The following is a 144,179-nucleotide window of genomic DNA, read 5'->3' on the forward strand; positions in this document are numbered from 1 at the left end:
AGCAGGTGGTGAGCAATTGTATTGTGCACCACCTATTTTGTATATTCTATTATTATTGTTGTTGTTATATCTTCCCTTGTTGTCCTTTTAAACTGCCTTTATCTCAACCATGAGTTTTACCTTTTTTTCTTTTTTTATTCTCCTCCCCGTCCCACTGGGGTGGGGGGATGAGTGAGCGAGCGGGTGTGTGGTGCTTAATTGCCAGCTGGGGTTAAACCATGACGTCTGCTTACAAACATTTTGAGATCAGAAGCAAGAATCAAGATACAATAATATTACTGAGTGATACAAACAAATTAGGCATCAAAGAAGAAAGTCGTTGAAATGTACACAATTCCCCAAATTCTTAGAAAACTGGATTTCTTCTAAAAGACAATTAACTGATTTGGCAGTGCCCAATAAAACTGAAAAGCTAAGTTAAAATAAGCTAAGTGAATAAAGGTAATAACTACCAGAAACTATCTGCTTTTTTGTTTGTCAGCTTCTTGACAACCACTTGTAACCAATATCCCTGGTGTCTGATTGGGAAACCTCTTGGCTCTAGGTAGATCATTAGAGGAGAAATTTCACCATCAAAATAACAACTCATTTCCATGCAGCTTTAAATTTTCATGTTGTTTCTTAGATTGTATAAGGAGATGGAATTTTATGCTCTCACATACCAACTGGGAGCTAGGCAAATTTAGCAATAGCCTGGAGAGATGGTTATACATAACATCTTGAGTATTGCAATAGGATGTGACATGCAGCATATTGCAAATGACATAAATCATTAAACATTTTAATGTTAAAGGCCCTTAAGTAATTTATGCAATTTACTGGCTAGTCCACAGGTCAGTGTTTCAAGATTAATGTTATACTTTTATCGGTTGTTGAACAATGTCAGTGGTCAGTTCCTTTCTTTTTCCACCACCTTATCTTGTGGTTGTCATTAGTGATATCACTCAATGCTTTACTGAACTTCCATTTGCCTGTTTTCTCACTGTGTAGATATATTTCTGTTCTCTGTAGCCAAGTACCCACAGAATAATATGAATACTATTCGCTTTAAAATGTGTGTCATCATGAATACTTGCTTAAGGACAAAAAAATTGCTTGGATTCAGCAGCCAGTAAACATGGAGTCATGCCAATCTCAGGTGCTATTGTTAAAGTCGTCTTATTTTTCTACGTAGGTTTGTACGTTCATTCAGTTATACGACTGCATCATTCATAAAGACTACTTGGATCACATCCTGACTTTCTCATTTTTTCTGGTTTTGTAACAGTATACACTCCACTTCCTCATCTTAGAAAAGTAGGAAGGGAAAAGGAAGAGAATTGTATTTTCTATTCATCTTTGGTCAGCATACAAAATGCTACTCTCAGCTGTTTGAAGTTCTGCCTGAAAATTTAGCACTAAATGGTTATTGAAATACACACATAACACAAAGAATTCTATTAACTGAATTAAAATGGAAAGAGAGACATCAAGCACGAAAAATCCCACAAATTATTAAATATTCATTTAACATCATCCTGTCCTGCAAAAGTAGATTAGCTCTTTGTTGGAGGAAATACCAAGCCAAATGCTATTACTGCACCCTCTCATTTTAAAAGAAGTTGCACAATGTCAAAATGTTTTATTCCCATAATTTATCTGACATTTTATTTTTCAATATGCCTCTTTGTATGTGTTAAGAGATTTTTTTTTGTGAAATAAATGGAAAAAAAGAGGACAGCAGGAATAAAAAATGGAATTCAAGGCAAAAATAAATGATCTACAGTCATGTGTCTGTCTGTAAAAATGCCGAATATCCTTGACACTGGGATAATTGGCTGCTTTGTGCGACAAAGGGTATAGAGGAGGCATTAGCTCACTCCGAAACTCTGCTGGCTTTCATTGGAAATATCCAGGCTTATCAGGTCCTTGCAGCAGGAAGCCCACCTGGAGATGAGCTGCAGTTCAATCCACACCTCTGGGTCCCCTGGCCTGGTCACTCTTGTCACATGAAATCTCTGAGGATGTGACTGGCATGATGTGACTTGTCCTGCTTGTTTAGAGAGGTAGGACAGGAACAGCATGTCCTAACTAGGGCTGGGTGCAAGCAGAGTTTGTCTCATATCGTGATTCCCTTGCGTCGCTCACTGACTCAAAGCATGCAATTAGACACCCTAAATGAAGAATCACTTTATATTACATCCATGAGAAATGTTATTGTAGTGTAAATTACTGTCAGTGAACAGAGAACGGATAACAGGGACATTTTTCTGGTGTGCATTCCTCTTTTATTAATAATATCAATAAGCAAAATCACTTGTCGTCTTAGGCAGGCTGGGGAATAGAAGGAACAGTGACTCTTCATTAGCTCATTTACACAAGTATTTTTTGCTAAATAGGCACATATTCTTGTATCCTCACCAAACAAACAAGACAAGATTGCTGGAGCTCAAAAGAAACAAAGACAAGCCCAGGGGATTGCAGATATTTATTTAATCACAGGACCGCTTACCTGATTTTCTTAAGATATTTAGTCGCTTGAATTCTAACCCATTCGTAACAAGGAATAAGAATTCACCAAACTTTGAGATTTAGACATCAAAACAATCCTGTTTTATCCAATTAAGTAAACGGAAAGGAAAATGTTGTAGTCTCTGGCACATTAAAATACAAAAATCCTCTCCTCCCTTGCCCCCCCCCCCCCTCCTTTCACCTTGTCTCCAGAAACACATCACATGAGAAAGAAACTTGTCAATTATCAAAACTTTTATCACTAAGACTGGGATTAGACTGAACATAGAAACATGTTTCAAAATTAATGCAGTAAAGAAATATGGCAGTAATAAAGGCAGCCTTATGTTTCATTTTAATATTTTCTCATTTTGGTTACTGGTTTGCAATATTGGCATCTCATTAAAGCCTAAGCTACAAAGAAAGCTTCAGGATAATAGATCTTACTTTAGGCACCAGCATTTGAAGGGAAAGGAACGATTTAATATTTTAAAGTCAGTGGAACTGTGTGTGGGCAGTAAGGAAGAGGGGCTTATCTATAGATTTACTGTGAAACAATTACGCTCCTGCAAGCTCTAAATCCCTCTCTTCCTCACAATTAAAGGCGTAGATAACTTCTTAATGTACAGCAGCTGACAGTTCAGATGATGGAAAGTTAATATCTATCAGTCTCTGTTTACTTCTCATTCTGTATGGGGAAAATCAGCCACATGCAGAATCCATTTGGGACAAAAAGAGCTTGATTAGCAGTGTAGAGATCATTTCCAGTATCAAACAGTTTCATCCATCAACTCTCTGGATACGACTGGATGTTTCATTTGCAGGGCAGAGGAGGTACCAGAGGAGGAAGCAATCAGTTCAATGAGAAAGGGAAAACTCCATTTAGGCAGAATTTCAAGCTCCTGAATGGCTTCCTGGAAGCCTCTGCACAGCTCCTCGATGGTGCTTTTGTTTGCTCGTTTGTCCTCAGAAAGTTAATTGCCAGAAAATTTGACTTGAACTTGCAAGTTTGCGTTCATTGGGAGAGCAGTGCAAAAGGAAAGGGTGTGGGATATTAACAGGTACAACCTTGATGCCTTCAGTTTTGTTTGAGGGTTTATACAAAACTCTAACTAAACCTGGCAGAAGCTTTAGCAGTTCAGGACCCCCAGAATGTGGCCTGTTGTGTTTCGTTGTGAAGCTCTTACCTACACCTATTAAAGAGAGGTAGGGTGTTTTTACTTCTAAATTCAGTTTATTTCACTAGTAAAATTTATCCAATCCAACAACAAAGGTTGCTTTTAATGCAATTTGCTCTCTTCCAGCAGACAAAGCTATGAAACAGATCGTCCTGGATCTAAAGCACCCTGTGGCTCTCACTGAGCTCTTGGGAGCCGGAGAGGCTTGCCCACACGTTGGAGGATTGCAGGAGCAGGGAGTTGCTCCCTGGGGGAGTCAACCTGCATGACACTTGGATCGTAAGTTTAAGCACTCTTGTAACTCTGTTCTGTGTCCTTGTTTTTCCCATTAATCTCTTATCTTAAAGGACGTAAAAGGAAGATTGACAAAGTAAACTGTGCAAATAGGAATACAAATGAGAAGTTTGGATTGTCTCCCAAGTATCAGTAAAAACATCCCAATATTCATATTGCTTTTCAGATTTCTGTATCCTCCCACCTCCCTTCTCTGTTAATTTCACAGGAGATTCCCAGCTGATCCTTGTCATGAAGATTTTGCAAGGAATTTGTTTAAGGCGAGTTTAACGCGTATGGCTAGCAATATCTTGCTCATGCAAACTACAGAGTAACTGAGAAGACCTAAGACTTGTCCTCCATCTGCCAACTCTGGTGGGTCCAGCCCCAGAGAGAAATGAAGTCAAAACCACTCTATGACACTTGTACTTCAGGATTACATTTCAGTCTCAGTGAGACTGGCAGCAGACTAGGGCAAACAAGTAAAGATGGCAGGTATTGATCAATAGCGAAACTACTTACTTCCTTTTTTATTTATTGACCCATGATTGAAGTGATTGAAGATCACCCTCCTAGAAAATGGTATGAAAAAAGCAGGTTCAGCTGTATTTCACCTCACTTGTTATTTAGGGGTGTGTCATTGCAGAAACATTTTTATTTTTTGAAAGAAAGGACCCTTGATTTGATCTTAAAAATTTATAACAATATATTTTTTTTATCAGTTCAATCATACCTGAGAAGCACATTTTTGTACTTAAACATACTGTGTAGAGACTGGCATCAAGAATACTAATAAAAGGAATTGCAATAATTCTTGGTTCTTATTTCCAGTTCCTATACAGAAAGCTTCTACTGTTCATTCTATCTAGTTTCTGAGTCTTGGTGTTAGTTTCAGTTGTTATTGTTATTAAATTATTATTAGTGACTAATTAAAACAAGACACTTCATTATCATGCTTTGGGGTATTTTCATGTTAGACATCAGAAGAAGATGACCTGTTTGAAAAGATTTAAAAACATACTTTAAAATGAGATGCTACCAAATATTTTTAACACCTTTCAGAATCAAAGGTGTATTCACCTCCATAACTTTTGTAGCAACATAGCTTTTGTAATATTCACAACTGGGGTATTGAAGAATTGGCTACTAGGCAAAATACTGCTTTATTTTTTTTTATGGCTTTGAAATTTTTAGGGGCTCTTTCAATGTGCTCTCACCAAAAAGCAGCATCTAATCACCACGCAAGACACTTTAGCTTCTAAGAAGTGATCCTAGAAATTAAAAGTCGACACTACCTGTTAGCCTTTTTCGTATGGGAAAAAATAATGAAGAAGAGAGAAAAACTTCCAATGCACAGGTTTTCCCTGTGAGTTTTGTGGAGGCTCAAAATTATTTTAAAATCATTTAATTTCATTATTTTAGATTGAAAATACAAATTCACATTTTTATATATTTTTTTTTAGCTTGAACCGTCTTAGTCACCTAACAATCCATTCTTCACGATTTTCTGATATTAATAACCCAATGTTTCCTTTCTAGGATCTGCTTTGAAAACTCCCTAAGTCCTTCTAAAAGTGATTTGAGTTGCATTTATGATTTTATAGTGAAGGACCTGTCAGATTTTCAATTATGAAGTTTTATTTTCAAGTACATTTATATAATCTTTGAATTTCTTCAGGGAGATCTGAATGTTCTTTTTAGGATTTCCTATATTTGACAAGATTTTGCAAGGTTTCTCTGAGCTACTCAGATATTTCACTGGGGCCTTCTTAGTCCTGAGGTGTAATCTTACTGCATGTAAGTCATGAAACTGTAATTTAAGCATAGAAAATCAGTATGGGATGACATTTGACACAGTACTCAGTAGGGTTTTTTTCAGTTACAAGTGCTGTAGTATCTCTGTTTGCAAGTTCTCTTAGAAAAATGTAAATACTGTCCTGCAAATGTGCAGAGAATTTAGGATTGTGGAACAGTGGCTTGGACACATGCTAAGGCCTAATCTTATTTAATTAATAATCAATTTATCTAAGCACCCAGTTTTTGAAAACAAGTTAACAACTCTGTTGCATCAGTGTCTTCGGAAAATATAAATAGTGATGTTGTATGTGGCCACAACCTGATTTACAGCTGTCATTTCACCAAAGAGGGAGAAAAAACCACTATGTAATTTCCGCCCATTAAAATAGGTCCTCCAGGAAAAGAGAGAAGTAAGGCCCTATAAAATTTTGACTACAGCTAACGAGCTTTGAGGGCAATATAAATGGAAAGCAGCCACTTTTGAGAGAGAAAGGCAAATTAGCAGAAACCAACTTCCTTTTGATGCCTCCACATTCTTTGTTGCTTCAAGTTCTCTGTCAGCTTTTCTAAACTCCTTCCTTATGCTTTATTCAAGACAGACTCTTCACCTTACTATCTAAATTTAAAGAGTGTTGCTATCTTCTTCTGTTGACCTATTTCAGCTGCTAATGGACTGTCTAATGGCTAGCAGGGGCAGATTAGCTGAAGTCATCTTGAATACGATCCCTAACACTGGAAACAAGCTCTGGCTAAAAACTGTTACCTAGCAGAATAAACACTATCTGCATAATTTGCATTTTTGCTTTGAAAACAACAAATAAGAAAATGGATGATTTTGGAAACAAATAAATGTGCAGCTAAAACAGTATAAACAGAGTTGGCAAGACTTTTGTCCAAGTTACTTGCTAATTAATATCTTTGTTAATCATATGGGTCAAATAGGATAACTGACTTTAATAGACAGGATGCTAGTAAAGAAGCTGGAGATGAAAGTTTAATTCCTCATTCTCTGGTTGATTCCCTGTGACTGTTCAATAAAGTTTACTGAATGACACTTCATTACCATGAAGATGCTGAGGAAAAGAAAAGGATGCTACGCTATGGCAGTAATGAAAGACTCAACAGTGTCTACAAGCTGAAACAACACACAACAGAGATGTTGCTCACAGCGTGTGTTGTTCACACACAGATGCCAGCGAGCAACCTCTAAATAATACTCTAACAGCCTTTCTCACTGCTGCTGTTGGAGAGACAAAACTGGGCTAGATGAACTCTTGCTCTCCACTCACTGCAGCATTTCTTATGTTTTCAACTGATGTGTGCTTCCATCCCTGGTGTTACTTGCTACTGGACTTACCACATATGGAGACCCCGGTCAAATTGTATTGACTGACAGTATAAGGAATGATCTGTGGGACATTGGGATCATCTCTTTGGCTTGGTATTGACTTTTAACTGAACTAAACTCCTAGAGCACTCAGATGGTCTATCTATCTCTTTTCCACAAATGAAATAAAAATAGTGAGGACAAGCTGGCCTTCATGAATATTGGCAGAACAACTTTTAGCCCTGAAAACAAGTGTAGAAGTAATTATTTCTGAGGAAAAGAGGGATTCTTAGCATATAAGGAAACACCAGTGGCAACACAGGTTTCTTTGAACAGGTTTCTTTGAACAGAATTTTGACAGTACAAAACTCTCAGCAGTCTGGAGCATTTAAAGTATTGTTCCTTGAAGACATTTAATAGCAAGGAATAGTGTTCTGAGGGCTACTTAAATAAACAGAGGAATTTCTATTATGACATTCAGACGTTTAAGAACATGATCTGTTGTGTTAATATTGTCCATGTTTGTTCACTATGCAAACATGAATTATTATGAAAGTGTGGTAAAAATCCAGTCTGGCTGCTTCTGAGTTATGGAATATGAGGAAACAGACTTCTGCATAATTTGAAAAATGTTTAGGTTGCCCTTTTACACGCCAATTCATATAACTGTTAACTTGACATATACCTACCTTTGGCATGTTTGAAGAAATCTGTTTTTGAAATAATCAATTTATGCACCTTAAAACTGCCTACCTCAATCACAACTGTGCTACATTGCATTTTATTAAAGGCCACATTTTCCCTTGAGAGAAATATGTGCATATGTGCATGACTCTCAATGAAGTCATGCACACATCTGTGTGTAGAATGTGGCGACAAAACATAAATAAAATAGTAGAGTTGAAGAAGGAATGAAAATTATAAAAGCTATTGGAAAATAACTCCCCTCTAAATGCAAAGTGTATGGGAATACAAGATTATCTCCATAAATACATTTCTTGGTCCAATTTCACCTTAGGTTCTCACAGATCAGTGCAGAGCAAAACTTCTGATTAAACTTCAGTTTAACTTTCTTATAGACCTTAAGGAAATAATATATAGCACATGTATCAAATACCGTATGTACTCTACAGAACTCAGGTTTCTTTATTCTCAGGTATGAATTATCCAAGTAACCTACATAAGAATTTCACCCTGCTGACTTGCTGCTTTTTCTTTCATTGTTCCTCAAATCCTCGAGACCTTGAGTTATACAATCAATAAAACTTATAGTAAAGAGCAACCAAATGTTACAGTTTAAATGAAAAACTGTGCATTGATTTTACATATCTGAAAAAATCAAATAGTGGATTATTTGAACAGAAGTCTAAAATCTAGTTAGAACTAAACTAAATAAAATCTAGTTAGTTAGAACTGAATTTAGTTCATTTTATGAACTACACTTACACAGTAGTTTTCATGGATTTGAATGAAGTGTCCTGCCTTCTAATGGGGGTTTTAGTGGTCTCCTAAGTCATGACAATTTGGTCTAATTCCAAAATTACACACATCATAAAATTTAAGTTCATCTTCATTGCAGAAAATTCCTCCTAGTCATTTGTTTTCTTAATAATTGCTTTATAAGCATAGTTGGCAATCTTCTTAATTTTATTTTGTATTTTCTTCGAATATTTTTTCCTCATTGAGCAGAAACATGATTAAAGACAGCATACACATTTTGCCAGATGGGTGATTGCCTCTTAAATCCTCCTATGGAATGGATATTTTTGGAGACTTAAGCGATGTGCAATTTTCCCCCCTTAAAATATGCACACTCCAGCCTTAGTGGTTCTAAACTGCAGCCTGAGGCCCATGTATGGACCTTCAGATTTCTGGACAGCTGCATCAGGACATAACTTGTATGGATTTTATTTGAATTTGAAATTGCATCACTTGGGTCATGCCATGGAAGTTTTAAATGGCATCTTCATTTGATGCTTACATTTGTATACCACCACCATTTTATTTCGGGCATGGGAACCATGGTAATGTGACCTGCTCATGCTGGAAGCAGATGCTCTTCTTCTCTGCAGCAACAACTCAGCTATAGGAAGAAAGCATTTATGTCAGGTCCACTGTCCTTCCCTGATGGGCTCCAGGAGCCCCAGGAAGCACAGGATAAGAGTTTCAAAGCAGATATAGTATTGATTGCAGCTCCCTTGATCTGTTAAAATTATGTTCAACCCTTCAGCCTTAAAGCTCAGAAATCACTGAACTAGGACATGTGATGGGATTTTTCTGAGGGAAGGAAAGTTGCGTGTGGAGGGGCCAAAGTGTTTTATCTTTGGAAGCCGGTTGCTATAGTTGAAACACATTAGTCAGATAACAGAAATTACCTTCTGTGCCTCTTTACCACAACCTGTTTCGCTTTGCAACAACTTGTATCTATCTATGTCTGTCTGTCTATCTATCTACCCATCTGCCTAAATTTGTACACATGTATTTATGTTTGTATACCTCTAAATACGATCTTTTCTATTTATATTACATATTGCATTAGAAATTAGTTTTACCTTCTAAAATATTTAAGTTTTTTGGAGGACTGTTTCTTCTTTCTCCAATCTCCTTTCCATATTTGCTAGATACAAGGAATTCTGGGCTCCAAGAATCTACATTTTTAATAATTTAACCTGAAGCCTACATTTCACACCAGGAAAAAGGAATGAATTAATGTTTTAAGCTTGTTAAACTCAGTGGGACACATTTAAAATTAGAGCAAACTGAAAAAACTCCTTTTAAGTGAATGAAATGGTGACAATTTACATAGCTGAGCAAACGACCCTCCCTCTCCCCACCTACGAGAGCAGTACAGTACATTCCTTTTGAGGGGAGAAGTTACCCCTCAGTTTTGAAGATTAAACCAGACTGCTTAGTCTATAAGAATAGGTCTGTTAATCACTAGTTACATGGGTGCCTGTGTGCAATGAGTGTGTGTAAACAATATAAGCTTCCACAAAATGCGAAAATGTCTACACTGTCCTTCGCGGACCGAAGGAGGAGGTGCCACACTGGTGTCAGTCAGCGTGGATCTTCTAAGGCACAGGGCTTCCGTATGCTTGACACCAGCTGCGTGGTACAGCCATACTGATACTGCACAGTGCATGACCTGGATCTCCTCTAGGTCCCATGAAGTGCCACAATATAGCACAGATATGCTGTTAGGGCCAGAAAACAACTTTGTGTTGCTACACAGTGCAAAGACTGTGGATACAATTCCTGGGAAGAATGAGGCTGACAAAGGCAAATGCTGAGCAAGGAGCTTCATGAGGGAGTGAAAATTCTTATCCATGTGTAAGACCTCCAGACCATATGCAATTTCCTCCAGTGTAGATCACAGCATGTATGTCCACATATAGGTCACAGCCTCCAAAACTTCTCCTGATTTTAGGTCTGTAATAGTCAAATGTTCACAAAACACAGACAGTAGCTACTTGAACCAGTTTCTGCCCAGCAAGTTCAGTGACCAGAGGCCTCACCTGCAACATGGCACACATACTCCACTCACTTCTGAGTCAGTGTTCAAGCCGACCTCTCTCACTTCGCAGCCCTATTCACCAGGCTATAGGCTATCTTCAGGTAGTCAGGGAGAAGGAAGGGGCAAAGCACTCTGCTTTGCTTTTGATTTGGTTTGAAGGGACTTCTGGGGGTTGTCTAGTTAGTCCTATGTCCCACTTCAAGTAGGATTATCAGCAAGAACACCACTGCTATTACAACTCTTCTATCAAAGGAATGAATCCTTGGCCTAGACAGCATATTACGTGGTATCATATATGACATAAAGGTAATTTGGTTTCTTACCTGAAAGTAGGGAAAGTTCCAGTTCTTGCTGCAGAAAAATACATATTACCTGGAGTGGGGATGGAAACTGGAGCCCTCACCTTCCTGCCAAGTAATTGCTCTTTCACTGTATTAAAGGTCCTGTAGGTTAAAGAGTATTTAATTCTACCCAAAGTGGAGCATTTTTAGCCAAAGGAATTGACACAAACCTCTTCCAGAACACCACAGTGATTGCTGGGTATTTACTCTGTATCCTTCAAGTTCTGAACAATAAGCTACGGGTTATACAGGTGAGGTTCTAGTAGCACTAGCACAACCAGTGCTAAACAGTGTCCTAAGTGGGCTAGCATCTGGCTTTTTTTGTGTGTGAAGTGTGATTAAATGAGTATGTTCCAAGAGGTGAAACTCATTTCATCAAAACCTATGCCAGACCCATTTGTGTCAATGGCAAGAAACGGGTATTGTAACCCACCATTCAGCTGACACCCAATGTTTGCACAGAGTAATGCTGATCGAAATGTCTCAGAATTAAATCAGAATAATGTGGGTATTTTAATGCACTCAATTTTCTATATTATGAGGCAGTTAGGGAGGACTGCTCAGATGCTCTTTGATTCTATCCCCGTGTGTAGAAGTGTAATCTGAATTTTGTATACGCTGGGATATCTATTTGATAGCAATCACCTCTTCCTCTCTCTGTTTTTTTATAAACTTCACAAAGAAAACCTTGTGGAATTACAATAAAAAGTACTAAATTAAATGAAAACTCTTTTTATATGTCCTTACTGTAATTTTTCTTTCTTCCCAGATGTCTGTTGTCCTATACAAGGAACATGGAAAAAAGATCTCACGGAAGTGTTTTGTTAATCTTAGATCAATGATGAAATGCAAATGCAGAAAATTGTCTGCTATATTGTCACATTCATTTTTAAACATCTCTACACTACAGTATGGCCATCATCCTGATTACTTGCTAACATGCTTTTACCCTTTTTATTACTTGGTGGTGTGGGAACCTTTTAGTACTGATTTCCAGATGGTGAAATTCTTTGAGGGAAAGGCTTTCTCTTTCTTTAGTATATAGTGTATACAAAAGAATGGAATCTGTTGTCATTATCTTGTGTGTACATCTAATTGCACAGTGTTATATTAAGTGGTAATACTTAAATAAAGCACTATTCATAACAGCACACCGTCACAACTGATGGTAAGTTGCTTCTTAATGGTAGCAAGTTTTGTTTGTTTCCCTGTCGTCCCCATAGTACGTCTAACTTTTTACATTGCTTTTGTAGAACGAGGTTTTCATTGCATCAGATGCTGAAGTGTTATCTTTTTTTTCCTGATGGTAATCTCTGAAATGTAACAAAGAAGTTATTGCCCTGAATGTCCTAAATCAGATGATTTGTTTAGAATTGCAGATTATGATCAAGGGGACTACTTGAACCGTATTTCTGTCGTCAGAGTTACGTACAAAATAGAGCCATCACAAACACACTGTAATCTATTTTGAAAAGAGCATGATGCTGAGTAATGAAGAATCATGATGCCAAAATGTTTATTTTTAATTAAATATAGCCCTGTAACACAGAAGAATGAAAGCTCGAATGAGAAGACACTGATGTTCCTGCTCATGATTTTCAGACACTCTTCTCAAGCTGCTCTATCTCTTGCTGTACATCAGCTAAACAAAATTGCAAACCACAACAGTTGAGGCAGCATTACTTCAGACGCGTTTTCAGACACTTCCAGCTCTCAGGTAAATTGAGATGCATTAAAATATAAAGATGTCTGATGAATTCCAACAGACTGTAGTTCTCCAAGTGAAAAGTTATTCTTTCGTGTTTGCTCTAACTGTTGTTGATACTGGAGGCATCCAGGAAGAGCAGGGCCTGCATGTTCAACATTAGTGTAATCCATTTCCTTTAAACAATTGATTGAAGCCTGTGTTTTTGGAGTTTGTTCTGAGTTGACCACTGACTCGTCTGTAATTATTCAGCATGTGGATTGGTTAAATACTGAGAATTCATGACCTCTAATGTGATTAAACACCTGCACTGCTTTTATGTTTAATTATTAATAAAAGCAGCTAATTATTTTGTATGACCTTTTGCCATGAATATATCCTTTGACTGTTCTTGAGATCAAAAGGCATCTTCAGAAACAGAGATCAAAAGAATTTATCTGCAACTAGTAGAATCAGCTTCCTTCATGATCTATAAACTGCTCATTTCAAATCAAAGCTTGATTTTACTGTTGGTTCACTTGAGATTACATGCAGTGCTAATCATCCCAGGTTTGGATATCAAAATGGTAATTGTATCTTATTTTTTATTTATTGGATATAACATTGTGTTGTACATGTGCTTGAATGCACATGCATACAAACATATTGTTCCCTTATGAAAAAGTAATGTTAGATTATGTAACCATTGGTAATATTCAGTGCATAAAGTTAATACAAGTTCTATATGTTATTTTGAAAAGTGTTCTTCAGTAGAACAGGATCACATATCTCAGGGAGTCTGCGGTTAATTGTGCCCAGATTTTGCTGCTTTTAGATGAATAAAAAAGTCCTCAGAGATGCTCTGTTAAGGGGGGGAAACAGCTTTTTTCCACCTTGAAAATATTGGGATGCTTCCTTTTATTTTAAAGGCAAACCTAAAAACTGTAAAAAGGTGTACTTTGGTTAGTATTCTGAAAGTTGCATACAATAACTTTATAAGTTTAAGACACATTTCCTTTAACTACTACTAGCTCCAAATCCAAAGGAAAAGGGCTGTGTATCTAAAACTAAATTCATGCAGCTCTTAGATACATACTAATAACCAAGTGAAAAACATCCCTCCAGGCAGCTGTTTAATGATAGAAGGTCTCAGGATTCTTAGGTGCCTCTCAGTAAGCCTACAGTTGCAGGTAGGACTGGTACTCTCACAAAAGCAGTCAGAGGCACTTTCTTTTTCAGAACAGCATTAGTGTTACCTCTGCCCAATTCTGCTTCTTCGATTCAGCTCTCTGTATATAAACCCCAGGTTTGCAGGTAAAAACACTGCTGTCTCTGAATCTTTTCTTTTAGACACAGTTGAAAAGGTTATGGGAAAATGTGCGTGTTCTGATCTACATGACTGTCCACTTCGCAAAGCGTCTGCATCACTTACACGCACAAAAGATGCACAGAAAATCATAAACAAAGTGTAGCTGCTGATATGTCACCATAATAAAAAGCTGGAGAATGTTTTGTTACTTTTCCCCTGGGGTTTACTGGGAAATAAGTAGTGCTGTCAGAATGAAAATAGTCTCTAAATTATTCAGTCTAATTTATTTCAGTCATTTGAAGTCTAAAATGAATGTTCCAATGTGTTAACATTTTTCTGTAGTTGGGATGGTAAATTTATTTTTCGAATTAAAAAAAAATTAAGTATGTTAGCTCAGAAGTCTACCACTATGTATCTTGATAAAAAATAGTTAATTTGTTGAATAAACTAATTTAACGTGTTAAAAATAAAACTGTTTAGATTATCAAGGAACAAAAAATGGGGATGAGCATTTTAAAAGTATGTATTGTTTGTCACATCTGAGTACTTCTGTGTTTAGAAAGATCAATCCCCCTCTACTTAAGAACTTGACACACTGTGATAAGCCTAACTGCGCCTAATGCATCTGACTTCATTACTAGTTTCTGATCTCTCCTCCTGTCCTCCCTCCTCACCCTCCTCAGCTGAAGAGGCTCCATTTCTGGCCAAGAAGGTCTTAACACGGCCTTTTCAGCACAGTTTGTATAAAGAATATAATTTTACATACAAAAACAATTTCTTAAGTTAACCGGTGAGCTTTGATCACAGTGTTTCAGCTAAAAGGCAGCTTCTATTTTCAATGTACCATTAAAGAAATACTGCTTTGAAGTTTTATGATCTAATTTGCTCTTAGGATATCCAAACATAAGAAATGTTTAAGGAGACCTAAAATAATCAACAAAATAGCTCAAGAGACCTTCAGGCAATTTATAGCGGTAAAAATGACACAGACTCGAGACCATGCGTACAACAGTGTATAAACATGGCGGGTCCCTTTGAGTGACTGAGGTGATGGTGAGCTCTGAAAGTGTCACCTCGACCCTCAGCAGGCTGAGCGTGAAAACCACGCAGGCCGCCCGCCCAGGGGCCACACCCGGACCCCTCCGCAGGGCCCAGCTCGCCCAAGGCATGCCCACAGCTGTGCTCCCCTCTCTTTCGGCCTTGTTATTTCAGCCACCTCCTGCACGGCTCCCCTGCTTCCCTGTCCTTCCCCTTCCAGACCAAGGCCAGCTTTGCAGCAAGGTGGCCATTGTCCCTCCCTCTTGCCTCACGACTCGCAACCCTGCCCAGCGAGTGGGAGGAAAGGCCCACAGCATAAGCCAGCAGGCTCTGGTAACACCCGCAGGAGACACCCGTGACTGGCCGAGATAACCACGGGTGGGACGAGGACGGCCTATACGGAAGGTCTCCCACCACAGTCCCTCGGGGCTGGGCCTGCGCGAGGCGCCGGCAGGGCCCGGCACGGGCGGTGAGCTCGCGTCCCGCCCCTCCGAGCGCGGCCCGCCAGGGGGCAGCGCGGAGCCGGGCCGGGCGCCTGTGAGGGCGGCTGCCGGCCGGCGGGCGCTGCCCCTCGCCATGGAGCCGGGGAGCGGCCCCCGCGGCGGGGCTGCCGGCGCAGGTGGGTTGGGGCCCGAGGCCGTCAGGGCTTCCCGAGGGCTTCGGCCTCCCCGCGGCCAGAGGCTGGGTGAGGGCTCCGGGCGTGAGGGAGCGGCCTGAGGAGGTGCCTCCCACCCGCCGGAGAGGGTTCTCCTTCCAGGCAGCGTGCGGGAGGGCTGTTGTGGTCGTCTTGGGCAGTGCGGGAGTGGTTTCCTGATGAAAGGTTCCGTTTATGTGGAAGGAAATGGCAGCCTTCACGTGAAGGTTGCACCGCTTTTTTATTATTAATGAAGAAGATAAGCTATGAATATCGTGTCTATATTTCTTCAGATTCTTAGTTTTCTTTCCTGATACATAACAAATCTGAAGTTTTTTTCCTGCTCATTTCACCCCAGTTACAAGTAAGAATTCTGTATTGTTGCTAAGTTGTACTGGATAGGTGCTAGACTTCAATTAATGTTGTTAGCGCTTTGCTCATTAAAATGAGGTTGCATTAAGTAGGCAGATACAACAGAAAATAGTTATCAGAGAGTTATCAAAGAGTTATCAGTATTTTCACCTGAAACTGATTATTTCTAATGTCAGTGAATTGCAATCATTGTTTCTGTCCTTAGGAATTTAGAAATCATAGTGCTCAGTCTCCTGCATTTTTCTCAATGACCGGTGGAGGAAAGGGATGATTAATTTTGTCTTATTTCCTGGTTGCTTTCTTAATTTGAATAAACGAGTAATTGAGCTGAATAAAGTGTAAAAAACACTTGTCTATGGACTTGGCTGTGAATCTTTGGCAAGTCACTTCCATGGTTCACTGTCTTTTACAATTTCCAGTGCTTCATAAACTAATATTCAGGCACTACCTGTTTAAATGTGGTTACAGTTATGTTAGTGTCTATAGACAGTTAAAAAAACCCATCAAATGATTCTGTTCAGAAAGCAAAATACTAAATAAGTGTATAGTTATGGGAGTATCAGGATACTTGTGGTATCTTAAATTGGGAGTTTACACATTTTCAAATGGAAGGAAATAATTTCCTCACATGATCTCACTGAAGTGTGATGCACAGTAACTTTACGAGGGGACAAATTGATTGTTTTATTCTTATTAATTCTGGACGTACTTGATGTTTCCATATCTGTTACTTTGCACAACCATGCTATTTTCTTTGTGCCTGGACAATGTTTAAATGTTCACAAAGTTATTCTCACAAAATTGTTCTGTGATTTTTGCACTTTCTTCTAGAACGCTTTTTTTTTTTCCCCCAGAGATACTCAAGACATCTAGGATTACAGACTTCTTTTAAATGGTGCTAATTTTAGCCTTGCAAAATTTAGCTTGTTAGTTAGGTAGTTAAATGGTTTTTTGAAGGTCTCGGCTTTAGCTGTCTGTGGTGCACCAACTCATCTCACTGAAGTTAGCTGTCCATGATACACATATGTGCATCTGATCTAGTCATCTTAACTCTCTTTGTAGTCTGGGGAGGGAAAGAAGTGTTGCTGGGTCATGACTTAGTTTCATCACAAGGTAGATGTACAAATCACTTGACTTATTTTTAACATTAGAAATCTCTGTTTCTGCCCATTGATCATAAAGTCCAGACAGCTAGCTTGGCTGTAGCCTTCTAAACTGTAGACTTCTGTAGTTAAGAGGAGATAAATCCTACCTCTGAAACGTTACTGAAGTCCCGAGGGATTATGTTTGCTTATGTTCTGAAGTGCTATGAAATGGTTATAGTAGAGGAATGTTAAGAAGCTCTAAAATATTTTTTTGGTTTGTTCATGTTATTTGGTTTTAGAGAATTTAAACGACTTCATTTTAGAAGGTAGAAGTTTAAAAATTTAAAAGTTAAATTGTTTGAAGAAATAAATCTTTACATTTTAATCAAGTTTCCTTGTGCTTTTGACATAACGTATTTTAAATATTTATTATTTTCAGTATCATTTTAGCATCTTACATCCATTTTAAAAAATATGCTGGAGGTAATGTTTGGGCTTGTGGTAGTAAAACCAAGTTTTTCCCTCAGTAAGTATGTCCACATTACATATCTACATACTATTATGAGTATAGGTTGTTTAAAAATGACACTGTGGGGTAGCCTTTGTTTAATATATATTTTCACAATAAAAGCTGCTTAACTGGTACACAAGGCATACTTTAGTTTATCTTGATTATGCAGCTGTCCCATTATCATTATTTATTATATACATGAAGGACAGTATTATGTTAGGCATACCAATTAAATCAAGTTTATTTTTTTATTGCTTAATGTTACCGCCTTATGTGTCTGCAACTCAGCCTAGTTCCACTAGAGCACTTGCAGGATTTTGTGCGTCATTATATAATGAGACAACATCTTGGCTGCTATTGTGTAATGCAGAATGAGGTTACAAAGATGTAGGTAATTTTTTCACCCTTATCTGCAGTGTGTATTGACAGACTAGTTGAAGTAAAAATCATGGCAACACAACAGTTTTTCCTATTATTTTGTGCCTTTAATGACAGACCACACACTTAAATTTAGACGGAAAACCATTTTTCGGATACTTGTTACATACTATTATCTAGGACTGTCTGAAGATTTTTAGCTGTGTAGTAGTGGTGAATGGCAATTTGTTTCTGTCCTGACAAATCCTTTTATGTGTCCTGTCATTGTCTTCCAAATGTGAAGAAAACTGAGCCCTTGAATGACCTGGAAGTTGAGTTACAGTCTATTTTGTGTCTTACTCTTAATTTTTTAAATTTCAATCTTAGATGACAATGATCTGAATAACAAATAAATGTCCTGGTGTAAGCAATAAGGTTTTGTCTATGGCATTTGCAGAAGTTTCTTCTATTATTAGCCATGATTTTCATGGGCAAAGTTAGAGATCATGCCTAAGGTGTGCAATTCTGTGACATAAATGAGTATTACTCAAATGTTGAATTATTTCAAATACGTTTAGGTTTTGGCTTTATTGTGAGGTGCCTTATAATTTTAAATTACAGTGTAACTTAACCCCTGTTCCCCCCATTGCTCCGTGACTTCCCTGTTTCCAAGGTCAGCCAGAAAACTGTATGTAGTGCTCAGAAAGGCAAATTATCTAAAATTATTCATCTCCTTTACCCATAAACACACCTGAAAGGCTTTGTAAAAGCTCTACAGCTGAGGATTCACCTGTGCTGAGTAGCTCATCCCTTGATGGCTGGGTGCAGGATATGCTGCCATTCCTCTGGGTAGAGAAACCCAGAGCTGCTGAGAGATACCCATGGACATGGGCCCAGGAGCTGGGAGAGGCTCATCCCAAGATCACTGGGTTTTCTCCTCAGGGAGCAGTCCATTTTGATCTGACTGCAGGCTTAACTGTACCCCTTTCTAGGTTAATCCTGTTTGGGAGGCCAGTTCCTTTAGTTCATGTGTACTAATGCAAAGAATAATGAAGAGCTCGTCCCTGCACTTCTGTTAAAGGCAAAATTATTGTTCTCCCTGTCAACTATTGTTGACAGGAGTGCAAGTCTGGCACGAGGTAGAAAAACCCAAGTAGCATCCAGGAGTGGGTTTTTTTTCCTCTTGAGGTGCATAAACAGCCCTTCTGTGGAGTTGCAGGTTTTTTGGAAATAGGAGATTTATAGCTTGTTAAAATTACTTTAATGAATGATTTAAGTTTAGCTGCAAGTTTCATAGCTTTAATGGATGTTTTTAGTAACTATGAATGATGTGAAATATTTAGGGTTTTTAACCAATAATGTGAAACCTTTGACCTTTGGAGTGGAGTTAAATATATGAAGTTTCCAACTGAGAAGAACATTAACTAAAAAGGTGATACTCTGAAACTGGTGGGGTTTTTTTTCTAATTAGTGGGAATTATTTCCTCTTCACATGTTGCAGACAGTGTCTAAAACAAGGTGAGACTTACCAGAAAGGTATCTCGCTGTAGTTAGTGGTGTAATACAAGCTGCTGCATCAAATGCAGTTGCAAGGCAGTGGGACTGGCAGGTTGATGGAGTAGGGTAGTGCTTATGAATCGGATTTACCTTGGTTCTTTCTGTTATCCTGTTTAAGGTCCTCAAAGGATCTTACACCACCTCTTAGTTCCCCTTGGTTATCTAACAGATAGCTGTACAGGACAGTTCATGACTTCTTTTGTAATTATTTCAGCAGCTGAATAATTGCTGATATAAGCAAAAATATTATTGATAAAACTCTGTAGCTGCCAATATGCTTTTAGTGGAATGCATTTGCATTTGGTGGTCTTCAGTTGCAGCACTTCCTGAGCGCAACAGATTGCTGTGCAATTTTTGCTAATGCACAGTTGGCCAGCATCCCTGTATTTCTAACAGTGTTGTCTGATGTGTTATGTTCTGGAAGATTTTACAGTGGTTTCTGAGAGAGTAGTTGTCCCTTTAGGGAACGGTGGAAAATTTTGAATCAACTCGTACGACTCCTGCTTTTCATTCCACAAACTTCTCTTTTCATGATCATAAAAGAAGAAAAGAGAAGCAAGATGGTAATACTGACAGTAATAGAAAGGACGTGAAAGAGCTGTATGTTCTCTATAAAATCTTTATGAAATCCACTGTTTCTGGAAATACATGCATGTATATCACCATTTGTCATTAATCACCCCGTTTTTAAACAAGAGATTTTGAGATTCCAGCAGGATTACTTCTCCAAAAACTGCTTGATTGTGTCTTGTTCTTAAGAAGAACTAACTTTGTGATCTGTGCTGCTTTTTTTTTTTTAACAGCATCTTTCCAAGAATTATTCCAGAAAAGGAGTGATTCTTTTTCTCCAGAGTAAGAATACCTCATTAAACTCATTTGGTGTAAGGCACTCCTACTGTAGAATTTAATTTGTATAAGATGTTAAAGAGGAAAAGGCCTCCCTCAAAGTCGAAATTTCACTCTTAACTGTATGTCCTAAGTTTTGAGGTGGAATGCTATTTATAATTTTGATGATTATGATGTAAAGCAAAATTAGGTAAGATACCATGGTTTATGTGATTTATTAGGGAAACATCTCCTTTAGAAAATCGCATTTTGGCATGTTGAGGGTGAAAGAACCTTTAGCTTGTCCATGTTTTATTATTAGCATGTGCACTAAGGTTTGTGCTCTGGTTGAAATGTAGTATTCCCCTTTAAAACAAAGTAGAAAAGTTACTCTCTTTAGTTTGGTTATAAGTGGTGAAAAAATACTACTAAAGTAGCATCACTTATAAATTTCCTTGAGCTGTAGAAACTCAGTCTCAATTACTCCCATTCCAGTTCCTTGTCTACTTACTAGGATATTTTTATTGGAGATGTTTTGACTCTAAATCATTGTATTTAGAGTTGTGGGCTGAGATGTGTAAAGTGCATGGGGTAAAGTATCAGTGGTCAAAGAGCTAACTGTCTTTTCTTTGTAGTGGTATGTCATGTGAGTAGAAATAAACAGAGCATGATAGAAAAGAAGGTATTGATTGTGATTCTCTAATGATCAGATGCACCTGAACATCATGAAAAGCTGAAATTAAATACCATCCCCTGACCAATACTGAAATGTTGGTGCTTCTGCAACTTCCCTGAATGTAATTTAAAGGAAAATGCTAGTAGTGACAAAGCATGTTTTGAAGCACAAAGTGAATCTTTATTTGTCCTTTTTTAAAGAGAAGGTGAATCAGAAAGCTATTGCAAAGTAGTCTCTGGAGATATCAAAATAATAAACCAGCAGTGAAAACCATTTGTAAGACATCGTTCTGCCTGCCTTACTTTGTGTCTCTGCTCTGCAAAGAGACTTGGTAAGAACTGAGCTTGACAGACACCGTTTGAGTGATATCTGGGTAAAACTTCTATTAAGAAGATAACACACCTGAGGGACAGGATGCCATTCACAGGGACCTGGACAAGCTCAAGAAATGGGCCTGTGTGAACTTCAGGAGGTTCAACAAGGCCAAGTGCAGGGTCCTGCACCTGGGTCGGGGCAACCCCCACTATCAATACAGGCTGGAGGATGAAAGGATTGAGAGCAGCCCTGCTGAAAAGGACTTGGGGGTACTGGTGGATGAAAACCTGGACATGTGTGCTTGCAGCCCAGAAGGCCAACTGTAACCTGGGCTGCATCCAAAGCAGCATGGCCAGCAGGTCGAGGGAGGGGATTCTGCCCCTCTACTCTGTTCTGGTGAGACCCCGCCTGGAGTCCTGCGTTCAGCTCTGAAGCCCTCAGCACAGGAAAGACATGGACCTGTTGGAGCAGGTCCAGAGGAGGGCCACAAAAAGGAATTTGATAATTTGATCAGAGGGGTGGAACACCTTTCCTGTGAGGACAGGCTGAGAGAGTTGGGGTTGTTCAGCCTGGAGAAGAGAAGGCTCTGGGGAGACCTTATTGCAGCCTTCCAGTACTTCAAGAGGGCTTGTAAGAAAAGATGGGGACAAACTGTTTATCAGGACCTGTAGCAATAGGACAAGGTGTAATGCTTTCAGACTGAAAGAGGGTAGATTCAGAGTAGATATAAGGAAGACATTTTGCACACTGAGGGTGGTGAAACACTGGTACAAGTTGCCCAGAGAGGTGGTAGGTGCCCCATCCCTGGAAACATTGAAGGTCAGGTTGGACGGGGCTCTGAGCAACCTGATCTAGTTGAAGATATCCCTGCTGATTGCACAGGGGCGGTGGACTAGATGACCTTTGAGGGTCCCTTCCAACCCAAACCATTCTATGATTCTATGATAATCTGGGAAGCACCTTTCCAGTTCAAAGCCAAAGATTTTGGATTTGACTATTTGGATTTACTGTTACTATTTACTCTTCTTTCAGTGTGGCTTCATATATTTCACTTCAGTTCAATTACTTGCATGGTTCTGTATATGTAAAACATTTCCTTTGATGTATAAGGCAAACAAGAATCTTATATCAGTTTGTTGTCCCACAGAAGTAATGATCCTTTGAGGCTGAGAGAATTAACTTCTGCTTTTTCACTGGAGTTCTTAGAAATGGATGGAAAAGTTGTGTGAAATAGTTTTTTACAAGAAAGAAATTTTGCAAAAAGTACTATTTAATGCATAATTGCTATAACCAGTGGTTATAGATAGTATAGTTCAGTTTCTAAGGGCTTATTCTTTCATTAGCAGAGTGCACTGGTGTACACTCACGTAAGTGTACTCTGGTGGCTTAGACTAGGTGTTTTTGCCCTGACACAGGGCAGGAATGTAGTGTTTCTAGGAGAACAGTAGCTTAAAACATAGCTGTATGTAGATAGATCCCAATGAAATTTTACAGTCTTATCCCCTTATCCCAAAACGCTCTGTACGTTTCTAAGTGTAACTGACTGGTGTGTCTGAATGGACAGCGTGCAAGGAATGTACAGGAATTGTTTGTGCATTTCAGAATTATTTGAAAGGTGAAAGCAATATTTAAAAGGCAGCTCTTTCTGTAAGTGCCCCAATGGATAAATAAGTATGTGATGATTTATGACTTACTGTCCAGTGTTCAGGAGAACCAAAGGAAGATATCAGCTTAGTGATACCAGGTGATCTGGTGAAAGGATGGCATAAAATACCTTATTCAAACCTGTGCTGTGACTTTTCACAGATACTCAGCACAACTTGTTATGGTGCTTAGTCTGCAGTTTTCTTGGATAACAAGGAAAATAGTATTATGAACAATTTCTAGATGTCTAGGACAGGACGAAAGCATGGGAAGTAATTTTTTTGTTTGTTTTTGTTTTGTTATTATTATTATGGAAATAATACTTTTTCAAGTAAGAAAACCACAGTGATCTACTGAAAGAAAATAGTGTGGAATTGGGAAAAAAAACTTTACTAATTAGGTAGGCTGGATATTTAGTTATTTTTAATTTATTTTTTTACTTTTCCATTCCTAGGTCCTGTGCTTTTGCCCAAGACATAATCATCTATATAAATCTTTTCTTTTTCTGTCTCCTATAATGCCTTTTGCCCCCATCCTCACTGTTTGTAACAGCTAATAAAACTGTCTCCTTCACTTATCTTACTAGCCGCTTGCATCACTTTAAAGCTGTCTGCATAGACCTCTCTGCAGGCTTGAGGCTTAATGTAGACTTAGAACCGCAAGTGCAGCAATACTATGTGTCCAAAAGCAGAAGTTGTACGTGTACTTTTTGGTACACTTTCAAGAAATTGTATGTATTGTGTTTAAACAAAGTAAAGTGTAAATAACCCCATATGCATTCTTCAGTCATGGGCTTAGGATTCTTTTCTTTTCAGGGGGGAGAGGTGTCAGGGGTTTTTTTTGAGGTTAGTAGTTTTACTGTTTTCAGCTTTGTTTGAGTGAAGATAACATTTGCATTTAAAATTTTGCTAGAATAAGGCTATTTGAAGTGTTTGTTGTTACCACAATTGATACCACAATTATTCTCAAAAACTGCCTGAATTTTATTATAGCTAGAGTGCAGCTCATGTATGTTTTATTCTCAAATTGTGCACAGATGCTTATATTTTTACTCTTTTTCTTGATGATTTAGGAATGCACTGGAAACAAAATAATTGGTCTCACTGTTGAACAGTTTTCAAAGCCAAGAAAATACTGTGCATAATTTGCCTATTAGAGTCATAGTGAAGTTACTTTTTTGTTTTCTGTTTTTCTAATGTAATAGAAATCAATGGTGGAAGAGAAAAACAAGTTTGGTTTCTGAAAATATCAAAACTAGCATTGGCTTTTGCAATTATCCACTCAAAACCATCAGGGAAGAGTTGCAAAGAATACACTGAACACCTTGGTAAAATCATATCTGAACAAGATTTTGGATGGAAATCGAAAGTTGAAGCGCTGGAAGCTGAAGTTCTTCGATTACGTCAGGAACTTCTTTTGAACAAGATCTGTCCGAGATTCTGCTTGGAAAATGGTAAGTTTCTGAAATAATTTCTGACTATGTTGCAGTAGCAAGGAAACAGACAGCTTTTGTGTTGCCTGCACCATTTCTTGTACCTAGATATGAGAGTCTTCAGTGTACAGCTTTCTATTATTCCCAGAGCCCTGACGTAGTAGAACACTTAATTCATTTGTGATGGGACTGAGCTTGAGAATCTGCTGCTTACACAGAACTTACATTTTTAACCTTCAGAATCAACATGTATCATACAGAATAATTTACAGACAAAATTGTCAATGCAAAGTGTAACTCTGTAACCTTGGAGATTCTGGTTTGTAAGAATATTGATGAACCCTATTTACATTTCTAAGTAAAGACATATTGCATATTTTTTTACCACTTAAATTCTGATTTTAAGCATCTTTAAAGCCTAATGTGTTGAAAGCATGAATCCCTAATGTGTATAATGAGAAGGTTGGGCAGACAAAGGACTGTATGCCTGCTATGTCTGTTAATGTATTTAGCCTGTGGATGCTGTCAGTGTTTATGATGACATGATAAAATATTGTGAATCTGATATTGTAGGATTCAGGAAAGCTGTTAGTTAAAGAATATGAAGAAAAAAAAGATGAGTTCAAACAGTACTGTTTTTCTGACTTGTGCATGTGGAATGAGTCATTCTCACTCTGAGAGATCAGTGGCACAGGATGAGCTTGGAAATCAGGCAGTGGAGGATGTCTCCGGGCTCTGGGGAGATATTCCTTCTGGGAGATGGAGGTCAAAATGCTCAGGGCTGAAGGATAGAAACAGTTCACTGTTGAGGGGATCTCCAAAATCAAAACGTCTAGCTAGTTGCCTTATGACTTGAGATTTTTACAAGGTTCCCTGATAGAAAACTCAATGAGGCTTTACTGGAATGCTTTTGTAGTGAAATGTTAGCTTCTTTATTGCCTTGTGAAAAGATTTCTCGATGCTGACTTTGACTGATAGTAGGGTTGTATTAGACTTTAGCTAGAAGCGCTAACGATTTTTTTTTTTCCCTGTAATAGACCTTTCTCTCTAGAGAAGTGGTTTAAGGACTATTCACACTTAGTTATTTTTTGTGTGTCTGTTCTCTGCAAACTATTCCAAACATCAAGTGTATTTAAGAGTAAAAGTAACTTTCAAGCTGCTGTTTGCAACAGGTGTCTTAATGTTGTAAAGAACTGATTGCATATGATGCATATCATCTGGAGAGATTTATTAACATCTAATGTCTGGAGAGGATATTATGACTATGGATTAAGCAGAACATATCAATCACTAGAAATGAAATCAATTCATCTGCAACTTCTGTGTTCCAAGTCTAACTTTTTAAAGATTCTTTACCCCAAGCTGTTGAACTGAGCAATACTGATATCTCACTTGCCAAAATGAGCTCTTTTAGTTGAGATGGGCAGACAAAAGCAACTGTCCCTGGTGAATAACACCTCTTCCAAAGGACGTTAATTTTCATTGCCATAGTCACAGTGAAGTTTGTTCACAGACCTAAAATGTGATAAACCTTGCCTAATTTTAGATGTTTACAGCTGCACTAAATTTTCTGTGCTTTCTTCATTATCTGTACAGGGAAATAGCATGCTTACTCTACAGTTCATGGTTCACTTGAGCCATTGCAATATTCACTAACATGGATATGGTGAATTGACCACAAAAGACGTCCCTCTCCATTCGGCTAGCAATAGGCTGACTGGCTTAGAAAAAGTCCCATGACTCCCAAATCTTACTTCAGTAAGCTGTTATTCATAGATAGCTCTTCATTTTTTATGGTCTCAGCAACCTGTTCAAACATACCTTGGGTCGGTGACCAAGTCTCATTTTTCAGTCAAACCAAGCTTTAATTTCAGTCTATGTTTAGCTAATGGAATCCTAAATAGTGGAGATGAGTGTGTGGTATCTATAATCCTTCTATATTCCTTCCGCTTCACGCTACTAATTTGAAGGATTAGTGTGCAGCTGCTTTTCCCTTCAGATGTTTGTTTATATTTATGTTGATAAACTGCTGATAAACCTTTTGGGCAGAAGACCTTTCAACATTTGAAGTATTGATGGGAGTTCACATCAGCTTCACCTGCATCACATGCTGTCCCAGAGAAGTAGGGCATAGTCTTCACCCTCAGTTTCTCTTAACCACTTGCATGTAAAAGAGCAAGAATATGTGGAAAATCTGAACTGTATCATAATTTCTATTTCTTTGTACAGGTTTTCCTTAACTTTGAAAGGACGCTTTTGAGCTCTTGGAGTCTAACTTTGAGATGGCCATTTTTTGTTTTATTTCTTTCTTTTTACTGTTTCCTTCCCCCCCCCCCCCCCCCCCCCAAACCTTGGCATGACATATGAACTCTTCTGATAATGGATCAATGGATTTGAGTCATATGTTATTTTGGAAAGAAGATGTTTTTCATCAGACAGATAAAATTGCTGAGTGAGCATTCGTGGTTACAGTCACATTGGAGACAAATGCTCAGTTTCTTGTGTTTGAGTAAAGAAAGATTGTTACTGATACCTGATGAGGTATCTGTTGGTGAGATCTGTGCACTCTTCTGGTGATCCAGTAGATGATGTGTATTAAGAGCAGAACACCTGTGGTTGGCATTTAAAGGAAGGTGGTTGTAGAAGCAAAGTCTACCAGAAATAGAGGCCACTCTACTACTGACATCATCTGCTCTGGGAAAAAAAAAAAAAGTCCTCTCTTGTGTGTTGTGCCTGTTTTGAGATTTTTCAAGCCCATGGAGATTAGAAGCTAAAGAGTGGCTACTATTGAGATAGACTCAAGCTCCTTGTGCCCTCTTAAGTTGAGAGGAAAAGTGCTATAAGTGGTGCTCCATCCTGTTCACCTGAAGGCTACTATAGATCCATCAAGCCATTGTGGTTTGTTGTTGATGGTATATTGCCCAAGTTTACTACCTAATATCACACCAGAAAGGTTCTCTTTAGGACCAAGGATAACTGGGCTTGTTCTTAGGGCCAAGTAATCTACAACTACCATGGATCTTTTCTTCCTCCACTTGTTTATCCAGACTTTTTTTTGGAGTTGGTGTTCTGCTTAATAATGCAACCTCTTGAAAAGCTTAGGGTTTGATTTTTTGGGGTTTTTTTTTTTTTGCTTTCTTGTGTTCTGCTTAACAACTCCGTATAGAAGCAAGAATACCAGGGTTTCACAAAAGCCACCACTGGAAAATCTCATGCAGTAAGAATCAGATCCTGCATTTGTGTCTGCTGCTGCCTGTTGGCAGCTGAAGAGTTCAAGTCCTTCAGTAAGGTTCACTTTGCAGCTGTATCTTCACAGCTCTGCATTCTGAGTGTGAGAGCTTTCCTCTCGCTGTGATGGTGAGAGACTTCACTGTGAGGTTCAAATTAGACTTCACTGTAAGGCTCAAATTAACAATTTATTTGAACTTCACTTACAAGTCTAATAACAATATATTTGAACTTCACTCACAGGTCCAATACGCCACTAGTGCAGGTTTTTATGAATACAATGGAAGAATGCACTATTGCAATTCTAAACCACAGGCGTGCTACATATTAATACTTTGAACAGAGTGCACTAATCACAATCTTAAAGCATGCCAAATACCATACGTATGTTTCTTAATTACTTACCCTCTCTCAAGTAAGGCCTCTCAATCCCTGGGAAGTTACCTTGTAAAGCGTCCTGCGCAAGGGGGGAGAGAATCTCCTATAGGCCAGCTGTATTGTTGGAAAGACGGCACCCCTTTCTGCCCAAACCTTACGGGTTTTATCTCCTGATTTGATGGGTGGGGGCAGGACTGTCTGAATGGATAATTTTGTTTAGTCTGGTGCTGTGACGGCCCATTAGTCTACATTGACACAAAATTAACTGTTGTGGTTTATCCCCAGCTGGTAACTAAGCACCAGGCAGCCGCTCACTCACTCCCCCTCCCACAGTGGGATGGGGGAGAGAATTAGGAAAAAAAACCTCGTGGGTTGAGATAAACACAGTTTAATAGGACAGAAAGAGAGAATGAAACAACAATGATGATACCAACACAGGAATGTACAAGAACAAGTGATGCCCAGTACAGCAATTGCTCACCACCCAGTGATCAACAGCCCGTCCCCGAGCAGCGATTTCCACCCCTCCGGCCAACTCCAGTTTATGTACTGGGCATGACGTCGTATGGTAGGGAATATCTCTTTGGCCAGCCTGGGTCAGCTGTCCCGGCTGTGCCCCCTCCCAGCTCCCCGTGCACCCCCAGCCTCCTTGCTAGCAGGGCAGCACAAGAAGCTGGACTGTCCTTGACTGCTCAGCAACAACCCAAAACATCAGCACATTATCAACAGCTTCTCATCCCGAATCCAAAACACAGTCTCACATTAGCTTCTGTGAAGAAAAACAGCTCTATCCTGGCTGAAACCAGGACATTGCCAAATAGTGGTGGAATGGTGCTCAGGGCATTTGTTAAGGGGTTACTGAAGGTGCCACTCAGGCCTCGGTTCTTACCATGGTGCCTCTGAAACCGGTCTAGCCAGGTGATCCCTTACAGTTGGACATCCCTTACACCCACCTACTGTTTGTATTAAAAATAGTAGGTTTCAGAGGCTTCAGGAATGATTAGTGGCTGCCCATGAAGTTTCATTTCCCTGACGTGAGAAATTTGTGAGCTCTTTGAAGCTGTGATGCCTGTTTTCTTTCTCCACATAAAGTTGCGCACAGTATGGATGCACAAGCACATGAAGGAGAAAGAAGAAGTATCCATTTTTAAAGATATGTTGTCTGAATTATTTATGTCCCACTTGACTAGTTCTTTGTCCTCAGGGATCCTAAAATAAAGTTTGTGTTTCCTTGCTAAGGGGGAGGAGCATGCTTTGCTACAGGTAAACTGTTTGGGAGTATGAGTTGTTACAGTTTAATGTATTGTTTATAAAATTGCTGTGGTATATATTCACTGACTGTGATGGGTCTGGAAGTTCCTTATTTGATATAATGTGCAGCTGTCTTTCTGAACACATGAACACTGGTATTCCTTTTACATGGTGCTGATTTTGGCTGTACGTCAGCCATCCAAGGAGGAGGAGAAGCAAATCTTTTTGTAATTGTCTGTTCATTATTTTTCATCTTGCCAGTATTGTTCTGACAACTATGCCCATGGGTAGAAAAAAATCAAATTTCGTATTAAGCAAAGTTTCTTGCCTCTCTTTGATTCAGATTGAAATTTCACAGAGGAGGAGAGAAACTCATTGGTGTTATTCCAAGAGTAAGAATATAAAATACTTGAGCATTCTGTTGTCACTTTGCTTTGGAGCTACATGAAAAGACAAAGGGTCTAACAAAGCATTAATGAATTGATAGATTCATGGATTGAAGCACCTGTCGTCTAAGACAAATTCCTTAGCTGTTATCAGCTCATCAAATCTACAATCATATTGTTTCTTGGCAGCCTCTGTTAAAGAGATTTGAAAAGCCTGCAGCTGTTACTCCAACCTAAGAAGGTAAAAATACAGTACTCTAGCCTTTTTTGCCAAGTATGTATTTTAGGAATGACAATTTAGAGGATAGATGTTTATTGCCTTAGTTACTTTAGGCCAATACTCCTAAAGGGTTCCAAATCAGTTATCCAGGGTTTTTTTTTTAGCTAAGCTTGTATTGAGTATGTATTCTGTCTTCCTTAGCTCCACGTTCAATCTTGGTTCATGTTATTCCCTTCTTATGCAGTGGATAGGAATTTACTGAACTGCTTGATCCTCTAATTAAAAAAAAAAAAATTCAGATTCCCCCCCTGCTTTTTTAGACTTAGTTTATTCTTCCTTTTATAGATCATTTAAAGTAGAACTTCATCTGCTATGCCCTGAAGTCCCCTCTTGTGTTCTTAGCCTCCACAGTAGCATATGGCTGCCAGCCCATCCTACCAGAGAGTGTCTGTATGTTCAGGGAAATGCTGAACTCTGAGTCAGAATGTGATTAACATGGATATCTGATTTTTAACAGTCCTAAGGCTGTGTTTGACTTTTCAGGATACTGTCCCTTAAACTCTGTTTTCTGTGTCAAGGCATTTGAAGCAACTTGTACCTCTTTAGGGAAAAGGAGCCAGAGACAAAAAAAAAAATTTACATCTCCTTCTTCACTCCTTAACTTAGTGTGTTTCTTGAGGCATTTAGTTGTACATGTGGAAAAAGGGAGCAATTTCCTTTGTAGATCAGTGTGAATGTAGACTCTTCAGTCTCCTTTCTTCTTGCTGGATGCTCAGACTTGTTGCAAAAGCAGAAGCATATAGAATTGAAACCAACCAGTGTATCAGATGGAGTAAAACTGATTATAAAATGATACACAACTCCAGTTTACCAGCAGCCTTGTTTTAGGCCACAGAATTCAGCAACCTCTTCCTTTTCCACTTCCCTGTAAGTCATGGTTTGTGTGTTTCTTGCTCAGTAGGGAGAGGCAGAAGCTCAGGTGCTCAGCTTAAAGCCCCAGCATTTCCTCAGTAGGCAAAGGAGGGATCAGATAAGTCCTACTTTGATGAGAGCAGAAAAAGTGGTAGCCAGTCAAAATCTCTTCTGAATAATTTGATTTGAAACCTCCGAAAGGGAAAAACTCTCCACCATGACTTAAATAACTTGTGATGTTTCCTCTGACTGCTTACATTAAAAGAAGCAGTAGGAGAACATAATTGAAAATAGGTTTTTTTTAAAAGCTCATTTTCAGAGAGAAACCAATCAGATTAATTCAGCAAAATCAGACAAAAACGTATGCAAATTCCTCAGTGATTTTGTTGTCTGCAGCCTTGTAAAGGAAGCTTTCTCATTAGTGCAGGGAGCAGAAGTCCAAATCAGACTGAATAATAATGATAAAAACATACTAGTCTATTAGGAGAAATTACTTCCCTCCTCAGAAAGAAGATGAAGTGGTGTGAGATGTTTACAGCTGGCCTGAATAGCACTTATCAAGGATTTTAATTCCTATGGCATGGTAGTAAGTAGAGGAATATAGATTAGAATTTCCAAGTTACCATAGTGTGTTTATGTAAAAGCTCTTTCTTCAGGTCAATATGTTTGAATGAGCTGCTGTTATAGATTGCTATGTCCTGTCACCACATTTTCCCCCTTGGTATTTGGCAGGAAGCAAAGAATGCAAAACAACAACAGTTGCAGAGAACTGTCAGCCGCTGAGGGGTATCTTTGGCTTCTTTCTTTTTCTAGCTTCCTTTTTCCAAGGTGAGAGGATTCCCCATTGGGCAGCAGTCAACACTTAGTTTGATGTCACCACAGAAAACAGATCTGATTATTTTTGTCTGGTGCTTAGGGATGTGATGTTTCTGCATGGAGATTCTACCTCCCTTCCTCTGCCCTCACCTTCCCCCCCCCAACCTGAAAAGGTGGCCTTCTCTCCATACAGATCCGTAAGGGCAGCCCAGTCTAACTAAGTTTTGTCTCAGCATTTTCTGTAAGGTATGATGGTGTCATACAGACAGTACTTCAAAAATGAGCTGTCATTTTGACATCTTAAGTGTACTAGTGTACTCCCATGCTTCTACCTATGGTACTAATGCAAGTAGGCAGCATTGCAAGTAATGTCTCACAACCTAAAAAGTATCTTATTTTTTAGGAGGGGAGCAGGAAATTGAGAACAGATATGCGAGATGACAAAAATGGAGTTAAAATGTGTTTATCACAGATTTATGGGAATGTGGCTTTTGGAATATGATGATGAGATAAATCTGTTCCCCATAATTGTAGTGACACAATGGGGAACTTTATGAAAGCTGAGGGCTTTTCAGGATAATTAAATAAGTTAATTTGCAATCTGGAAAAAGCACCAGCTGGAGTGTAATGATTCATTGAAATCTCAGAGTACTGCTCCTTCCATGGATAGCAGGTCTGTTTTGGTTGTGGAAACTTTCTCCCTTTGAAAACAGATGCTGTCTGTCTTATCAGATGGCATTGCTACAGCTGTTCTAAGAACATATGTGGGGCTAAGGGACCCAAGAAGCATCCTTTTCTTTCTAGGTTTCTGTACAAGGAACCCATTCAGAGTCCAAACCAACCCAATTGTCCCAGAAAGAGAAAGAGTTTGTTATTATTTTATAAATTCCCTGTATAGATCAAGTTCCTATAAACATGCATAGTGATTTTTGTGAATAAGGTTCATAAAAGCAAGTGGGATTTATCATATAGTGTAGATTCATTTCCTTTCTTCTGGGTAACAGAATGATAGTTTTGGGGAAAACTAAATGTGTAAGTTTGTTAAATGTATGATGTATAAGCATGTTAAAAACTAGTTAAGAAGCATGGACGTGGCAATTAGGATCCTCTTGCCCATAAGTCTACTGTGGGGAGCTAAGGAGCAGTCAAATTTTTCTCTGGAAATACAGAATCACAGAATGGTTGAGGTAGGAAGGGACCACAGGAGGTCATCTTGTCCAACGCCTTTGTCAGGCACGGCTACCTAGAGCCAGTTGTGCAGGACCATGTCCAGACAGCTTCTGATTATCTCTAAGAATGGGGTTCCACAACCTCTTTGGGCAACCTTAACCTAATTCAAACTTGGATTTGAGTTCCTCAAGCAGATGTTTGTTTGTGGGCTTCTGGGTATATAAGCACAAAAGCCAAATATTTTTACCATGCTGTATTCAAGAAAAGAGGCATTTTTAGGAATGCACACTGTAGCTGCTTTCCTAGGGACGCCACCTCATTTCAGCCTTCAGCTCATTACAGTTGCTCCCAGATCACTGTTGTCTGCATTGACTGATACTTCTTGTCTCTTAGCGAAGCTCAGTTTGTTTGATGATGCAAAGCATTTTTAATAAGACAGTATTTCCAGTTCAGTACTAACAGTTCGAACAGGTAGTCTTCACAGCTAACGTTAATTCACTTAATATCTTGAAATATCCCCTATCTAGCTTAAAACTCAGATTTCAGTCATCTCATTGAGTTGATCATTATTATAAAGCATATGTTAGATCTTTTGTTGTAGAAGGTACTTCATGAGCATTAACTGACCCAGATTTGTATGTTTGTTACCTGATTATTGATCCTTCCATATCTTTGCTGCAAGGATTCTTTATTTGACTTGAACTACGGAAGATTTGTGCTGTCTTCTGCAGAAATCCCCTAAAAATGAATGTTTATACCCTCAAAATCCTTCTCAGTTCTTAAAGCATGTAAACATTTAGAATTCAGAATATAAGCAAAATCCCTAACAAATTGAAGTATATGCTTCTAAGTCTTCCAACAAACATTTAAATCCTGGCATTTAACAATTAATTTGAGAATTTTAGATACTTGGTCCTGTATTAATTTCTGTGAAATTATTCCTAAATGGGACAAAGTATGTCAGCATGAAATACCTTAGCTTTAAACAGAACAGCTTTCTTTTCCAAGCTGGTTATAAAAAAAGCATGGAAATGCAGAAGCAAAGTGTTGGATATACGGCTTCTAAAATGTCATCATTTGGAGAATCCAGGAAGCTTTTTATTATTGTTTCATTAATTTTTCAAAATGTTCAAATATGTGAGACAGTATTTCTGTGCTTTGATATATACAGAAGTTTGGCTTGGTTCCAGATCAGGGCAACAATGGTGTGCTAAACAGAAGTTCATGAGGGAGGAGAGAGATGTTTTTTCTCAAGCAGCCAGCTTGGTTAGTAATGAAAACAGCAGAATAGAGACAGGCTTACAAATGAAGAAAAGGTAAAGAAAACAGTTAATATGTGTGAGGAGATATTTTTTTTCTTTTTAAAGAAGAGAATAAACTTGATTCATGGAAAGTGCACTTGTAACAAACGAATCAATGAAGATTAAACTAAGAATAACAAAGAGTCCTGAAAAATGCAGAAGTGGAGAAGTGAACACAATAGGATGAAAATATGAATAGTTTCACAGAACTTTTCATCTCCTTTTAGAAGTGGTGTGGTTTAGCCCCAGCCAGCAATTAAGCACCACACAGCCGCTCTCTCACTCCCCCGCCGTGGTGGGATGGGGGAGAGAATCGGAAAAAACTTGTGGGTTGAGATAAAAACAGTTTAATAGGACAGCAAGAGAGGAGGAAACAACAATGATGATAATAATAATACTGACAAAGGAATGTACAAGAACAGGTGGTGCCCAATGCAGCAGTTGAGCTGCATTTGCTATAGAGAGGACAAATTTGTCAGAATATTTTGACTTTCCTTTTGAAGACAGTTATTAAGCCACTAAGGTATCAGACTCCACTCCCTAAAATGGCTAATTCAAAACTAGTCATCAAAAAGTATTTTTAAATAGAAAGTGTGTTTGCATTGTCTTCAGTTTTGTTATTAAGAAGAACTAAGGATGGGAAACATTTCTTATCTTGCATATGTCTTAGCCTTAAGCTACTTCTACACATCACAGTAAGTCAAAGTAACTATCTGAAATTCTAAGCATCATACACTTAGGAAGTAATCCAGACTTCTCATTTTGGAAAAAAAACAAAACAAAAAAACCCCCAAAAAACACAAACCCCACGCTATTCTCATGTTTTCGTGTTAACACATAATAATTCTTGTGTTACTGAAAATATATGTGATCATTTGTTAGTGACAGTATTGGACAATACTCATAAGATAACATTGTATTAGGTGTTCATTAAAAATACTTGTCCCTTCCTGCACTGAAAAACATGCTCAGTGTGCTTATCAAATCTAAGGCCAAATTCTGACATGTTTTATGCAATGTAAATATTTAATAGGCTCACTGGTGCCATTTATGCATAAGGAATTGCATCTACATGAATTCTGAAGTACATGTTTAGGAGTGCATTATGCATAAGGAGTTGCATCTACATGAATTCTGAAGTACATGTTTAGGAGTGCATTATATTTTTAAGGTTCTAATACAGTGAAATTTCAGCTTAAAATTAAAACCAGTTGGACTACTATAGACTGGAAAATGCTCGTAAAGTCAATACTATCACGTCACATTGCAGGACATGCACCACCCTTAATAAACTTGCAATGTTGTAAGATTTAAATAGATTCTAATTAATTACTAGGGAAAATAGCTTGTTTTGGTTTATTTTTTTAAAAGTCTTTAATAACGTCTTTAATACTTTAATGTTAAACACATTAATAAGTGACGAGTGATGGATGTTTCCATCAAAAAGGTTTATACAATAGGGTCATCAAGAGAAATTATCCCAAAAGATTGTAGAGGAAAATGATACCAAGAGCTATTGCTTCAAGGTTATGAATAGTCATTCAATTCTACTAGTAACATAATAAATTATCTCTTCCACCTGTGAGTATTCCATCTGAAAAATGTACCTCTAACCAAAGTAAGGAATGAAAGAAGCTCCAGAAATGCTGGGCCTAAAGTTCCTTGGCTTCCACACCAGAGATGCTGAAACTAACAGTGGAGGAATACAACAGGTGGCGACAGTGGTCCAGAATGTGACAGTTAGAGGTAATGATATGTTCTGCATACTGTCAATATATTTTTTGTGTCTGTATTTAATTCAGATGCCTGACAACCTGCTTCATAATGAAATCCCACTTTGTAGCAAGAAATGAAATTTGACTCTTATCCAGTAGGATCTAAACTTTCTGTTAACAATATATATTGGGCCTCTCACTACAAGACAGACATTGAGTTGCTGGAGCATGTCCAGAGAAGGCCAATGAAGCTGGTGAAGGGTCTAGAGCACAACTCTTATGAGGAGTGGCTGAGGGAACTGGGGTGGTTTGGTCTGGAGGAGGCTGAGGAGAGACGTTATTGCTCTCTACAACTACCTGAAAGGGGGTTGTGGCAAGGCAGGTGTTGGTCTCTTCTCCCAAGTAACCAGCGATAGGACGAGAGGAAATGGCCTCAAGTTGTGCCAGGGGAGGTTTAGACTAGACATTAGGAAAAATTTCTTTACTGAGAGGGTAGTCAAACATTGAACAGGCTGCCCAAGGAGATGGTGGAGTCACCGTCACTAGAAGTATTCAAAAAACATGTATATGTGGCACTGCGGGACATGGTTTAGTGGTCATGGTGGTGTTGGGTTGATGGTTGGACTTGACGATCTTAAAGGTCTTTTCTAACCTTAACGATTCTGTGATTCTGTGAATTGCTCACAACCTGGTGATCGATAGCCTGTCCCTGAGCAGTGATTCCCCCCTGCCCCAGTCAACTCCAGTTTCTATACTGAGCATGATGTTATATGGTATGGAATATCCCTTTGGCCAGCCTGGGTCAGCTGTCCTGCTGTGCCCCCTCCCAGCTTCTTTTGCACTTCCTTGCTGGCAGAGCGTGGGAATCTGAGAAGTCCTTGACTTAGTATAAACACTACAACTACTTCACAACAACTAAAAACTTCAGTGTGTTATCAACATTACTCTCATACCAACTCCAAAGCACAGCACAGCACTATACCAGCTATTGGGAAAAAAACCCAACTCCATCCCAGCTGAAACCAGGACAAGAAGGTATTGACTGAGCACCTACTTGGAAAGCAGAATGGAGTATCATCAGAGAGGTTTCTAAGATTATTTCATTTTTAGTTGTCCTTTTTTTTTTTTTTTAGACGTGGAACTGAGCCTGTCAATTGTAACTGAGTTTTAAGAGAGCTTATTAGCTATGTCTGGTGTCATTGGTTTTGATTTTTCAAATTGTAATCCTTGTGAGCACACACAAAGTGAGAGAATATAAACAATGCCTAATGCTTGAAATTGAAATAATTTTTTCAATGAAAATTTCAAGAATTTAAATAATCTCTTCACGTTGTTTCTTTTATCTGCCACCTTCAAGCCCATTTTCTGTTCTGCAATCCCTGTTGGTGGTGTAACTTGCAGGTATATTAAGTTTTTCAAAAGACTTGAAGGCCATTTTATGATTCCACAGAAATTTCATCACTTGAGGACCCTTCTTCAGTTCTTAAATTTTGAAGTACATATGGCATGTGGCCTTCCTCATTCAAACACTCTTTGGTGTGTGGCAGCCAGTTGCGCAGGTGTCTGAGAAAGCATCTTCCACCACCGCTGCTCCCGCTACATGGATATTACAAATGCTGCCTCTTTTACTCTGTGTTGGGTAGGACTAGAAGCTGCGTCGTTCCCTTGTCTCTTCACAGCTCTGAGAATCCTTATGACCATACTGCTTGCAACAGGCACTTGGGAGACAAAAGGTGTTTTCCTGTCCTGATGAAGCAACTGGCTCTTTCTCCTCCTTTTCTTGTCCCTGAATTGAGTCTTGGTGTCTGTATTAAGGTTACTCTTCAGAAGTGACAGAATTCGTTTGGGAGATGGGGTGGACTTTGCTGTTTGACAGAGCTCTGCTTCCTCAGGACTAGCTGAAGACTCCCCATTCTCTAATCATAAGAATGATTGGCATCCCACTCCCCTGATAAAAGCCTCTGTGTTCTGTGGTCCCACAGCAGTATGTGGATTTGAGAGTTCTTTGCACTTCATGGAAGGGCCTACAAACCTTGCTTACATACTGTATGCAGCATGCGAGTCACCCCCTTGTCCCTTGAATGACTGCTGGTTTTCAGGCCAGGCGCTTTCTGCGTGGTGGATATGTGTAGAGGGATGCCAGGTCTTCAGCCTTTGCACCACAAGGCTGTTCTTGTGATCACATCTTGCTTTGTTTGCAGAGCACAGTATGCTTCAGCTCAGGATCTTCATGTAGTAAGGAGCTAATGTCCTAAACAGGAATTAGGAGTTTAAATATTTCCTGAATCTGATGTGATGTATTTAAGGAGGCTATAAAATTGCTCATGACCAGGTATTTCATTACCTATCTAAAGGCATTGTACAATTCTGTGGTTAGTTTATAATGTGCACTAACTTATTGTATTTCTTGTTCCAGTGTATTAAATATGATTGTTAGTGTGAGGCAGGCTTAATGCTATTCCTATTCCTTTTTTTTTTTTTGTACTTGATAACCACATGGTATGAACATCAAGACTGCTTTCTTATTTAAATAGTAGGTAAGTACAAAGTGATTAGTTTACCTTCTTTCAAGAATGAAAGAAATTATAAGCTGTTTCTAGACATTTTGAGGGAAATAATGAGTATTTCCTGGTGGGTGATTTTTTTAATTTTTTTTTTTTAAAGTTAACTTCCACCTCCTCCCCAAATAACTAGAACATATCAATGACTCCACATTTTTAAAGCATTTTCTATTATTTGTTGAACTGGAAATACGCTGCTTTTGGGGACGTACTATAACAGGGTTTTCTGGAAGCTCATCATGGGACAGGATTGTGATACCTCAACCTAAGCATAAATGCAACACTGTCTCCTACTGGTAGGAGTGTTTCCTTGTATATGGCAGAGCTCTGCTATGCTACTAACAGTTTTATTTGGGTATGGTCTTAAGTTTGGTTCCTAAGGATATTGCGGTATTATTCCTTTCTTCTCTTTCCTTCTCCTTTTTTTCACCTCTGATATTTTTTTCCCTTCAACAAGAGAGTCATCAAAATACGTATTTCTTTTTTTGCACATAGTTCTTGTTTTGCTTCTTTTGACTCCTGGTGCTACATCCTCATGAGCAATTTTCATATTTACCTATGGGATTAATGATTAAAAACAGGAACAAAATATCCACATAAGGAAATTCACAGTAGATGGATTCCCTAGAAGGACTTACTTTCCTTCAGCAGAACCAAAAACAACTTTCAGGTTTTTTTCTTCTAGAATGTTTTTTGCTCAAAGCCCTAGGGAGAGAAGACATGAAAGATTGATGCCTGGTTTTGTTAGTCAGACCATGGGAGGTGTGCTTTACTTCTTTGCTTGCTTTCCAAGTTTGAGTATGCAGGGCATTTGGGAACAGTGTTAATATATAAAATGCTAGGCTGGCCTTACAAGCCTTACTTTTCCTACCTCCTGGAAATATCAGTTGATTGCCCTGCAGTTAGCCCTTTCATTGTGAGTCAGCTGGTACCAATCCTCTTCAATTTTGAGTATGTCTGAATGTTAACAGTATGAAACTCAACAATAAATAAATAAACCGTGTTTCCAGTTTATTGGAATAATAATACCAACCATTGGATGATCTGGTATGTTTCCAGAGACTCAAGCAATGGTCATAATTGTACTTGAAATTGTATATTTAATGAAGTCTGTATAAACATTTTTGAGTAGTGTTTCATTAGTGTACAGGAGATTGTAGATTGCTGCCTAGTGATGTTTCCTGTGTTTGAAATGATTTTTTTTACCTTGCCATGAAATATAACATTTATTTCTCATCAGGCCAAACCATCTATAAAATGTTTTTATTCATTTAAGAATACAAACACAGAAGAGTATGGTATTGCTTTGGATTCTTGTGGAAAGTATGAACAATATATATATGTTTTTTTAACAGTGAGAAGAGAAGCAGTTTGGCTGTGGCCCAGTAAGCAGGGCACAGCCGGGAGTTGGTCAGATGAGGTTGTAGCCTTGCCTCGTGGCACTGAGATGTTGACGTGTGTTGGTCTTCCACTTCACTGCTCTAATGTCTCTGGCTTGTTTTGACTGTAATCTTTTGGCATAGGTAGCATGTAGCAGACAGGGAGTCTTGTCATGTAGTACTGAGTTTAGGCCCAGAGGCACTGATTTAAATGTATCTAATGTGTGAAATAGGATGAAAGAGATTCTACAATGGTGTACGAAAATAATTTAATGCTGTGAGTGCAATGCATACCTTCTGTAATGTCGTCTGTGTGTCTTTGAAGTATAAGAGATAAGTGGTGACTAGAGAATTTTTTTATTCTGAATGTTTTTCTTTGTTAAATAATAAGCAGCTCAAGTGTCATGTTCCTTTCGACTTTGTTAGACTTCCTTACCTGACCAAGAACACAAGTAAAGGAGATCTTATTTGATGCATTTATAGTAACACACCTTCACTGTCTTTTAAAAGCAGTCTGAGTTCTTGAGAATAAAAATAGTGAAAATGTTTGGAGGGCCAGAAACTTACATGCATTTCCTTCCCTGGAAATTAATGAGAGTATAGATGACCACTTAAATTGTTCGTATGATGTCTGTATAAATGGAATGTGTGAAAACTTAAAACCATTGTGAATTTTAAACTCAGAACGGCTGGTCATATTACTATGAGAATAAAAACTCTTGTTCACAAATAGACACTACCTTCTGAAAATTTTGACTTTAATTTTAAAATGTCACCTTCTTTCACAGCTAAATTATAGTCTGAGGAAGTTCTTGGGGAGTGAGCATACATATGTGTTATGTGATTTTTGTGTGGAAGCAAAAGGAGAAAGGAAATATGACACTTTCTCTATAAACATGTATTTAAGTATTACAGAAACATAACTTTCACATTGGTGTTTCAGGAAAACCAGATGCCTCTGCCAAAACTCTTCTGGATCAGGAATGTATAAACCCTATGAGTTACTCAAGCCAGCTAGAAGACTCTGGATGTGATGTGTCTAATGACTATGCATTCGATTCTTTAGGCATAGCTTCTGATTTTCAGCAATACGAGCATAATGTTGACACTTCTAAACGTTGGTTGGAAAGAGTTCCCCCATTGAATCTTTGCTGTACTGGCAAGGAAGAATCTCTGACTGCTCCAGTGCAGTTTTTGCAACGTCTGCTTGAAATAAGAAAACTGTCAGAAGGAGGAATTCTTCAAGCAGACTTCACAGAGCTTGAGAATGATTCTTTCACTGTATGCAATTCAGTGTTTCAGTTGCTTGACGGACTGACTGTTTTTTACAACAGTCCTAAATTTCCAGTTTCAAATTTTCTTTCTGAAGCAATTTGTGTTTTGACCAGTTTAATAACTGATAATAAATTATCTAATCATGTTTTGAAGAAGTGTTTCAAGAAGCTGGAAGAATTTAAGAAAAATCTAATTCAGATTATTTTAAGAAACGGCAGTGTCAATAGAGTAAGTATAAAACATCTTCCATTTTTCCTACACCATTTGTATACCATACTGTAATATTCTTCTGCTTTTATGTGCTTTTAAAAGTATTAGTTTGTCGTACTAGATTTTGAAGAGTACTTCTCAGAGATTTTTGAATTGTTCTTTTTTGTGATACAGACAATAAATACTCTAAAGCATTTGAAAAAGTTCTTGCTCATGCATGCAAGTTCTTCTAGTCTATTCCTGAGTATAGGACTTTTAATCTGCCTTTTTAACAGTTTTTAAAACAACTTTATAGAAAATACGAGACAAAACCACTTTGTTTGTCTTGCTATATGAAGATATAGTATAGATATTCACAAAGTGACTATACAATTTTTTATTCTTTCTTGTGCACCTAGCTTAATAGCTTGGTTTGCTTCAGAAGATCTCCATCAGTCTAGACATTTGCAAATTTGTTTGAAAAATAAATGAGCAAATGAGTGAAGAATTCAGAAGTGGCATGTACCCAGCACAAACAGCAAATAGAACTGAGCTGCATTTTGTCTGTATTCATAATTTTTCATTGTTCCATGCTTCGTCTTGTTAGTTACCTCATTCAGCTGAAATATCCCTAGTCTGTCTTCACAAGACTTCCCATAAGTAATGAATTCCATTGTCTGTCTTAGGATTTTTGGTTTTTATTCTGTCTTTTAGAGTTACTTGGAATAGGCATGATGGTGGGATTGTTTGAACTTAGACGTACCGATTTAGTGTCCGTATGTGTGTAACTACACTATCATTATAATAAATGAACATCATATCCCTCTAATCTGTGGAGCCTAAAGAATGCTGACCAGGTACTAGGTCCCTATTTTAGGATGAGCTCTAGAGTTGGGTTTAGCAAAATCAGAGCCTAGACATCTGCTATACCTGTGGGCAGATGTACCTATTTGTCTTAATTTAAAATGAGTCCCACTCATTGTGTATTGTGTATTTTATCGCAGAATGTAAATATCAAACAAATATCATTATCAAACTAGGGGAGAAGGGGCATATGCCTGTATTTTGGTTAGATGTAGGAAAACAAAAGCATTCAGAAGGAAAACTTCATATACTGAAGATTTTCTAGGACTAGAGCCTTGTGTCTCTAATACCAGCGTGCCTTATATTTCAGTGTCACCATGGTGTGATACTTAGTTTTTAATTAGAGGTGTCCCTAGCCAGTGTTTTGAAAGGATGTGAGCATACATACCATTCGTGTGGTATTAGGAATAGAGCAATGCAGGTGTGACTCCTTTTATTTTTTGTGTGATTACAGGATACAGAACAAAGAAAACTTGAGCAGGCTCTCAGTAGGACTTCTTCATATTTGATGATGTCCAGTGATTCCACCTGTTCCCCCCCTCTATCTGAATGGGAAGTTAATAAATAATTAAAGTTAATTGTAGGAGCGCAACCAAGAGGTTATCCAGAGAGGGATTACTTGGTGATTGGAGGAACCTGGGGAGAGTACAGGAAAAAAAGCAAAGTTTAAGTGAGAGGTGTTACACCCTAAATGAGAGAAAATACCCTCATAGGTTAGGGACATTTCAAGTCTGCAAAGTGCTTTAAGAAATTCAGGAAGGAGGTAGTATGTCTACATAATTTGCAAGTGGCACCTTTTCTCTGAATAACTTCTCTGAAACAGATGGATTTTTATGAGATGTTTTATATCTTGCTTCCACCAAAATATTGACTTAACAGTCATTCCTATCGGCAGCCTTTACTTCAATCAAACAGACTCAAAGAGTTTAAAAATTGTATAAACCAATTCTTAAGGAATAATAGTGATAGTTTCCATATTTCTAGAAAAAAAGGGGAAATCTGTGTAGTAATTGAGATATTTATAAAGGTTTATTGAAAAATTCTTTTTAGAGGTTTGTTTTTCTTTAAATTGAATTGAATATGGAAATAAATATGTAGAATTCAGAATTAGTAGAGGAAATGGTATAACTAATTCTTCATGTGCTGTGTACCAGAATATCTCCCAGGGACACTTTATGCTTCAGTTTTAATCATCAATGTTTACTCAAGTGGTGATTGAAATATCAAGATTATAGGTTTAAAATAAAATTACCATTAATTACGAGCTGTCATCTAGAAAGAGTGGCAAACTGTATGAATTTTTGTTCCAGGAGGGTGCTTAAATGCCTGCAGTATAAAAACATAAGGAATTTTGTTGTATATAGCCTTACTCTGACAAAGCATTCGTACAGACAGCCACCAATGCAGCTACAGTATTTGACACAACTTTCCCTTTGCCACCCTCACCAATAAAACTGTCAGGAGCTGTTACTGAGGACAAAGGGCTGTGGGAAACACCAAAAAGTGAACAAAGAGAGAAATGACTGTGGATTACACTTAATGCCTCATCTTCAAAAGCAATTCCAGCATTTTGCAGAGCAAATAAAATAATTTTAAAAACCTTTGAGAATTGGAAAAGACATAATTATCTCTACATTAGATGTAAAGGAAGAAAACCAGCAGCAGAATTACTTGTTTTAACTGCTGAGTCAGATTGTTTGAGATGTTCCTAATTATAAAGCACTGGAAGCTGTAGGAACCAGCAAGGACATGTACTCACTGTTTTTTGGCCTGGATTCACTTGCCTAAAGCTGTGCACTTTGGATAGATTTTTTTTTTTTTTTACCTGAAACTCCAAATTGACATGAGTATAAAAAAAAAAAAAAATCATTTAAGATAGGGAGGTAAAATAACAGGAAATATTACTTAAAACCATTTAAATCAAAGAACCACAAATAAAAGTAGCCTCTTGAATTTTCCTTTTTAATTTTTCTCCTCTGTCTCCACGTTCGGAGGGCAGCTCAGAAGTCTGCATACAGCTGTCAGACACACAATCTTTTGGAAGAGATAGGAAGTATCTAGGAGTCTTAAGTCATGGCTGCTAAGGGTGAAGCATGAATGCTCTGCTGTTAAATCATCTGCTCAAAAGCCTGCCTCTACACGTTCTACTGGCATAGTCTTTTGTCCCTGTACGGCTGCTGCAGAAATGCTTGTGAGGATCCTGTGTCTAATTCTGGTAAAGACGAGCTCTTGCTCTTGTTGCTCTCGTGTTGCAAAATCTACGGTAGTCGCTGCTGATCTGTGGAGCAAGTGCTTTGCTTGTCACCTATTTTTGAATCCCCAACACTGAGACTCTTGGAGGTTTGTATGGGTGTGTTGGTGCGTTGCCTTTCGATGTGCAAATTGTTCATTCACTGTCAGCAGAACCACTGTCCTATTTATGCAGGTACTTTGCAAGTCCTGCTTTGAAGCAGAAATGCTGTCATATTGCAAGAAAACTCTGCCAGACTAAATTCAGCTTCCAGAACCCACTGGCTCTACTTTTCAAATGGACTGTTCTCTACAACCTGACAAAATGTGGGAAAACATTTCCCATGGAAAACTTCCATAGGAGACGTGATATATAGTTACAGCTCCCATGGAGTAGAAGCTTTGTCTCTTCTCCTTCAGAAAGGAAGCACTGGAACATTTTTTTCCTTAATCTACCCTGTCAAATCCCAAAATCTATTTGGAATTTAACAACAGCTCTTTCCTTCCACCTCCACAGGGACATAGTGAATGTGGATCTTCTGTGCAAGCATCACTTGCTCACTGGCACTGAGATGTGCCAGTTTTGTTTGAGGTTTGTCTCTGTTGTCCAGGATGTGTTGGAACAAGGGATCATTTCTCCTATTTTAGACAAACGCAACAGTTGGAGGCACTGGGGATTCCCAACTCCCTGTGCTGTTCAGAATAGCATGTGAGTTTCATGTTTCTGGTGAAAGTTTTGCACAGCTCATTGCAGTAGGGCACTTCAGAGTGGACACTAAATTCCTTTTACATGGGCAGCATCCTGGAGCCTGTCTGGAAACACACTGTGGTGAACTTGAGCTGCCTGTCATTTCATAGTACACGGAATGAGCTTTAGATATCAAATCCCTATAACTGAAATTACTTCATACATGTCTAGTTTACATCCCTCGTATATACAGCTGTGCAAAACTTCAAAACAATTATTTTTAAGGAATTCAGAGTCTCATTTTTTACTTTGAAGAGAGAAGAAAAATACTTTTATATATAGCTTCTTTCAGTGCAGTTCAGATATATTCAAAGCTGTCGTGGCCAAATACAGTCACGGGGCACTGCATTACATAGGATTTATGTGATGTGATCCCTAGTGGTGTCACACAAGTGTATCAGCTTTGTTGACAGAAGTTCAGTTCACCGGTTGTACTTCCAGGTGTGCATGGCTAGGTTATATGCCAGAAGATCCTGACCTTGACCTTGGATTCTGTACAGAGACCTGTGTCTGTTTCTTGGACCTCTTATTTTAAGGGTTAACCAAAACACTGAAATAGAATACAACAGTACATTGCCTTCAGGATCAGAGTAACGTCGAGCTGTGTAGGGCTCTCACTAGATACTGCTTTCTGGTGCCTTGTTCATGTTCAACCAATACCTCATCCATGTGCCCCACCTCACTCATCTCTTTCAAACACGACCCAGAAAGAAAAGAGATGTGTTGCAGTGAAATGTGGTTGTTTGCTTCTTCTCATGCTATGTTTAAAACATCAATACTGACTTCAAAGGTGCTGTCAAGAGTCATGAATTTCTTGCTCTGTTCAAACAAAGCAAAAAAAAAAAAAAAGTTATGTGCCATTTCCTTCCTTTCTTTTTAACCCTTATCCCCTTTGGAAATTGGCTACTCTAGGCTTGTTGCTTTGAAGTTGTTTTGTGTTGACAGTATCTGAATGGATACTGAGACATGAACATAGTCTCTACGAACTTTTCTTGTCCTGTTTGGGACTTTACTGTCTGTTTTAATTTTTCTTTCTCTTATGTTCCATCAAAAAGTCTATGTAAAGTTTTGCAAATGCTCAAATATTACTGTTGATGTATTTAGCAGAAAAACAAATGCAAGAATTCTAAGTAGTAGTTTAATGCCTTTACCAGATGTTTGTGTGGGAAAGGATTCACAATTCTTCATGAAAATAACAAGTTGAAATGTAATACAGCAAAAAGCAGAGAGAAATGTTTGAATCTTATTGGCAATTATAATAATGAAATGTATGGAAGCGTGCTTGTGCAATTCAAAAAGTACCCATTAATCAGAACCATGGTTTTGAATATTTTCTTATCTAGGATACAATTTGTATGATTCATTAATGACTGAAATTGCCTGGAAGAGAGTAGTCATAAACAAGTATGTATAGTTGTGGGTGACAATAAATTCCCCTGGCCGTGTATAGTTTGCAGTTTCTTTTGTCAGCAACTGCTAGGACAGTACTTAACTCATCAGTTTACAACAGTCTTGCCAGCTCAGTGGCAAATAAGATATAAAAATAGTTATTCACGTCACCGGTGGCTCCCAAGTATAAAACTAATGGGCTTCAGTTTTCCTAAATTAATTAAGTCCCAAGGGGGATGTCATGGCTCTTGAGACATGGTACATTTTCATTGGCCAAAGAATTTTGCTTATCTTGTGGAAGAGCAGTTCGTTCGCATCAATATTAAAATGTGTTGCGAGGATTTTATGGTCTAGTAAGAGTCAGTGTTTGAATATCTTGATTGTTCAATTAAATTTTCTCAGCAATTTGTTGTCCTATGTAGAGAGCTATTTAAGTCAAATGGTAATCAAAATCCATTGTCTTGTAAATCACTACTGTCTAAAGCAATCACCAAATTGACTGACTCTCATTTACTTCAGTAAAGTGGATCATAGGAGTAACTAGACAGGAATGAATGAAAGAAAAATGTTGTCTCTCTCTTAGATGTTTGTCCTCCTTCCCTGCTCAGCCATCCTCAGTTGATACTAAAACTCAGATACTAAAGCTTCAGTTACTGGAGAGTTACAGGATGAAGTTAACTGGATTTTTTTTCTACCATTAGGGCAAAAATGTTTTATTGATTGTTTCCAACCTGCTTATATTGCTGTTTTGTCAGGACCAACTCTTTTCCTAATAACAAATACTGTCATCACCTGTTTTTATCCAAGTAATTAACTAGTGTTCAGGGTATTACAGATTAAATGTATTTAATGAGGACTTAAAATATTACAGAGAAAAAAGTGATGGAATAAGCCATTGTCTAGGCTCATCTCTTGATTTACAAATTAAATATATTAGGGCCCTTAACAGAAGAATACAGGAAGTTCGTGTTTTTGTTGACTATAATAGGACATTATATGTATATCTAAAGCTGTTTGTTTCCTCTGCCCCCAGTGTCCCTCCAGTGAATGCTTTCTGTCAGAGCTCTCTTAACTTTCCGTAGCATCACATTAGCAATGTCATTTTGCTTCTTTGGCATCTCTGCGATATTTGCAGCTGAGACTGCGTGGAACAATATCAAAGCTCATCCCTCAGTCCTTATCATGCCTGTGTAAAAGCATTTGAATTCTCTCTAGACCTTGTTTTCTGTTATTCTTTCTGTGTTATTGAACGAAAGGACCTAAAATGGTTAATTTTTTGGTGTCTCAGAGGTACCATAGTAGGTGGTTATTCAAAGAGGTGATAGGACCACCTTAACTCCATTGCTTCATTACTTACCCCAGCTCTTTAGTTCCATTCTTGTCACTTCGAGATGGAGATCTAGAGCTGTTCCTTCTGTAAGGATTGTTGTCCTCTTCACAGAACAATTCTGTTTGTTGCTTTTAACAGAGATAGTGCTGTGTTGGTTTTTTTTTCTTTTGCCTCGAGGGAAAAATTACCTCTTACATCCTTTAGTTTTTGAAGGTGGCTGTATATCCCAAAAACAAAGTTTGCTTGGGGTTTTTGATAGTAGTCCTCAAGCATTGCTTGAAATGTGTGTACATACTTCAATAATGAGAATCTGAGGGTTTCTCTGGGTTTTTTGCATGTTTACTAATGAAGCATTTCTCATAGCTTAAATTTGTCATGCTTCTCTAGGAATTATTTTTGTGTGCCCAAATGGGGTGTGTGTTTGTGTTATGGTGATAGGATAGAAATGAAAAGTAAGCTCTGCAGAGCCTGTTCTCTACAGCCAGTTACAAAGGCAGTTAAGTATTCCTTGCTTAACTTTCCATTGCTCAACTCTTGCAGTGAAATCCACAGCCCTAAACAAGGTACCTCTGTTCTTCTAGGTAATGCATGCCAGATACTTGGCATCTTTAAATGGTTTTCAAAGTAGCTCACACATTGTGGGCAGAGGGATGAAGAGTGAAGAATTGGGAAATAAACATCTGAAATCCATTTTCATTTGCAGGGACTGTCTGTAAATCTTAGACACTTAAATGAGACATTGATTTACATCCCTGAATTTCTTTAAGGATGACCAGCTCACTCTTTAGTTTAAAAAACTAGAAGCTAAAGAATACCTGCTTTATGTAATTTATCCAGTGACTTTTTCTAAGCAGTCATCAGATTAAAAATTTGAACCCATAACACTTCTGCTCTCGGTGAGCTCACAATTGTTGCCTAGTGTCTTCTGCATCCATTAACATGGCTTGGTGACGCAGCATCAGCAGGCAGCATGGGCAGTTCTTCACTTCTCTAGGCTTTTGACCAGGACTATTTAAGAAGTGGGAATGAAGAGAAACATTAATCTGAATGTCAGATAGGAAAAACTTTGTTTCTAGAGCTGCTTCTTCATATAGGTATTAAAAAAATGGGCAGCAGTAAATCAGAGTTGTCTCAGAGTGGCAGGTGTTGTGGATGCTGTTTGTTTAACTGTGATTGATACTGTCTTCCTGATGACAATGTTTACTGGATCTGGTCTCTTGGATGATTTAGATATTTAGATGCCTACTTCATGAATCTCAAGAAGATGCATACATTCAAAGCATTTGTTATGGAACTCATGCTAGAAAAATATTAATGAAGCTGAAAAAGACGTTCTCTAATGCTTTAATGTTTCGTAATTGGATAAAGAAAGCAGCTAGAGAAGTAGCAGCAAGTTGTGCTATATACTGAATGTTTATACTTCACAGGAAGGGGAGGGGAAAGGTTTGTGTATGTCAGTCAATCAGAGGACATACTACTTAAGGGTGGTCCAGTCTCTGCAGGTGCTGGGTCTGGTCAGAGTCTGTCCTCCTTCTTCAGGAGTAACAGCTATCCCTTGGACAGGGAAGGGATCCTAGGAACACCTAGGAAATAGTCTGGGAAATTGGCTTCTGCCAGAGGGCTTGGTGGTGTGAAGAAGCAGTAAGGGACGGGGGGAATAGGGAGGTGGCTGCAAGCATGTCTCTCCTTCACAGCAGTTTCTGTGGTCTGTCATCTCCTTGCTCATGTGGCAGCAGCCAAGTTGGCTTAGTTTAGCCTGTGGACAGCAGCAGGCAAATGCACTAATTACTGCCTGTTTTGCTAGGGAGCAGGCGTGTTAGATAAAAGCATATTTGGAGCCAGGGGGATCCCGCTGATCAGTGAATCCAAAAGTGACTTTTAGGCAGCTTATAAACATAAACATATTTTTCAATCCGTGAGCAGAAAAAATTGCACCTTCACACTCCCAGTCTGACATGCAGGCTTCATGGTCAGTGAAGATGACTGGGAAGTAGTAAACTTCCTTGGAGATCTTCCTTCCCCACTCCACAAATTCAACAAAGCTTTATTTAAGCCAGTAGGTTGCACATTTCTTTCAGTGACTACCATGATACCTACTGCTGGCATTTATGGCTTTTCCAGCATCACTCACCAAAGTGTTCTGGTTTTCAGAATGCTTGGTAGGCTGAGTGCAGGTTATTTATTTCTCCATCTCCATCCTCTGCATGGCAGGCAGGTGTTGTATTACAGTAATTCTTTTCCAGATATCAAAATACCTGGGTTTAATTTTCATTATTTTTTTCTTTTTCTGGTAAAAAAAAAAGTTCATCCATTTTGCATTTTAATTTGTTTTTTGTAAACATTTTTGGTGCATGCAGTCAAACATGTTGCAAATAGACCCGCCTCTATTGCATGTCACGCTGTCAGAATGCTTTTCAAAGCAAGTTCTGCAAAACAGTACCGAAATACCGTAATATAAAAAGCAGCTTGCAGCAGTGAAGCTAACTGATGGTCCTAGCAGAGAACATCAGGTTTAGAAGAGTGAAGAGAAGCATGAACAAGATTATGAAAGGGTAAGGGCAGAGCAAAGGCTGAGATGAAGCTTACAGAATAAAGAATTGGAATAATATGTATCAAATCCCAAGACAAAGATAGGACAAATAGTGCAGCATGAGCAGGAGGAGGGATAAATGACAACCATCAAATTAACAAAGGAAGCAACATGACAGTAAGATAAGAAAAGGGATACTAATACTCTCTGTATAAAAGTGAAACTTTGCAATTGATGTTGATGAGTTATGCGTGGAAGTCAGATTGGACTAAATTGGCAAAGGTGATGTCAACTCAAGGCAAAAAGACTGTTTTGTTTTTAACACCTGATGGTTTGAGAATACTTGTATAATTACTTGCCTTACTCCTCTGTTGCCAAATATGCCAGTCGCTTTGGGACTGTTACTTGGCATGAAAGTTGTAAGCTAGTGAAACAGAAACTGAGGTGCAGTTTTCATAGTTGCAGGGTATAGTGAATCGTGCAACTCATGAAGGAATTAAACTCACAAATTTTGGATAACTGTTACTAAAGAAAAGTCTAATACATTCTGAAAGATGAATTCTAAACAAATAAATCATAAGTAAAGATTTTTTTTTCCTGGTTTCCTGGGGAAACAAGGCTCATAGGAGTGTGCTCTTTGTTTTGCTTTTCAGTCTTTTCCTCTATCAGTAACTTTTGAAAGTGATAGCCAGTTTGAAATTACCTGAAAGGAGAAGTGGAAGGTCAAAAATACCTTCCACTTAAAATTGGTGACTGGGTGAGCAAATTAGTATGCTTGAGGCAAGCAGAACGTTGACATAATATATTCATTTTGGCAGCAGCCAGGTAGACATTCCACACATCCTTCCCTATGTGTAAAGCTTCCACACATCCTGAGGAACATGGAAAGAGAACAGAAACTGTGGTTTGGGAGGAGATGATGCACCTCCCAAACTGTGAACTAGGCTCCGTTATTTTCTTGTTTCTGATCATATTTTTTACAATCTAATTTTCTGACTGCTTTTAACTGTGAATCCCTGAAGAGCATAGGTTTTATTTCAATCTATACCATTAAGCAAGCCCAAGGGATTAAAAGATTTCTGTTCCTTTTTTGATGTTTGATAGATTTGAGAGCTGAAGATACGCTTTTATTTTTAATGAAACTGCGTACTAGTTGAACTATTATCAGTTTGAACGTTTCCAGAGTTTAATTAGCAATACATGAACATTGTTGTGAAACACGCAGTCTACTGCTGTTGCTATTTACAGATTTATGGCTTATATGCTATAAATTTGTTCTGTATGCATTTAATGTATACATTCTGTGAGCATCATTTTAACCTTAATTCTTTGTTGTCTCCTTATTTCCTTAAAATATACTGAGAGATCCACCAAAATACAATATTAAATCCATATTCTTTAACAAATCAGTTAGCAGGTGAGATTTTCAGTGGCTTCAACACCCATATCTCAAGTACCTTAAGTACCGTCATTAGAAAATGCCGATTTACTTCCCTTAGAAGAGGCTCGGGCTTTAAATTTGAAGACCCCCTGTTACCTAGTCCTGCAAAATTCCAACTAGAAAGTGGTAACTCTTGCAAACAAGAAAGGATACAGAAATTTTGTGATAGTTCCTATTTTAGTTAAATCTCGGCTGCTAGCATTAATAACTACAAAAAAAATTTTCATTTGTTTCACTATGTGTCTAAAATTTTTGTAAGCAAATAGAAGAGAGCTTAAAGAACAAATATAATCATGTTTGTGTGTAAATATATACATTTAGTGTGTTCTTTGGGAGAGGCAGCATTGAAAAACTACTTTGTTGCGCCTAATGCAGGCTGAACTACTATGTAATTTTTATCTCTGAACTGTTGAATCAATGAGTTTTGCCTGTGTGAGAATTACAGAATATTGACTAATGACTAAAGAAATTTCTTTAGTTTGTAAAGATGTTAAACATGTTACATACAACTGTTTTTTTCATCTTAATGTAAGATTTGTTCACAATTCTTATATAGTAGAACTCAATGTAGGGTAGAAGTATTCATGAAAAGGATTAGGCAAAATTAATTTTATTTGTACAGAAACATTTTAAATTGTTGTCCAAATCTGCTCAACGTAGAGTTAATTAAGCTTTATTTGATGTAATCTGTTCAAAGGGTATCTGCAGAATCATTATGTTCTAATTTCCACTATCTTGCTACCAGAAAAAAAAAAGGGCAAAATGGGTGATTCATGAATGGAGAAGTCAAGTTACAAAGGGCAGAGCAGTGTCTGTTTTGCCTTTTTTTTCTTTGCTCCTGGTGATGGCTGCAGGTTTAGTTTATAGAACACCTGAGACTTCCAGAACGTAATGACTAAATCATACTAGTCAAGAAAATTAGGAAATCAGGTACTAAAAACCCATCATCAAGGTAGATTTCCATAAGCATAAGCGTCTTACTATGTAAATTTAAATTTGAATTACAGTGAGTTCTTATTTTACTTCTGCTGGGGTTAAGAATGTCATATAAGGCATGTCCGGTGTTTTTTAATTTTTTTTTTTCACCCTTCTGTACTCAAGCTATTACATTGCAACCACTGGTTGGAAAAAGATTGTGGAAGGCTGCCTGATATCTTGAGAGCTGCCCAGTATAGTGGATCCCAGGAACAACCAATCCGTTTTTCTTTTCCTCAGTGAAGAGGCACAAAAGGCTGGGGAAGAGATGGGGCAGGAGTAGCTGATAAAGCAAAGAGGAACTCTCCTATGTGAAACATGCAAAAGATTTTGTATTCAGTTTTGTTTCATGTTGACGTGAAACAAATTTCTCAAACATGTTACCTGGGGTGGAAGAGAAGTGTGAGGTGAAGGGGAAGGAGGAGGCATCATAACCCTAGAATAGCAGCAAGCTGCTGACGGAGTGTTTGCATGAATATTGATTCACTTAGATTAAAGTATCTGCACCAAGCAGAGTTCAGTGTTCTGACTTCAGACAGTATAAATTTGAACAGGAATCTCTTACATCCATGCGAGTGCTGTAACTTGGCAAACAGGATTTCAAGGGTCTCCTGTCTGCGTCACATTTTGAAAAAAAAAACACTACTCTCTATTTTCTAGCTCACTTGCTTGCCAAAGGCAAATTAGCAAGTGTACTCAATGTTACACTCTGAAAATATAGAACTATAAAATATGTATCCATCCTTAATCTATAAAAATAAGTAAAAATTAGTGGGGACTAATGGAAAGGATGCTATTTTTAAGCATTGTTTCAATGTCAAGCAACGATTTGAAGCAGTCGTACCCTTTCGGAACGTGGGTGCTGTCAAGGCAGAACTATTCAGGTGTTGCAAACGTTGTTTCTGTCATACAGTATTAGTAGATACTATGGAAGATCTTTCAAAACTTTAAATGTCTAGATTATTTTTAGGAAGAGGAGTCATTGTTTTGTTTGGAAGGGTATACATTTCCAGTATGTGGAAGTCTGATTTTAATTCATATATCCTCAAAGCACAGGCAGGTGCATGCATTACACTATTCTTTCATATAATTTTAATTGTTCAGAAACCTATTTTTATCTCACCTTCATTCACATTTTATATTTGTAGGATCTTTGGTGTATACATTTATGAATTATTTTAATCTTACAGATTTTTCAAAGCTGTATGTGTACAATTTATGAATTGTCTTTAATATGAGGAGTTTACTTTGTTTTATCTCTGACTGCAGATTTGAATCTGAACATAAAGAGTTGTCTTATCTTTTATACTTTTTGTATTTGTTTTGGGTTTACACACTGAAGTGAGATGAACAACAGCAAAGTTTTATTAAAGTTTTATGTTATAACTGTGAATAGGAGATTGTGTCATACTGGCCAGATGATAGCCAAGCTGATCAAACTCCTCAGCTGTAAGAGGCTGGTAAATCAGCATTGCATCAACTGGCAGGGCAGTTTGACTAACTGACCAGGCAAACAAGCAGTAACTGTAAATGGGTGGCTACCTAATTAATGTTTTTTACAGCAGAAGTTTTCAGTCCACCTCACTGTCTGCTTACCTAGCCCAAAATTTTGTCAGTAACAATTTTATGGGAGACAGTGTTGAAAACCGCAGTAAAGTCAAGGTGCATGATACTCATTGCGTTCCCCTCATCTACTCAGCCAGTCATCTCATTGTAGAAGGCTATCAGGTTGGTTAAGTATGGTTTCCCCTTAGTATATCCATACTGACTACTACCAGATCGCCTTCTTGCCTTTTGTGTGTTTCAAAAAGGTTTTCAGGAGCATTCATCCTATCCAAACTTGTAAATGGTGGGCAAGTATTTTTATTCATATTTTTATATATATGTGTGTGAGTGTATGTACACACACCTGCGCTGGCTAGAGGAATAAACTAGATTCTTAATAGGATGCGGTGGTCTGCTTTTGAGTGGTTAAAACATGGTAGTTATTCTTAGACATACAAATTTGCATCAGAGTATCCTTTTGTCAGTCAAAAATAGTCATCTACCAAGACTGAATATTAATGCTGTAGGGGTATACATTTATATAAAAATATAAATTATAGTCATATTTAATGTATATTACTTTTTTATTTGAAAGAACTGCAGTACATTTATATATAGAAATGATAATTTCTCCTATTATGAAATAGTGTTGTGTTTACTTTGTAAAGCAGTATGTTTCATTACATAATAGCTATACATTTCCATTTCAGGGAACAAAGAAAACAGGGTGGGTTTTTTTCAATAGAAAAGACTGTGGCAAAGAAAAAATTACTAATATAGTTCTCATGTAAGTTCACATCGGTCCTCCTGTGGTTCAAGAGAAGAGCCTTGGTTACAGCTTGTTAAACAATACGAAAGTCAATTGTTTGAATTTGAAAATACAGTGTATCTTCTATCAGTTAGCATTTAATCGTTTATCCCTGATAACTCCAGTATAGCTTTTAGCTTGCTCATGCATTTGAATTTCAAAGAATTCATTTGTTCATTTGTCTACCTGTGACGCACAGAATTGCTGTATGTGCATGGGAGTCACGGGCATGATGACAGCTGCCTCCTGGGGCACTCACACTTCGGCAGGAGTTTATTCAGATTATGGTTTCCTGTACTAATCTTTTGAGAAAGCAAAGTTTCTAGGTAATGGATGTGGGTTTTTCATATATCTCATATGTATGTAATTAATAGAGTTTTAACCCTTTAGCATTTTGAATTTGACTTTTTTCTTTAAAATTTTAATATGTAAATCCCATTTCTATTTAAGGTAATTATTTGGGGTGAAAAAGATGGAGACATATTTGGAAACATTAAATATACTATTTCTCCTCTTTAGTTTCAGGCACTGCATGCTGTATCAAACACTCTGGCTTTGCTAGGAAGGAGCAACATACTAAGAAATTCTTTAATATCGCTTCTACTGTCAGAAGTACGACAGTTTGCTGAGCACCTGTTGCAAGCCCACCAGGTATTGTCATCTTTTCTTTTTGAGAAGGGCCGAAGAGTGGTATTGGGCAGTATTTTGTCTGTATCTGTTTGTTTCATAAAATGTAATGAAGGGATCATTCTATAGAATATACAAGTTTAAGAATGCAGAAAATGCTAGCATCTAACTTTACCAGCAGGTTCAAAAAAAGACATATAAAGTAAAAGAAGAATTCCTTACAGACAAAAGCAAGATTATCAAACTGTATAATAAATAGATTGTATAGGTTTTAAGATCATGCTATATAATTTGGAAAATACTTGAATTAATTAGTTAAAACAGTCATTGCAACATGAAAATTGTGGGCTATGCAGGCAATATAACTAAGGTATCCATCTGGACCCAGAAAGAATTATGTCTATCTCTAGCTCATGTAAACTGGAAAGAAAGTTGCATTATTTTATTTCAGAATTAGAGTTCATGTTTCATATTATAATATTAATAATAATATTAATTTGCATGAAGAAAAATTTATGCAACACTTAAAATGGTATTTAGTTTGTTGCAATAAGTGGGAGATGAAGAGCAGAGTATTTTTGGTAAAATTTATTTCTTAGGTTAAATTTTTTCCAGTAAACTATAGAGTTTAAAAAAGAGAGAGAAAGAGAGAGAAAGTGGATGTTCCTTTAACATTTGGAGGAGGGATGCATGAAATAAATTGAGTTTTAATAGAATTTTTTCATGTATTTTTGTGTGATGGTATGTATTTAATGCAAACTGTTCAGTCTTACTTGGGATTATGACTTGATTGTGCACTATCCTAGAAGGGTCAATAAAAAGAAAGCTTGCAGCTTTTTATTTGGCAGAAAATGAAGTTATTGATATATATAGAAAATATTCATCATACGTATATCTAGTTGTGGTCCAGTTTAACAAATGTTTTAAGTGTTGCTCGAGCAGTCTTAACTTTATTCTTTTTCTCTCTAGGATATGTTATGGGAGTAAGTTCTGACTGATGGAGGGGGAACATGTAATTTCCAACCCAAATTTATAGTATGTTTGAATTATATTCTGAAAAGGCTGCAGAAAGAACAATTTTGAAAGTATTAGACAATGAGCTGTGTCTTATTTTAAGTCACTAGTAGCATACCAGAGTTATCAATAGCAGACAAAAGCAAACAGACTTTAAACAAATGTAAGAATAGGGAAGTGTGTAACTTAAAAAATTGTTTTGTTTTTTAAGTTTAAAAAAGTTGTTCATTTTTAACGTTACTAAATCTCACCTGTTTAACAGAATTAGTCAGCCCTTCTTTCAGCAGTTTTTGCCAGTGGCAACACAGAACTCTCTAGTGCTCCACACTGATGAAAAGCTTACATTGAGCATTGCTCTTTGCTGAGTTAGTTACTATGGTACTACTTAACCTTGCCATACTGTAATTACTTTAAGTATTGCTTTCCTATTTGGTACATAAAATTTATTTCTAAAAATTTCTAATATAAGTTTGACTCCTCTTTGCCTTAACTTTATGTTGGAAAGAATCGTATATTTGATTTTAAGATAATAATAAGAGATATTATAAAACTGTCTAACTGGAAGTTGAGAAAATGGAATTAAATGAGTATCCTGTAATTTTTAACTGTAGAAGAATCTCTTTAACTATGCAAGTGATTTTGATTTTTCTAACGGCAAATTATCATATTACTGGCAGTGTAATTTGTAGATTTATGGGCAGCTAGTAGAAGGTTTGATTCATATATATAGAATATAGAGAATTTGGTCATTTAATCCCTAAACAATTCCTGTACCGCAGCTGGTATAATAAACTGCTCAAATGCAGGTCTCATTAGGGTGGCTTGATACCCCTGGTTGATGTGTACAATGGTTTTCATTTTTTTTACCTCTGGGAAAGCTATCACTCTCTTTCTTTTTTGCTTTTTGTTTTTGGTGTTTTTTTGCTTTTTCTTCACTGTCAAGAAACTGAAACCTTCAGTTTTACTTCCTAGAGTATCTGAAGAAAGTTGTGTCTAGCACTAAAGGGAAGGTACCTGTAGAGTGGGAGACGGTTTCTGGGGTGACAGGGACTTGTGATCCTTTATTAAAAAAAAAAAAAAAGTGTTTTGGATCTTGTAAATTTATTCTGTTTCTTCATACTTAGTATATGTGGACTGAAATTTGGGACAGTAAAATGCTTTTTTTTTTTTTTTTTTTTACTTGACTTTTTCAGCTTCAGGACCAAGTCCTTTTTCAGGTCAAGTCTCTGCTACCTGCAGCCCTCCATCTGTCTCATTTTAATTACCTTGCATTTGTGCTTGCTGCAAATCTTAGCCATTATTAGCCCAGTACTGATTTTTCATATTTTCTACTATGAAGAGTCTTGAAATGCCTCCCTACTTTACAGGGAAATGTGTGTTTATTATTGTGCAATGGGAAACATAGCAAGATTTTCTGACAAAAGATGTAATAAGGTTCCCTTTCACTTTTTTTTTTTTAAACATCCCTTTCTGTTTACCCAGAAAAATAATTTAATTCTCTCATATTCAAGAATTTAGAGCCATGTTTACATAAGGAGAGTTTCCTGCTCTGCTTCTGCTCCCTCCCACTAAATTGTCGGTCTGCCTTCTGCTACAGAAATGTCATAGACCCTCTTTTTTCTTTTTTTTTTTTTCTTTTATTCCCTTTACAGCATCATAGGGAAGTAGTGAAAGCATATTGCCTTCTGATACAGTAATTTATTTATTGATATTTTCCTCATCCAGCATTATAAGCATTTCATGGAGGATTAATGCATCTTGATCAACCAACCACAAACCATGGTCTGAAATAGGACTTTCATATAATGTTACCAAAGCTTACTCTGTAAATACTGCTTAACAAAAACTTTTCTACTTATCACAATAGGACACTAAAGGCCAGTATTTCTGACAGCCAGATTTACAGACCTGCTTCTAAATGTTTCTGACTTTGGGTAGCATTGTTTTGGTAGGCATGATTCTAAAAAGGATTAAAATATTTTTTTCTTGTTTTATAATCAAAACTAAAAATACAATTATCGGTTTTAAATACACCAAATGACAGCTTTAAAAAATTGTAATAAATAATTAAGTATTTGGCAGAAGGTTAATACTTCATATAATCAAATTTCATCAATAGAAATCAAATTTCATGTATAAAGAAATTTCAGAAGGATCCTAATCCTGAACACAGGATTAATAACAGTTCCTTAAGCCAAACTGCTGTTAGTTGCAAAGGCTTTTTACGTCTTCCGCTTAAGACAATCAAATTAGGGACTTAGAGCTTTATATATTAGAGGTGTGCAAATATCTGCTTTCTTTTTTATTTCATTTGGGTTGTGTTTTTTTTAAGTGGTTGTTGGCAGACAGGACAAATAAAGAAATCATGTAGGCATATATTCAGGTTAGCATGCAAGTAACTTTTAAATATCTGGTGAAACACAGAATTTGAAAAAATACCTTTTTATCCAAGCAAATTTCTTTGCTTGATTTTTTTTGTACAATTATATTTTTTTCAAAGTTGAAGATGTTTTCTAACATTGACTTGGATTGAAAACGAAATTCCTTTTAATCTTTCTAAATGAATCATCTAGATATTTCAAAAATTTTTTTTAGCTTCCTCACTAAGACTTGAGCAGAGCTAAAATTAGTTTATAAAATGTGTACATTCCAGAATATACAACTTTCTGTTCAATCCTTTCTTTAATAGGAAGTGTGCTTTGCTCAGGTTATGTACGTTTGTGGATACATCCTTTGATAAATATTGAAAATTTTTTACTTTGAAATTCTGACTGATTTTAGTGAGCTGTTCTCTTGAAACAAGCTTATCTGTCTATGACCCACAGTTTCAGAGAGCTATCTATGACTCTAGCTTTACAAATTAAAAAATAGGTTGACTATAGTACAGAGAGTATATCGAATAAACTACACCAGAAAAGTACAGAAATTACTCTTCATATTTTTATATTTTTACCTAATTGTCAAAATCCATTAATCTTGGAATATGAATAATAAAATTTAGTTTAGTATTTTGGACCAATATTCCCACATGCTAATATAGAAAATAAAAATAAGGAGCATGTAAAACAGTATAGTTATTCTGATTTTTCACCCAGTTAAGATTAATTTTATGATAGTAACCTCTCAAGCAAGTTAGTAGTTTGCTTTAATTCATTTAAATACTTCATCATGTGCTTAAAGTGAACCTCATACTTCAGCACTTTACTGACTCCAGGATGCTAACTTCTTGGCAAAAGCATACTAATATCAATTCAGTTGGACCCCTTAATTTTTATTGATGTTGCATATGTACTTTTCATTTTTATCTGTAATAGGAACTTTTCATGCTTCATAAATATGGTTTGTAAGAATACAATAACTGAATCTTATCTGCCTATGAAATAGAAATCTGATCCCCAACTGGATTCCGACTCCAGAACAGATACAATGTTAAGATACTAACATTTCAGAATGATACTGTAGAAGATGGATTATTTTGCAAATGTTGAGCTCCTCAGCATGATCGCATATATTCCTTTATGATAACTGCTTCAAAGACAGAAAGACCAGAAATGGAAAGCACATGTTGGTTCAGTGTCCATTTCTAACCCCCCAGGTATTAATTCCAAGAACTCTGAAAAGGAAAATTAAAAACCAGAAAATAGATTTGAAAATAGAAAAAGGAATATATACTGTGAAGTTCTGGAAAGCCCTGTTATTCAATAATTGCTGTTACATAGCTTGTCTAGCATTACACTTTTCTATCACGTTACTTTCTGTGCTGTATTTTTCCATTTTTAAAACTTTAAAATATTTCTGTCACAAAACCTGCACAGTGAATAGTTCTGGGTTTTTTTAAATCAAAACACGAAGTTATGTGTAATTCTTCATGTTATATGTAAACATTAAGTCCAAATCCAAATGTGGGTGCTAACTTTTCTCCTGAAATGAATGGACTTTGACACAAGTTACAGGGTGGGACTCATCCTGTTTAGCTGATATATAGCTAGTAGACACTGCTGTCTACTTCTCATAGAAGTCAACCAAGCAGCTAAGGTTAACTAAAAAATTTGCCAGCATGAATAGAGTCTTGCAAGGCTTTGTTGAATGGTACACAAATTCTTGAGAATCAGGCTCATTGCGACAGAATAGCTTTGAGTCAAATGAGCCAAAGGAGTTAAATGTATCTTAAGATATCTATGATGTTTCCATCTGATTTGCTTACTTTAGTTTTTCCTTTATAGCCAAGGCATTTCTTGTCCAACCTATTTGGATGTACGTAATTATGATAATTGGCCCTAGAGTTGTCTGTTTCTCTCTGCTGGCTATGAGGAAGGAAACTTAAGCTGAACAGCTGACATGAAGCTATTCATGCTGTAGACATGTGAAGTTAAGTGAGGAAAATACCGTCATATCTCTCTGAAGATTTCTTTTGGATGTGCTGGGCCAGAGCTATTAGTCCAGGAAAGGCCTGATCCTATGGAACCGTTGTAGTCATGCAAAGTGTCTTTCTGTCTGAACACTGACAAACTTATGTAAGTAACCTTACTAGATGTTTGTAACAAGTATTTTAGTTAGGATAGTTAATAAGTTAATGTAGTTCCCGAGTATTCAAATTCTTTAAGTGTACATCGTTGGAAGAGATTGATGATGAACTGGGATGCAGGGTACACATATTGGAGCTTGTAATGTACATTCAACTATAGTGTGTCTGAGGCATATGCCTCTAAATACGAAGCTCTGTTAAACTAACAGTCTATGCAGGCAACATATTTAGGAAGAAAAAAGACAAGAAGGATCACGGATGCAGTATGATTTTGAGCATTTTCTGAGATTTTTGTTGTTATTCAGCACTGCATAGCAGTCATGTCACTGAAATGTCAACCTACATGGCAGCAGCTCTATGTGGAAGCAAATGAAGGGCTGAAATATTCCTGTGGCTGGAGAGACTTTTTTTGGTAGCAGGCCTGCAGATTAGAGACATTGTGAATGTCAGGATGGACTAGCTCAGTTGGTGATCAATCCATTGGGGAAAATGGAGTTTGCGTGGAGCTTTTTTCAGATAGATAACAGAAAGGTTTAAAGTGCTAAGAACTGAGCTATGGATGATAGGGCTTGTCTTCATAAGCCTTTCTCCATGTCATCATTCTGTATCCAGTGAATGTTCTGGGCAGGTATGGCACCCACCACATGCTTTATTCCAAATGTGAGTGTGTCTGATGTGATGTAGAGAAATCTCCAGATAAGGTCCTCTTTCCAAGAAGTCTACTTTTTTTACGCAATATGTCTAATCTCTTCATCCATAAATTTATATATGTTGTAATAGAGCTTTTATATGGGTTAGGAAAAAAGCTATATTATTTTTCCCAAATAAGGTAGAAAATGGCTAAAATCATTAATTAGGAAAAAATAGCTGAGAATATTATGCAACTAGAAAAGCTAAATACATTTTGCAGTCCACTGTTTTTCAAGGTACTAAAATGTCTCTCCAGCACATTTGGCTTTTTGTAGTTTCTACTGTTGACTTTTACTAACACATCAGATATTACTAATTCTTCACCCAGGTAAAAGAAAAGAGATTGATGCCATGTAGACCTCATGAAAATAATTAAACTTGCATCTGGACCATCCTCTTTAAGATGACATTTCTTTCCCTATTATGCTGGTAAGCACAGATTGTAACATACTTCAAATTGTGAATGGTTAAAGGTGCTGCAGAATAGCGCTCTGGGTAAGTGTAGGGTTATTTTTTATTCCATGTGACTGCTGATGCTACTGGTAACAAAGGAAATAATAGCTGCATAGAATAATCAGTGGATCTGAATTTTGTCTAATAGATATATAATATACCTAGTTTGGAGGTACGGACTTCTGAAAACATAAATCTCTCCCCTGAAACACAGGAGTGAAAGAATCACTTGGAAGAGTGCCATACACCTTTGAAGTATATGCATGCTTTTGCAGCATCCCCTACTGCAGATTAGATTTTAAGATGCCTATGTGTCAGACAGAACGGGAAAATGACAAATGGTTCATGCGGTTTCTCTCTTCCCTCTCATACAATCATAAAATGATAGCACTAAGGAGAAAGGAGTTTAGAAGTATTCTTACAGAGCTAAAAGGTAGCAGGGCTTTGACTGCACTTAGGTGCTTGACAAAATTGAGGATGACATGTAATCAGAAAACCTCAGGTGTGTTTGGGAAGAGAAGCAGCAAATATTGATTACGTGATGAGAACTCTGTATTACTGTTGACTAGAGAATTATTGCTCTTAATATTGATGAATCATTGAATCCATGGAAACATAATATTGGAAAAGGAAAAATGCTTAATTACAGAAATCAGAATATATCATACCTCAGCAAGTAAATAAGTGATCTTCCTGGAAATTTTCTTGTTTCAAATAGTGTACAAAATCCAGGCTTTAAAAAAGCTCACAAAAATTATTATAAATTAAAATGACCTATTTGAATTCTAGATTAAGTAAGAGAGGAAAAAGTGCAGTGAAAGCTTATCTGGGTTCATGCTGCTTTTACTTCCTTATTCTCAGTGTTAATTCTGTCCTTTTCCTATTGCTTTCTTTACAGCTCAGTTAATCCTTTTGCATGCTTGAAAGCAGAATGTGAATAAGGAAGAAGCATCTGATTTTCATGGCATAGGTGGTATACCTGCTAGTCTGGAAGACCGTTTGATTATTATTTAATCTGTGTCTCCAAATAGGTAGTTTTAATGCTCCTGTTAACCTCCTTTCTTCTTGGAGCTTTCTTGCTTACTGACAGCGATTTGCAAAACGGAATGATGTTACAGAAAATTAAGCACTGCTTCCTTAATTCTTTTGGATATTGGATCTATGTGAATTAGCATATATACCATATGTGCTCTAAAAGTTCAATTTACAGGAAAAGTAACATTTTGTTACAGATTTACCTTCTGATTTTTCATTTGGAGAATTCTTTACAGTCTTCATTACAATGTGCTTTTAACACACAGCTTCACTAAATGCTTTTTGGGATACAGTATAAATGCACAGTTCTTTTGTCAAAGGCTTTGCAGTTTATTTGCTGCTGTAGTGTTTCATATCTCCATAAAATGGAAAAGGGAAGAGTTGTAGCCCTAGAATTTCTAACTAGAAATTACTGATATAATGGATTTTTGTTTGGAAGAGTAATTACAGTTGGTAATTAAAAAGAGCCTAGTTAAATATAGTAAAATGTAAATGGGAACTGTGGAATGATAGTTGACACTAGTGAAATCATCACTTCATCTTTCTTTCAAAACCTTCTTTTCATTTAACAGGACACATTAATATCTTTTGATTTCCTAGTTTGGCACACGCTTGCCTCTGTTTAAATGTGTGGGACAGTCCTGTACATAATGACTTAGAACATCAGCTTGCCCCATTGGGACCTCGTTTATTGGTTTGGGTTTTTTTGCCAAAAATACTTTCGAAGCTGTGTTTATCTACCTGTAGAGCTTATGCATAACCATCACTACTTGAATTCACAATACCAGGAAGATTAACTGATGTTTGTTCAGTGCTTTCTGAAATGTTAAAGTGCTTTTAAAAACTCATTATGTAGCTCACTGTGAGACGTTATAACCACTAAACACATGCACAGTGGCATATCTTCTGCAGTATGCTGTGGCATGCTATCGAGCATAGAAAAATTGCTTCTGTTCTTGCACGTTCTTTTTTGATAAGCAATGGTTTTGCTTTACATTCCCGTTTGTGCTTGGATTGAATTTTGGATTTTCAAGGGACCATGTGGCTTAGCTTAGGTTGTTAGTTGGGAAGGATGGCTGTAGTGCATTTAGGGTTAGATTTAGGGTTAGAACGGGATTTAGATTTAGGATGGCAAAGTAAGATCCTCAGCACAGAGGGAAATGCTTGAAAGGCTGTACTGAGGAGTGTTTGTCATGACCAACCAGACTACACTTGTTCTGCTAGCTTGCTGTTAATCCGGTGTAGAGTTGGTGTTAGAACAAATTCCCTGCTTAAGTCCTCAGCTAAAAGAAACTATGGTAGGCTACAGCTGTGGTAGTGGTGTGGATTTGAGTGCATATGCTTATGAGCTGCATTGAATGCCACCACATCCAGAAGGAGCTGCTGTCCCAAGTTTGGCTCCAAAACAAGCGGAGTTCATCTTGCTAGGATTTAACTGATGTACAAGTCATTAATAGAGCAGGTTTATGTCTGGGATAAAAGGATTGGTTACCTGGAGTTTGTTTTGTAGCTTTTTGCGTGGCTGAGACGTGCAGGGGGTTAAATCTGGTTCTGTAGCTTATCTTAAACTTAGTCTAGATTTTGTGTGATGGTGCTCTACCTGGCTGGTTAAGACTTGATCTGGCAGGGCAGCAAACTACTGTTAATGCTGTGCCCAGAGGGGGAAGTAGGCTTCAGGATTGGTCTCCGCAGCAACTCCTATTCATTGTTAGACTGACAGAATTTCTGGTATAGATTTAATTTAGGGAGATAGGATGTGATGAGCTAAAGGTGAACATGTTTACAGAAGGTATCATAGAGCTAGATTTAGGGTTGTCATGCTGAGGGCTTAGGAGTCTGGGGTTCCAGTTTTAGGTAGGCACTGGTAATGTAGCCTTCTCAAGTCACAACTAATTTGGTGGAGGTAATGTATTAGTGGGCTTGGGTAAGTGTAAGAATGAGAAGTGAGTTTATTAATGCCTATGGGACTCAGAGGGACTTTGGAGATGGAAGAGCATGCTGGGCTAGGTTTGTGGTAAGGAAGAAAAGTATCAGCTGAGTGTGTTTAGATCTGAGTGTTAGTGATCTGAGTTGCTGGATTAGTGTTATGGTAGAGAGCAAGGCTTGGATGTCCAGGATTTGTGCAGCAGAGAATGCTTTGCTAAAGTTGGAGGTATTCCAGAAAGAGAAGCTGAAGTAAGCTTGGGCAGATTATGATTTATATGGCTTGATTAAATTTAGGATTAGGACATTGTTGGTTGCAGTCTTGGACTTGAATGAAATACAGGCAACCAGATACCTTTGCTGGGCTGAACCACAATTGTAAATGCACACGTGCACACACACAGAGTCACAGAATAATTTATGGCAGCACAATCTGTATTGCATATCTTCTAGAATTATTTCTTTCCCGCTGAAGTATACATTTGAAACGCATGTAGCACTAACATTACAGAATTAAAACTAGTTTTAGGAAATAATGTTCTTGAATCCGCTCCAGTTTAACTTCGTATTATATAGGAATGGATTATTTTTACTTTATTCCAATAACAATTCACATGAGGAGAAATAAATTGAGTCAAATGCATAGAGCAAGAAAATGGGGAAAAAAACAGAAGAAAAAATGTGTGTGTGTTTCTCCTTTTTAGAAACGATGGCATCCCAGGTTGCATGATTACAGCGGAGCCTTTGAAGATTTAGCTTGCATGTTTTGCATTTCCTGGCATCTGTCGATCCCTGAATTGAGTTGGCAAAGCACAATTAAACCTCTAGGTGTATTGTCATGAAACAAGAACTTTTTGGCTCTGTTTCATCCTTATAATTAATTCTTTCATTAAAAGTTACTCCTAGTCTCTCCGAGTTTTCAGAGTATTAAACTTCTAGCTGAAGTTGCTGTTTTAAAGAACTCTGTTTTGTGTAGCCTTATCATTTAATCAAAACTCTTTTACTAAGCCTAGCTACTACATTTAATACAGAATACTGTAGGGAATTGTGTATGATAAATATGAGAGAGAGTGGGGTAGTAGAGAAAGATAAAAATCTGAGTAGTAGTTCTGCCTATAGGAATAAATTATAAACAGAGCTTAGTTTAGGTTAACTTATTCAGTTACATTCTGAGTTCTTCCTAGGCAATTTGATTACGTGAACTATAATTCAGTTCTGTTGACTAACTTAAACAGAGTAAATTCATCAAATGGTCATAGAATTACAGAATGGATACGGTTGGCAACAACCGCTGGAGGTGATATAGTACAACGCCTCTGCTCAAAGCAGGCTGAACTAGAGCAGGTTGCTCAGGGCTGCCCCTAACCAAGTTTTTGATTTTTCCAAGGATGGAAACTACACAGCCTCTCTGGGAAGCCTGTTCCTGTGTTGATCACCTTTATCACAGAAAAAAATATTTATGTTTAAATGGAATTTTCTGTATTTCAATTTTTGGCCATTGACTTCTGTCCTGTCACTGGATACCACTGAGAAGAGTCTGTCTCTATCTTCCTTACCCCCCACTGCACCACCCCACTTCCCACCCCCCACCACACATTGATGAGATCCCCACTGAGCCTTCTTTTCTCCAGGCGGAACAGTTCCAGCTCTCTCAGCCTCTCCTTGTCCCTTCATCATTTTTGTGACTCTTCACTGGTCCCGCTCCAGTATATCCAAGTCTTCTTTGTGCTGAGGAGCCCAGAACTGGACGCAGCATTCCAGGTATGTCTCACCAGTGCTGAGCAGATGGGGAGAGAACTTCCCTCAATTTGCTGGCAGCACTTCCCCTTATTGCAGCCCAGGATGCGGTTGGTCACCTTTGCCACAAGGACTCAGCGTTGGCTCATGCTCAGCTTGTCTGCCAAAGCCCCCAGGTTCTTTGCCAATCTGCTTTGCAGCTGTCAACCACCAGCCTGTACTGTGCATGGGGTTATTCCTCCTCAGGGATAACATTTTGCACTTCTCTTTGTGGCAACTCAAGATTCCACTTGGCTGGTTTCTCCAGCCTTATCGAGCTCCCTTTGAATGGTAGCAGAACCCATCACTCCTCCTGCTTTTGTACCATCTCCAAACTTGCGAAGTTTGGAAATGGTACAGAAGTCCCGTTATCCAGGTTGTTCATGAAGATGTTAAACAGTACTGGTGCCAATGTCAACCCCTGGGGTGCACCACTAATGCGTGGCCTCTAGTTGGATTTTATGCCTCTGATCACAACCCACTGAGAACAGCAGTTCAGGCAGATCTCAGTCCACCTCACTGTCCACTTACCAAGCTTGTAAATATATGCTGACTACTCTCAATCACCGTTTTGTCCATCATATGCCTGGAGATGGTTTTAAGGATTATTTGCTCCATCACCTCCCCAGGAATCAAGGTGAGGCTGACTGGCCTGTATTTCCCTGCACGCTCCTTCTTGAAGACAGAAGTGACATTTGCTTTCTTCCAGTCTTCAGGAACTTGCCGATAGCAGTGACTGTCCAAAGATAATTGAGTGGCCCTGCTGTGACATTGGCTGGTTCCCCCAGCAATCACCGGTGCTTGCTGCCAGATCCCATGGACTTATATATGTCCAGTTTCTTTAAATGTTTTCTAACCTGATTCTTCTCCATTGCAGGTGAGTGTTTCTTGCTCTAGACTTTCCCACTGGTCTCAGGGATATGGGATTCCTCAAGGCTAGTTTTACCAGTAAAGATCAAGGCAAAAAGAGCACTGTGTCCTTTGTCACCAGTTTCCTTGCCACATTTTTCCTTGTCTTCATTTTGCTGCTGACGTACCTGTAGAAATCTTTCTTGATGCAGTTCACCTTCCAGATTCAACCTGAGATGGGCTTTGGCTTTCCTAACCATCTCTCTGCACACGCAGACAGTGTCTTTGTAGTCCTCCCAATTCAACCGACCCTGTTGTGTGCTTCCTTTTTATTTTTGTCAGGAGGTCACTGTTCATCCATGCAGGGCTCCTGCCACCTTTGTTTTCCTGTGCATCAGGTAAACCATTCTTGAGCTTGAAGATGATCCTTGAAAATCAACTAACTCTCCCAGATTCCTCTTCTCTGCAGGGTCATAGCATGTTTGAGTTTCCCAAATAGATTCCCAAAGAGGCAGGAGTCTGCTCTCCTGATGCCCAGGGTGGCAATCCAGCTTTTTGATTTTGATAAATTTTCAAGCAATAGGAGAGATTATAGTTGCAAATTAGTTGAGTTCCTAAGAGAAGTGTTAAGTCATATAGAGGCAAATCGCTTTTTTACCTACCAAGGAGTAATCCTGTTCTGGAAAGCTTGTAGGAGCTTCAATAACGCTCCCAGATTTATGAACTAGTGAAGTTAATGATTATCACTATTATATGAAGGTAATAATTCATAATGAAGGTGAGTATTGAGACATGCTCTGAAATGCCTCCTTTTTCTCAAACACCCTCTTGAAAACCTTTGTGTATACCTAAGAAGGTGAAACAGGCTGGGATCTGTTCTGGAGGCTAGCACATTACCCACTAAGTTAACCCTTAGTCTTCCAGGGCTAAAAGATATTTCAGAGGGACCTTAAATAACAGCTAGAACAAAGTATATTCAAGTATGTCCCATATCTCTGCTGTTGTTATTTGTTTGTTAGTTTTTAATTTTTTAATGAAAGAAACAGAGAAGCTAATGTGTTGCTTTCCTAAAAACTATTTGTTATAATTTAGAACTTGTCTGATTTTACGAAGGGTCTTGAATAACTTGAGCAAGCAAGAAAGCAAAATTATTTCTCTAGAAACCCTAGTACTTGCGTATTTTAGAAGCTGTTTTGTTTTTCATCAGGATGTATAGATTAGTTGGGAAGCTTGCAGCTTAAACTGTAAAGTTGACAATCCTTCTTTGTGTTCACTCATGTCAGAGAGCATACATTCTTTCTGCTTCTGGGAGAGGTACAGTATTGGTGTAGTATTGTGATGCACAGGGAATGGGGAAACCACCAAGTGTTGCTGTGAATTCATACTACATCTGGAGCAGTGCTTGCCACTAGCAAGAGTGTCATCAACATGGTGGTTCCTTCACTGTGATTAACCTCACTTCTGTGTCTATCCAGATTATCTTGAATTCTCATTGCCTAGTCATTTCTGCCTGGTACCATTGTATCTAGATCATTGAAGTTATCACACCTTCCTTCCAGTCACCTAAACCCTATCACAATTATCTTCCTTTTACTTCTGTCAGCCCTGGTTGCATACCAAACCTTGTCTGTTTTTCACAGACTCTTAGCTCCAGAGTAGCCAGGAAAAGGTAGCACCAAAAGTCTGAGGCTAAAGAGGGCAGAAGCTTTTAAGCTTGAAAACTGTCATTACAAAATAAAATTCTAGATATTCACTAAGTTTTTTCTCAAAAGTAAATGGCATATGATTCCATTTGGTATTTCCAAAACGGGTAGCAAAATTAGAGTAGTGAGTTGCATTTCTGTCAGATAAACGCTGTATGGTTGAAAGGTGTTACTGTACCATCTGCTGAAAACAGAATAGATTTTCAGGTACGATATACTTCTCTCTCTCAGTAACAAGTCAGAAGAAACAGCTCTCACACAACAAAATTAACTCACACTGTAAATCAGGTAAATGATAAGTGTTTTCTATCATAAGAACTTGTTTTCATCTTGTAAATTTTGGCAAATGTTAACCATTCAGGCTGAAACTTTTCTATAGATGTCTGCCTTAGACCATTTTTGTAGGTGATTTTTGGTTTGTTTTTGTTTCTGTGAGTGCATGTGTACAAGTTTAAAGAGGAAGGCATAAGTGTCCACAGCTTTCACAGAAGCCAGCAGGAGCTTTGCTTTCAATTCATGCAATTCTGTGTAATGGCAGGCATTGTAAAATCAAGTCCTAGTCAGCCAAGATTGTTATTCGTGGCTACTTTGAGTATTTAAAAGATTCTGTCATAGAAGGATGAAACATTACCTCTCTCTGTAAAAGCAATTGTGAAGTTAAAGTAATATTTGCTATAATTCCATGCATACCACACTTATTGTCATTAAAAATACAAAGTATTAATTATGTATTCAGAGCAGGGACTGAATTCCATACATTTTATGCCCATGCATATAACAAGGACAGAAAGAAGACTGAATAGTATTTCTCCTAATTGAACATCATCCATCCTCTATAGTAACAGAAGCACCCTTGCAAAAAAGAAAAAAGAAACCCACAACCAAACAGTAAGTGATCACATAATTAAAACTGTAGGCATAAGAGAGTCAAATTAGGCTTGCAATGTCATTGTATTGATTTAAAATTGCCATTCCTAATAAAAAGCAGGTGGCTAATAGTACATTAAGAAACTATATAAAGTAAATGGTAGAATTAATTTGCAATATTAAAGAACATAGTCTGAATCATAGACCTTAATTTCCTCAATATTTCATGATTCTGCTAATGAATCCTTTGACCAGCCTTTGGACTATGTCCCACTAGTTCATTCTACACAGTGGTTGCTCAAGAATCACTCATCTCTACTTAGCTTAGAGGAAGATATGCTTTGATTAGTGTCTTGAGTTTAATGAATTAGCTGTTTATACCTATATTTTCTGTCTGCAACATGGGAGCTGATTCCAGCTTGTGTTTTTTTAAAATACATTTTTCCATGGTCACAGATTCTTAAAATTAATTATCATATGAAAGACAGCTCCTTCTAAACTATACTTGTCTGTTTCTGTGAGTGTAGATACCACTTCAGAAAAAGTAGAGGAGGTTAACTTTCAGGAGAGTATAAAGCTGCTGAGACTTTCCTTATGTGTGATTTAAGACTAATGAAAAAGAAGAGCGTTTCTGCTTCCATAGTGGTTTTAGAAGAGGCACGTGGAGATAAAACTGCTTACAGAAATCTCTTTTTTTAATATAATACTATTGTGGTGTTTGCTCTACGGCATTACTAGTCACCTTTAAAATGTAACTTTTGAAATTATGGAAGGCTTACTAATATTTTGCTGAAAATCCACCTATTTTTCATAGGTTGTGTTGATAAATAGGCCAAACAGTAAAAGGTGCTTTATGATGAAAAATGTGGAATGTTGCCCAACATTTATTACAATTGTGCTAGTATACAACTAGGCAAGTTGTGATATAAAGGATCAGTTGATCAAATTGTCAGGAATATATTAAGTTTACTAAAAATAATGATTTTTGGTAATTTGCATTTTGGTTTTGTTTTTAAAGTTCTTGATCTATTTAAAAATAAATCATAAATTAGGTATTTTTCATGTTTGATAGGGAATTTGCATGGGATTCTTTGTTTGTATGTTTAATGTGTTTTGAGATACTGTTGACAAAATGTGATTTTCCATAAAATAATCTAGAACACTGTGGGGGAAGAGCAGTTGTAATAGTCTTTCAGAATGTGAAAGTTGCTATACAAGGAGCAGTCCTTTTGACTTTTGCAGTGGACAAGAAGAAACATACTTGGTGATTAAGGGTAGATATCAAACTTCTTTTACTGAAGGTCTCAGAGTACATTCATGATGAGCATCTTTTGGAGGTAACCTAAGTATACTTGAACCTGTCTCAGGGTGAAGGTTGGGACTAGAAAACTTGAGGACCCTTTCAGCCATAAATCTGAACCCTGCCCTTCTATTTATATATTTTATATATATATATATTAACATTGATAATTATGGTCAAAATTTGAATGAGTTGCAGGGGCGGGGGGAAGGAGGTAAAACGCCACTGCAGATTTCCTCTGCTCCTGAGTTTTGGAAGAAGTTGAAGTACTATTTTAATTAAATGTGTGGTCCTAGTTTGGGGGAGATTGGTATAATGAGGATTTAATAATTAATTCTAGTAGGTCAGGCAAGAGGTTTTACAGAAAATTTACAAAATTTGACTCATTTTAGAAAATTACTAACACATCCCACAATCAGGATTTCAAAGTGAGGGAGGTTAAAACTCTTCTTCAGGCAGTAATAAAAATTCAGGATGTAGATTAGATGTGTCCTGGCAGGGATTTTAAACAGGTGATTTTTGCGCATAAGTGACTGGTTTGCGTCAGAGGAAGCCTCTTGGGGTTTTCATATTTGGAGTCCTGTGAATTCTGTATTTCTCAGGCAGATTTTTTTTGATGTCCCCATTTATATTCAGTATTCACTGTAACACCTGTGTATAATATATTTTATCTATAACGATGGAGAAAACAGTAGTTTTAAGAGCGGTCTTGGGAACTGGGAGAGAAATGTAGCTGAAGACTGGACTGCACCATTGATTGAGACCTTATAGAGTTGTGCCTAGTTACAGTGGTGCTATAAGTACGTATAAGGATCTGAATTATGAGTAGCTTACAGCTGTGTTCTCTTGAATAGCATTTCAAATAATATGTACTGTTCTGGGTTGTTTTATGCTAATGACAAAATTAATAATATTCAAGAGCCTTTTTGCTCATTTTTAAATATTTCTATTTATCATAAGAGCTGTTCTTCAAAATGTATTTTATCATACATTTCAATTTCAGAACATACATCTTAACTTCCTTGAAAACAATTTTAAATGCATTTGAAAGTTAAATTATATTATTGATTCATGGATTCTGAGGTCAGAGGGAGTAATTTAGTCCAAACTCCTTTCTGTATAGGTGATAGATTTTTCCAGAAGCTGAATTTAAGAATGTGTTATTAATGCATCTAATCTGAGAACTATTATTGATTCTGTTCATTGTTTACAATTATTATTCTCCTCATTCTTTAATAGTAGCTTATGAGGTTTGGCTTTGTCTATTTGAATTTTATTGCCTAGAATTACATAATAGTTAAAGAAAAATAAAAAGTTTTTAAAAAGCCCTAATCAAGATTGATAGAATATTCTGAAATAATATTACAGCTGCATAAAGTTATATAATGAGATATATAAAGTTATGTAGTAAGCTAGGTAAGTTATGAATGAAGCATAAGCAATTGTCCAAACAATTAGCTTTGTTGAATAAACTTGAATCAATAATGCTAACTGAATATTGATTTATTTTACTATATATTATATATTTGTCAAAATATTTATTTGAGGAAGAAATCCAGCTAGTGGAAACAAAATTTTTGCTAGAACTCATTTGAAAGAAGTATTACAAATGCTTAGAATACTCCAACATTTTCAGTATCAGTTTAGATAGTTGAGAATGATCCAATCCTGGCTATGTTGTGGTCTAATAGCATTTTGTATGCTGCTATTCTTGTTAATTGAAAAGCTAAAGACCAGATCCAGACCCTGTTGAAATCACTAGAGGACTCCATTTTTCAGTCAAATTGCATTAAAAGTTTGAATTTATAATATGATAGCGTTATACAGGTGCTGAGTTTGGGTACTTTTAAAATAATGGAATAATTATTTAAAACAAGAATTGAGAATTTGTTGATGTAAGTATAATTGAGTTTCTTTTTATATAGGGATTTATAATTTTTTCTTCTACTTCACATAACCCACACTTTGTGTAATAATTTTCATTATGAAAGGTATGATTTCATCTTTTTTTGTTGTTTATGAAACAAAAACTCTTAAATATTGCTACCTGCATTTATCAGTGATGTCTGCCTTGCTTGTCTCTCCTACCTGATGCTCTGAAACAGAATTCTCTATACCTGTCTCCTTATTCACAGTGTACCACATTTAGCAAATGTGAAGTCCTCTATTTGCATGTTCAAACTTCTTATGAGCCACTTCTGTTATGATTCCTGTAACAAAGCAGCAGTTACAGTAATACATATTCAGTAACAAATGCAAATGTCTGGTTTAAAGAGAAGAGCAAACCTTAATAGTTTAAGTTGTCTGTACTATTTTGCGATCATTTTCATGTCATCGATATTTTCTTATTTCTCTTGTTTGAACAGTTTTAAATTGCAGCATAAGATACTGAAAGAAGAAAATGAGTGGTGGTTTTGAGGGGTTATCGAGATATGAAAAATGAGGTATTTGAGATGGCTTCAGCAATTCAGTCTTATTTCTTCTTAATAGTGTTGGAATGGGGAAGAAATTTTATGTTTTTAATGCAAACCCCCAAAAGATATAGTGAAAATAAGCTGTACTAAACATGGCAAAGATGAAAAATACGCAGCATAGTTGCCATGGCAAAGCTTTTCTTCTTTCTGGTGGCAGGCGAAGCAACTGGGAGGTCTCTTGCTCTTCCATATGACCTTGGTACCCCATGATTCTTGTGTCCTGTGGGACAACACCCCAGACAGCCTGCCGCCAAACCTGCAGCAGTTCTCCCTTTACAGCCAAAGGACTATCTGCTGACTCAGCACCTTGGTACATCTTTTGTCATCCTGAGGTGCTTCCTGGTTGATTCTCCTACCTGAAAAGTGAGGGCAGAGTAACCAAAGCAGGGCATTTTAAATATCCTTGCCGGCAGCCTCAAAGATACTTCACTGTCACTGTTGCAGTATGAGAAATTCTATCAGAATAGCAGATAGCATACAACGTTGCTTTTAACTCTACATGCACCACCACCACCCCACCAGAAGATCTCAATTTTTCATTTGTTGCATTGTCTTTAAGGATTCCTCACACCCACTCCTTTCTTCTAAATAAGCAGTGCAGTATTAGGAAAGAAGACTACTTTTTTTTTCTCCTCAATCAGTATCAGTATACAGGTCTGAATTCACTGTGAGCAACTGAGGGTGGTTTATATGTGCAGAAGTGATGGCTCCCAATGAATTTCTTCATATGCAGGAACTGCTATAACATAAACATGGCAACTTTTGTTGTAACCTGTGCACAAGGCACTGATACTGTTCTTTTACTGCATTTGACTCAGCCGGAGAGAGATTTCTGGAATTTCGCTCACAAAGATGAGATGCCTGTGGTCATTTGATCAGTAATATCTCATTTGTAAAATACCAGCCTATGCTAAGTTCCCAATTCCGAAGAAGACTTAAAAAAAAAAAATCTAAAGAAAAGGATCTAAAAGACCAACTTATTTCTAAAGAACATGTTTCCTTCAGTAGGACATTTAAGAAGAGTCAGTATTTGCAGTCAAATGCATCATGTGAAATAGCAGGATTTTCAGGAATTTTTAGCTATCAATGTCATTATAAAACTAGGTTGACAGTGCAGTCTGTGGATTATTTTTTTTTTATAATTATGTTGATATTGAGGTATATTGATTTAATTGCCCTTGTGGTATATTAAGGGTCTGCAGGAGCAGCAATGAACAACTCTCTTATCAGATTATAACTGTTTCTGTCATTGGCAAATGAAAAACTCTTTTTTTTTCCAGAAGCCTAAATAGTTAAATGTAAAAGCATTGCATCTGAAAAACTCAGATATAGGCATGCAGTTGCAGTTGGCATATTTCTAACAAGACCTTCAGGGCTTCATTGCTGTAGGGAAATACTAGCAATTAATGTGAAATCTAGTAAGTGCACGTCTGTCTGCTAAGTTAATAAATAAAACATAGATGGGTTTTATTAGCTGCCAATTGTATCCAGGAACACAAGCAGTGAACTGTGACACTTAAAATAAATTGGCATCTTACAAATACTATTTGAGAAATAATTATAGTCCCTGAAATGATTAGCCATAATAATAAATTTTACTTTTCCACTTCTTCATGCTATTTTAAAATTAATTAGCTATATAAAAACTAAACTATGTTTTTGTGATTTAATCAAATATCTGCTAGTGCCAGGATCTTTCTGGGGTGGAAGAATGGTCTGCTTTCTTTGATACTCCTTATTTGTACTCGAAACAGCAAAATATTATGTTTGTATTTTTTGCACAGGAAACTTTGTATTTCTGTAATATTCAGCGTGAACGCAGGGGACAGAACTATACTCCAGTTAATTCATAACTCTACTAGCGTAAAGGAAATTTCTTAGCAGACAGGCCCCACTGCCTTTTTGGCAAATGCAATGTCCTGTTGAAATAGATCTTCCAAGCAGTGGTCTAGGGCTTAATATACACATTGTTTGATGTTTTAATGTGGGTCTTGACATATATTCGTTGTGAGAAATACTACAAAGGGGTTTTGGAAAGAACTTGAGAAAGACTCTTAATAAAATGTTAGGTGGTTGCAGATGATGTTTCATATCCCCACTTTTTCAGTTCAATCCACTATATCATACGGAATAGAAATGTCCTTTTCTTCTTCCGCTTCAGAATTGGAGGAGAAACCACTCCTGACTATTTCTGGTTTTTTTGTGTAACTACTTACAATTTTCCTGCTTACATTTAGTAGGGTAACTTTGTTTATTATCTGTGGTTTTACTTTTATTCCTAGCATGATTTGAAGTTCTTACTTTTGAGGTGTTGGGTTTTTTTTAAGTCTACTACTTATTGATATTCTGTGATCCCTTTAGCTTCTCTTATCAGTTACTTGCATTATAAATTTTTACCTTACTTTCAGGGCCATTAATTGCCTCCTCTTCTATTCACTATGTATAGAGTATTTAATGTTTTATCAGTGTTTTCACATTTTCCTTTAATGGGTGCATTTTTCCATTAGCATACTTTATAATGTTGATACTTGGAAAATTCAGCTGACATACTGGCAGCTTACAAGGAAAACCAGTGACTTCCATAGTTTATCATCTTTAAGATAAAGCTATATATCTTTCTGAAAGATGATTAAATTAATTTTCTGGGGGTGAAAAAAGTTATTTCCCCCCCCCCTTGAACTTTCAGATCAATCAGTGTGGTCTTTATGATTCCTTTTGTATTTAAAATTGGAGGCTATGTAAAAACATCATGCTGCATTATTTAATGCTTTCAGACACATGATCACTAAGAACTTGGAATTATTTTTAAAAAGAGGCAGAATTACTACTCTGCTTCTGTCTCCATTTCTTTCCTGTAAGAACTTTAAGTCAAAATATTTGTTCTGAAAAATATGAGCTTGTTTATTTAGTCTATTTTTACATGCTCTTCCCTTCCCTTCAAGGGCAGTTGTGCTGTAGAAATGCCACTGACTGGATGTGAATTTGGAATTAGGAATGGTAAAGTATCTGTGTCATAAGATGCGAGAACAGCAGCAGCAAAAAGAAAAACCTTTGAGAATTGATTTCTAAGCAAGCAAAGCAGCAGCAATGGAGGACTTTTTGGTTTTGTTTGTATGGACTCTGTAGAATTTCAGCTTTCTGCAGTCTGTTGCACACGTACAAAATAATAATGCCTGTCACAAACTTAAGGAAATGCTACACATAATATACAAACAAGGACTGTCTAGTTATAAATTCTAAAATTGATTTCTTATCTTACTGTTGCTTGTGGTTCTTAATTTGTGCCTACTTGTAGCTAACATTTGAGACTGAGCAATGGATGTGAATTTCTACTTAGGGTGTACTTGTCAGAGTGGGCTAGCAAGTCACCGTCACTGTCTATTTGGCTTTCTGCTGTAAGCCAGGCTTTGCTGCCTTTCTGATAGCTTTTTGCAGCTCTGTCAACTTTGCATTTTTAATAATTGTTCCCCGTCATTTCACTGAATTATTTGCTCTAAGGCTGTTGATTTTCCTAGTTTCAGAAATTCTCAGTTTTGTTTGCATTTAAAGCTAAACTGCTATTTTTATTAAATATTTATATTTTTATCCTGTATGTTTCTTGATTTTAAAAACAACAGAAATTCTTTGTACTGTAAGACTAAGTGCTGTATCACAGAGGGACATAACTGAAGAAAATACCACAGTGCTTTCACTTGTATGTGCCTAGTTCCCAGTGTGAAATCTTTTAGTAAGCTCCTGGTACAGTGCTGGGAAAGAGGTAAATGTCTCAGAATAGGCTTTACAGCAGTAGGTACAATGAGTGGGAGACAGCTATTCTAAGAATTAGGAAAAATTAAAGAAATTGGTGTTTCTTAAATGTTGTTTTTCTGTGCAAATCACCCGTAAGGTTGCAGTTTATAAAACCAAAGTGGTTTCCTTAATTGAAGCACCTGAATCTTTTATTTAAAGTTGGAAATGGGAAGGACATTTGCATATTTCCTTTTAAATGAAGTCAATATATACCAGTGCTTCTGATGTCCAATATTCTTACAAACAATTACTTTCTTAGGAAATGATAGGTATGTATAGCCTAATCAGTGATTTAGATTAACAGATTGCACTGTTCTTCACAGCTTCCTAAATTCTCTACTGTACTACTTGAAATACCACTTATATAATATTCACATTTGATTAACAAACACAGCAAAACCAGTCTGGGACTAAACAGGGAATGTAATTCATAGAAAACACTTGTTTCTTGTGTTACTTTCCACAACACTTGGACAAATTACAAGGGTTAGCAGCACAGGGCAACTCATGTCCAACACATTACATTTTTCCGGTCTAACTCATGGTTTCACATCAAAACTACCCTTATGTATTAACCTTATGCTAATCTTCTTATAGGTTATTCATATTTATATTTCATTTACTCCTCTTTCCTTTTATTTGCTTACACTGTTAACATTCAGAGTTCCTTCTGAAAATAGACTATCGAATTTGCATTAGTCTTTCAAGCATCTGTGTCAGTATGTTCTCATGGTGTTAGTATTTGTGCTGCATCTTCCTAAAGCAATTCAGAACCTGTTTGTCTGTTTCTGTAGTGAATGCTGCAGCTACTGGCATAATCACTGTACTTGAATTAGTTAACTTTTTCAAAAACAAAGACAAAAGAAATACTTTCAGACTTGCACAAAGTCACAATAAACCTAAAAAAAGTACCTATGTTCCTGCAAAATTATTCCCACCACTTAGTGACTGTCTTTTCAAACGCTTGTAATATAAATGCAAGGGGAACATTCCAAAAGAACAAGTAATTGACTGCTATTCAAAACTGCTTACAAACATGAATATTCTAAAAACCAGTAGAATGGCAATTACAGTCTGTGTAGAATATTGATGTGCTGCTTTGCATGAAGTAGACCTTTGTTATGAATTCACTTTATAGGTGAGCCAGTGTAGATTGTTTTCAATATGAAATATGACATGCAGTAGTATTAATAAAATCTTGCTGCACATATTGCCATCTCATAATATGCAGTTAAGCACAGTTTTAAATCCTAAGATTAATCATACTGTACGCAAGAGCAGCAAATTAAAAACCACTTTGAGTATTTTGTCATTATTCTTTCATGAGTTAGTGTAGCAAGGTGGTACTAGCTATTGTAGATCTAAATTTTGAAGATTGCAGTTAGTGTAATTTTTACTCATAACTGTAATGAATTATTATTTTGTTTAACCATTAAAAGTGAGTTCTTTAAATTTAATTTCATGTCGTTTACCAAGTACAGAAAACAGGTTTTTAGCTATTATTTCCATGCAGAGCAACTGTTCTGAAATATTACTAGGATTATGAGATAAACTGGTAAATATATAGATGATGAGTTGTAGCAGACTTGGTCATGTGATAATGTCTTTTCAGAAAATCTGTAACAGAATAGAAGGGGTTTTGATAAAACCCCAACAGATTTAGAGATTTGTGAAGTCAACTTTTCTGAGAGAAAGATAGATTGTGATTTAAAGAGGAAACAAATGAGGATTACAACAAAAGTATATAAACCAGGGTATGATGTAAAGATAAACTGAGTATTTTTCTGCCCATTATCATTATGGAAGAACTCGATGGCATTGAAATTGGATTATTGATATCACTTCAGATGTGTTTCTCTCTAAGGCAGTAATTTTCAGCCAATACTTTATGCTTCTCTGAGGATCTGCATCTAATGGATCCTAAAGGATGAGTAAGAAGAGTAGATTCAGGAAGTACTGTGCTTCTAACCTTTATCATGTTCTCAGAAAATGTCATTAGAACATGCTGCAATTTATACAAGAAGTCCTAAATGTGCTAAAGAATTCAAAAATTGAAATTGCTCCTTGAAAACCCACTTAGTGTTTCTAAATGTTTCCAAACTTCTTTCAATTTTTTCAGAAGGAAGATGGGGCACCTGGTGGCAAGGATGTGAAGACCAAATATGAGTGCAATAACTCTCCCACCTTCAAATAGTAGTTGCTTTTAGGAACAACACATGCGGATTACTTCCATAAAAATATTTTAAGTGCTACCCATCTGATCTGTTAAGCTTTATTTCTGGTACAAATGTGGTGAGAAAGAGCATTGGTTCAAGAAGAATGTTCTGTTGACTATCTGACTCTCCCTATTATTACAGTCCTGCTAATAGTCAAATATATTGCTCCTTTTTGCTGTTTTGCACTTTTGCTTGACAATAAGGCTATGTCTTAAGTCAGGCAGAGTGTTTGAGTTAACTCTGGTATAATCTCACACATTCAAGAGATGAGGGAAAAATATGTATATAAACTGATTTCCTGCTTGTTGCTAAATCCCTGTGTCACTTGGGAACAAAAGGGTTTGGAGCAACACATTGGGCATATTTTATTCTGGAAAGACATTATAGCCATCAAGAAAGCTTCATTGCAAGGTAAAGCAACATACAGAGTGGTAATGGCCCAAGGCTGACCTTGTACAGCTCTGAACACTAGACTGAGATCCCACTGAGGGAATAGTAGGTGGAAGCAGTCTAATTAACTCTTTAGTATTAAGGAAGTTTAAGTCTTTCAGTTCTTATTGGCCAGAGGATTAAGAATTGAAATGAACCATAGTTCTACAAGGTGATAATCCCATCTCCTGCATCTCCACTAGGGAGTATAAAATGTAGAGTATTAAGGAAGAGAGACAGACCTGTGAGAAAACCAAATGAGGAATTTTTAAGAGTTCACAGACTGGAAGGCTGAAAAAACTTTTCTAAATCAATGGCTGTGTGCCAATATAGTATAGGAGAACCTGAATTCAATTTAAATGATTCAAGTTCAGTAGCAGAAACAGTCACAGCATGAGTTCCTCATTGGCTAATTTGCTGTCATCAGGAAAACTTGAAGGAATGTATTGCATGGCTACCTTAAACATTAAAATGGAGCAGTAGTCTCTCTCTTACTTGTTCACAGCCTGCAAATAGCTGTATTATCCCAGAAGCTTTCCCTCTACTATAGCATACATATTCTCTGCAAGAGTGCTGATAGCAGTGGAACGTACAAAAGCTCAGATTCAGGATAGTGGCTTTCTTCTAATAAAGTAAGTTTGAACATTAAAAGAGGAGGTTTTTCTTTATGTTGCAGCTGATGTCTTTCACTGGTTAGTAATGTTATCATTACTATGCCAGGTAGGCTAGACCTTCTAATAACTAGAAATTTGCTAGGAGTCAGTTACAGCATAACAAAGATGATCTGTGCACCTTAATTTTAATAAGATTTGATTTTGTTTCTTCTCTCTTCTTTTAATGAGTCAAGCCATAATGATTTCCGGTCATATTTTTGTTAATGTATCTCCTGCAGTCATCTGAAATCATTTTGAAGAGCTAGGTGGCCCGTGTATTTAGTATGATCTTTTAATCTCTTTCACAGTGGTTTTAATCCTGCCTAATAAATCAAGCAATTATGATAAATTGCATTATATCTACAGCATTATATCTATTTGAAGTAGTAAGAGAAGAGAAAAGAGGAATACTACTATGTTACTAAAGGCACTTAAACAAGCATTGCTACATTCTTGTAGCAATACAATACATGTATTGCCTACTGGTAATTACTAAATAGAATTAGCTGATTGTAAATCACTTTGTGCATAAAATGATGTAGTGGGTATTTTGAATTATTACTTCTGGTCCACAGTTAGGAAGGTGCTTTATTTCTTGTTCTTTTCACTTAATTTTAAAAAAAATCTGTCTCATACTGAAGCCTAACTATCCTTTTGAAAGGCTAGTCATCCTCTGAAATGTTGGAAGTTTTCTAGTTTTTTCAGGGCAAATTTTTAATAAACATCATGCTATATCTAACATTGCATACTGATTGCACAGGAAATCTGACATTAGCATTGTGTTTTGCCTACTGTGTGCTCATTCAGTAATTGGCAAGTACTGTGGCACTTGCAAGAAAGAACACAATCATCTCATGAGATTCTGCTCTGAATGTTAGTTACCTTAATTTTTCTAGTATGGTGCTGCTTGTTGTTTTACACAGAAGGTCATGTGTTGTCTTAATGGTGTGAGGATTAGGCACTGTTTTCCATAACCTTCTTGATACTGTATTAAGCTCTGAAATTGTATAGGTAAGTACCATATTCTGATTGCGTTTTTAAGCTCTACTTTCTACAGAAGCAGCAAGCAGTGTTTTAAATAGTGCTAATTATTCTGCTAGTCCAGTCCCCTTCAAAACATCCAGTTTTGAAGCAAATGTAGAGAGAATTGTATCTTTTTCTTCAGTTTGCAGATTTGATTATTTTCTACTCTTTCATTTTTTTTTTTTTCCCCCAAGAGTATGTTCTTGTGGGAGGTTCAAATCAAATAAAAAATAATTTATTTTGTTCAGATTCAGAATTCATAGACATTAAGAGCAAAAGAGTTTGCTGTGTTTGATGAAATACGGCCTCCAGTGTATTTCAGATCCGTGTGGTTCCACTCATGGCCCAGAACATGGTCATGCCAGTAAGACACTTTATCTTACCTTCTGTTTTCCTGAGATGAGGGAGGGGAAAAAAAAAGAGAAGAGCCAACAGGGTGGAGATGGGGGTACAGGAGGGGAGGGAATGGCAGGATGTGTTGTAACTGCTAAGGAAGACTGATGAGAGTTTTTCAGATGTAATTCACCTAATATTGTGGCTGGTTCAGGCCATTAGAGGACATAACAACCTTAGCTGAAAGGTGTGCTTGAACTCTTTTTCTACAAAATTCAGTTCCACCAAGTGCAAGTATATTCGTGACTTCCAGTGGTGTCACAGACTGACACACCATTCTGTTGCTGCAGTTGTTTATGTTATTCTATGGCTGGTTTTTTTGATACCATGACATTTCTTTTATGCAGCTATGTATGGGGTCTGGCTGTCGTGCCACGTTCGCATAAAGACAATCTTGTTTCTGGAAACTTCAGCTTACCAACTGTTATCAGGGTCCTATAGGGGCCTCTACAGGTACATTTACGTTACATGTTATGTTACATGTTGCATTCTGTAACATGTCCACCAGATAACCTCGGTCATTTTCCTAAAACATTGTCTCTCGGGTTTCTCGATGCAGATGCTGTTTCGTTGGGCTTTGTACAGATCTTCTTTGATCTTTGAACATATTTTGAGCTCCAGCTGGGCTATTGCTTCTAATTATTTCTTGAATTGATACTTCTACTTCAAACGTAATTGTTTTAAACTTCTATGATATCTTTGTAGTTTGGGTGCAATAGTTTCCATTTGGGGGACTCTGTAATAGAGTGCACTTCTGATTATTTTCAGCTTTATTGTTCTTAGGTCTTTGGCTTAGCACAGCCATTTGATAAAATCATCTGTACTTTTGCTAAGGTAACTTGGCTCTTAGATATCCAATTCAACTGCAAAATATTATCCTTCAAACAGATTCTATGAAGGTTAAATGAGACTGTACCTCTCCACTACTTCCCAATTTTAGGTAGTCTTCATAGAATCATATGATTTGGTTGGAAGGGACCTTTAAAGGTCATCTAGTCCAACCTTAGTCGTACTGAGTTGTGTTGAAGCTTTGCAAAAGAAATTATACCAAAGAGTGAAAATCCACATGCTTCTCTTGCCAGATGTAAGTTGTCCTAAGTTTTCTTCAGCTTTCTTCCAGGTAATTTCAAATCCTGGCATTCCCAGATTCATCATTTCTTGATGGCATCCTGCTAGCACAAGAAATGAGGTCTACTGTAAATGACTGTGTGCTTGCTGAAAATGGTAGTGCTATACATCCCAATTTTGGCTTAACTTTGCGCTCTCCAGAATCTCTTCCTTTTGGTAATGCTAGTTGTACCACTGCCAACTGACACATTCAAGATTTTCAGAACAATCCAGATAGCAGGGGTGGCCATGCACAAACTGTGACTTGCATAGCAGAGAACTTTCCCCAAACTACCTTGAATGGGAATCAAGCGATGTCAGATTTAGGTATAGGAAACCCTTGGACTTGGGTTTGCCTGCTATGACCTAGTATATTTCACATAATAGAATAATAGAATAATAATAATAATAACAACAATAATAATAATGCTCAGACCACAGGTCTTTCTTCAATAATTCTTTCATAATTTGTTTCAGATGATATCACAACTGTTAGAATTACAAGCATTTCCCTGTACATAATCTTTCATCTACATTTTTTACATTCTTTTCTACTTCAAAAATTGAAAGAAAAACTAATTGGCTTCTGATGATCAATATACAGTTTAATCCCTAATATACAGTTTAGTTTGCCTTTTTGTGTTCTGTTAGGATGCTGCAATTTTCACACAAGCTGAAGAAGATTTTCGGTTTCAAAAGGCTCTTACTAAATGTAACTGTCCTTAAATTTACTCCTATCGTGTTGTATTTTAGAGGGCCAATCTTGAACTGTGTATCACTGCTTTCTAGCACTGGTTTCACTGTGACACTCACAAGTTCTAAACTGCTGCTCTGAAGCTCTTAAAACGCCATCTTTTTACACTACTGTGCTGCGGAGGCATTTAGAAAAAAAAAACACGAACAAATTAAAAATGTGAAAATGCCTAGAAAACTAATGGTTTGGGGTTTTCCAGAAGAGTATAATGGAAATTTAATGGAAAAGTAAAATTGGAAAGAGAAACCATATTTGCTCAGTCATACTCATTTAGTTCCTGTAAAGCCTAAAAAGATTGCAGGAAGCAATCTCTTCCATTTTTTGTTTTGTCATGTTTTAGTCAAAGGAGTAATTGCTTCTAAACTTAAGTTTTGCAGCATGTAAACTTTAAGATACACTGTGGTGTACTCATGATTTCCTGATATTTTATATTTTGTATGATTTTCAATTAAATATTTTTCTTCTGTAATTTCTCAAATATTTATGCTGAATAAGCACCATCATTTTCATATTGTTAAATTCCATTAAACCATTCAAGATTTATTCTACATACATATTCCACATACTTTTAAATATATTAAATAAGAAAGTAGCACTGCTTGTCTATCCTGTCTAATTTCCATGAAATTATGATATGCTACCATGCCTCTTGAGTCTTCCAGATAAACTTTGGAAGACACTGATGGTATTCTCTGAAAGTTGGGAGGAGTTTATGGGCTTTGTGGTGACATTGAAACACCATATTTTCTTGTCTTGTTTCGTCAGATCTAAGGGCAAGACTTATCCATTTTAGGCAACTAGTTTGTGAAAAAAGTGTGTTTATATGAAGTATAAATATTTTCCTAAAGTTTTTTTTCTGTACGATAAAATGTAAGATTTTTTCCAAAACAAGAGGAAGGATAAGTAGATAAATAAAACATTTCTTCCTAAACCAAAGACAACGGTTGGCTTAGTTGAACATTGCCGTCAACAGTCATACCATATTCAGCCTCTAACTATGGAAGAGGAAAAATAACTGCATAATTAGAAGGAAACCTGTCTTCTTGAGCGTTATCCTTTTATATTTAGAAAAAGTATACAGAGTCTTTGATTCATTGGATGAAAGTGATTCAGAAAGCAGATGTCACTTTTTTCCTTACAAATCTTTGGCTTGCATTCCAACCAGCTTTGTCCTTTTCCTCACGTAGGGTAGTGCCTAGAATCACTCCTCTTACTCTTTGTTAGGTTTTTTTTTTTGTCTTGTTTTTCATGGCTTTTCTATTTTCTTTTGCCACAGATAACTACAAGCTTTGAGTACATATTGCATTTTCAAAACTCCCTAGGTTTGCTTCTGTTCAGGCTTTTTTTCTGTGTGATTCTGAACCTGGATTCTGTCTCTGGCTTTGGAGGAAAGACTGAACTCGCTGAAACTGAAGAAGTTTGTGGTGCATATAGAGCCATGGGCTGCAGGCTTCCCGAGCTGAAAACAAGGTTTACTTTGCCTGGAAAAGGGAAGGGGATATTCTTCTCTGAAGTAACTTAATGTTGGTAGTGGGTAGGGCAGCAAAGTAGACTGGGAGTTAGAAGAACACAAGAATGGCCATGCTGTCAGAGCAGAGGTGAAATATTTTCCTTCTGACAGTGGTTATAGTAGGTGTTACCTTAGTGTCATTCTTTACCTATAAAAATATTATATGTGTAATGTTTACTTTCAAGACTTGCTTAGATTACTAGCATTGCTGTATACTTTATGACATTTCCTGTACGATGAGAATATAATGTCTTATGTCAACAAACAACGTGTATTATTTTAGTGATATGGTTATCGCATATGTTACTCTTACAGTTGCTTGTAGTAACTGAAAGAAACGTACATCAAACAATGAAATGTTATGAATGTGTAGCCTCTCACCTTTTTGCTGAAAACAGAAGCTTAATATGTATAAGGCTGACCCAGGGAATTGAGTGGAAATCTTAAAGGACAGGCAGGACTGCCTGTGATCAGAACATAGTTCTGTCTGGGAAGGCCCATTCAAACATCAGTTGCAATCAAAGCACTGTAGGGTTTCTGGTCAGGAGGAGCTTCCTTAGCCCTTTTAAGAATACTTGAAAAGAAGAAAGAATAGGAGAGCTCTTTTCTGTCCTAGTCCTTGGTTTTTTTTTATGGGCAGTAGCTACTAAACAGGGAAACTGATGGACTGACAGCTTATATTTTTCCTGCTTTTTTAGGTTGTTTTTCTGATATGCTCGAATAACTTTGATATGATACTTTACCTTCTTGTTATAAAACATGTTTATGTGCTAAGGCCTCTGTCTTTGTCATTGTCTCCATTTCCACAGTAATTAGCAGCTTATTCATAACCACATCTAAATTATTATCCATCTTCCATCCTTTGACTCCCTGAAAGCTAAACAGAACATGGATAGAGAAGTCCCAAACAGGACTTTGAAGATGGGGTGGAATATGAAGCAGAACATAGTATGTGGTACAGTCTGTTGTCAGATTTTTATGACTGATGGGAGTTGAAAGTCAATGTAAATTGCATTAAGGCTCCTTTTTGGAGGGAAGGACACATCTGAGTGAGCTAATAACAGGGTTTTTTTTGCTTTATAGTTGAATTGAGAAGCCTCTTTCCTCGCCTTTCCCACAGTTCTGTTTTCCTATGGGTTTACAGGAATGGAGGCAATTCCTCCCCCTCAGCCGGCGTCGGGGAACCACAACAAAACCCTTTCTCTAATACTGATGTGTTCCTAATTGAGAAATTTCATTAAATTATTTTTGTTGGTTTCTTTCTTCTTTTTCCCTGATAATGACGTTGCATGTGACTGTCTGGTCTGGAACTTTACTGTTTTTAACTTAGAAAAATGGTAAATAGCCCTTTTGATTTGGAAGGACCTTTACTATGATAGATACTTTCACAATCATTATTTCATATTCTTTTCTGGGAAAAAAAAAAAAACAAAACCCAGCATATTTCATGCTTCAGCTTGTGAAGAATTTAATTTTTTAATTCTAGAATAGATTTAAAAAGTGTCATATATGACAGAAGTTACAGCTGAGGTTTATGCCGTGTAGATTGGAGTAAAATAGGTTTATAAATTCCCATTATCCCATAAAGGTTCATACATTCATTTTTTGGTTGTTCTCTTTAAATGAGATTTCTTAGTGGCTCATATTTTATCTTTCTTTAACACAATAATGGGGATTAGAATTTACTTTTTAAAGCTTTCTGTGTCTTTGTTATGTTACTTGCAAGGAATTGTTATGATTCTGACTCCAAAATGGAAGCTTGAATGCTCTACTGCTGGTATATTTAATTTCCTACAATATGTTGTGGAAATCATATTACAAGATAAGAATAATATTGCTTAAAATGGCTTGGGAATTTCTTGTAATTCAGCGTGTCATATTAAGGGCTAGTAACAGATGACCTTGCTAAATGGTATGTGGAAGAGGCACGATGCATAGATGTCTCAGGGATAAGCATCTACTCTTTGGGTGATGGAATTTGAAGTGCTTGTTCTCTTTGCTATCAAAAGTATTTTATAGGGTATGCCAAATTGTTGTGTCTGGGCAGACATCATTTTAGCAAAATTCTTACTGTTGCTTCTGAAACCTCTCCAGCGTGAGGCTGGCTGGGACATCTAAGGCGTTGTTGACAAAACGTTGCTGAGGACTGTAGTCACTGCACACGCTGTAGCTGCAGATTCATTTGTTCTGAGAGTTTAGCTGATGGCCCCTCCTCTGGAATTTAGCTTTCACAAATGTTAGTAATTCCTTGAACCTTTCTGCAGGCATGTTTGGTCTTGATCTGTAAGCAGAATGGTTGAATCTTAGGGAGCTACTTGAGAATAAACTGATAGTCTACATGGATAAAGATGACATAACTAGAACTTCTGATCCCATTGAATAAAATATCAAAATACTTTGAAAGTTTGGTGGAGGGGATTGGTATAAACTTAAATAGGGAATTATAGGTGGTGTGAATTTTGCTTTAGATACTGAAAGAAGGTGTAAATCAGTTTGAACTTTCTTGGAAGATGAATATTGGTGTGGTTAATGAGAATTATTACTGGGAGAGATGTTAGGAAAATACAAATTTCAAAATCACAAAACAAAAAGCAGTTAAAGACAAATGATAATCAGCTAAAAACTGCATTCTCAGTCATGGCAATTTGTAAGGTAGTTTAACCAAATAGTATTAAAATCAGAACAAAAAGATTTCTAGTAAAGTCTTTCATGCATGCCTGTCTTAAATATTTTAGGGGTACTTATCAGCATGTTATTTAAACACTAAGCAGCAATTGGACGTGACCTCTTTTATCCTGCTGTGTGCTTTCTTATATGATGGATGTGGTTGGTTTTGTAAATTTTAATGATCCATGTAGAAGTTATTTACATGCTTGTGGAACATCCAGTTAAAAGACTTTCTGTGTTTTTTGAAGTAAAATGCCTGTTACGCAAATGTACATGCTGCACTCTGAAAAATGTTTGTCTTGTGTTTAGGACTTGAACACAGCAATGAGTAGCCTGCATAGGGGTTTCTCAAAGGAAAAACAAAGGGTCAAGAACAGAATTACCTGTAAGAATTGATCTTCTTTTTTCATAAAATGAGAATGTATTGCCACCTGAGGAAACAATTCAGTCATTCTTGAAATATATTTCCATTAACCTCTGACTCAGACTGGGCAGATAGGGTGAAACAGTGTTGATTTTACTGAAAACTTAAGTTTGTCAGCATTACCTTAGCAAACACAAAATTTACTAAATGCTGATCACTTGTTGGTAGAGTTTCCAGCCAGTCACGTCTGTCTTATTTTTCATTATGATGGTTTAGAAACCTCTTTCTTAAAAAGTGATGCTCTCAAATATCTCTCCATTTAGGAACTTGCTTTTATAATGATATACTTGTTAAGACAACTGTAGTGGTAAAATACTGAAAACAGTTTCAGAGAACCATCCCTCCTATATGCAGGCATAGTGAGCATAGAAGTATTTTTTTCATTTCTGTGGACATCAGTGGTTGTATTTAATTTGTCACTGCCTTGTTGTTTAGTCCCAGATCCACCTTCCTCTTAGTTCCAGATGGAGCAACCCCTCCTAATTCCAAAAAGACAAGGCAGCAAATAAACTAAATTTAAAAAAAAAGAGTTGGGGTAATTCACCATAAAGCAGCATACGCAGGACTGTGTCTGTCTAGAAACGTGTAAATCAAGCTTAGACATTTTCTAACAGGCATGCTCCACTTCAAACAGTTTGAAGTAGTTTGGGCAAGTCACATGTTCTGTGTTATATGGAATATCAGCTTCCAGTTGTTCTGTGTCTTCCTAGCCCATGAATTTTCATTTTCTTGCCAATAATTCAGTCTGCACAGGTACCTGCCTGTACCAACAGCCTCGTGCAAGGAAGCAAGGGGTACTGGGACTATTTGCTGAGATGATGCGTTAATTGGTGATAGACTATTTCAAGGTACCTATATGCTCTTTGCCTGTTTCTGCCTGCACTAAAGATTTTCTAGGAGCTTTGGCTCCATTTACTTTCCTGAGTAGGGGATGGGCCATGGGGGATTTTTGCTGGAAATGTCTAGGTGGCAGATTGGTTCTGTTCTGTCCTCCGTCCTCCTTAAGTGATCACAGCCAAGCAGCTGGCAGTTCCTACTGCCTGTGCTTCTTTTGAAAGGCAATATTAGCGAGGCCTTCAAAGTTCCTGTTGTTTATTTCAGTCTTCCCTTTATGCTTCTCTGAAAAATATGCATGTAAAGGAAGAAAAATACCAACTTTTGACACTTGATATTTCAGTAAAATTTGAAATAGTATTTCTTGGGACATAGAAAAGAGACCTTGCTTGCATAAAGGTTATATCCCTGCTGAATAGTAAAGGTTTGCCAAGAAATGGAAGTGGCAGAAGTTGCAAGAAAAAATTTACAAAAAGCTGTTAAAATATGATGGATTGAGGAGATTTGGTTGGAACATTTTTCTACTAAAATAGCCATCTTCCAGAAGTGTCAATTGTATCACTTTCTAAACAGCAGAGGTGTGTAAATACTCATCTTACCAGTTTGAATAAAAATTTTATCAGTATGTCAGTATTTTATATAGCATCATGTTGTGCATAATTATTTTTTGCAATATACATTTAAACTTGGTATCTTCATAGAACTAAAAAAGCCTAAACAGGTGTTAACTTAATTATAGTGATGATAAAGGAGGAAAGCGTTTTGTCATTAATCAAAGATAATGGTGCTTCTAGATTGATTTTAATTATTTTAATTTTGTCATAAATTTCAGCATTTCAACATTCCATTCTAAACCAAAAAGAAGTTTTCCCAAGTTAGAGCTGTTTCTGGCATATTCCAGAAAGCATACAAGCGTTGCTGATGTTTTGTCCATAGCCTACATAAGTTTCTGGGTTGCATGGAAGCAAATACTAGTTGCCATGAACATACTCTTTCTTTTCATCTGATTTGTATTTGCACTGGTAAAGTATTGTCTCCATTTGGTAGGTCCTTTGAGACATAAAAGGAGTAAAAGTTATTTGCCTATACTCAGAAGGTAGCATCAGCCTTCTGTGTGTGGAGATTCCAGCCTCAACAGACTGCATCACTAGAAACTTTTTTAAACTAAAAGAGGGTAGATTTAGACTAGATATAAGGAAGAAATTTTTCACAATGAGGGTGGTGAGACAGTGGAACAGGTTGCCCAGATTGCTGGTAGATGCCCCATCCCTGGCATCGTTCAAGATCAGGTTGGACGGGGCTCTGAGCAATCTGGTCTAGTTGAAGATGTCCCTGCTCATTGCAGGGGGGTTGGACTAGATGGCCTTTAAAGGTCCCTTCCAACCCAAACTATTCTATGATTCTATGAAATACGAGTTGCAGCTGGTAAATTGCTTAAGAATTGTGGAGAATTTTTTCAAAGCTAATATTTATTATCCTGTTCTTGTTTTATATTACTGTTATTGAGGGCATTTGAGTAAATGAGATAAATGTACATGAACCACAAAGACATGAAAACAAAAATATTCTAAGTGCAACTTTTGCACTTAGAATATCACTTGGGATTTTTTTCTGGATCTGGTTGAATAACCTTCAGAAATGACATCCAGCATTCTGTGAAGGATACTACAATTAATTCTGTGCTTTCAGATCCCTACTTTTTGTCCAAAATTTTGCTGAAGATCCCAACTCCAAATGTCTCCAATAAGAGAGCAGTGGCTTGGAATTTGGTCCAGGGCTATCTGAATCTGTTGCTTTGCAAAGAGGAAGTATAATAAAGGCCCAGGGACCTGGAACACAGATGGCTTTTCAGTATTGTGTCATTGCTGCTGACATTTTTGAGCAGTTTTCTTTAACATGTTATTACTGGTTTTTAGAAGAGCATTGTAAGGAGGACAGGTTAGTGAACTTCTTCCCTGCTTTCAGATTATGTAGTAAATATGTGTGCTATTCCAGGTGGTCACCCTGTAATGAAGGAGAAGCTTGGAGAATTCTCAATCTTATATATATAAGAATCTCAATCTTATATAATAATTTTTTAAAAAATTAGTCAGCTTTGAAAAGTTTGTTTGGATTGAGAAATCATAATAAAATAATTTCAGGAATTAAATTCAAAGCTGAAGTGCATGCAAAATGCATCTTACTGCTAAGAAACACATTTCCAAATACTTTGTGAGGAAAAACCAGCAAGGACTGACAAAAAAATAGTGTCCAAAACCCGTATTGTACACCCATCTGATCTGTAAAAAGAGTGATTATCTTAACATTCTTTCTGAAAAACAGAATTAGTGTTAAAGTTATTTGAAGTTGGTATTAATATATTCTGGAATTATAGTGTATATATGAGGTTTGCTTTACAGACATACATTCTGAATTTTCTGGGTGGGCTAGCTCTGTGTGTGTATACATGTACATATGCCGCTACCCACTTACGCACATTGGTGAGCAAGATGGCTAGGTCCGTTCTCTGACTGCACCATTAGGTAACGCTAAAGGCATTACTCTACAAATTCTCTGGTATAAATATGCTTTGGGAGTAATTGCATCAACTAGTGCTACAAAAGGCATCTAACAAAAGAAATGGAGACAACTTTGTTCAGATTATTAAATGGGTTGGAAAGGTTAATAAGCCTTGAGCAAGAAAATGTTCTAGACTGATTCTCCCTCCCCCCTGTTTTATAAAACAGTATTTCAAGGTGCATTTGTCCCCTGAAAAGCAATTACCTCAAAAAAATACTTCCTGCTTGCCATCAGACTTACCCTTTCTGTTCAAAGTCAGTTCTCTGTGGCTAAAATCATTTTTCTTTAGTGCAGTAGTATTTGCAGAGGAAAGAGAATTAGTTAGCTTGTGGTTTCTATTATCCATAATCAATTAGATAGTTTACTAAGTTGCAATTAGTTGCACTTTTCAAGACCCACTGAAAGTAACACAATTGCTTAAATGCTTGGAAGAGCCTGAGGTTACAGGGGTAAGTGAAGTGACCTAATTTGCCTTCCTAAAACATTTTCTATTGATTTCTCCTGCAAAAAGAAGATCTGAGTGAATTTACAAGGCCAACACTTAAGAAGAAAACAAAGGTTTTTGCTTGTAATGTTGTATTTCTAATACCCAAATTACAGGAACTCAAAGTATACAACTTCAATTTAGAGAATCGTAGAATCTTTGTGTTGGAAGGGACCTTTAAAGGTCATCTAGTCCAACCCCCCTGCAGTAAGCAGGGACATCTTCAACTAGATCAGGTTGCTCAGAGCCCTGTCCGACCTGTCCTGGAATGTTTCCAAGGATGGGGCATCTACCACCTCTCTGGGCAACCTGTGCCAGGGTTTCACCACCCTCATTGTGAAAAATTTCTTCCTTATTGTGGCGGACCAATATGCGGTTTCTGTCTTAAGCATTTCGTGGTTCCGAGGAACCCACACCTCTCTTGGTACAACAGTTCAAACATGTCTTGGTATGGAGTGGACCCCAGGGAAGAACGAGATCCTGCAGAGCAGAGATACGGTGCAGGCGCAATGACAGGTTCCTGCAGAGCAGAAATATGGTGAGAGGAGACACCAAGGCCTGCAGATGTGCCATTGCCTGTTGCCTCAGCCTGTTGCACATACATGAAGTTTCTTGGAATCAGCCTGTTGCATACGCATGAAGTTTCTTGGGATCAGATGGAGATTGTGGGACTCTGACTGTATAAAAATGACACCACCAGAAGCGAAAAGGGGGACCCCCACTACCAAGGAACGTTAAGAGGACCACCGGGATGCTGCTGGATCCATGGGTGGTGATATCTTCTTTGCTGCCGCCCTCCCCCGCTTTGTCTCTCTCTCTCTCCCCCCCCGCCCCTCCTCTCTTTGTCGAAGTGTAAAAGACGTGTTGCACAGGACTTTTTTGTTTAGTTGACCGAGAGAGAATCTTACGGACTGAATTGCAAGAAAATGGACAGGTGTTTGGCGACAGGGGGGAAACAGGCTAATGTTCTTCTGCTGAATCGGACTGTGAGGACACCGCAGCTCCATGGTGGTAGCTATTGCAACTAATTCTTTCTTTTTTTCCTTTCTTTTCTCTTTCTCTTGCATTTGCAAACCTGTTGTTGTGCAAATAAAGTTACCTGATGCTTGACTCCGTTTTGAATCTTAATTCTGTTCCTCAGAATACGAACAAAACCTCACTCTGGTCTATGACCGGCATGCAACACTTATATCTAGTCTAAATCTACCCTCTTTTAGTATAAAACTGTTGCCCCTTGTCCTGTCACTTCAGGCCCTGCTGAAAAGTCTGTTGCCATCTTTCTTATAAGCACCCTTTTAAGTACTTGAAGGCTGTAAGAAGGTCTCCCTGGAGCCTTCTCTTCTCCAGGCTGAACAACCCCAACTCTCTCAGCCTGTCCTCATAGGAGAGGCTGATCATTTTTGTGGCCTTCCTCTGGACCCGCTCCAACAGGTCCATGTCTCTCCTGTGCTCAGGGGTCCAGAGCTGGATGCAGGACCCCATGTGGGGTCTCATCAGAGCAGAGTAGAGGGGCAGAATCACCTCCCTCAACCTCTTGGCCACTGTTCTTTGGATGCAGCCCAGGTTACAGTTAGCCTTCTGGGATGCTAAGCGCACATTGCCGGCTCATGTCCAGCTTTTCATCCACCACCATCCCTAAGTCCTTCTCAGCAGGGCTGCTCTCAATCCCTTCATCCCCCAGCCTGTCTTGATACCGCAGGTTGCCCTGACCCAGGTGCAGGAGCCTGCGCTTGGCCTTGTTGAACCTCATGAGGTTCACACAGGCCCATTCCTTGAGCTTGTCCAGGTCCCTCTGGATGGCATCCTGTCCCTCAGACATGTCAGCCACACCACTCAGCTTGTCGGCTGCAAACTTGCTGGGGGTGCACTCGATCCCACTGTCTGTGTCATTGATGAAGATATTAATGAGTACTGGTCACAGTATGGACCCCAAGGGACACTGCTCGTCACTGATCTCCATCTGGACATTGAGCCATTGACCACTACCCTCTGTGTGCAACCATCCAATCAATTCCTCATCCACCCAACAGTCTGCCCATCAAATCCATATCTGTCCGATTTATAGAGAAAGCTGTTGTGGGGGACCATGTCAAAGGCTTTACACAAGTCCAGATAGACAACATGCGTAGCTCTTCCCTTGCCCACTGACGTGGTCACTCCATCATAGAAGGCCACCAGGTTGGTCAGGCAGGACTTGCCCTTGCTGAAGCCATGCTGGCTGTCTCGAATCACCTGCCTGTCCTCCATGTGCCTTAGCATAGCTTCTGGGAGGACCTGTTCCATAATCTTCCCAGGCACAGAGGTGAGGCTAACGGGTTGGTAGTTCCCAGGGTCCTCCTTGCTACCTGTTTCTACGTAGTAATTTTTCTGTGCACAATCATACTTTATCACTGTAAAGAAATTCAGGACATGGTGTATCTGAGGATCTAGTTTAGAATGGGATGATTTACATCTTCAAAGACTCAGTTGTCAAAGCTCAGACATCTAATACCACACTGGATGCCGTAAGGCGGTACTCCTGGCTTACAGCTGCTGACTCTTCTGTAAAGCTTTACTCATGCACATGCCTTGTATACCCTTGGACATCCAAAATAGCAATAGATACCTACATTCAAGCAACTGGGTCCCACTCCTGGCTTCCTCTGTTGACTATAACAGGAACCAAGAATAAATATCTCAGCTTGTTGATGTCTGTGTTTGGTTAGATGAATCCTACACTGAAAGTCTTAAGAGCAGAATCATCTATTCCCTAAAAAATCGGGAAATCATTAATACCCGTTATTGTATCAACTTAGAAATAAGCAAAATAAATATCACCAGTCTTAGTATTGTCCCTGAGGTGGGAGGTTACCTGAAAGATACTACCCTAGGGACCTCCAATACAGATTTTAGGTTTAAGAAGTACTAGCTCAGAAAAACAAAGTGAGCAATCCCTGAGCCACCATCTACTGCAGAGTTAGATGGCAGCAGCCTTGCCCGAGGAAGGTAAAGTGCTGTCTTTTTGTTAGATGCTAGTGGAATCAAAAATAACTTACATTGTTTGAGAAAACAACTATTATGTAATAAATTTCATACTTTGGAAAGTCTAGCAGTGTGTGGTTTAGGGTGGGTAGAATGATTTGATAATGATTCATAGACCCATGTTGAAGCCTAGACCCATCTGGCCTTGTACCGCAGGCCTAAACAGTTGTTTAGGCTCACTACAGCTATTGGTCCATTTACTGAAATATACAATTAATTTTCTAGCAGCTATGGTTTTACCTTTCAGTTCTGATCATGTGCCTACTGTAATGGCAGCCTTTTTCAGAACAAGGTCATCTCATATTATTGGTAGATTTTGCTGTTAAGGAGGAGAAAGAATTTCATTCCAGAGAGACAACTCCCCAAGCTTTAAGTTTTTATCTTACCAGTTACTCCCTATGTACGGCAGAGATTCTAAAAGCTTCAGTTTGAAATTGCAGTTTCCAAATACAGGACAGGTACATTTATATTAGATAAAGCTGTTAAAGGTCTAAGGCTTTTAATGAATTTGTAGTTTGGTCAGTGAGCTTATTTGACAAACTGTCTCTTATACTTTGTAACAGACTCAGATACTTAGTACTGGCTTGTGTATTTTCCATTGATATTGAGAATTTGGACTTTTTATTTGCTTTCTAGAGGTGTCATTTGGATAGGTGATTTAGTATAGAGTGAAAAAAATTATTCTTGTTATTTTATTTCTCAGAACACAAAAAACTACCAATTCTAATTATATGCCAAAAACAAAGCAAGCTGCTATTGTTGTTTATCTTGTATGTCATAGCCTGACTATAATTAGGTAGAGGAAAACCCTGTTTGACTCATGAATACAAGGTTATGTTGACTTTTCATTTAGTAGTATGATGGAGAGTTAGTTGTTTGGATGTTATCGCAAAAAGGAAAACATTTCTTAGAAGTAATCATACTGAGCATATAGCCATTCTGATTAAATAAATACTACTGCAGATGTTGACATTATTCCTTCAACTGTCATCTGAGATGGTGGGCTGCAGAAACATTTTCACAGTGTACTTATGTATTGATTTTTCTTTATTCCCAGATCCAGGCCATGTATGACATTACACAGTATGAGAATATTTTTCCTTTGTGCATGATTCTGGAACAACTTCTTCAAAATGAGACAGAAGAAAGTAACATTTCAAGCTCAGACTATGATGGAGAAGAAAAAATCAGATTTCTGAAGGACCTTGATCAAATTATTCTTCATCTCTCAGATGAATTCCCTTTGTTTTCTTTATATTTATGGAGAGTGAGTGTTCTTTTGAACTCAGCTCAAATACAAATTGATTAAAACAAGCAGTCTACTTGTTAACAGTGCATTTGTTGTGGGATTACATTGGAAAATTTTTCAGCCAGGCAGGAAAAGTGTCGTTATTGGAAAACATTTACTTTAAACTACTATGCTATACAGCAGTTTCAGAGATAATGCAGTTTATTTCCAATTTTAAATATAGAAAAAATGTAATAATCCAGGTGCCATTTTGAATAAATGCTGTTTCTTATAATGGAAAACAATATGTTGGTATTTGTGTACACAGTGAAAAAAAACAGGCAACAAAGTTGTTTCAGGTGATGCTTCAAATAAGCACTATGAATTTTAAAGTCAAGACATAACATGTGTAGAGCTTCAAACTTATGAAACTAATGCCTGTCTTTTAACAGTTGTGTAGCTTCTGTGTGCTTTGAAGAGAATGGCTGGTTGGCAGAAATAAAAATGTTTATTTTTAAACTTGGTAACTTAGCACTACAAATTCACTACTGCTTGGCTTTACTTGTGTGTGCACAAGTGTAGGCACAGGAGGCCTAATTTACTCTGAGTTGACTAATGATCTCTAAATATTTAATCTGAATAAATTTAACTCCTCTAATGATTACTTTAAACCTTTCTGTTCAAAACTAATGAATATTGATAAAATCCCCTTTGTATATTTGTATCCAATTTTTAAATTTTCATTTCTGTGTGGCATAATTATACTCATAGTAATAATTAAAGTAACATATTTTAACAGAAATCATCTTAAACGTAAAAGGTGTTTAAAATATGAGTTCAACAATACCTTAAATGATCCAGTAGTTGATAAATTTAGCAGGTAACTATTACAATGAACGACATTTTTTCCTAAGAAATGAACAACATTTAGTTTTGTTATGTCTTCTAGTAGTGCATATTCACTGTAAATATAAAACATTTTTAGAATTAGTCCTTATCCTTCCCCTTGCACTTGTTTCATCAGATCAATTTTTATGTCAGAAATATTATCTGAAAAAACACTTCTTTTAATACTGTAAATAATTTATCTAGTTAATTTGAATGCATTTATTTCAGATACTAAACCTTTGTTTTCTATATATGTAAAATATATTAATATTTACAAAACAAATTACTTTGACATTGGATTGACTCCCCAAAGAGTGATTCTTATACTTGTTTAGACACTGGCCACTGTTCTGTTTCTTAAACTTTGTATTTGGTATGTCGTATGGTAACATTTGTTTACTGCTTTCTTGTAGCAAACTTTCTTTTAATGGAAATGTTTGATTTGCAAAACAAGTGTTCCTGAATACTCGCATTAGAAAATCAGATAAGTTTAGCTAAATTAAAGAAAATAAAATTAAATAAGTATCTAAGTTTAGTAGCCACTCAGGAACTACTGTGCCCTTATTGTTACTGCTTTACTTTGATTGATTGATTGTTTGTTTGTTTGCTTCATTAAGGGAGAGGATCAGATCTTCCACCTCCTTCCACAGCACTGAAAACATGATTACAAAAAGAGCAAGGAAAGGAATAAACAAAAAGAATTGGTATCTAACTGATGTAACAATTTTCATTTTCATTTTTTAATAAAGCTTCATTCAAAAGTGTCTTGTAAAGAAATGACACAAAACACAGGAGGATACTGGAATCTGTATAATAGCAAAACATGTATTGTTTCAAGACTGCTGTTCCGAAGAACAGTTTCAGCACTAGATTGCACACCACTGCATATTTGCTGATCTATTGGCAAAAAATATTTTTGTTATTAGTAAAGCAACTCAGACACAAAGGGACACATACTTTCTTCTTTGCAGATTGTGGCGTTTTCTCACCATCAAGCTCTCTAGGCCACTGGAAGAGCAATGGATATTTTGGGAAATACATGCTTCCTTGATAAGTTTTGAAGTAACTGCTGCCTTGAGATATGATTTTTGAAATCTCTTTCACAACATAATGGAGAGAGGGGATTTTGTGTCCAGAGATGCAATAACTACATGGCATTTACTATCTGACAAGGATTTGAAACAGTTTGTTATGCAGCTTTGAAAGTGTTCGGGCAGAGTGAGAGTTCCCCTTGTAATGCCACTGAAGCAATTTAGACACACAGTAGCCTCTGCGAAAGTGCTATTAACTGGTCACCCAAGCTCTCCTTATCTGTTTCAGTGCAAAATTAAATAGTGCAGTTGAACCACATTAATGAGCAAATCTCAGCTTTGGTGGGAGCAATAACCTCTGCAACCAGAGTAGTTATTAGACAGATTGTTTTCTTCGTGTTTCTTGAAGAGATTTTTCACCAAAGTGGGACTCGCATCAAGATGAAGATGCACAAAGGTAGACATGTGCGTTTAGATGTCTCCATGTGGCTGGGACGTCTAAGCTATGAAACATTTAAAAAGTTCCCTAATGTTTTGGGGTCTCCAGCTGCTACCCCAAAGGATTGCAGATCTTCTGTAAGTCCCATGTCACATTTTCTGTCTTTATGTAGATGCCTCTGATAGCCTGGCCCGTCTTTAGTGGCACTGTCACTAAATGCAGCTGCTAAGGCAACTGAATCAAGCAGTGATGATAGCATGAGCTTAGTCGGGTAGCTTACCGACATGAACGTGCATTTAGGTGTCTTAATGTGAGAACTAAATCCCACCTGTGTGATATCTAATCTTTTTAGGAGTAGGAAATCCTAGGTTTAAGTCCATGTTCTATCAGTTTCTGCTCCTGCCCAATGACTGTTAGATCTAACTTGAGTAAACATCTCTGCCTTTAGTTTTGAAATAAAATGGGATGACTGAGCCAGTCCCTGGAGTTAGCTGTTAAAGATGAGGGTTTGCAATCTACTTGGAAGAAACCTTCCTGCAGCTTGGATTTTAACTAAGTCTGAAAGTACTTACTAAATAGGTATGTCGACATCAAACTTTTACATATCTGGCCTCCAGAGAGGAATCCCAAATCCAGAGAAAGTACCTATGGTCTTTGCTGAGTGGAGACTATTAAATGTCTCAAAAGAACAATCTCAAAGTCCCATGTGCTGAGCATCACATGTCGTAGACCTAGAGAATAGGAAACACTAAAAATAGAACTTGGTCTGACCTGTCATCGCTCTCTGGAGGGTTTCACCTGAGTTACCCTTACAGTTTTAGGATTAACAAGGTTCAAGGATATTTCTTTTGTCTTGCTGATTTCCTTTTTGTAAATATATGTACTTTAGAATTTGGCAAAATGCTAATGTTCCGCAAATGCAAATTGTTCAGGCTTTATATATAGATATATTCATACACACACACACACACAGACACATATGGTTTAATTAGCAGTGCTTATTAATTAGTAGCCTAATAGCAGTTTATGATTTTGTAATTTGTTACTCTGCCACATTCTTAGCTTCCCCGGTGACTGTGTTTTGTACCTGTGTCTCCATCTGTTTGAAAAAGAATTTTATGGCAGACTGTCTCTTCATGCGAGTAGAAAAATTATGAGACAAGGAAAATAAATTTTTATTGTAGTGCTACTCCATTGACTGTTCAATTCACTAAAGAATTTTACATGCCTACGAATGACAGCAATGGGTGGGACTTTGAAGTGAACTGCCTCAGGATTTTTTTTTTAACTTAATTTGGAATCTTTTTATAATCTGTTTGTGATTTACTGATTTTTTTTTGAGGTAGTTATTGCTTGTGTATGTTGGTAATAGTGGAGATGAAATTGTACCTTATTTTAGTCCTGTAATAATCTTCATTTTTTTCTTCCAGTTATCTGTGCATTACTAGCTGATACAGAGTAACACTATAGTTTACTGTGGCACAACATTCATCTGACCTTCACACAATCGTAGGAGAATTCGGTTTGGAGGGGACCTCAAGGTCTCCAGTCCAACCTCCTGCTCAAAAAAAGTTTAGCTGTGGAGTCAAACCAAGTTTTCTGTTGCTGGTTCAGTATTCAGTCATGTATTCTTCAAGGACAGAGACTTGCACAGCTTCTCTTGATAACCTGCTCTTCTGCTTGACTGTCTTCATGGTGAAAATTTTTTTCGTTATATAGAGTCTGAAGCTCTGTTGTTTCATTTTATGCTTGGTGTCTTTAGTCTTCCCACCACCCAGAGCTTGGATCTGTCCCCTTGATACCTTCCCCGTAGGCCCTAGAGGCTGCTGTTAGGTCCCTCCAAAACCATCTCTTTCCCAGGCTGAACAAGCCCAGCTCCCTTACCTAACGCACCTCACAGCGCACCTGCTCCAACCTCAACCATCGTGGTGACCCTTCACTGAACATGCTTCAGTTTATCAACATCTTTTTACTGGGAGCCCAAAATAACAAGTGCTGAGTAGAGGGGTGTAATCCCGTCCTTTGGTCTGTGCTCCTGCTGACGCAGCCCAGGATGCTGTTGGCCCTTATTGCTGCCAGGGCCACTGCAGAGTCATGGTCAGCTCGCTGCCCACCAGGGCCCCCAAGGGCTTTGGCTGCAGAGCTGCTCCCCAGCCAGGCACTCCCTGCCTGTATCACTGTGAAGGGCTCTTCCTTCCCAGGTGGGACACTTTGCGCTTGTCCTTCCTGAATTTCATGGTCTCTGTCAGCCCATTCTTCCAGCCAGCGTTGGTCCCTCTAATGACAGCTCTGCCCTCAAGTGCATCAACTGGGACTCCCAGTTTGGTGTCATCTGCAAATTTGATAAAGGTGCACTCCATGACCTCCTCCAGGTCACTGATAAAGATGTTAAACAGGACACATCCCAGGATAGCTCCCTGTGATACTCCACTTGTGACAGGCATCCAGGTAGAGTACAACCCATTAATCACTACGCTGTGAGCTTGAACATCACATGAGATTTTTACCCATGTGGTTTTTAACATCTCCATCTTTTAACCTCTCCACCTTTTAACATCCTATCCTTGCTTTGCGAGGACACTGACCAAATCTGTCAGCACCCATGAATGTAGACCACCTGATCCCATGGGCATATATGGACTGAAATCTCATAAAGAAAAACGTTAATTTGATCTTCAGCTACTCCTAGTAGTTTGTCTCCTTGAACACTTTCACTAATCAGAAAGGCCTAAGAGACCTTCTTGTTGAAGACTGAGGCAAAGGAGTCATCAGGTTCGTCAGCCTTGTCTGTGTCTGCTGTCACTAAAAGTTTCAACCTTTGTAAATCCTTAATTTGATTGAAAGCCATCTGTGAAATACCATGATGTAAATCACTTCGAAAGTCATCAGTAATGTAATTAAGTTTATCTTTGCATTTCCAAGAGATCTAGCTTTGTAATTTCAGGATTAACATCAGATTTGTATAAAATTATTTAATCTGAAATTCAGTTCATCTTAGCTTCTTTTAAAAAGATACAGGTTTGGGGGTGATTAATATATGTTCATATTTTATTGATCTAGACAAGGGAATTCAGTCTTTAGGTCTCTTGCTTGTACAGGAACAGAGGACTCAGAATGATTGTTTCATCAAACCAAAAAAAAGCTTACAGCTTCTGCTTCTTTTATTAGTCCTACAACCCGTGAGCCTGTCTGGCCTGCAGGGACAACTAAGTGGACCAAAACAACATTTACTCTCAGAGGGGGAAAGCCCTAATCATAACTTGTTTTACACTGCAGAAGTGCAGGGCATTCTCCAAAACTCCTGACTGCAAGGGAACGCTGCAGTGCTCCTTGTCTGCGAGGTAAGAGAGCAGTGACTTCTGAGTAAAGGTATTAAAAGCACAATATTTACATAGAGAACCTCTTGTAGCTCTTGCACAGTAGTAATTAGCCACCTTCGGCATCCTGCGACAAGGGGAGAAGCGGCTCAACCTAAAAAATAGACCGGGGCGAAGAGTGAGGAGGGAGGTACAGATGAGCTTTGGGGACCTTTGACACTGCTGGGGGTGCCAGGTGGGAGGAGGAGTATGGGAATATCGGCTGACTGGGCAACAAAATGAGAGACAATGTGCAGAGAGATCAGTACTGTAAAGAAAACATCATTTAATCTTTTCACAGAGGAGAGGGAAAAGACAAGGGCAAAATCAGATTGTTTTTGAGCTAAGGCATTGTCACTTCACTCCTTCACAGACACAAATCTGACTTCAATTTCAGCCTTTTCAATTCTTGCCCCTTAAAAAAACTCTGTTCTGTACCTTGGTGTCCCTGCGCAGATTTCGGTGATCAGCTTGAGAGAGAAGCAGTTAGGAACTACAGTCAGGTAATAATCAAAGGGCTACATTAACATTAGTATCTTACTCTACTTCAGTTTAACAGTGAAAAAAGGGCAAGTTTTTAAATACTTTTAATTATTCCTAATGCTAAGCACAAAACCAGAAACAGCAAAGGATAAAGCTTTAGAGGTTTTCCTTCAGTGTTTAATTGCATTCTCTCCAAGTAGCTGTCCATATATATACTTTTCCCTTTAGAGCACAGAGAAGTTTTGCCCAGCTACATACTTGTAGATTTCCTGGTTTCTGTTTTTTCTCCTGTCATGTCCTACAAAAGGTCTTTATCTGTTCTGCAGTTCTTAATTGCCTTGATTTGAGTTTCTGCGACTTTATCCAGATGGTGTGCCTCACTTAGACCTTCTTTAAATCACCCCCCCGTTATATAAATTGTTTCACGCTCCTTAATTGTGTTTCCTTTTAGTTTTCCCTTTTTTCTTATAAGTAAATTTACTTAGTCTGCACCTGCTTCTTGAATTGCACAAGCAAAGTTAGTTTTCATCCTTGCTTTAATTAAGCCATTCCTTCAGCATGGTTTGTTCTAAACTTGCTGATTTCAAATTCATCCTAAATTCCTTGGCATTATGCCCACAAATTAAAATATTTATACTAAAGAGAGGCTCATCCTTTAGAAGAGCACTGTTTGCATATCACCTGCTTACCAGGCTCGAGTTCACGTTTGAGACAACTCTTTCAAATTATACTTGAGGAACCAGTCTCTGCCAGCCAGGAAAATCCTCCAGTGAATAGAAACAGTTCCAAGACAAGTTCTTTGTTTGGAGTTGTTCAAAAGGGCAGTCTCCTTTCTTTTCTTATTCCTGTAGTTGCCAGAGATTCACATGACCCGATAAAGGCTAATCCTGGCACCTTACGGAGTACAGCTCTTCAGCATGTGAGGCTTAAAAAAGCAGCACATGTGCATTCATCAGCATTTTCTCTGTCACAACAGCATGAGAAACGGTACATTGCAGATTTTAGCACTGATGTTGGTTACTCCTCCAAGAAGTTTTGGTGATTTCTTGCCTCCTCCTGTCTGCTGCTGCTTCTGGTGTTCCTTCTGTTAAAACATAGCTTTTGCAGTTATCATTGTTGTATTTAGTGTTGTTCTTTGAAGACCTTCTTTCCAGCCTGTGAAGATTGAAATTCAACTCTGTCCTCCAGAGTAACCGTCCTCCCCTGACCCCGGCATGATGACACCTATGAATTTCATAAGTATACTGTCTGATACATTCAGCCAAGTTTGTACAGCCGGAGGAATATTATGAAATAAAAACTCTGAAGAAAACAACAGAAATTGAAACTCCTGTAAATGACTATTATGTACTGAAAGAAGATAAAACATTGAAAACAAAGCAAGGGAAATACAGAGACTAATCTGTTTTCATTTAACATAAATGAGGTCCATTGATTTGGTGAAGCATTTACTTCATGTTTCTGATGAACGCAATTAAAACCTGTGTCAGCCTAATTTTCTATTATCTTTTCAACATACAGAACTAACAAGAAGGGGTTACATCCACAAAAGGCTTTGAACACACTTATATATTACTCCTTTTGTTACCCGAGGAAGATACTGGGGCATCTCTGACCCTCACAGCCCTTCACTATGCCTTCTTCTGGAAAGTTGTTACTTTTGGCCATTGGGTATTCTGGGCTTTGTCTTTCGTATCAAAGATGGGGAAATATGTCTTGGGCTAGAAAAAGAAAGAATGAAAGATCAGTCTTGTATCTTACTATCTTTCTTAGTGATTGACCACTTTGAACCCCTTTTTTTTGGGGGGGGGGGGGGGGGCGGGGAGCAGGAGAGGGAAAAGGATTAACTCTTTCCACAGAGGGACTCTCAATACCTGTTTTCCGGCTCTGACTTTTACAGGATATCAGGATGCCTCACTGGTACCTCGCTGGTACTCGTTACTCATTTGGTAATGAGTCCTGTCAAGATCAATGTTCTTCAGGCCTTACAGATAATGAGAGTCTTTCAGCTAAACTTTCAATTTATTTTAGTTGCCATTCACAAAAACAGTTCCAATCCCACATTAACTTTACTCGGAGGCTGTCTTGTCCTCACAATACAAGGAAAAGAAAGACAGATGAGAAAAACAGAGAAACAAAAAGACAAACCCTGATGAGACCTCCCAGAAAGTGTGAACTCCAGTGAAATTTTCCAAAAGCCTTCAGCAGTGTGTCATCCTTGTAAAGGTCCAAGCAGCATGACTAAATCAACTAATGAAGCCTTGCAAGGTCCTTGCCATTAGGCTGGAGCTAGCACGGGCAATAGGAAAAATGTTCCCACAACCTCGTGCAGTACGTTTCAGCACTGTGCACCTCTGGGATCTGCAGCACTATCTGGTTTGGATCACCAGGGCAGGTACCTGGACACTTAGCAGGACAGTTCACTACAGGTCTTCTTAAAAAACTTAGCATAATCTGCTTCCTAAATACAGAGCCAGTTGCAGTTTTTCATATGTTTTTGTAAAAAAAAATTAAAGGAACCCCTCATAACTGGGCAACGAAGATTGCTAAAATCCCATGCGGTGTTAATTTTTCCTATTAATTATGACTTACTTTTTAAGGCAAACAAACCAACCATTTATTTCAAAGGAGACCTTGTTTTTCTTTTTGTGTTTGTACAAAAGTCTCTTTTGAGTAGATAGATAGAATTTATACAACACTTTAAATGTTAGTCTGCCACCATTAGAATATAACAGAATAGATTCTTTTGCAGGTTTTTGGTGCAGCAATTTGTTCTACTATTGAGAAAACAGATTGTACTATTTGATCCTTTAAAAGTCTACTCATATATTAGAAGCTAATAGAAGCACAAAGGAAGCCTGTTCCACATGGCTACCACTTGACTCCAAATTCCTTGTTGCCCTAAGGTATTATTGCAAGCATTTCTGTGTAATATTAATGTATGCTCTTGAGCAGCATACTCTACTTCACTTTTTTTCCTCCTAATGATTATATAAACCAAAGTTGACATCCAAAACTGTAAGAAGTAAACTGACTATGAACTTTAGGATTCTGTTTGGCATTTCTAGTTTTTTGCTCCAAATGAGAAAGAAAATCTGCTTAAAATAATTTATGCTGTAGTATGAAAATCACTTAAGGCAAATAAGCTAAAGAAATACATGCCAGTCATGTACATCACTGGAATTATTTTTGACACTTTCTGTTTTTTCACTCATTAGTTTCTAGTAAAGTTGAAAATGGTACTAGGGGCAGGTTACACTCAAGTCATTTCACTGCTAAGTTAATGATCTTGCTCCTCACACTATGCCCTCATGGTTATTTTGAAATAAACTAAGGGTTTTCATTTTTAACAGGGGAAAATGTTGACAGCTGAAAGGCTTTGTTGCATTCCGTGACTAGAGTGCACACCGATATCACATCTACCCTTACTGTTAACATCTTCCCTCATGTTTTCAGCTTTGGTTAGACAGACCATGCAGAGTTTATCTGTACCTGTTTGGCAATTAACAAGGATGAAGTACTGAAATTGTGTGATCACCTTTAAAATGAAACATTCCCAAGGTTTTCCTACCTATTTTATTTTTGTAAGATGTTTCACCTCTGTTTTGGTTGCTGCAAGCACACAGACATGACTAAGAGTTAGATTTTTACATTCCTTTACTCAGGGTAACTGTCATGGTTTAGCCCCAGCCAGCAACTAAGCCCCACACGGCCGCTCGCTCACTCCCCCATCGTGGGATAGGGGAGAGAATCAGCAGGGTAAAAGTGAGGAAACTCATGGGTTGAGATAAAGACAGTTTAACAGGTAAAGCAAAAGCCGCGCACACAAGCAAAGCAAAACAAGGAATCCATTCACCACTCCCCATGGGCAGGCAGGTGTTCAGCCATCTCCAGGGAAGCAGGGCTCCAGCACGCGTAATGGTTTCTTGGGAAGACAAACACCATCGCTGTGAATGCCCCCCCCTCCTTCTTCCCCCAGCTTTATATACTGGGCATGATGCCATATGGTAGGGAATATCCCTTTGGCCAGCCTGGGTCAGCTGTCCCGGCTGTGTCCCCTCCCAGCTCCCCGGGCACCCCCAGCCTGCTCGCTGCAGGCCAGCACGAGAAGCTGGACTGTCCTTGACTGCTCAGCAACAACCCAAAACATCAGCACCTTATCAACATTATTTTCAACCCAAATCCAAAACATAGCCTCATCCTAGCTTGTATGAAGAAAATTAACTCTATCTCAGCCAAGACCAGCACAGTAACTTAGGGTGGGGCTTTTTGTTCCTGTTTCTAGTTTATTAATTTATTTTAACTTCAGATGCACACATGATGCAGGAATTAACAGAAAAGCAGAGGCATATGTCCTAAGCTCCTGTAGCACTCCTGCCCCAAAAAGCAGAAAAGGCAAAAACCTTATAGATGACTCTGATGAAGAAGCCTGTGTAGTTTTCCTTTTTTATTCTATATTTCTTCTGGATGGATTGTTTTCAAAAACAGTTTGAAGAAAAGTGCTTGTCATAACCAAACCATCAAATCCACTTTTAGGCTCAGTGACAGAATTCATGTCAGCAGCACTTTAAAGGAAGATTAGAAATTCTAAGTAAGTGAACAAATATCTTACTAATTTCCAGACTGATGAACAGCAGATCATTTTACATGTTGTCTCGGTACTGTGCTGCCAAATGTTGATAAACAGGAATACATCCATTTAATACTCCATGTCCCTGCTCAGATCTTATAGTCTTCATTTGCTTTCCTTTAGCTCTCTTGCCTGTCCCCTATGATTCAGTCTTTCCAGGCAGCATTATTTATGTTGATATCCTGTGAGCTGATGTGATAGTAACTTTCTGATAATATTATTATGCTTGGAGAGTAGTAATTCTGTCCGTGACTGTGCCTGTTCTGCTTTGTCTGATCGAAGCCTTCCTTGTGCATGTTGCAGCTGCTTGTACAAAAACACCATACATTTTGCTGGACAAATTAGGCACTGAAGTCCACAGAAACACTACTGTGGGGTTTTGTGTATTAAGATTTAGCCGTGCATCCTTATTTTGTTCAGTGAAAGAAGTGGCTAAGCTCTTCTAACCAGTCTCTGATCACACTGAAACAGGTGTTTCAGCTAAAGTGGGTCAGTCTAGCAGAAATGTGCTCTTTGTGGTCCCTCATTTCGAATGAGATGGGTTTTGAGTGTGAACAAGAGCAGTTCAGTAAGCCGTCATGATCCCAGGAAACGGCAGTCATGAGCAGCTGGAAGTAATTTTGAGAAGCTCCCTTTTCAGTCAATTCAGCTACAATCAGGAAAAAATGTGTGTCTGCAGCCTTACTGATTCCTGGGTTCTCTTTTCTTCTTTGTGCACTCAGTTCCTCTCTCTCTCTTCCCCCCTTCCCATTCCTCAACTTCTTCTTGTGGTAGATCCCTGTATTATTTGCTCTTCTTACCACATAGGTGCAAAGCCAATATGATCTTTAGGGCTTCTTACAAAATGCATTTGCGGGTTCCTTGTTTTGAAAGGTGGACCCAGAATATAAGGATGTTCATTCTTTCTTCTCATGCTGTACCCATGAGTGTGGTAAACCCAAAGTGTGGAAAATCAGTGATCCCTGCTCAATCTTTCAAAGAAAGGCTTCTGGACAGCTAATTTCAGAAAAGTTATAATCTGTGGCTCCCAAGTACTTTCCTATCATTTTGTGTAAAGTGTTATGTTTAAGACGCATCCTTCCCGTTACTCTCCCAGTGACTAACACCGAGCAGGACCTTGCTAAACGTGTTGGCTTTAGACGGCTCCCTGCCTGCTGCAGTTCCTGTTCTGAGGTGTGCAAGATGTGTGCCACCCTGGTGAGGCCCACGATTCAAAGTCTGCATCTGTACCAGCCACGTCACCAGTGCCAGGGCCTTCCTCTGGCCGTCAAGTCAAGGTAAATTGTCATAGTCTTCTAATCAGGGTTGCCATGTCCAAAGCAGCTGTTGAGGGATGCTCCCTGGCCTGTGCCAGCACCTGGGCTGAGTTGCAGGGAATCACGTGGGGAAGTCCTAGATGACCAGTGCCAAAAGAGGGACCAGGGACCATTCTGGAGTTTCAGCGATAGGTGATTTAACTTGTCTGCCTCAACACTCTTTAATTCACTGGTGCAGGCAAAGTCCTCAGGTTTCTAAGGTCATGCAGAGCTTGAAACAGGTTTTTGCACAGACACGCCTGTTGCCAGAAATTTGTGTATATGTCTTGTGCTTTGCCTAACATCTAGTTGTATTTACAAGTTCTGTCGCGAGGTTTGTGCCCTTTGCTTTAGTCCTACCCAGAAGGAAATGTCACCAGAGGTTCTCAGAAGGTCTGGATAGGATGTCAGGGAAAGTCCTAAAGGAAGCTGGGGAGCAGGGCTTTAGATGAGTGATAAGCCATGAGGCCTGAACTCCCAGGAAAGAGAATAAAGGGAACTCAGAGTAAAAGGATTCCTGAAAAGTAAGGCTAGTGCCTGTGCTTCCAAAGTACATAGCATCTGAGAGCTAGATCACAAATTAGCAGTCGGAGGCAGCAGAAGCCTCAAGTATTTTCAAGATTATTTTCTTCCTGAAGGCATTCATTTTATTTTTTCTGTGAACTGAAAAATTCTGGTTTATTTATTCCTTTGATTCATCTTTCCTGTTGATTTCTTGGCCTTGCTTGTGACTTGTAAGTTCTCTCCTTATGTCCTGCTTATGTTGGAGAGTGTTACTAATACAATCTTTACTCCTTCTTGCAGATCACTTATGACAGTATCAAACATTGTCAGTCGTAACACCATCTTCTGCAATACACACCAGGATAGCTGTCTGCAGTCAATTTACCAACATTTACCACTACTTTTTGCTAATGCTGCTTTTGTCAGCTTTTAATTTACTCAAATTGTAGCAAGTATGAGCCCAGGGGAAATTTAAATGACAACCAGCATAAGGCCCCCACAGCAGAAGAGAATGAGTCAAGCTTGGAGAGGGGATCATCAAAGCTAAGGGTCCTGTTATATATGCACATTCCATCTCCAGCACCTGTTTAAATCTTCAGTATTACCACTGATCTTATCCTTAATCAACTCTGGTGTTTATCATCCTGAAGGAAATAGTAACTGTAAGTGAGAGCAGCTGACAGTAAAGGAATTAAGACTCGAGGGAAGGAAAATCACTCAGAAAAAGAAGAGAATCTTGTCTTGACCGTCAAAAGGACAGCTTTAGTAGGAATAAGGTCTCAAAGTATACTACGGAAAAAAGAAACTTTTTAAAAAATCTGCGATAATTAAAAAAGTTATGATAGAGCATACCTGTTTTTCAATAAAGACTGTCTCCTGAAACAGCTGCAGCTGAACTGTTAAAGAAGGGAGAAGCTAAAAGTGAAGATGGATTCACTCAGCAGTGTGCAAGAAACCAAGAATGTAAATAAACATAGTACAAAAAAGTAAGTAGTACAAGGAGTGTTGACTTCTTCAGCTTTAATAAGCTGATTAGCAATTATGTTAAAACTGTGATTATTGTGGATTTTATGTTATTGGAGATTTCTGTTCACAGCACTTTAAAGATTAACCTTTATCGTGCTGATATCTTAGCATGAAATCAGGAGAGGGAAATTCTCATTTACAGATGTTGACACTAAAGTTGATGCATTAGAGTTAGTAGTCTGTATTTCTTGTAATGAAGCTATTGTATTCTCTGCTCTTTATTAGAACTTCATTATCAGTCATTCAATTTCTGTTTTTACCTTTTCTTAATAAGATTTTTTCTTTCTCAAAACCCCCTAACTTTGTAAGATTCTTAATACTTAGAAGCAAGCAGATTTTGAAACTTACATTTTAATCTCTAAAAATCGAGGCTAGCTGTACTCAGTACCAACTTTTATAAATTGAAGGCTTCAGATTACCTGGAAATTTAGAGACAATCCTTCTCTAGAACAGAAACTCTATAACTTGTAAAAACAAAAAGTATGAACACACTAACCTAACCTGTGAATCATTTAAAATATGTAAAGTATAAGGTGAATATAGAATGAATTGAAAGTGCTGACATATCAAAATTTGCTTTAATTCAGAGTTGTAATGAAATTACGATAATATTTATTTTGCATGAAATATAATCTCTGCAACTTTGCAGTTTCTACATTTTTTTTCTCATTGGAATCTTACATCACAAATTCTCTTACTTATTGTATATTCATTTTATTTCTGGTTTCAACTGTTTATGCATATATGTTTATAGATATACTATATATTTTTATCTTGTATATTTACTTTCATTTTAGACATTTTTTACGTGGCATAATTTGGTACATAAATTATGTGAACATACTTTGCTATTGATATGCCATACCAGCTGAAACTTCTATTATTTGAATTGTTACTTTATCTTTGTTTTAAATCTCACAAGCAGTTGTTGTTCAGTTCTGCTTGAAATGTGTTCTCATTTTGTGTTTGGTGCCTCCGGTTTGAAACTTGAGGGATTTCTAAAGTCACTGTCTCCTAAGTGAGGTCTGTGGCACAGAACAGCAAAAAAATATCTGTCTCTAAGTTGATTTTTTTGAATAGTACTTACTACTGATCTAGTGTCCATAAATCTTTATTCTCACATTCTTAAAGTTTGCTTAGCTTACTTGGATTATTAGGCTTCCTATTATCTATTATCTCTCAGGTCTGTTTTGGTTTAGCATTTATATATATTTCCAGCTTAAACTCTGTAGGTTTTTTTACATCCCAGTCAACTTGTCTCATTCAGAAAATAATTATATCCAACTTAAATATAGAGCAAGATTGTGTCAGTACTTTGCATTCAAAAAAGCTTTAGACTAAAAGTGGCTCAATAAAGTACTAATAATTAAGGATTTCATTCAGCAGATCAGATTCCATTTAGTACAGCTCAGAGTTGTTTAGACATGTCAACAATTAATTCTATAGAAACAAATGTTATTCATTAATGAGTTGGAACCCATTAATATACAACTTTTTGAATAAATAAGCTGTAATTATATCAGAATATAGTCCTCCGATGGAACAGCTACAAAGTTTGTCTCTTTCTAAAAGCTTTTCCTAATACATCACTGATTTCTATTTCCTCCTCAATAAATTATGGCCTAATTAGTGTAGCACTTTGTTGTAGAGAAACAGCTTTCACTTTCTAAAATGTTAATATTTTCATATTTCTACTTTCAGCGGTAGTTTTTCTAAAAAAGACGCTGCTCTGCATTGAAGCTGCCACTTCATTTAATGTTGCAAAATTGTGAGGTGATGAGGGGTGTGAAAATTACTGTAGTTATGCAAGTATATGTGTTTACTTGTTGTCTCAGAGCTGCCTAAGTATTATTTAAAGATAGGGCTCATCAGCAAACAAAATTTCATTTACTGAAGTTTTTAAAGTCTTTTACATTCAATTCCTTCCAGTACAGCAGAAAAGATAAAGCTTCAACCAGGACAGATCTCTCACCCAGACCCAAGTTCAAGCTTTTTGCTCTTCTGCAATCTGGATGAGGCAAGATCTTGAACCTGTTTCTGTCACCTTGTCTGCCTTAGCTTACAAATCGACTGTCACTCTGTCTTACAACTCGGGTATTCTTGCTGTGATTAAGATCTAATTAACGTGGTATTTTAAATTTCATTAAAACTTCTACCCAAATTTAAGAAACCTTTCCCAGCAAAATTTATTTTTTTTAGTTAAAACTTCCCTGAAAAGAGTCTTGTCTTTCAGGTGGATAGTTTTCTTGGAAGTTCCCAGTCAGCTCTATTTAGCTGCTGGAGGGTGGGAATGGTTTGCTACTATAAATCATGCACAGCACTTAAAGATAATTTGTGGAGCAATTAAAATAGCTGCTAAGATTTTATGGTGTGCAATTATGTTTCTTCCATTAGAACATCATTAGGAGGAAACTTGTTTACCCTTGCAAGTAGAACTTGTTAAACGTAAAGAAAAATGCAACTGGCAAGCAATAAAGGGCAGATTAAGGGACAAATAAGATGTCCAAGGAGTTCTTTATGAGCAGGGATTTTCTGTGTGCTCAGCTTTTGTTTTTCTAGCCTTCCCTGGAATAAGAGCTCAAAAACCCTATTCAAGCCCATATAGTTGGCTGACAGTTTTAAAGTCTTATGAGGAGCAGCTGAGGGAACTGGGGTTGTTCAGTCTGGAGAAGAGGAGGCTGAGGGGAGACTTTATCGCTCTCTACAACTGCCTGAAAGGGACTCCTTGTGGTGAGGTGGGTGTTGGCCTTTTCTCCCAAATACCTAGTGATAGGATGAGAGGATATGGCCTCAAGTTGCACCAGGGGAGGTTTCAGTTGTATATTAGGAGAAACTTCTTTACTGAGAGAGTGGTCAAGCATTGGAAGAGGCTGCCCAGGGAGGTGGTGGAGTCACCATCACTGGAAGTGTTCAAAATATGTGTAGACAGGGCACTTCAGGATATGGTTTAGTGGGCATGGTGGTGTTGGGTTAATGGTCTTGAAGGTCTTTTCCAACCTTAATGATTCTGTGATTCTGTGAAATGCAACTTCATGCATAAGTACTAAATAGTTAAGTAAAAAAGTAGTATGTGCTGAACATGTGTATGCAATACTATGCTGTGACAAGTCCAACCTCCAGCTCAAAGCAACATCAAGTAGAAGGACAAACCAGGTTGCTCAGTGGTTTATCTAGTCAAGTTTTAAAAACTTACAAGGATGGAGACTGCATGACCTCCCTGAGCAGCATTCTCTGCTGTTTGATTGTCTTATGGTGAAAATGTTTCTCCTTACCCAGCCTTAATCTCTCTTGTTTCCACTTACGACTGTTGTCTCTTGCCTTCTTTCCGTGCATCACTGTGGAGACCCTGGCTCTGGCCCCTTGACAATCTCCCTGTAGGCACTGGAGGATGCTTTGAGGTCCCTCCTGAAACCACCTCTTCTCCAGGCTGAACAACTCTCCTCTCGCAGGGCAGGTGCTCCAGCCCTGATCATCCTGGTGGCCTCTGCGACGCACTCCAGTTTATCGATGTTTTTTCCTGCACTGGGTTGGAAGTTTATGGGCTGCAGTAGCTTTGATGCAGTCTAATGAGTATGGGGCAGCGGAGAATAATCCCTTCCCTTGGTCAGCTGTCCGTGTTCCTGCTGGCACAGCCCAGGATGCTGTTGGTGCTCATTGCTGCCGGGGCCACCGCAGGCTCACGCTCAGCTCATCTGCCAGGCGCTCCCAGCTGTACCGCTGCGAGGGGGGCTTCCTTCCCAGGCGGGGCACGTTGTCTTTCCCCTTGCTGAATTTCATGCGGTCTCTGTTAGCCTGTTCTTCCAGTCTCTCTAGGTCCTTCTAAACAGTGGACCATTCATGTGATCAGCTGCAACGTTTCTTAAATATTTTATTTCTTAAGTGAAATTTGTTTTTTTCAGGTGCCTCAGGGAACTGCCTGAATAAAGCCTACAAACACATCCATAATTTCAAGCATATATGCCTGAGTAATTCTAGCCCAATTCAACAGTAATCCTTATAAAAAATGTTTTAAAAGTATATGCAAAATAATATATGTGCTAAGTAATAAATAAGCTCACAATGAATTCAGTTTATTTATGTACTCTTTCAGAAAAATGAGAGGAACGTAATACTATACTGTTGCACAGTTGATAGACATCAGACTGGAATGCATAAGAGGAGTGATCTTTTAATACATCAAATCATTCTTCTCTACATCCCAATACTGATAAGGCCACAAGAAGAATAAGGACCAACAGCAGAGAATTGGTGTTGGGGTGGTTTGTTTTTTAAACTTCATGATTAGACACCCAACCATGACTTTTGGGGGAACACTGGAAAATTAGAATTGTTTAGGCTAATGAAGAGAAGATTTAGGGGACCCATTAATAGCAGCTTTTAAGTACATAAAAGGTATATTTAAATATTGTATCTGTTTCTGAATTTCTGGTTCATATGGAACACACTGAAGTTTACAAGATTACTTGCATGTGTCGGCATGGCAGAACAGAGTTATCAGATGGAGCATCCTCTAGCTGAACCACTGCTCAAAAAGGATCGATTTAAAGTACCGACAGAACGAAGTCATGCTTTGCTCTCCACCAGAAACTTGAGCTTTCAGCTGAAATAGAAAAGAAGAAAGCACAAATTAGTTTGAAGTGTTCATTCTGTTTAACCCATTGGTGTGGCTTTAACAGCTAAAAATTGAATGGGAATAAGGTCTGTTTAGTAAAGAGAAAAGGTCGAAACCACTTGCCTTATAAGGCATCCTGATGTTTTTGGGAGGAAGAGAAGAAAAGAAAAGGAGGCCTCTCTGTTTACTTGATAGGCTGTTCAAAAGCGTCAGTGCATTTGTGTCATTTTTTTTCTTGCTAGTACTCCTGGAAAGAAACAGAAATAATTCATCTCTGCAGCTGTGTACTGGATTCCCAGGTGCCCACGTTGAAGGCGTACTTAATTTCTCATTTCAGGCTTCAACTGAAAAGTTTACTATTTGGGCTGATACTGTTTTTCCTTTGGGGTGAAACAGACCGCTTCCTGCTTTAACCTCTGCAGATCGAATAGAAGTAGAATAGGAAAAAATAGGTCAATAGATACTTAATATCTTGAGTATTAGACTTCTACTTTACTCAGAATGCCCATTCATGCTCCGCAGTTGTATTGTCATCTCTTACTAGACTGCATTACAGGTGAGCATGGAATTTACAGAATAACAAAAAGATACGTTTCTGCCATAAATAATTTGGAATTTAAATTACACAGCAGTAAGCCAGAGTTGGAAGAGCAGTTATAACAGCAGCTGTCAGAATAATGAAATAGTTAATTGTTGCAGCTTTTTAAACTTAAAAATGTTTCTAGTTCAGCAGTTAATGTCCGGAGGGCAAATAAGATGTATTAATCCATGTTTGGAATAAAAAAGTCCAAATGTCCCCCTTGTCCTATTGCTACAGGTCCTGCTAAAAAAGTCTCCCCTTATCTTCCTTATAAAGCCCTCTTTAAGTATTGAAAGGCTTCAATAAGGTCTCCCCAGAGCCTTCTCTTCTCCACGCTGAATAATGATTTATGACAGTCTCATGACTTATTCTCTATATTAATTCAGTGACTTGATAATTTCAAAATTCAGGAGCAAATTATTGTTCATTCATTGGTTGATTCACTCAGTCCTTGATTTGATATATTCATTGTTTATTTTTAATTAGCTGAACAATTTACAGTAATTTAGTCCCAGTCAATGTATTGTTATTCACTTCTTCCTTTAATCATAATCCCTACACAGAGAAGAGAATTGGTCTTTCAAATTACATCGTTAACGCAAAGATTGTCAACAACTTAGCAAATAACTTCAGTATACTTGAGCCTTTTCTCTAAATTACTATTTTTGTCCCCCCTCCAGTGAACTATAAAGGCAGTAATGAAAAGCAAATAAGAAAGAATAATGTGTTGTGAAGGGAAGATATAACACGGTTAAATACAAAGCAGAGAGAGCATGGGTCAGTTGGTGTTGGTTGGGGTCTTCCAGTGCTCTCTGAGTGGCATGGGATAATAAGTGGGTCTCTTGATGAAGCTGTGAAAGTAAGATAATGTTTGGACTGCCTTCCAAATTTGGCTTGAAAGCCACCACCTGTGAATGTCCTGAGCTCAACCCATCTGAATATGATACTGAGCAACCTCATGACTTAGCTTGGTTGGCAAAGGAGCGCTCTGGGAGCCAGAAACAGGGCTTTCTCGGAGGTTAATTCAAGACCAATTCACTCAGCAGAGCTACTGAGCACTGGAAAACATCACTTCCCTTTGATTCAAGTGCAAAATGTGCCTTTTTTTTTTTAATACCTTAAGATAAACCTATAATAACAGATATTGAGCTCTTGCAGGAAAGCTCTCTTGCCTCCTGTCACCTCGACAGCCCTTATTTTCACTTACGTAGCTGGAGCTCACCTTTCTTGACTATACATGGTCTGATATGTACACAGGACTCCAAAGATGGTTTCACCAGGTTCTTCTTGGAAATTTTTACTGCCTCGACAGTACTTTCCCTGACACGTTTGCTTTTCCACAACAGCATCCCGTTGGTGGTTCATTTATCCTAGGATGTATTCAAACCCCTCTAACATACCCCTCCTCTGCGATTTTCAGCTGCTCAGCTGCATTTTTAACACATTATTCCTGAGTGTGTAGCTGCCTCTGTTCTACTCATTTTGGTACCTTCTTCTGTTTTAACAATGCTTCCCAACTTTGTGTCTGTTGTCCACCGATTGCATTATCATCTTCCATTGTCTATGGAAAGTACTTGTATTCTTCAATAATATTGGTCCAGAAAGCAAGCTTCAGTAGAAATCCCCCTCTGTCCTTTTAGTCCAACCTGCTATAATTTTATTCTGCCCTGCTGTTGATGGGTTATTTGGATTGCACATAACTACGCTGCTTTTACTGTATGTGATTCAAAACAGGTAACGCTGTTCCGAATTACCGGTTTGCAACAGCGTTAATTTGGAAAGGGCAACTGTCAATAGATGCTGTTTCACTTCAAAGAAACATCATGGGAGCCCAAATTGATTAATACACTAACTACATTTTTTTTCTTATGCAAGCACATTTTCTTGTTTATGCTTTCTGAGAAAGCCTGAATTATAATTTCCTCTGAGAAAACAAATAAATCTGGAGACCTGGCCTGACACAATATCGAGCACTGAAACATTTCTGTGATGTTCTCCAGTCTCTTCTCTTCCTGACTTTATATGACAAGTTTATTGGAGACACTCAGGTAAAAAGTTCTGATTTATTGCCTTCCCATGTTAGAATTATTGAATGCATAAGTATGCAGTAAAATTAAATAGGATTTTCATTAAATTATGCATGCAATAGCATTTTGGTACGAGTGAGAGATCACAATTTTTAATTTTATTTTAACGTGTACTTTGCTCCTTTACTCTTGTATCAATTGTGTAGTCTTTTTCAGCCCTGGTATTTTATTAATATTTCTATCATGGTCCAAGGTATTTATGAAAAAATATGGGAATTTAAAGCACTGAGACTTTTTGTAGGTGTTTCATTTGGTGGGTTGTAAACCTGTTACAGGAGAGCATGCAATTAAAAATGTATTAACAACATATTTCATGTTCTGTGTGAAATAAGAAATGAGAAGTACATCCTGTTTCCTCTTAACATCATTTGGTGATGAAGTAATTTAAACAGAGCTCTGATCATTAATGCTAAGGGGCAACCCTGCCTTTCTCACTACCTGTCAGCAGGAAACACAACATTGCAACTCCTCAAGGGCAACAGAAAATAAATTAAAAACAAAAAAAAATTAGTAGTAAAGACTACAAATGCCCATCTCATTGAAGACAAAGATCTCCAGTAGGCTGAGACCAAAAATTATGCCCTGGGAAAGCAAGGAGAGTTCTGATAGAGGGTATTCTGTAAGAATAAGTATTGTTATTTACATTATAACTCAATATTTACTTAATTAACTTTAATAAATATGTTCCCTGGAGTCATTGTAAGGCATTAAGTTTCTCTAATAGTGTGATAGTTGAGGGATTTGGAATATTTTTTACATAAACATACAATATTGCTTCAAAAGCTTGCAATAGATTATATGGTTTAAACTATATTTAAATAGCATAAATTTGCTCCTACTAGAATGTATTTGAAATAACTTTAAGTGGTTAAACTCACAAAACAAAGATAACTTAAATTTTTCCCTTCAGGTCCCAAAACTAATATCTGAATTTAAAAATAGCATCTAAATTTAAGTTTCAAAGATTATTGACATAGCAGTGGTAATCAACCCATGTGCTCATTTCTAAATTCTAAGTCTCTCCTCTTGTCATCAAAGGGGAACAGATCCTGCACTAGCTAAGCAGTGGGCTTTTTTTTTCTTGATAAAATTGAAATAAGTTCAGAAAATTCAGTCTGAAGTAAGAAAAAGTTTCTTTCTCTCAAAGATTTTTTTCTTCCTAGTCTTAGAAAAACGTACCTATCAACAACATCTTGCTTCTAAATGTTTTATGCAGTAAACCCAGGGAAAACAGTAATCTTCAAAAGGTTTGGGTAGTGTTTGGATCCAAACATTTCCAGCCTGTGCCACCTGGGATGTGTTGTGATTATTGGAGCAAAACTCATTCACATTGAAAGACTGACATATTTTATTTAGCAGATTTTGATAGGAGCAAGTTTAATGGCAGAAATCGCAAAAGCTTAACCAATTTGCCGCCTTCCTGCAGTAAAAAGGTTTTGCAGTAGGACAAATAGGCTTTTCTAATTGTTCTATGCAATGTTACACATGAAGTGCTTTAGAACGGTTGCCAAATTGGTGTTAGCATTTTACAGAGAAGCCATTCTGTTGGTGAATGCATTGAAATAAGAGACAATAAGCACAAAACCCTTAAATTACACTTCATGTAAATGTGAACGTTGGCAAACATTGCAAAACAAAAATATTGATAAAGCTTTTATTCATGTCCCACTGCAAGAGCCATGTGGATTTTGTGACGTCATAAACTGCAGTAACCCAGGAGTCCAGAACTGGACAGACTCGTATCTGACGAGTAGCTTAATAAGGTTTTTTACTTCAGAACTGAATTCTTAATTAATGGCAACACCATCTGCACTCTTATACTAAGTGTGTACCTAGTATGCTTGTCACCTGGAAAAATGTCTTGCTGTTGAGTAAATAGGTGGAATGCCATGGGAAGAGGGGAAAGCATTAAAAACAAACAAGCAAACAAAAAAACAACAAAAAACCCCAAACCTTTCCGTACAATGTAGAATCTCAGCATTACTCCTCTATATCTCTGCCTTCGTTACATTCCAACTGTGTGCTATAATTGAAAGAAATCCACATACTTCGTTATTTTCATTAGTTAATTATGGGATTATTCAATAAGGAAACTAATTTATTAATTTAATTTCAGTTACCCTTTCTGCCTCATCATGGGAAACTGTATCAGTTTGCCTTTTTGATGTAAGTTGTCTAATATAAAATGGCAAAGATAAAATATGATCTGCCTTACAAAAGAAAGTGAATAAGCATTACGTCTTTGTTTCAAACCTTTTAGTAGGATTCTTTAAACATTCTTAATTATTGAAACCCTACTTCAATAGTCTTAGTTTTCTAGTGACTGTATTCTTAAGTTTTAAATACTACCGTTTAGCTAAGCCTGTATTTTGTCTGTGACTTGGTGCCATGTGTCAGTACATATTTCCTTTTCTGTTTCTCTGTTAATGCCTCTGTGGAAGTTGTGGTTTAAAAATGAAAGAGAAGGGGCGACTTTTAGAGGTGGTGGGGATGGCAGTGCTGCAGCAAATTTGTTGGAAAAGAAAAACGGAGGTGGCTGTGGCCTGTAGTGAGCTTGAGGAGGCAGCAGCTCTCGCATCTGAGGGCAAACTCCTCTTCCACACCTGGTCAAGCGCCAGAAGCTGCAGCAATTCGTGGCCGCCAGTTACCATCCGCTGAGCCAAGGAGCAGATGTGAAGAGCCAGCTGTCCATTGACGGTAGAGGTGCCGTGCACTAATTGACGCCCGCGTTGTCTTGAGACCCTGCTGCTGAGTCGGCCAGAGCTGGCCTGCCAGCGCCCCTTGAATTCAGCTGAATTCATCCTGCCCCACACTGTTTCCGCTGTCGCTGGCTCGAAAGGCGACGTCGATTTTTCTAACCTATGGTTACACAGGCTTTGCAATGGATCTCAATGGGAAGCATCTCCGAAGCCCGCTCGCCAGCCACAGGAGGTGGTTCAACTCTATGTGGCTTAAATGAGGCCAACGTTTCTCTGAGCTGGGGCATTTTGTCCCTACGTGACACATCAGTGAATCGACACCAGAGAGAGAAATGCAATCAGATAATAATTTCATAAAAGCAGAGCTATTGGTCAGTAAGTATCTCTCACAATTCCTATTTTATCCTTACAACAAAATCAAAGGAAAAAAAAAAAGAAAAAAAGAAACTTTGCTTTCCCACAGGATAAGCAATTTATTTTTAAAAATGCTACTAAAATCTATTTGTCCTTTTAAAAGATAGATCTTAAAACTGGAATATTTTCCCCAACAGGATTATTTTACAACTCTGTTTCCTTGAATAATATTTTCTCTGTTTTTTAGTCTAATTTTGTCTGCACAGAAGTCTATAAATATATAAACAATGCTTATTTTGTCTTCTAAATCATAAAAAGATATAGTGTAATAGCAGAAATATTGTCCTATGTGGTAATGAAAATTCTGAGATTCAATAATGAAACATGCATGCAAGTTAGTGACATGTACATGCACAAGAGCTCACCTCATTACGTTCAAGAGTTCGCTGCCAGTTTTTTAAGGTGCAATATCTCTGTGCTGCAAAAGACCCACTTTACGTTTGTTGCATATCCCAAATTCTTACTAAAACTCTCAATAAAGGGGGAAATGGGTTAAGAAATAACCCTTGGACCCAAAGGACTTCTACATTGGCTCTCTGGTGAGTTTTAAAGCAATACTGGGTACACCATGTAGTGTATCATGGAAGTCTAATAAAGTAAACAGAGCTTGCATTTCTGTAAAACTGAAGGGTTGCTGGAGAGATATACATTTGCCTTGTCTGAAAACAACGTAGCTTCCCCCTGCCCCCCACAGAATTCCTACAGGTTTGCTATGTGAATGTCGCCTGTTCCAGCATGATGATTTATTTATGTCGTTCTGGTAGCCACAGTAGGAGGATTTACTATCCCATGCTATGATTTTCACTCTGGCTAATGAGGAAGAGAAAATCAGACAAAATTATCTGAGCACTAAGAAAAAGTACATGTTTTGTTATGGACATATTTTACATCAAGTCTTTGTGTTGTATCCGTAGAGCAACGCACATTAGTGTGCTGCGCAGGAGTCTGACGCCAGCAGGAAAGTTCTGGCAGTATATGGATACAGCAAGGAGCAGAATAGGAGGATGGAATTTAACAGCTTCTGAGTTTCTTGACATTTTCAAGAACGAAGTAGGGAGAGGGGACTTGCATGATGAGAGACAGAAGGGAAAGTAAAATGTGTTTCAGTGTCAAAGGCTAAATTGTAAAGCGGGTTTCTAATATAAACCAGAGGTTCAGATAGGGAGAAAGTCTTCAGGATATACAGTATGGTGCAAATAGAGGAGATGGAGGGGAGAGCAAAATCAGAGGTGTAGAATAAGCATGGAGAAGAGTGTAGAAGAGGGGTCAGAGACTGTACTGTGGATCCTTAAGAGAAGGAGGAAAAGTTTTGATTGGATTTAAAATTACCACAAAGGCTAAGGCAAGTGATTGATAAGGTGCAGCTTCTGGATTATAGAATATATGCCACTTGACATGCAGTGTACTTACTGGGAAGTCTTTAAGAGAGGATGAGCAACAGGCAAGATGAGAAGGACTTCAAGTCTGAAAATGTTCACGGAGACAGTTAAAGCAGACAATGGGAATACAGGAACAAATTGTAGTAAGTTTTCAAGGGTGGGGATAGGCTTATTCATAGTAAAAATGATATGAAGGAAAAGCATTTGTTAGCTATGAAAGCCCCTCAAGGTTTTCCTAGTAATTGGGCTCTAAGAACAAAATCAGAGTGAGATTCAGAGCCTAATCAAGGTGCTCAGCAGAAAATAATAATAGTATCCTGGGACTGACTAGCCCTCTAGTTTATCCGGCTAAGATGCTGTCGTGCATAAACAAGAGCAAAAATTAGTGTGGAAGGAGATACAACATACATCATCATACAACACACACCAGCCTATAAAAGATAGAAATAACACACTATTGTTTCTGTAAGTTCTCACCACTCAAAATAGACCTAGATTTAGATAGCTAGGTCCCATGTGCAGTGCAAGGGAAACATAGTTTTAAAAGGCAGGTGAGGTGTGGAGTCACCAAGAGTTGGAGGAGAGCAGAGCTGCATAAAAAGAACAGGGAAATAGTGCAGGTGAAAACCTGAGAGCCCAGCCCTCCTGACTCATTTATTGCCTTGGGATCCATGGTTTGAACACTGTCTTGAACCCATATTCTCATTTTTCAAAGCCCTGAGAAGGGACCCCTCAGGTGTATGACAGCTGTTTGTATGACCAGCGCTTGCAAGACACCAGGCAACCTTGTGCTGTGCTAAATAACTCTGTCTGGACTGATTGTGGAGTTTGAGGATCCCTTTTTCTTCTCTTTGAGGGGTCATGCAGAATAGTTGGAACAGAACAGGAATCCAGACTTTCCCCCAGGATGTTTAATTTGCCCAACCCCTCATACCATCACTCCCCAGTGTACTAGTTGCTAAGAGTCTCTGCAGCCTCAGCAGCACTAGTAATTTGCATTATCTTTTGCCTTGCATGTTAAAGAGAGTGTTTTCTCCACGTGTCTGGAGTAGGTGCTAAATGCAAAGGCACACAGCTATCACAGCTGTTTCTTCATTCACTAACATCTGAGATGAGATGACAAAAGGATCTAAGAATTAGACAGCGATTTAGGAAAAACTTGGAGATTACTGGAATAAAATGGAACAGCTGCTTTCTGTGGAAGCTGATAGCATTATACCAGAAGTAGAGTCAGCTCCCTTTAAGCCAGATGTCTCTAAATTAGGAACAGACCCAATAAAGGACTTAAATATTGATGTGCTGTATTGAGACACTGTAGTGGTCTAATTTGGATTTTGTTCCTGACAAAGGAACCCAAAGCACAGTTAGATACACAGTTGTAACAATCATTGTGTGAGGACCGTCTGGCATGTCGGAATGAAATCCAAATGGCTAAAGCCCTGAGCAAGGGGTTATTTAAAACTGGCTATCCAGAAGGCTGGGAAGAGGCTGTATGTTGAAGTCCCACCTTGATGTTCCAGAGCATCCTCCTTACAAATACCTATGTGGAGGCCCTCCTCTCTGGTCTGGTTTCCCTGTGTGTAACCATCTCCTCAGGGAGTGTGTCTGTGATTGATTATTCATTAAGAGCGGGGCAAGGCTTAGCCTTTTATTTTAAAGGATAGCTATTTGATGGTATTGTCTACTTCTTACGTACATTCAAAAAGTTGAATATCCAAAGAAACAAGTCTTGGGTTCAATATTCTTCTTAGCCCCTGTATTCCTGGGTGTAGTCCTTCAGAAGATTATCTTAACCACCAATTTAGAGATTGCAGTAGATAGGACAGAGGGGCACCTTTTAAACTTTTTAAAAAGGAGTAGGAAATCCATTCCCTGACACTACAATGGTTATCACGGTAGCCAAGGCCATCACCCTTTTCTGGGAGTAGCACCATTCTGCGGGGTCCCTCAGGTGCAATCACAGCACAGCAGCTCTTTGACCTCTTTGCTGAGAATGTATAATATTAAAAGACGAAGTCAAAATGACGAATACAGATTGATGATAACAAGGTATGTTATGAGATGTTAATTGGCATATGGTGTACATCAAAAAAAAAGCATTACAGAATAGGAGGAATACCAGCTGTGTGTGTTAATACTGATGACACCAAACAAGCAGCATCTGACCATGTAAGAGCCACAGCTGGGTAACTCTAAGGGAGCACCTGCACTGTGCTGCTACAAGGAGTCCAGGCAAATTAAATACAATCCATGTTTCCTGTACTGAGTATAATCAGTTGCCATCAGTTATTCACATTAGTCGAGATGGTTTGATAGAAGAAAATTATTATATTCTTTGTGCAATACCACTTCTCTAAAAAAATAAGATCAGCTAGCAGGCAAGTCAATATTTGTATGGCAGGAATGGACACTAGCAAAAAACTAATTTACTTGATGAATTCAGAATGATCATGTTGTGAATACTGGTATAAGTGTTACATAGTGCTAATTAAAAATGCAAGTGCTTCATTTTTTGGGGACATAAATCTCTGCTTTTGAAATGGAGTAGGCACCTCCTTGATTGAAGTGATCAAACACCAGCTATACCCTGTCTCTGACAGTTCAGTCTTTAACATACAAATCATTGTTTTCAGACAACACATTATAATCAAGCTAGAATGATATCAGCAGTTAAAATCTTTTAAAAGAGGAATTAAAAAATATTTACTAAAAAGGAGACATGTGATTAAAAGTGGGAATTTCTGGGCAGCAGAGCTAGAGATTAATTTTTTTTTACCTTAAATCTCATTTTCCCTGTAACCTAGCATGTATGTTATCAAGAGGAAAAAGAGAATAAAATAAAATAGCAGCAAGAACTGTGTTTAATATCTAATGTCAGCCTTTGTCATAGAAACATAGAAAAGTATTAGAAGTGCTTCTCATTGTTAGGGTTTTCAGCTGGAGTGACCCAGTAAAATAGAATGAGTCTTACTGAAAATAGTACATTAAAAATTTAGTTGTGTACATTTTATATGCACACATACACTGTTTGTTTATACTGTTGTGGAGGTTTTTACATTATATTTTAGGGCTTGTTATCCATGGGCCAGATGGTACTGTGACTTGCACCAGGTGAGGAGCCAATTCAGTATCCTTTTAAACAGAGTAATCAATGTAATATTGAAATGCATCATTTGGTAGTGTTTGTCATCCAAATTCATCCAAGGAGCTATAGTACAAAGTGCAGACAGTTCTGACTGTCTGTTTGTAATGAAGAAGATGAGCATATATTGTATAGCAGCAGGTAGGCTCCGGTTCCCACTAGTGCTGGTGTTTTCAGGACTACTAAAGCTTTCTTGCACACGGAGTTTATACAGGCTACAAAGGATTCTGTGGGCCAAAAATCATCTAGCAAGGCTGAAATAACATGAAGCTTACACAGTTAGTGTTCTGACATGAAGAGGAATGAAGAAATGATTAGGGAGATGTAAGAATAATTGGCCTTGCACATGGCAGAGAGCATCCCAGAGGGTCTCAATCAAACCTGCCAGTGTTTATATGAAGGACTGTCACTGAGACATGTTTCCACTTTCCCTCCCTCATAATCTTTTTCTGTCAGCTTGCTTAGCCTATTTATTGTTTTATTAGTGGTTGTCAGTTACTCATTCTGATCCCAATTTTCTTATCTAAGAACTTACAGGTAAGATGTTTTATTCTGATCTTGATGAAAAGGGACAATCACACCCTTTCACTTAAGTCTCTGTCCACTGGTTATTAGGGAACTATTTTAAAGCATGTTACTGTTAATTTGACACATGCAAGAGGGAATAAATGGCAATATAGAGGTGTTTTCATGTTGCAAGTTGTGCTCAACTATTGCAAGATGTCATTGAAAGTATCCTACAGGTGACACATCTTTTTTAGCTGTATCTAAACATGAAGATTGTTTATGTTTGTCACCAGATTAGTGCATCAGCTTTAGCATTGTTTATCAAAAAGCTCTAAATAAAATTTTAAAAATCATGACCCAAGACTTGTGATTCTGAACCATCTTGGCTTGTAGAAGATTTGCAAGACACCTTATAACCCTGATGAAAGATGTAGCCAGTGTGTCATTTTGAAGAGGTACTTTTTTTTCCTCTCCAGTAACAATGCAAACATCTAAAGAAACTGTAAAGAAATCAGGATTGGATTTTTTTATTTTAGTTATCTACTGTCCAAGATCAAAGCTCTGATTCCTGAACAAGGAGAAGCTGCCTAAAGGTTAATTCATAATTCATAGAATAGAAACTTGCATTATAGGTGTAATTAGGATGTGGACCAGAAGTAGTACTGATGGATGGGGTTTTGACCTGAAGAACTGAGATGAGGTTGAGAAGATGTGGCAGGGATCCAGGGAAATGCACTAAGGAAGTCTGAATCCTTCTTGGAGGGATACATCCACAAAGTAGTGATGAATCAAAGCACAACTGAAAAGAAACATGTACAAAAAAGAACTGCAGGCCTGCACTCTACATGTAGATTATGGAAATTACAGAAGCTTCCTAGAAATTCTGTGGGTTTTATTTACTCTTCTATTCCCCCCTCTTGCTTTCTGACGTATTTAAGGGATTTACATCATCTCAATCATTCCACTTCTTCCTGGAAGGAAAAGCAAAATAATTGTATTAATTCAAGTGTCTCCCTGTGCTTTTAGTCCAATTCTACTTTTTTATAATAGGCCTTGTTTCTTGGTTTCATTCTCTTGTAATATTCTGGCCCATGTTTAATATAGTCTTATTGATTATAGTCATCTTACTACATACTTTGTAAAGTCTAGAATTTCTTACAATGGGCCAAATTCCAAAGTACATTCATAAAGAGATGTAGCATTGAAAGGATTCCCCAAGAGTCATCTGATCCCACTGCTGCAAGCTCAGCAGATACCTTATGATGAGTATTTCTCTAACCTGTTCCTAAAAATCTTCTGAGCTTTACTATGTGGACCTATTATTTCTAAAACAAATAAATAAATAAAGCAGTGTACTAAAAAAGCTACATTGAAATAATGAAATTTTTTTCACTATAATTTTTTAGTAGCCGTTTCAGCTTCAAAAACATAAGTCTTTTCTCTTTAGCATTATTAGACAAAAATTTTATTGTCATCTTTTTTCACCATAAAGAAGTGCTTACTTCTGTGTAATGAATTAATAAATCAAATGGATGAAATCCCTGGATTAAAAAAAAGGAATTTTTAGCAGATATTTAGGAAATTATTTGATCTTATTGGCGATGAATGACTTCCTAGATGACAGCAACTACTTTGAGCTGAAGAACTTACAACTATTCTCTAATCTTGAGAAGTAAGACAAGTCGGTGCTTGCTCACAGTTGTGGCACTCAAAACATACCTATGTTGCACTGAAGTCATTTCGCTGCACATGACAGACGGGCTTGTGTTACTACTGTCCATTAGGCATTGTTAGTTTTTTGGTTTGGTGGTTTGTTGTTGGGTTTTCTTTGGTACAGAGCCCGTTACTAGCGTTGTTTCTAAATTACAGCCCACTGGCGAGTGAGATGATCCTTCGCCTCTATAGTTACACTCTAATTGAACAGCACTAATCTTGTTAGTGCTTGTCAGCCTTCTGCAGAGGGGAATAATGGCCAAGGCAAGCCGGGCGCGAGGAGAGGCAGGAGGAAACCGCAGAGCTCAGGGAAGTGAGTACCGTGATAGCAAAGAGGATTGCTTTCTGTAGTATTTCTAGAGGCATCCCTGGGGTGGAGCGTCGTTTTTCTTTGTGTATTAATCTGGGGATGGGATGCGGTTTAGCTGTCAGTGGGTTCTGGACATGAAGTTAAATACACAAAATTGTCCATGCTTGCCAGTGGAAAGTGTCAGCCTGTGTCTCTGGGTGGGACAGTAAATGGCTCTCGTTCGGGGCTCAGTCTGCAGAATATTTTGACCTTCTAAGGCTGTCTGGTGTGTGGAAGTGATTGCTCCTGAATGTTAGCCCTCACTAGCCTGGAGGGAGCTGGAAGCCCACAGACTTCATGGGCTGGCTTACTTCAGAGGATCATCTTGCCCAGAACTTTTTGAAGACAAGGAGGAGGAATGAGCTAGTTTAGAAAGTGTCTTCTCCCTGGTGAACATCTTGTCTCCTGTGTCAGAAGTTGTACCCATGAGAAAAGTCCCCCCTCTCCCCGTTTCTGATGGGGCTCAGCATGACCATGGTGCTGCCCTGGAGAGGTGACTGCCATCCCTCAGTATGAGCAGTGCCCAGGGCAGACCTCCAGGGACTTTCAGCTGCTCCGTCCCTGCTCTGTCTCATAAAGGTATCTCTGTAAGTGAGGCTCCTTGTCTTCTGGCACAGATTCATTGTCTTCAATTTTTTTTTTAATATCTGCTGCTTGACAAACATGTACAAGCAGCAGGTTGTAGGTAAGGGAATGTCTGCCTCTGTGCAACAGCAAAGGCCCGATTTTGCCATTCACCTCCAAAAAAATAGCTTATAACTGAGTGCTGCTAGCTCCAGATTAGATCTCTGATTGTCTGAAATAATAATCTTCATTTCCATTGCAGTTCAACACTTCCTCCAAGATCCTAACCATGAAGGATGTTGAAACGTCCTTCCCTTTGCAGCTCAGCTCACACAAATACAAAGATGAAGAGCAGTCTCAAGTATGCAACAAATAGACAGAAGTTCTGTGTAATTAGAGTGCACTGCTCAGTGGTTATCTTCTCCTTTATGGCCGGAGTTCGTAGCTTGAGACATCAACATCTCATTTTCTGGTCAACCTAGGTTTTCTAGATGACTAGGTAACGAGCACCTTTAAAGGGCTATTTGTCTAGTGTGTTTTACATGTGTTTTCACTTGTTATTTCTTTCCATTGACTGCAAAGGACGGAACGGCTGGCATAGTCTTACATAACTACCAATTTGAATATCTAAATTAGGTAAAATGGATTCCACCTGAGACGCTTGCCTAGTTTCTGTGATTTGTGAGGGGTTTATGCCTGTGTGGGTGGAAACTCAGGTTTCCCTTTATTTGTTGGTAGGCCTTGTGATAGCTGAACATTCACTTCTCATAAAAATTTGATGTGGCAAGATTCACTGTTAGTATCTCAGAACTATAACTCTTGCAAGTAAGATTTTTGTGGTAGGTTTCTGTTTGCTGAAAAAACTGGCATGTTTGAGTTCTTAATTCACTGAGAAAAAATGACACATTTTTATTTGAAAATAGATTTTAGAGAGCAATGAAGAGAGAGTAATAAGTGGAAAATAGCATGTATTTCCTTGGGAAAGGCAGAAGATAGTCAATATTAGTCACGCTGCCAAACAATCTTCTTAAAGTACTGAAGGCTGCCAGAGCTCTCATGCTGGAACAGTAGTGGACTCCTCAAATTTGTTTCTCAAATAAGTAAGGAAAATCAGAGTAGTTCCTTCTGCACATAGCTTTTTGGTTCTATGCCACTGAAAATTTTCATCCAATACTTCACTTTGTTTAGTATTCAGGTTTTTCCACCATCCCTAATTTACGCATACTAGTTAACCATCACCTACCACATGAAATCGTTCCTCTTGCTCTATGGTGAATCCATCTCTGCAACTGCTATGTCAGTGCTGACAGATCCTCATGTGTCTCTGGGTCCTCCCACTTCCCAAGCCAGCTCTGCCTCTGTTGCCCGTGTGCTCTCACATAACTTCCTTAGCCCCAGCCCCTGCCCTGGCTGCCTCCATCTGTCATATTAGGTCTGAGAATGGCTGCAGAAGGAGTGAGTGAGAGCAAAGGAGAGGTGCTGTTGTTCATGGGCAGGCTGTGAGTGGAGAAAAATGAGCCTGAGATCTGGGCCTGATCCTGCACCTCGGGTTTTCACCTCCTCCCCTGTGAATGGTGCCAGGTTTCTGGGAAGAGACGGGAACTGCACATCCTCCTTGCTGTAAGCTCCTCTCTTGGCTCCTGGCATAGGTAGGCTACTGCAGGACTGGATTTGACCAGGCCAGGCATAGAAAGAGCTCTGTTGCACCAATCTATTGCTAAACAATGGAGATGACAAGGATATTTTTTTTTTTCCTACCAATCATTTGAATACACTATAACTATACAGTCTCAGGGGCTGGGAAGGAAGTTCAAGACTCCAGTATGCTCCTGTTCCCCTCTCCCACTGTGCTTCTACAATGAGTTTGGAAAGGTGGTAGTATAAATGGTTCTGTCTAGAGCTAAATACTCACAAAAGATCCCAGTGTGGTGGGTAAGGCTTGTTAAAGCTATGGGTGACAGCAGCAGGGCTGAGTCCTAGTGAGCTAAGCAGCTATATGAACTGAGGTTGCTACAACTCAATGTAGTCATAAGATCAGGTAGTTTCTCAGGAGAAATGCAAAACAAGGAAGGTAGGGCAATACCCACCAACACCAAAGGTGTGAGTGAATGGAATATGGGTTGGAGAGAAAGAAGGAAAATGTGCAGTGAAAGAATATTTGCTTAACCAAATACATTGGTTAGTACATTGGACAGTAGGTGCATTGGTAAGTCCACTGGAGAGGCGGACTACTTACTGTCAGCATTAACAAGAGGAAAGTTTGATTTTTACCATTTAGAGTAATTCCTTGTTGTACCCAAGTTGATGTTGAGTTCTCATGTAGCCTCACAGTTTACAGAAATGGAAGTGTGAAAACATGGCTTAATACAGCACCCAGGGAAGGTATTCAGATTTTCCAAAAATTCAGTGGAGATTCCAGCTGGTGTTTCTTTACTTTGCAAGTCCTTGGCTTTCCTGATAAAAGACGTATGTTTCTTTTAGGGCTTTTTTTCTAGATGGTCTAAAGGTGAGTAGTGGTGCTGGTATCTCCATCATGTTGTAGAGAGCAGTGGATTTGAGAGGATAGTTTTTCAGGGGTTTGTAGTAAGCTTGGTTGCTAAAACAATAGGAACATAAAATCCATTAAAGGGCCTTTCCTTCAGTCCTGTTAGTTCCTGCAGTAAATTTTCTTTAAGAACCTTGTCAGAGAGTTTTAGAAAATCCAAATATATTGCAGCTGCTGGATCATCTTTATCTACACACTCATTGATACCCTACTCAAGCACCAGCTTGTTAGTGTAGCAGGTACAGACACCACACGGACACCTTCCCAGCAGACAGGCTCTATCTGTGTGCTTCTTGTTCTTGTTCTTCATTACAGGCTCTATTGTCTCACCAGAGCTGAAAGTCGGTCTCAAGAGTCTGTGGTGTCCTTGCTCCTCTGCAGAGTCCTTTTCATAGATGTGAGTTGTATCATCAGTCCTCTGGCATTGTCATTGTTGGCCTGACAGGTTACACACTGGCCCTGCGATTCCACATTTGAAACCCAGCGGAGCTCTGGGGTGAGTACCAGCCAGTCCAGAAGACTGACTGGTGCCTGGTTTAGTACCTCCTGTGTATCTATGTACATGTTGAAGTCCATTGCCATCCTGTCATTACTGCTGTTGTGATTTGTGCTGAAGTCCTCCAGTTGCACTTTTCATTTTACCGCTTTGGCACAGCACAGTAAGATCTTCAGTAGGTTCATTTCACTGGCTCCTGTGACCACATCTAGTGAATGCGTATGTAAGAGCAGAGAGTCCTGAACAGTTTGAGCAAGGCTCCAAGCTGCCAGTTTCTTAGCCTTAATATGTATAGCTATATGAGAGGGAACTATGTATTTCATGGGATGGGGTAACTATATAATGTGACTATAGAAAGTGACTCAGATGTACATAAACTCTTGCGTTTTGTTATCCACCTATAACTATAAAAAAATCAGCAAATTGTGGTCACTAGTGTAAATAATGTCAGCAATGTCTGTTCTAATGCCTTAGAACATATACAATTGCTTCCTTCACAACCAGCAAACAATCCAAAGTCAATGCAAGACACTGCTTCATTCCAGCAAAAATCTGTGCAGCAAATTTCCTTTTCAGAAGTCCTTAACTGTCACAGCTGCCATCTTTTCCAGGCACGTTGTCTTCAGTTCTTGCCTTGAAGCATTAACGTCATGTGGGCCAGCTCAACTGAGCACATCTGTTAATACCTCCATGCCAGGAGGGAATGACTAAGTGGTGTGGGAAGGAAAGGTCTTCAGCTCAAGGTTGTCTACTGCTTCCATTATGTAAAGCTTCATTTCAAAAGGGTATTTTGACTCAAGTAAAACTGTTCAGATTGACAAAAACTAAGCAGTCTACGCGTAAGAAGTACCTGAGCAGATCAAATGCAGGCTACTTCAGGTCTTCTCTGCAGAATCTGAGAGCTGAAATGTCAATCTCAGGCTGCAAATACATTCAGAGGAAATTAGTACAGCACTAAATTTGTTCTCCTAAAAGATTTTGAGTGGCCAGTGCTAATGAAATAGCAAGGAGGTTGCACACCTGGAAAATGCCAGGAATGGTTCAACACTGAAAATTCCTTTCCAGTATACTGCAACCAAAGGCTGGAGTATTAAAGCAGTGTGATTGATCTAATAACAGGTATTCTAACCAATGCCAAATGTAACTCAACATCAGAGATCTAAAATTGCTTTGATTTAATAAATAAATCTGCAGAAATTCATATTGGCCCTGTGTTTTTTTCACTCATCCCCTTGCAATAAGCTGTTACAGGAAGAGTCGCTTTGAGGAAACAAGCTGTAACCTTGAGCAAACCCTAGCACAGTGGTCCTATAGCTTCTGTCTCTCTTTAAGCCCTGCTTATACAGATGTAGTTAACTCTGAGCGCATAAAGAGTCCTCTTTCCTTGAAGTGGTTCCTAATTAAGAGAGGGGGGCCTAAATCACCCTGTCTCCATCTAGTGCTTTTGAGCTTGACACTTTTTATCCTTCTAATTAAGAGTGAATATTTGCAACAAGGTATTGATATTTTGGGTGTACTCATAAGAGGCCAGGGGTGAAAAGCATCACACTGACTGCTCTGGGGTGCTGAGCAGCTGACGTACATGATGTTGCCCATGCTCAGACAACAAAACAAGTACTGGGCACTAGCTATTAGCAAATATTATGTTAAATAATAGCAGAATATTTGATTGAAGTTGTCAAGTATTAGAAACAAGATGAACCATTCACAGGCTGTTATCTAAGCGTCTTAGCTATTATATTAACTAACAATAAAAAAGAAATTGTTAGAGGAAGGCCTTTCCCTGCACACCTCAGGTCTCACGTTCATGTGCATGCATGCACAGAGGACAGGGCATACTAGGTCTTGCAGTCTGACATAAGTCTCACTGAACACTCCTAAATTGTCACACCTGTGACTTTTGTCCATTCTCTCATTTATTCAGGCCCTTCCACCTCTCATGCTCTTATATAGCTCTTAAAATATTGTGGCTTTTTGTGCAAACTTAGTATAAACAAGTTTTGAAATTTTAAAAGCTGAACATGTCTGAGGCATCTTTAACAATGAAAACAAAAATTATGTGGGTTTCTTCATCAAGGCCTTTACTACTGCCCACAGAAGCGGTGGGTGAAATCACATTTATAACAAACGTGCATCTTCACCACTTTCAGAAATACTGGCTCTTGAAGCACTACCCGTCAAACCTGGCAATCATTTAGGTAAAGATATAAAAGCTCCTTAATTTTTTTTTTTTTTTTTAATTTATGTCCCTGATTCATTCACCTGACTGATGCTCTCAGAATATTCAGAATATTCTGCTTTTGGGGGACTCTTTTCATACTCCACTTGGAATAGTTTCCATTTCTGCACTGTATTCCTAAGGAGAAATTTTTCCTTTCAGGTAGTTAGGCCATCTCTGGAGTGACAAAGAAGGTAGTCTGGAATTGGCCAGGGCAGGAGGAGGAGGTTATCCAGCCTATGCCACTGCCCGAAGCAAGTAATTTCTTATTTCTGCCCTTAAAACCACCCAGAGATGGAAGTTGCACCAGACCCTCAGGGCTACAATGTTTCACTCTCCTTAGCAATTTAAAGTTCATGCTAATATTTAACTCCAATCGTTATTGCTGTATGTTAAGCCATTACTTCTAGTCTGGCCTCCACAGGCAGAAGGATCAAATTCTTCCTTTGTACTTTGCATGACCTTCAAAAACTGTCCCACCTTGATCTTCTTTCCTGCAGTAAAACAACCTTTGGGTCTTCCTACATATCTTCCTTGCCTGTCGTGTTCATGTAGTTGATTTTTTCACCTAAATAAATTATTCCTGTGGAATTTTACACATTTTTTTCCAGCCCTTTTTGCCACTTGGTCAAGATCACTAGTTTTGGTTTGTTGGGTTTTTTTTTGTTACTCCCTTCCAAAAATCAGAAGTTGTGACTGTGGTTTTATATAAACCTCATGAGAATTTAGAGAAGGGAATGAGAAGCCAAGGACAGATCTAAGTGGGAAAGGATTAAGAGGATGAGAAGACAGGTTCTGTTGCATATTATTGTATTAAAATAACTGCTTGTCTGCAATTCTTTTGTAAAACTGTGCAGCACCAACATCACAAGACCACAACAGAGGTCCAGAAAATTTTGGAACAGTACATATTATGCACTATCATGAAAGTATAATAATTAGTCTGGCTTATTTTCTCCTTGGAATTACATTTTTTTTAAACAGCCACAGCTGGTGTATTTTGAGGGAAAGGAGGTGTGATGGTTGTGTATTAGTTGATTGATCTTGAAAGACTCTCATTACCTGAGCAACAGTTTCGGATATCCTGTGTGGGCACCACAAAGGCTACAAGACTCAGACAGACACTTGCAAGCCCTTCTTCCTTTCCATTTCCTTGCAAAATTTTCTTTATCCTGAGTGGACCCAGCCCAGAACTGTCTTTGTTCTCTGTCCCTTTTCTTTCCCCAGACCTCCACAACTGGCCTCTATGCCTGCTTTTGCATGAAAGGCTCTGCACAACGTGCAAATGTTGGGCAGTGGGAGTGAAGGGGGAAGAGCACCTTTCTGGATGCTTTTGTGAGTTTCAGTTTCTGTGTCCTTTCTTGAAGTTACTGGAGTGTTGTTAGATATCACTGTGTTGCTCGTAATAAAATGCCCTCAGATAATCAATGCTCCTTTTCTGATTTAAAAAGCTCATTCCTGCATACTTTGAAAGCCTGTCCTGATTTTGCTAGGTTAATAAGGGATAAAATCATTTTCTGGGAGGGTTATGTACACCATTCAGTCAAGTGCTGCATTGCTTGCTTATCTCCTTAAAGGTTATTTAAGAGATAATCTATATTGATTTGAAACATATAAAGTCATGGGTAACACTGAGATAATTAATAGCTGGCACAGTAATAATGCATTTAATCAGCCAAAGCCATTTAGGGTGCTATGTTATAAAGCAATTTTTGTTATTCTGTAGCAAGCCATAAAAAGAGAGGAAAAAGTACTGAATGCCCCTATGTGCTTGACATCGAAGTGCTGAAGTGACCAAGGTATTTTGAGCTGTCTCCTCTGCAACTCAGTTGTTCAATACCTGGTACGTTTGTTGCATCAGTGTTTGACACACACTCTGGACCCAAGTCAGACCTGTAGGGATGCAATTCCCATCAGAGGCAGAAGACTGACATCTGTTAACCCTGGATCTGCTTAGCTCAATGATATATTTGTCTTTTCTCAAGACTGAACTGAGTGTTGATTTCATTTGGGCTTCTCTCCTGTCACACTCATTGTTTTCTCTAACTTATTCCCCTATTGTGGAAACAATAACTCATTCCTCTTCTGTTCTGGGAAAATTTTAAGAACTGACTGACTTAGATTGTGCTGACATCATCCTGCTTCAAAAGAAAAGAGAATTTGGATGACTATAAGGGTCAGGCAAATGAATTATCTTGTGTTACTGGGTAAGGATCTTTGGCTAACACAGAACAGAAAGCTTGAGGTTGCTCTCCAGTGCCTGATAGCTGCACCTTCAGACCCCATGCCTGAGCAGAAGTTGTATCTCTTTGTGCATCAGGCTGGTCTGCTGAGACAAGCTCTTCCCAAGCTTGTCCTCAGAAAGCTTGTGTGTTGCCGGCTTGTGTGCAGGAATGTAGGGTATTTGGAAAACCCCACCACAATGGGGAGAATTTCCCCTCTGCTAACCAGAGGTACAACCAGAGGTACAGTCCTCCATAACCCTTCCACAGCCCCCTTAAGAAATTGAACTCCTATGTGCAATGAGGAAAACAGATGTTTTACTTATTAGGTCTTAGGTTATCACCTATGGAAATGTTAAATTAGTCTCCAGATGACTCCCTTGTTTTTTGAATAGGAAAAAAAAAAACCCACAAAAAAACAATACCAAAAGTGAAAATTAGATGCAGAGACTACATTGCTCAAATTAATTTCTTACCATAGTTCACACTGGAGTCTCTGCCCAACAAACTGTTAAGATGGCAAATTGGACAAAGATTCAATGACACTTGACAAAATAAGAATGTTTTTTCTCCACTTTGCTTGCTATTTTCTTCAGAATTAGTCTGTGCTTACTGGATTAATTTTGTAAATGCAATGTTGAAGAGATTAAATATGTTCTTAAAAAAGAAAGGTATGAAGTATAGTCAGGACAGATTTCCCACTTCAGCTTTGCACTCAGTTCTGCATAGGTAGAAGCAGATCACTCGTGTTCAAGTTGATAACTCTTTACTGATAGTTGGCCTCATACATTACTGCTTTTTGTTTATTTTTCACCACTGCATGTTCCTTGCTCAGTGTAAAGTCTTAGTAGATTATTAAATCACTTTCCTGCAACCTTTGCTTCTTGTTGCACATTTGCAGCTCTTCTATATGTTTCTAGAGCAAGTCTTTTTGTAATTTTTGTCCCATTTCTATGAACAAAGATTCCTAAATTTGATATTTATGACACGTGAAATGAAAATAACATTTCAATCTGAGATTCAGATTTCTTCAGGAGCAGTTGATGGCAATCAATATTTAAGCTTGCTCTGAATGCATAAAATATTTGTCAGTTCAGCATCTGACATTCCAGTCGGGAATTTTTTTTTTCATTTCTGTAGTGGTAGGTTGTGCAAGCTTCTGTACCAGATCCTGAAAACTATTATGAAAGTTCAGTGGAATCAGGAAAAACTGTAATTGTGGCAACAGCACTTCAGCCGGATTGCTTTCCTTAGTCAAGAGAATACGACCAGTTAGAATGTATCTCTGGGTGCTGATGGAGCAGCCGTCAAGAGCCCTCTTTCTATCACAGCAATCATAAGATGTCCCCAGTGCCTCACAAAAGACAAATGTTATATCCATCTTCAAAAGGGAAAGTGGGACTCCAGGAAACCACAGAACGTTCAGCCTGACATTAGTCCATGGGAAGATTATGGTGCAAATCCTTCTGAAACCCAAGCAAATGAAAGACAGGACAACTGGGAACAGCCAGATCAGATCTACCAAGGGCAGTTTACATGTAACCAACCTTGTTGCCATCAGTAATGAAATGACCAGTACAATGGGTGAGGAGAGAGCAGTGAATGTCCTTTTACTGTACTTTAGCAAGACTTTGATAGTCTCCCATAGCTTCTTTGCAGCCAGACTGAGGAGGTGTAGGCTGGACATGTGGACTACAAGTTATATGAAAAACTTCTTGGACCATTGGGCTCAAAGAGTAGTAGTCAAGGAATTGAAACCTAATGAATAGCTGATAGTATTCCTTGAGGAATTGGAGGTTGCACTAACATCTTTATTAGTAACTTGAACAACAGCAAGGAGTGCAGCCTCATCCATTTGATGCATGACACTAGAGTGTGCAGCTCAGAAGACTTCAGTGTGCTGAAGGACAGAGTAGTGATTCAGAGGGATCTGAACTAGAGGAAGGAATTAGTCAATGGGAACATCACGATGCTCAGCAAAGACAAATGCAAAGTCCTTCTCTTGGGACTGAACAATCCCATGCAACAGGCTGGGAACTAGCTTGTTGAGGAGCAGCTCTTGCAGAAGGCGGCCTGGGGATCCAGGTCTTCCTTATTCAGATGTTCACAAAGAAATGACAAAAGACAACCAAATTCCAAAATAAAAACCCAAAATTTTGTGGGAACAGAGATGATTCTGTATGTCTGTTGTAGCTGCAGTTCAAAACAGAGGTATTAGACCTCACAGACTCCTATTCTCAAATGATGTCAAACAGATGTGACAGGGAGAAGTTAAACTTGGAGATCCCTTTAACCTACTGCAGAAAAAAAGGAACTGCAGAAGTCAGTAAGATTTATTTATTCTGTAGAAAGAAAAGTAAAACCTTGGGCAGGGGAGGAGAAGTGATTTTTAAGTTGTAATATTTCTCAGCAGTGGGAAAGGAAGACTATTTTAAAATCCATCCAGCTGCTCTACCTTCTTGTGAAGGTCTTTGACTTTCCTAACACTGTCCTTAGCAGCTCCCATGGTGTTTTTTCCCTGTCTCATAAAGATACTCAGCAGAGGTGGCAGTGAGAGATTTTTTGAATGCCAGCCTTGATTCTTACTGCTCAGGCCATTTCCTTGTGTGTGTGTTTTGAAATGTTTCTGCTAGAGTTGGAACTGGTAAAAAATTCTCTGTAGTTGAACTATGTGTAAATTTTTGCATTCTGGTTACGTTGTCTAAAATTTCAGCCTTGTAGGAAAAGGGAAAACTTATCACCCTAGTTTCGCTGGAGGTTTTAATGTCTGAAAAGCACATCTGTCTCTGGGTCTTTGTTGACTTTCTAGCAAGGACATGCCATCTTTTCCACTCCTTTGAAATTCCTCAAGTCTTGGGTAGCCTGTTAATTTGGTGATTTGGGGGAATGTGCCTATTCAACAACAGTACACATCTCTTCAGCTCACTCCCAATGATTGCCACACTGAATGCTGTCCACTTGTTCCTGCTGTGTTTTCTGGTTTTCATTGACTAATTTCCAATCTGTAGCAATGCCTCATCCCACTACCGCTTAGGTTTATCTCTAGCCATAGAGTTAACTTGAGCATAAACAGATTGAGCTTTGCCCACATGAGAGCATCTAAGTGCTCAATGAAGATTCATGCAGTGGGGTTTGCAGCACAAGCAGCTGCATCCCACTGCATGAGCAGCAGTTGAGGTCCATCACTGCCTCCTGCAGCCTCTGACTGAAGCCCTGGTTGACTCAGCCCAGAGCTCAGCATGCTGGTGCAGCCTGAGCTGAGAGAAGTGTCTGAATTGTCCCCTGACCTAGCTCTAGCCAAAAAGATAAGTTTGTCTTATTTTCTTGTGTTTGGACGAAAATCAAGTTTAATCACCCTCTATAAATACTTCTTCCATTTCTTCTTCTTTGTCTTCTTCTACGCAAGTCCATCAAGCTTGTCTTTACTTCCAGTGTACAATGGTGTAAGGTTTAGCTGAAGGCAAGGACACTGTTACAAATGGGTGTGTTAGCAGACGCAGGAAGCTGTTCTGATAAGACCCCAGGGAGCCATGCTACCTTAGAGCAGAATCTCTACAAATCTTCAGCCCAACTCCAAAAAAAGGGGCAAAAATCTACTTTTTGACACATAAAGAACCAGAGTGTTTCTCAGATTATGGCTTTGAGGACACTGCCATAAGCAAATCCAGTAGATGCCCTGCAGCATCCTTGTCCTCATTCATACTTACAGAGGGGAAGAAGTATGAGTAAGGTTGGAAAGTGAGTAGTACTGACATGAAAGGTTTGATAAAAGCTGCAGAGATAAACTAGGTGTTTAAATACTGAGGATATAATTATTAACACAAAGTGATACAAATACACCTCCCAAGGGAGTGTCTGCTCTGCCTTCCCCGTGTGATATTTCAAGTTTTACCCTTGCTAATCATGCATGACCATCTAATCAGAAATTTATTGTGGTAAAATGCATCTTACAGCTCACGGCAGCTGAAGCACACTGTTAATTTCACTGTAGCAAAGTATGAGCAACTGCAGTTGTGGAGACTTGTCTTGGGCTACACTTCATTGTGGTTTTGCTGAGTAGGAGCAAAATGAACATCCTGTAATTAGTGCTGATGACAGCGGCAGCTGAGGCAAACCCGAACCAACTTGCAGAAGTACCCCGGACAGGCTCACTCAGGCAGGCTATGGTAAAGCTAGGTAAAGACAAAAATAAGCATCTAATTTGCTTTGCTGTCTCTCATATCTTCTTTTGAAATGCTTGAGGTTGTTGAAGATGTATCTTTTTGAACTGTGTTTTATAGCCATCCTTACCACTTTTCCATTGTACCTAGCCCCCCAACAGTGTCAGTCACTTTTAAACACAGACGAAGCAGCTAAAGGACAGTTCACATTTCCTTTTTCTTGACAGTACTTACCCTCATTTTCTCAGATGAGACTCGCTTGATTCAATATAGTAACTGCAGCCAATAGTCCATCTCAGAGCAGTTCAGTTTTGTACTAGTAATGAAGTTTTACACATGGGTTTTGTCCTATTTAAGGTTTTTTAAACCTTTCCATGAAACTGGAATTGTCTCTACATTAAAAATCAAAGCTCTAAAAACCTTTTGTTTAGAAGAGGTAAGATTAGACACTATGATGGTACATTTCCCAGGAATGTAAGAAAGACGCTATCAGCCCTTAACAGAACAATGTCTGCTTTAACTCTAACTCACATGGCTCGAATTTAGCTCATAAGATCACAAAATGCAGAGGGAGAATGAAAAGCCCACACCTCTTTGGCAACTTTATTTTGCACCCTTATTATTCATGTATCTTTAGCTTGGCAGCACTGCCATGTGATACCGTGTAATTTAGCATGCTTGCTCTTTGGAGATTACTGTGAAGATCTGCTGACTTGTAGAAATAACAGAACCATGCCCAACCCAAATTTGAAAGCTGAGAGATGAAATTTGGAACTATATACTGATCTTTTGCCTCAGCTTGGTTTCTAGGGTAAGTTGCTTGGAGTTTATATGACTGCTTTACTGTCATTATGCTGCGAAGGTTGAAGCTATACTCTCACTAAACAAGAGTGCTGGAAAATTAATGCTGACCTAATTGCAATCAAATAATATATTAACATGTACATCTCTGCCTTATCACCTCATCACAGATCTAAAGAAGGTAGCCAGAAGGGAATGTATTTCTTTCTGAACTGGTAGATATTTTCAAGGTTTGAAGTAAATGTGTTCCTTCCAGAAAGGAATGTGAAATGGCTTTTCATTCTTTCCAAGACAAAAAAGAAAACAATAATACTTCTTATCAGGGTCTACCAAGTTTCTAGTATCAGTAAGGTATGTAATGTATTTTTTCTAAGTACAACATCATATCTAATAGCAGATAGATACAGAAATGATTACATAACACCACAGGGCATATTACTAGCTGACTTCTTTGATCTCAGATAAATTAATGGGTACGAAAATATGAATTCAAAACACGTGTACTGCCCTTAAGGTGTAGAAAGGCATCATGTATCCTCCAAGTTAAGGCACTATCCTATTAGGTTTTTTTCTACTGGCAGCTGCTTTCTTGAAAGTAACTCCTTCAAGGAACTCGATAATCCTGGTACTTAGTTGGAAAAGCTTCATACTGCAAATGGGAGGCTAAAAATTGCCTCTTAATCTTGAATTTCCATTACAAAAGTCCTTTTCCGTCTTCCCACACATGGTGCTGGAACAAGTGTAGTGTGATGCCATTATTTTATATAACAAAGTAGTGGCTGGAGTCCTCACCATGGAAAAGGTTGGACTCCATTTGATTTGACTTTTTCAGTCCTAGGCAATTCCTTTCTTTCCAGGAGAACAGCTTAACACCCCAAGCAGCAGCACCTCTTGAGTGAGAGCACCTCTCTTCCTGAAGCTGGGCCAACGCTGAGAGCAAGATCCACTGTGTGTGCGTGTGCAAGAAAGGGAGACGAGAAGTGAGGAGACAGTAGAGTGGCTGACTGTAGTGCAGTGGTGTAGGTATTTAAACAACAGTGGGGACATTCCCATGGCTGCAGCTCCCTGGACTCTCTGTATTATAGCCAATGGCTACCGAGAAGTGACTATTGAGAAGCCCTAGTTTAAATGTTATGTTATTAAGAAGGCAGGCACTGCTTACTCTTGTTGTCTGTGCATGTTAAACATCCTAAGGGCACATCTCCTTGGTTGTGCCTTTGGGTCAATTCGTGTCATATAGAAGGTAAGGAATCTTAAACATCTTACATATGCTAAGGTGGCCCATGTGCTTTTGTGATTCTGTCAGAGTTAACATCAGTTTTTCTTGTAGGTCTCTTATGTCCAACAGAATCTTTTCTAGCTATCTGTTCCTCATGATCAAAGTCTGTTTATAAACTGAGGACAAGGTTTACTTTCTTGCCCTACAGAATGCTCTGTAGTAGTCCAAGGATAAAAAAGGATGAGTCAACTTAACAGCATTTTCGTCTTGCCACACGATGCCAGTATTCCATTGAATATCTCTCAATTGGGGTTGCATGCACAGCAAATGATAAGCAGTTTTATGTATTTATTTAAATGATACACTGTTGTTCCTGTCACCATCACACCGCTGCTTGCATTGCCTTTCTGCAAACCATGTGCAGGAAGGTTCTACCAACAGAAGCGCTGTCAGAGAGCAAATGTGAAACTTTGCACTGTTGTCCTTGTGGGATATGCATTTTCAATTCTGTTTCTATGAGCACTGGCACCTGCACATTAAGCACATCCTTCAGTCTAGCCCTTGTCAACAAAACACTTAAGGATTTGGCTGAGTGTTCTCCTCAATTGGGGCCTTCAACTCCAATTCTGAGCTCACTGCAGTCAGTGTAAGCTTTGACAAGATCTGCAAGTAGAGCAGCCCCAGCCTTCCAGCTTCAATGAATATGTGAAGTGTCCTTAAAAGTTTTTATTCTACTTCCCTAACCTTGACTGTCAGTATCTCCTCCTACTGCAACTCTCCTTAAAGTGCTGCACTTTGTCATGCCTGATTGTTTTTGCCTCTTGATGTATTAAGTGGAGGACTAACGTAATGTTACAGGATAGAATTTTGGTTGTTTTCTGGGGACAATATTTGTTTGATAGCTGATTCCCATCCAGATGGATGCAGAGGACCTGCAGGTGCCTCAACAGAGGCACTGTGCAGCCCCGCAGTCCTCACACCTAATATCTTACAAGGCATGTAACTGCAGCAATTCATCCATCACCAATTTGTATCACACCTCAAACAGTGAGGAACAGGAGCTGCTCTCTCTTTCTCTCTCCCCCCTCAACTGTTTTACACCATTTTCAGCTACTGATAATTCTAATCACCCCAAATCTTCAGAGAAAAAGATGAAGTGTTTATACAGCTGTAGCCTGTTTTCCCTATTTCTTAGGGAAAAACATGAAATAGTTGCTTCTAGGATCCTTTAGACTTCTTTTGAAGGCTGAGAGTGACTCGGGAAAGGAGGTATACACAGACCTATCCTGAACCAAAACACTTAACCCTCATTGATTCAAAAAAAGAATTGAGCGTGTGCTTAAGTGCCTTTATGAATTAAGACTAAAATAATGTCCCAGCAATTAAGTTAAAATTTTCCTCTGGACCCATAAGCAAGGATCCTGGTAAAAAACAGGGAAGGAAGATACCATAGCCTAAAATATTAAAGCTAATGGCATTTTCAACTTGCATAGT

At 38.1% G+C, this 144,179-nt stretch overlaps 1 protein-coding gene across 1 annotated transcript; it reads left to right on the forward strand.

Annotated features, from left to right (window-relative positions):
- Window positions 1–15,527: 15,527 nt before the first annotated feature.
- MEI4 (meiotic double-stranded break formation protein 4) lies at window positions 15,528–97,407 on the forward strand (the record flags this gene model as incomplete). The annotated part of the gene is made up of 5 exons (XM_081998507.1): window positions 15,528–15,636; window positions 24,132–24,380; window positions 40,620–41,179; window positions 55,519–55,650; window positions 97,156–97,407. 5 exons carry the CDS (start codon window positions 15,528–15,530, stop codon window positions 97,405–97,407), a joined length of 1,302 nt encoding a protein of 433 aa, XP_081854633.1.
- Between the last annotated feature and the right edge of the window lie 46,772 nt (window positions 97,408–144,179).

The sequence above is a fragment of the Phaethon aethereus genome, assembly GCF_964289735.1.
Source record: "Phaethon aethereus genome assembly, chromosome: 3".
In the NCBI taxonomy this organism is placed as follows: domain Eukaryota; kingdom Metazoa; phylum Chordata; class Aves; order Phaethontiformes; family Phaethontidae; genus Phaethon; species Phaethon aethereus.